Genomic DNA, 121,896 nt, shown 5'->3' on the forward strand with positions numbered 1-121,896 from the left:
TGCATATGGGTCAAGAATGGGTACTGAGCCTTAAATCTGTATTTAAAAACTGGGTTGAGCTCAAATCTGCATTATGATACCTGCAGTAACCCACTGATATATATACACTGATATATATACACTATTCTGTATGTGGGTTGAGGCCTTTTCCCATTTACATACTGGAGATTACACCCCCTATTTGAAAACAAGTGGAGAATTTTCACAAACCATACTTTTAGATCAAACTTAAATTGAGTTCACTGCTTCTCAAGGGGAGAAAAAAATTACACTGACCTCCAGGCAGACTTCAGGAAATTCCATATGGGGGAGCTGCTGAGTTGCTTTCACCAGAGAAAGCTCCTGGTTGTTCTCCAATGTGGCTGTATTTTCCTTTTGTGTATGCATTTTTCTCTTGGGCGGAAATATTGTTGTTACCCATCTGAATGCACTGAATCCTCCTTAGCTTGTTTTCCCTTTGATGGAAGAATCCACAGCTTCTCTTAGCACGGTTTGTATAATCTTTGAGATTCTAGTTCCTGACGCTCACGTTTCCTTTCTTTCTTGAGGATGAATTCCTTAATTGTAGCCGTTGCAACCTTCTAAATGTGGAGGTTGCATGTGCTGTAGAACTAATAGACTTCATCTGGAGCACTGATGTAAGCTTGTTTACATCATCCTCCAGATATGATAGATTTGGGGCTTCAGAAGCTCAAGTTAATCCTCCAGCCTTTGTTTATGCTCAAAATTATTGAGATTGAGTTGTGTCTCTGGGCCTGACTAATAAATTGGAAATGGAAACTTTGTGGGATGTGTGTGTATATATAAATAGTTAAGACGGGATTTATTTGCTAAATTGGAATTTTCATGTACGAAATTTGGCTAATTTGGATTAGATTTCTATTATTAGAAAGATTCTAAAGCTACTGCTTTTAAACAATTGCAATCTTTAAATATATTAATTTACTACTGATCTTCTAGTACAAATGCTTCTTTTGTTACCAGACTAAATATATCACTGGATGAACTTTCAAAATATAAATCTTTATTTTTTTTTAATGAAAAATGCAGTTTTCCAAGAATATTGAGATAATGGTTATTAAGCAATTTGATCTGCCATATTTTTTATTCTTTTAACAAATGTTATTTAAACACAATTATAGGAGGTATTATCTCTTATGCTTTGAATATTAAACTATCCTTGTGCCACACTTCTATAACTCCTAGAGTTGTGGCCCAAATTTGTGACTTCATAATCCTAGGATAGCTTTTGAAAGTCATCCATTTCTTCTTCCAGGGATTGAGAAAACTCCAACCACTATCAGCCACTGAGATTGGTTTTTTCCAGTGTCAGGAAAGGCTGATATCATCAGAAGGGTCAAAAAGGAAGTGATGGTTCTGTAGAAGAGGGACTGAGTGGGTTTGCATTTGCCAGATTTCTAAGAGACCCCAGTTTCTTTGCTGATTCCCAACTGGAGAAGGTTTGGATATATGTAAATATATCCCTTTTCATTGGATTCCACTCTTTTCACAATTGGAAATCAGTAAAAGAATGTGGAAGAAATTAACCACTTTCATTTCTGTGAGATTTGATGTTCTTTTGATTTGAGCAAAATCAAAAAGTGAAATGCCACCTCAAGTCAGAAAATCACAATTTTCTGATGTACTAATTATATATGTGTTTTGCACCTATGGTGGTCAAGATCATAGTCCAAAGTATTTTTGTAGTTTTATATAATAAAAACTTACCATAATTTACAAATACCAGAATGCATGTAAATATACATTTCTCCTTGGAAAAAAATGCATTTTTGTCTTTATGTCTGTACAGTTTATTTGTCTACAGGTAGTTCTCAACTAACCACCATAATTGAGCCCAAAATTTCCATTGCTAGGCAAGACATTTCTTAAGTGCATTTTGCCCCCATTTTATGATCTTTCTTGCCAGAGTTGTTAAGTGAATCACTGCAGTTTTTAAAGTTAGTAATATGGTTAGTAAGTGAATCTGGTTTCCCCATTCACTTTGCTTGTCAGAAGGTTGCAAAAGGTGATCACATGATCATGGGGATGCTGCAACTGTCATAAGTGAAAAACAGTCATAAGTCTCTTTTTTCAGTGCAGTGCCATTGTAACTTTGGCAACTAAACGAATAGCTGTAAGTCGAGGGCTACCTGTATTACAGTGCTACAGTGCAAGTTACCCTGGCTTCTAATTTCTTTCCAGATGCAATTAAAGATTTATCACCTTTGATAAGCCTTGAATGGCACAGGACCAAATTATTTGTGGATTCTCTCTCCCTGAGGTCTTGCCCATCCCACCACATCAAAAAGGGTGGGTGTACTTCAAGTCTCTTCTCTTAACTGTTGTCATCTAGAGGGACCTAGGAGGTATCCCTTCTCTATAGCTGCCCCTGCCCTATGGAATTAGGGGCAGCTGCTTCCTGACTAGGCCTCCCCTCCTTCAGTAGGCTGTGAAGTGATGCCTCTTCCTCAAGGCAATGGTCTACAATGAGATGGGAGCTCAACAAATGTATGAGAGTGCTGCATTTGTGATGCCATGAGGTATAGTTTTTATTCCTTTCTGTTGTGTTGCTTTTTCTATGAGCCACACAGGGTTATTGTACCCATATAAGTCTCTTAAATAAATAAATAGTTGGTTCTTTGACAGAAGAGTAGGAGAGATAGAAAACTGCTACTCTAGAGAAGAGCTAGAAGAATATATCCATTACTAGGAAGATCTGAATATCAGACTAGGCCAGTGGTTCCCAACCTTTTCTTGGCTATCCCCCACCTAAGCATTTCAAAAATCCTGATGCCCCCCCATAACATATAATTCTTACTATTCAAAAAGTGAACTCCTACTCACAGGAGGAAGCCTAAAAGGCCATTAACTTGGTTTAAACAAGGTCCCAATTGCCCCCATTACAAATCAAATTGCCCCCCTGTGGGGCGTGGGCCCCACGTTGGGAACCACTGGACTAAGCTGTGTGGGCCTTTTACCATACACTCTTATTCAGGGGTCGGCTATAGCTTGATTCTTTTATTTAGCAGACTCTAAAGAATTCAGATGGTAACCATCAAGAAAAATACCGTATAAGCCTTCATACGGTAAGGCATGCAAACTGATGACAATTTTTCTGTATTTCCACAGACCAAAAGAGAATCCCTGAAAATATGAACTTGGCAACATTCACAAAATCTTGGATACTTTGGGGTTGTGCTGCCATTAGAAAAACTGGCTTCACTCTGAGGGGAAATGCTTCATCTACAGCAAAGACAATGCCAAGAACTGATATGAGATTGCCTTCTGGAGGATCACTATCATGAATCGATACACAACTATCAAACAGCTGGGAGATGGGACATATGGCTCTGTCCTCCTAGGAAGAAGTATTGAATCAGGAGAGCTGATTGCCATTAAGAGGTAAGGGACCTTTCTGAATTGCTGTCCTTTTAACCCTGCATATCCCATTTGAGCATCAGATAATGATACATGTTCATATTTTTGAAGACTGTGGTTCAAACTTGTTCAAACACAAGGATATTGCTTCAACTTGTCAAGGCAAAATTGATCCTTTAGTTAGGAAAAATCAGGACTTCGTTTATTTTGAAACCACTAAATAAAAACTCAGATTTTCAATTGTACTAACCTTGAAACTGATTTTCAGCCACTTGGGAATACAAAATGGCTTTTTGACTGTTTCCCCTCTTAACCTAATAAGACTTTTATATCACACGATAATCTGCTTTTGAAAATTCTTTTCATGTTAGAAAACGAAAACAAATGTTTGAGAAACAACAATAACAAAAGCATAGAGGTACAGAATGAGTTTGTAGATTTTGGTTGTTGTGGCTTTGAATTTATTTCTCCAGTCTTATGTCACAATGGAACTGGAATACAAATTATACCCAATAATAGAGTTCTTATTCCTTGTGCAGAATGAAGAGGAAATTTTATTCCTGGGAGGAATGCATGAATCTTCGTGAAGTCAAGGTACTTTACACTTCCTTCTGATTCTAAACTCCCTGAAGGAGTTTCAGTTTTAAATCAACTGTGTAGTGAAACCTACACTTTGTTTTTCTAAAACCCTTTTTTCCTGAAAGTAAGACAGACCTATGTTGTTTGTGTTTATAAATGATGCAAGAAAGCTAAACAGGCTTTCTTAAGACTACTTCAAAGTTTAGTGCTACATTTAAATTATAGGTGGTGACTGTTATAAACAGACATTTGATTTGGGCAATCAGTAGTAGATAGAAAAGGCAACTAGTGCCTTCTAGTGCCAAATTAGTGCCAAAAAAAACCCCAAAACACAACAGATGCATGCACTGTGAATTAATAGGAGTTTGGAATTCAGTCTATAGGGCTATTGCAAAACAGCTATATAAGGGTTTTCATCTCCAGTGTGACCATATTCATGTTTATAAATATTGGGTTTCAGATCACCTTTCCTAGTGTTACTTTAAAGTTATTTTGCTCTTCAGATTAGAGCTGTTTTACGAATGAACTGAGGTAGGTTTGGTAACATGCTTAGTCCTTCTCTAGCTATGAAAAGGAAGATCTACTGACAGGCCTTCTAAGACTGTTGTGAAACTGAATGACATATCCATTGCCCAGCAGCTGGCACATAAGCATCTAAATAACAAAACGATTCTGAAAAATTAATATTAATTGGTGAATCTATTGTAAGCATAGATGTGGAAGAAAGAACCTGAGACTGCAGTGTTCATACTGCCTTTTTCAGAGCTGGAAGGAGTGTTAATCAAAAGCTTATGGTTAGATGTTGCGTTTCGCTGCATGAAGATCTCTGCAAAGAAATTGGCTTCCTTGGTGCTGAAATGTGAGTTGTGCGAATTACCATCAGCACACAACTTGAAAGACCGGGGCACTGAACACATCCAGTTCTAGAGATCCGAGTATGTTTGTTGAATGGGGTGATATTTAAGTTTAGCTGCATCTTAAATTTCATTTCTAGAACAAAGATTCATTGTCACTTATCTTGAAGTCTGCAATTGAATGTCTGTAATTGTTTTCTGGTTTTTTTCCCCCCAGTCCTTGAAGAAACTTAACCATGCCAACGTAGTGAAACTAAAAGAAGTTATCAGAGAAAATGATAATCTGTACTTTGTATTTGAGTATATGAAAGAAAACCTTTATCAGTTAATGAAAGAAAGGTATGTTGTTTTTCTCACAGGCACAGTTCAGTGGCATAACCTAAGAAAGAGGGAGAGCTCATTTGGCTTCCCAGATGTTATTAAACTAAAACTCCCAATAGCTCTCTGCACTTAGGCAAAGGATGATAAGAATGATAATTTGTAGCTCTCAGAAGGCATGTAATAAACAATAAACAGTTCAAGAATCAGCAAAAACATTAGGTTAGGAGATATAATCAATAATTAAAATTATGCTGGAATATGAAGTTTAGCTTTCCACTACTACAAGTTCTCAGCTATGCTTTCTTGCTGGAGAATTACTTAGTGAAAATTGCTTGTTTATTTGTTAAATTTATTTGCTGCCCATCTCATATCGAAACAACTCTGTATGGTTTACAGCATTAAAACATTAAAATCCTAAAAGTTAATATTTCTGAAACAATAAAAATGGAAATCATAGCATATATATATATATATTGTAGATATAGATATAAAAGCTGTGATAAAATAATAAAAATTGAAGCCAAACTTCTTCATCATCAAATATATATTTTATATACAACAAATGCCACCTCTGCAAAGAAGTTGAAACAGTAGACTATCTAGTTAGCTGCTGCAAGATGGCACAGACCGATTACAAACAATAACATGACAGAGAAGCAACAGTGGTGCACTGGAATATCTGCAAAAAAATATCATTTGCCTGCAAGTAAGAATTAGTTGGACTACAAAATAGACAAAATAATAAAAAACAAAGGGACTAAAATGATCTGGGACTTTAGAATTCAAGCAGACAAGCATCTGTCACACAACATCCCAGACTTAGCAATTGTTGATAAGACCAAAGAGTATGGATTGTAGACGCTGCATTACCTGGAGACAGCAGAATAGCAGATAAAGAACTGGAGCAGAATCACAAAATTCAAAGACCTGCAAATGGAAGTAGAATGACTGTAGCAAAAGAAAGCAAAGGTAATAACAATAGTAAAATAGGCACTTGGGTGCAATCCCAAAACATCTGGAGTACCACTTGAATACCTTTGGCATTGACAAAACCACCATGTCAGTTGCAAAAGACAGTTTTACTTGAAACAGCTGACATCTTGCAATGATACCTTTAATAATATTAAACAACATCTGCCTATCCCAGATCCTTGGAAAGGAGTCAATAAGTAGACAAAAATGCCAAATCTAGTCTATTCATCTGGCTAACTGTGACCAAACGTAATAGATCTGATACTTCATGTAACCAAGGCAGAATGGTATTCTTGGGGTTTACTTTAAGTTAGCATTTCTGAGAAATAACAACAGCTGGGTTGAACCACCATTTCAGTTTTCCATCATCCTTGGAGTCCAGAGTAGGGATATTTATTTATTTATTTATTTATTGGGCATATAGCAACAATGGGTTCTGCTTTAACTTCACCACGTGCCCAAGAATACCGAGAGTTAATGTCAATGCTCAACCAGTAGGCTGGAACTCTGACTAGCATGACATTTCCATCCTTGTTCTGAAGCTGAGTAAGTTACTGTGAGAATCTTTTTCTGAGTTGCTTATACGACATCAATAGCAGTAAAGCTACCTGTGAGTGTCCTAAATACAGGTAGTCCTCAACTTACAACCACAATTGAGGCCAAAATTTATGTCACTAATTGAGAATTTTGTTAAGTGAGTTTTGTCCCATTTAAGACTTTTCTTGCCACACTGGTTAAGTGAATCACTGCAGTTGTTAGGTCAGTAACAGCTGTTAAGTGAATCTGGCTTCCCTATTGGCTTGGCTTGTCAGAAAGTTTCAAAAGATGATCATGTGATCCCAGAACACTGCAGCCATCATAAATATGAACCAGTTGTTAAACATCTGAATGTAAATCATGTGACCAGGGGAATGCTGCAACAGTTTATAAGTGTAAAAATAGTAATATCACTTTTTTCCAGTGCCTTTGTAACTTCAAATGGTCACTAAGCAAACTGTTGTAAGTCGAAGATTATCTGTAAATAAATAGAAAAGGACTTGCTCCAGAACCAAACCATTTCAGAATGTCTGAGCTAATTTGCTTGTGTTCTGATCTATTTATAGCCTCCCACTATATCTGCACTTTGAAAACGACTGCAGATAAAAAAACCTCATATGTGAATATTAACTTTGAGTTCTGTTTCTGCTTTACAGGAACAAATTGTTTCCAGAGTCCACTGTCAGGAATATTATGTATCAGATTCTTCAAGGCCTTGCATTCATACATAAACACGGTAAGATTTAAATGACAAATTGGATGATCATCTGTATGTATAACACAGAAGGAATGTCTCAGATATATGTGGACAGAAACTTCTTGTTTGAGTTCAGGGAATTAAACAATATTATCACCAAGGTTTTCTGAAAAGCCCTGTTGTTAAATAAATAGTTACTTCTTAATGATAGTTCTGAATCCCATATAAATCAACATAACTGATTTCAGGTCAGCTGACATAGAGCTGCACTGTACAAAATGTGTTATTTACATCCGTTCTTTTATTAAACTGATCTACCATGTAAAAGGATTAATAGTTGATAATCCCAACAGTGTTCTCATTTTTAAGTCAGGATGTTGCAATGGGAGAATATATAGCAAGTTGTGTTGCTATCATTGTTTCAGGCTATAACAGTAACATCACATTAATATCATTCCAAATTTTAAATATTTTATCCATAAAACCCAGGAATCTTTCAGTCTATTATTTTTGTTGTTGTTCAGTCACTACGTTGTTTCCGACTCTTTGCAACCCCATGGACCATAGCACACCAGAGGCCCCTGTCGCCACTGTCTTCCGCAGTTTGCCTGAACTCATGCCCACTGTGTTGATGACACTATCTCATCCTCTGCCATCCCCTTCTCCTTTTGCCTTCCATCTTCCCCAACATCAGGATTTTTTTCAAGGAATCCTCTCTTCTCATTGAGTGGCCAAATATTTGACCTTCAGCGTCAGTATCTGTCCTAAAGAACAGTCAGGGTTGAGGTCCCTCAGGACTGATTGATTTGATCTCTTTGCAGTCCAAGGGACTATCAAGAATCTTCTCCAGCACCACAATTTGAAAGTATAAATTCTTCCTTCAACTATCCTTATGGAGTCTATATATACAGTATAGTCAATGTAATTATTTTTGCTTTCTATTCAGAAATACTAATTTTCATGCTTACTTTTGGTTAGTAAGGTAGAGATCTTTACCTTCAAACTTAAAGCATAACCAAATAACTTTTTTTTCTAATTTAAAAACTATAAGATGAAAACTAAGCAGAAGGGTGAGAGAAAAGCCTAACCCATGTTTGTCTTTTCACACAGGTTTTTTTCATAGGGACTTAAAACCTGAGAATCTCCTTTGCATGGGACCAGAACTCGTGAAAATAGCAGATTTTGGGCTTGCACGTGAAATTAGATCTAGACCTCCATATACAGACTATGTTTCGACACGGTGGTAAATACTTAAATTATTTATTTATTTATTTATTATTCATATTTGTATACCGCCCTATCTCCCGAAGGACTCAGGGCGGTTCACAGGCAGCTAAAAACATATATATACAAATTAAGAAAACCATTAAGAAACTTATTCAAACGCCAAATTAGTTAAAAATAGTATAAATATTAAAACCAATTAAAACCCCTAAAAAATTTAAAAAACTAGTCCAGTCCCGCGCAGATAAATAGGTGTGTTTTAAGCTCGCGATGGAAGGTTCGGAGGTCTGGAAGTTGACGGAGTCCTGGGGGGAGTTCGTTCCAGAGGGTGGGAGCCCCCACAGAGAAGGCCCTTCCCCTGGGCGTCGCCAGACGACACTGCCTAGCTGACGGCACCCTGAGGAGTCCCTCTCTGTGAGAGCGCACGGGCCGGTGAGAGGTATTCGGTAGCAGTAGACGGTCCCGTAAGTAGCCCGGCCCTATGCCATGGAGCGCTTTAAAGATGGTTACCAAAACCTTGAAGCGCACCCGGAAGGCCACAGGTAGCCAGTGCAGTCTGCGCAGGATAGGTGTCATACGGGAGCCACGAGGGGCTCCCTCTATAACCCGCGCAGCCGCATTCTGAACTAACTGCAGTCTCCGGATGCCCTTCAAGGGGAGCCCCATGTAGAGAGCATTGCAATAATCCAGGCGAGACGTCACGAGGGCGTGAGTGACCGTGCATAGGGCATCCCGGTCTAGAAAGGGGCGCAACTGGCGCACCAGGCGAACCTGGTAAAAAGCTCTCCTGGAGACGGCCGTCAAATGATCTTCAAAAGACAGCCGTTCATCCAGGAGGACACCCATCTCCATCGGGGCCAGTGACTCGCCCCCGACAGTCAGCCGTGGACTCAGCTGACTGTACCGGGATGCCGGCATCCACAGCCACTCTGTCTTGGAGGGATTGAGCTTGAGCCTGTTTCTCCCCATCCAGATCCGTACGGCCTCCAAACACCGGGACAGCACTTCGATAGCTTCGTTGGGGTGGCCCGGTGTGGAAAAGTACAGCTGGGTGTCATCAGCGTACAGCTGGTACCTCACACCGAAGCCACTGATGATCTCACCCAGCGGCTTCATATAGATGTTGAACAGAAGGGGCGAGAGGATCGACCCCGCGGCACCCCACAAGTGAGGCGCCTCGGGCCGACCTCTGCCCCTGTCAACACCGTCTGCGACCGATCGGAGAGATAGGAGGAGAACCACCGATAAACGGTGCCTCCACTCCCAATCCCCCAACCGCGCAGCAGGATACCATGGTCGATGGTATCGAAAGCCGCTGAGAGGTCTAATAGGACCAGGGCAGAGGAACAACCTCTATCCCTGGCCCTCCAGAGATCATCCACCAACACGACCAAAGCCGTCTCAGTGCTGTAACCGGGCCGGAAACCGGACTGGAGCAGGTCTAGATAGACAGTTTCCTCCAGGTGCAAGGGAAACTGATATGCCACCATACTCTCTACAACCTTAGCGAGCGGGTTGGAGACCGGACGATAATTACCTAAAACAGCCGGGTCCAGGAAGGCTTCTTGAGGAGGGTCTCACCACCGCCTCTTTCAAGGCGGCCGGAAGACTCCTCCACCAAGGAAGCTCGTAATTGCCTGGAGCCAGCCTCGTGTCACCTCCTGAGTGGCCAGCACCAACCAGGAGGCACGGGTCCAGTAAACACGTGGTGGCATTCAGCCTACCCAACAACCTGTCCATGTCCTCGGGAGCCACAGGGTCAAACTCATCCCACAAAATGTCACCAAGACCACCCTCAGACGCCTCACCTGAGTCGCCGCAATTTTGGTCCAGACCATCCCGAAGCTGAACGATTTTATCGTATAGATAACCGTTAAACTCCTCAGCACGTCCCTGCAACGGGTCATCCCGCTCCCCCTGGTGAAGGAGGGAACGAGTCACCCGAAACAGGGCGGCTGGGCGGTTATCTGCCGATGCAATGAGGGAGGAGGCGTAGCTACGCCTCGCTTCCCTCAATGCCACTAGGTAAGCCCTATTAGAGTCTTATTATTTAGATTATTAGTGATAATTATTGACACTTCTATTTGAATTTTCTTTTTTGTATCTGTTAGGTAAATAATGAAGTAGAATCCAGCTTTGAGCATATGCAAGAGGGCTGATAAAAAAAGAGCACTCCTCTTCTTTCTGTATCAATCTCTCTAATGCAGGGCTTCCCAACCATGACAACTTTTAAGATGCATGGACGTCCAACTCCTAGAATTCCCCATGGGTGGCTAGGGAATTCTGCGAGTCGAAGTCCACATGTCTTAAAGTTGCCAGGGTTAGGAAACCCTGCTCTAGGCCCTCATTACATGGAGGATCAGGAGGCCCAACTGAATTGGTTGGCTATAAAGAGAAAAGGTAGACCCAATAGAAACACGTCTATGTCATGACTTCACTAATTCAAAATCAGCTCAGTATCTCTAATCACATGATGTTAAGCTGTTCTTGAGAGCTCTGCCCATAGGTTCTTGGCTTGCCCATAGTAAATTTGAAACAGCTGCCATTTTATCTGGGATAAAACAGGCATTATCTGCATAAAGGGCAGGGTGGAATTTTATTGGCAGAGATCTTTGCAGCACATCTTGAAATGAATTAAGGATAGGCCAATCACTCTAGCAGTGATGAAGCTCCTCTGTTCAAGGAATTGCTTGTTTGGACAGAACTTCCCAAGTTTTGCATAACTGTACAATATTTTGCAATTGTAGATGGGAATAGTGTTTCTCTATATGCAGAACATTTTGAAGATTCTTTTGGCAACAAGATTTTCTTGACTTAGTATAGGGGCTTCAGCATTTTCAATAGGGATGGCATTTATTAACTTGTAGCAAATCTAAGGCATTTTATACCTGCTCCACATTTGTACAGACAGTCCTCAACTTACAATCATAATTGTGCCTGTCCATCACAGTTGTAAGTTGTGACTTGTTTTGCTGTGGTTAAGTGAATGCTATGGTCAAGTGAACCATTGGTTTACTCTGGGCACAATTTTGCTAAAAACAAAGTAAATGCCAGTTCTGGGCAAAACTGTAGCATAATGCAGTCATGTGACTACAGGCTACTACAAATAATAGTAAATGCAGACCAGTTGCAAGGCCCCTGAAATTCAGTTATATGACATGGGGAGGGTGACAATTAGAACTTCAAATCTGGGTCGTAAGTAGACCTCAGGTAAGTCTGTCATAACTTTGAACAGTCAGTAGCCAACTGGCTGTAAGTTGAAAGCTACCAATAGGCTCCACTGGTTTTATTTCATCCAGGTTACATGGAATTGATTAATTAATTAATATGTGTCATCAAGTTGTGTTTGACTCCTAGAGACCCCATAGATTTTCCCCATGACTATATGAAAATTAAGGATGATTAAACAAATACAGATGCATAGTGGTTCATGAGTACTTTGTGTTATATAACTTCAGAGGCTGTGTTCATTCATTATCTTATGCTATGTTCTGCTTAAGTGTGGTTTGTTGAATAAACCACTGTTGTTTAGTTTTACACCACAGACTGAATCATGAAACTGAGTCCAACTATTTCATTGGATACATTGCACAATCGTCATCCAATTTGACCAGTTTGGGCTTAGCACAATGTATGAACCATATATAGACTTTCCATAAATCCTATCTAACAATTTGATAGATAAGAACTGTGGGTGAATCCAGTGAATAGCTTAACACAGTAAAAGGCCATCCAATGAGATAAGAAAACTCATGAGTTGTGATAGAACAAGCTGCAGCTCAGTGTAATTGCTATAGAGTCTTATCCTGAGAAAAGAGTAGATAGTGAGTGGGCAGTGAGAACTGAATCCTCACAATGTCTATGTCCTGTATTAGAGGCTGATTTAATTACTATAGTTCATTTTTTAAAAAACACTGTTTTGCTTATTTTTGGCTTTCAGGTACAGAGCTCCTGAAGTGCTCTTGAGGTCCACTAACTACAGTTCTCCCATTGATATCTGGGCTGTTGGTTGCATCATGGCAGAAGTTTATACCCTCAGGCCACTCTTTCCCGGGAGCAGTGAAATTGATACTATTTTCAAAATTTGCCAAGTGCTGGGAACGCCGAAAAAGGTAGCGAAATGAGATCCGGGCCTGGAATATTGCAGGCCTGAATAGCCTCCATGGACTTTGTCTTTCTCTCAGTGCGTTACAGGTCCCATTATGCTGTGTTGATATCAGATAGACAATTAAAATGACTCCAGGTTTATATTCTCAACAGCTAAACAATGGCACACTGTATGAAGAACACAAGATAGCATATATTATATCTCTAGATCATATGTATATTTACTTGAAACTAAGCGAGTTCAGTGGGACTTAGCACTTGGGAAGAAGATATGCCTAGATTGCTCATATTTGTCTTTAGTATTATTCTAATGTTTGGTTTTAAGATTATTTCCCACTATAGTTCCAGAACATGCCCCCCCCTGCCCCCCCCGGGCTGTTCATTGTTTCCCAGCAAGAAATTCCAGGCATAATATTCTTTCACTACTGTGTATATGTTTTCCTCATATATGCGTACTTGAATTGTTACAAAGGTAAGGCTTGCTTCATCTGACAAACGCCCACTTTGAAAACTCAAGTATGCCAAGGATTTCAAATGACAGAAGGATGAGGTGATATATATATGCAGCATACATAGATTTGTACAATACTGTGTATGCATAATTTGATACGATTTGTACCTTGGAGTACAATCAATCAAATTTTCATCAGCAAAAACATTCTCAAAGATAATGTGTCCCAGAGTTAGGGATGATAAAAGCTGTAGAGCAAGAAAATTTGGATGATTGAAGGATCCTTATCTGTCTTTCCCTTAGTATGTGTTCAGTAAAGCCTAGATGAGGTATCTTTTGGTTGTAGCATAGGTCCAGTTGATCATACAGCAATAATTGGCCCACTCTTAAGGTGAATTGTGTTGTGCCTTTGTTCTTCTGCTCCAACTACATTAGATCCCATTCTGTACACTTGGCATCAGATACCCTGGTAGGGATACTTACTTTCAAAGCCTGCGAGTTACTCACCATAATTGTGGATGGCCATTTTAATTTCTCATAGTACTGCAGACACTGTTGAGAGTTGTTTTCAAAATTAGTTCTGATATTTTTTCAGGGTGGCATATTTAGATAACAGATTATTTAAATAGAAATTGTCAAAATGATTGTGCTGACTTAAAAGCATAATTCAATATAATTCTCTATAACTCTTGTGACAATGAAACTGCATATTAAAACTTTCAATTCAAGCCAGGTTTTTATGAACTGTCCTCTAGAGTTCCAACTATCCCGAGGCTGTCACATGATCATTATCTGGGCACTTGTACCCAGATAATGTACCTTGTATAAGGTACAAACCTTATGATCAAGTGATTGCCTTTTGCAGTCTTCACTGCTGGCTTCCCCAGAAAGACAATGGGGAAGCCAGCAGGGAAGGCCACAAGTTTCCCCGATCTGCAAGCCATCTCTCAGCCCCTGTGTGGCCAAGCCATGTCAGCCATTTGTATGCCTTCACATTCTTTCCGTAACCTGCACCACACCCCTGCATATCTGACTCGTGATGCACCACTGCTCACCCTCTCCAACCCGTGCCATTCCTCTTGTGCATCCTCCTTAATCCACACTGTGCCTCTCGTCTACTGTGTCACGCTTTCTTGACCCACGCTGCACCCTCATGCATCATGTTGCACCTTTCATGCACCCCTCAAATTCTTGTACACCCTCCCCACCTCTCACCATACTGCCAACACACCTCCTCACTCCCTTCCCCACCCAACGGCAGCAACTTATCTGTCTTCCAGCCTGGGACTTGCAATTTCCTGCTGGCTTCCCAGCTGACTGGTTGTGGAAAGCCAGCAGGAAGTTGCCTCGCCTACCAACAGTGACATGTGTTTAACAATATCAACCCAGATTGCAGGGATTGCCATTACTAAAGTGATGCAATCATGTTTTACAACTACATCACTTAGCAGTGAAAGTTGCAGTCCTAATAAGTCCAGTGGTCACAAGTTGAGGATTACCTATAATACGCATGTAAGGCTGCAATAATATTACAAAAGTTCCCTTAATATCAGTCCTCTTTAACCCTTTTCAGAATGATTGGCCCGAAGGCTACCAGCTCGCAGGCACCATGCATTTCCGGTGGCCCCAGTGTGTACCAAATAACCTAAAGACCCTCATCCCTAATGCCAGCAGTGAGGCCATCCAGCTCATGAGAGACATGCTGCAATGGGACCCCAAAAAGCGGCCAACTGCCAGTCAGGTTTGATATTCTTTTATTAACAGCTCTTTATAGATAATACTTGTTGATAGTATAGCACATTTTCTCCCTCAAAACTGAAGGAACCATCAAAGAGGAGACTATGCAGAATAAGAATATGCAGAATAGTTTTGCCTGTTACTGCTTCTAACCATAGTTGATTTCCTTTTGCTACAAGCCCTAAATCAGTGTCCTTATTATGCAGGGTCGGCACAAATTTCTGTTGCAGGGGTCCCCAACCTGTGGGCCATGGCCCACTAGTGGGCCGTGAGAGGTTTGCAACCAGGATGTGGAAATGGCTGGCAAGCGTGCACACACATTTTTACTTGCACGAGCAGCAGGCAAGCACATGCACACTCCATTTAAGTGAGCAGCATTCAGGCGTGCACGCCGCTCATGCAAATGGAGCTGCACATGGGCACGCTTACTGGCCACTCGTGCGGAACTATCCCCTCTCCCCCCTCGCCAGTCCGCAAAGCCGGACACGTTGGAGAACTCTGCTCTATAATATATGAGCTGTTACTGCTACTGCTGCAACATATTCTTCAGTTCTTCATGCAGTTGTTACATTAACGCTGAAAATACATGATGATGTTTGCTACCTGACTGAGCATGCTTGTTTGATTGCTTGGCCTTCTTCACTGAATAATGAATGTTTCCCATGGATTTTAGGCACTTCGATATCCTTACTTCCAAGTTGGCCACGCTCTGGGCCCTTCTCAGTGTATTCGGGAGCTGGGAAAGCAGCAGCGAGACCTTCTTGACAAAGGCCAAAGCCACCTTAAGCCCGTTCCACCAGCAGCACCCCCATCTAAAGCACAAAGTGGCCTCTCATTGAGACCATGTCTGCAGAGCCATTCCTCCCAATCCCTGACCTACCCACACAAAGCAGACACATCAGCAACGGACCTCTTAAAGGAAGCCAAGCCAAGTCAGGTAGTCTTCCCAGAAATTCACGCCAAGCTTTCTCTACAGGTAAGAAGCTTTGAACACTTTGCATTTTTAAAACAGGTGCAATTATTACAGATTAATAGAGTTGGAAGGGACCTTGTAAGTCATCTAGTCCATGTGTATGTTCCTTCTCAGCTTACATGCTTTGATCCTTTCAGATTTACCTAGTGCCAGTCCATGGGGGAAACATTTGAAAAAGCATCCCTCCTGTAATCCAAGTTTACTGTGGGCATGTCCAAACTTTATGATCCCTTCCAAAGATTTTATCTGTGGTACAGATCGGTCTATTCATAGCATTCATTTTGCATTCATACACTTTGTTATTTATACATGCTAACTAGGAAGGATTGAATACAATTCTACTTCTCCATCACATGGGAACTAGAGAACTATTAACATGATAGAAACACTGACAAGATTGTACTTTGTCTCCTCAAACCAAATCAGAATCTTTCTCATCCTCCTGTCCCACTTTGTCTTCTACTTTACAAACCATTTTTTTTATGTTTATCGTTTGTGCCTTCCTTTTTATTTCCAGTAGGATTTTTTTATAGACATGGCTTTTTCATCATTATTTGCAAAACCAGTACAAAAATATTACTAGAAATAAGAACATACAAAAGAGAAATATAAAAGGATCTATGTATGAGATAGTTTATTTAGTTTTCATGGTGGCTGCTTTTGTACCCAACTTCGTTTACTATTTTTAACCTTCTTTTATAGGTTTTATTTTCATGCTGCTTCATATCTGATCCAATATTAACTATTGTTGCCATTTCAAATGATGTTCTATTCTTGGCAATGCACACCTGTGGGATATTTTATCTTGTAACAAACCTGCCTATCTAGCTAAGCTTTTTTTCTGTTGGAGCAGCTTTCTGTGATTGGAACAGATTATGCATATCTGTTTTGTGTGTACATTGCATTCTGTCTGAATCATTGCTTTCCTATCATTGCAATATCTTCATTTTTGAGAAGGAAGTAGACCAAGAGAGAGAACTGACCATGGGATCAGATTCTCAGCAGACTGAGAAATCACACCTGGAAGCCAATCACATACTCACGGAGAGTGACCCCCCCACACACACTTTCCTTTCATTTACAAGGCAGTTTAAACTCCAGCATATTTTTATTTTGACAGAGAACCTCCATTGCCACAGAAGAAGCCAATGGTGATCTCAAACCAAAGAACCAACATAAATGGGGCCACATTATTGGAACACTAAAAAGTTCTGAGGAGTGGGATCCTGTGGAAGAGAGTGCTAGGAAGTCTTCCCTCAGCGGAACGGATTTTAAAAACAAAGGGCAGGGTGATGATGCTCTTTGTAGGTAAGCTTTTGAATTCCCGTGTATATGATATGTTTCTCAACCTTTAAGATGTTTGGACTTCAACTCCCAGAATTCCCCAGCCAGCCATCCCTATCCTAATGATATATTTTAAAAATAAGAATGGGCAACATATGGCTTCTCCGATGATGGAGAACTATTAGCCATGTTGGCTAGAGCTGATAGGAAGTTCAGACACCTTGTAGGGCTGCATATAGCTCCATCATTCCTGCTTAATGTAAGATCAATTAAAGTTGAACTTAGTCATATCCTTTTCTGAGGAAATATGAATGCAAAAATTGTATTGTCACCAAATGTGCAGCCAGGTTGTACTCCTACAGAGCGACGAATGGCACAAAATCACATCTTCAGTATCCTGTGTAAATATGCATTTGTGTGCCATGTGGTGGTTTTGCTCAGTTAACATACAAAGATCTCTTGACACTAAGGTAAAACTGCCTCATCAATAGCTATTCAGCCTGTTCAATAGCTATCTAGCTGTTTGTTCACATATTTATTTAGAAGTGTATCCAAATTGGTTTAATGGAGCTTACTCTCAGAGAAGAACAACTTAGAGACACGTCTATTTATTAAGGCTTGAGTCCTATTTCCTTCACTGGAGACTCCTGTCTAAGTAACCTTGCATAACAAGTATGTGGTGGAACAGGGCAAACGTTATCTGAACATTATGTCTCTTTTTCTATATGACCTTAATTAATCATTTTAGTATGTAGTTACTTTTGGTATTCAAGCATCAGGAAAATGTGTGCTGGAATTTGCACTGAACCTTTATGTTTTCGTTTTAGATTTTTATCCCACCTTTTATCTTATGTGCAACTCAAGGCAGCAAACATATGAATACTCCTTCCTTCTTCTGTTTTTCCTCCACAACAGCAGCCCTGGAAGGATTCAATTGAAGCTTCTTTTGGTCAGGGGAAAAAAAACAACACGTGAATTGATATAGAGGGATGTATTGTGATTGTCTGAAGTGGGTTATTTGTTTTTGGTTACAGATTTGAAAGTATTTTGGATCTGAATCCTTCAGCCTGCATAGGGACGGGAAACAGCGCACCTTCCTACCTTCAACAGGACATGCCAACATGCCAAGTTTCTGCAGCCAAACAACATTACTTGAAACATTCTAGGTATTTACCTGGTTAGTAAAACAAGCAAACCCAAACCATAATCTTTACTGTAATATGTCATAGGAAATGGCATTTAGATTGGGAGGGGAGGAGTACCATATGAATTCACAACCTCAAACTGCTTGTTGTATAAATACTTGTTTTTGTTTCCTTTGCTCATGTGTCCAAATAGCAGCAGATGTTCTAAACGGCTGACTTTTATGCCAGATTTCAAAGGAGCAAACTGCTCAAAATATTGAGTGTCATAATTCAACATAAATTGATCTTGTCTAAAACTTGAAATATATCACAAATGATTCCCCCCCCCTTTGTAAATTGTCAAAATATAGCTTGCAAAAGAGGCAGGCAACATTAGCCTTTATGTCGCTTCCAGAAAATATACCACCAAATTTTGCTGGGAAAGCAGCAAACAGAAACTGGATTTCCCATCCATTGTTGTTAGAAAGCATTTTAAAGGGATATCAACTTTTGTCGCCTTAACACACCCAAAACCAAGCAAAATAATTCTCCCCTCTAATCAGGCAATGATTTCTTCCTCCATTGTGGCTCTTAACTGCATCCTTCAAAATTATAAAATAAAATAAATAAAGGCTGCAATAATTAGCTGGTGGAAGGTTGCTCACCTTGCTCTATAGGGTCAGTAACTGGAATCAAACAGCTCTTCAGTCAAAGCAATGGTGATATCCAAGCTGAATGGTGTATCTATCAAAACTAGACGGGATGCAAGCTTGTGGTTTTGTGTTGAAGCTCAGGAGGACATTGGGAAGTCGTCATCTGGTTGAAAACTAAGAATGGCAAAGGAAGATCTTTTGTACTGATTAGGAGTCAGCTTTCACAATATATTTTCATCATCCAGCTGTTTAAATTAACTAGGTAAAGTGACACAGTGTTGTCTCTGAGCAGCTCACTTGCAATTTCTTCATCATTCCAGCATCTCTCGTTTCTTCTCTCTAAAGCCATGTACTGATTAACTGTCCAAATGTCTGCATTCCTTCTAAGAAGAATCTTCTTGTTCTAAAAAGAATACTCGGCACCAATCAGCAGTAACATTTGCAAATAATTAAATTAGCTGGGAATTACAATAGCACCGAAATAGAAGAGAAAAAGATATATCAAGATATAATATATCTGCGGCATTTTAACAGCTGTCTTGTTTTGACCTTAGGAATAAGTCCAAGAAATAATTTGGTATCTAGCTCAAGCAAAGATTCTGTCCTACCAAATCCATGGCCAAGTTCTAGTTTGCCTAGAAAGACGTCAGCAACAGCAGGCGGGATCACCAGGCTGAATACCAGTAAGAAGTATTACTGAAACTTATGAAGGATTTACTAAAGTCATTCTGATCCCCACCATTACCAATTTTCTGAATTGGATATTTCTAAAAGATCCCTGAACCAAAAACTTAAAGGCATTCTTAGTTTGACTGAGTTCAGTGGGTACTTTCTTTCTAATAATTCTGGATAGAATTATAGTCTTTGATTTCCTATGAATTGGACTTTTAAGATTATTATGACAAAAAACCACTCCTTTTTTAAATTAACAGTATGCCTTTCATATACTGCTGGCTATAGTACAATCTTGGCCCATTGCTAGTGTATTATATTTCATTCAGGTTGCTGCTTTATGTGACCTTATCAGAGAAATGAAGCTAGCTCTATGGCATCCTTTCATACGGCCCGGGGTTTATTACAAGGATAACCGCTTCCAATAAGCATCCTTTTTAACGAAAGTAGTGGGGATAGTGTCCCCTTAGAGCACAGGTATCAAACTTGCTGCATTGCTGTCACGTGATGTTTCGCGACATTTTTCCCCTTTGCAGAGCTGGGGTGGGCGTGGCCTGCGCATGACACATCCGGCCAGCGGTCCATCAGTTTAACACCCCTTTAGAGATTGATGGCATAGGTTTTTTTCCCCCATAGGGTATTAAAACAAGACCCTTAAAATATAGCTCTATATATATGAAATTGGGGCTTATTATGCTGATTGAAATAATGTTTGCATTTGAAGTTATGCTAATTAAATGCCAGCATCTAACATATTTTGACTAGGCATTAACTGATGTTTCTTTTAAAGAAACAATTGCAAGTGCAATTCCTTAGGCAATTGCAACAGTTGCCTAAGGAATGTTTATCTTGACCTTCTGCATTGATGCATCTCCCTTTTTTTGTAATTTATTTTAGATTGCACAGGATCAAGTGGCCTACTGGGTGCTTATGTCCCTTCCTTTCTGAAAAAAGAAGTTGGCTCTGCTGGCCAGAGAGTGCAGTTGGCACCAATTCTTGATCCGTCTCCTGCAGATTCATCTTCTCGTAAGCTCTGTTTTCCTCTGGGAATGATGTTATGCACTATGTTAGTAAAGCCACCACTCTAGAAACTCTGCTTGGGCTTCAACTCAATATTAATTGGGCAACCAGCCAGGCAAACCTCATGTTAATAAGTAACTGCTTTGAAAGGCTCTTTTCTTTTGAAAACTTTTGACTTTCTGTGTTGGGCAGTCAAAAACAACTAGAAATATAGATTCTTATATTGTATGCTGTATTGTACCTTGTGCTATTGTACATAATACTGTTCTCTTCCAGTAGAAGAGGATATCCGTAGCTCAGAGTTGAATGATGGAGTGCTAAGTGGTCTCTAAGCGTCATTGTTTGCTTGCAGGTGTTTCATTACCCAACTGGGTAACATCATCACTGCTAATGAGTATGGGGCTTGCTCTGCTAATGTTGGTGGGGGTTGGTTTTCTCCTTGATAATTCCTCGATTAGGGTTCTTCTTTTAGCTTGACTATTTGTCAGGTGTTGACATATTCAACACCCAGATGAGAAATCCCTGCTTATCTGGGTGTTGAATATGTTCTGGTCTTATTGTTTCCTTTTTTGGGATTTTTATTGTCTCTTTTGAATGTTATGTATTAAAACTTAGATAAACTGGGATTAACATTCAACAAACAAGTGAATAGCAAAACAACAAAACCAAGAATCAAGAAAACATTACTCTAATCCGAAAATGTTCTCTTCTTCAGTAGAGAAGTGTGCTCTTGAATATGACTAGTGCTTTTTCTATACTTGGAACTTGGGAATTCATCTTGGTTTTTCTTTCTCTTTTTTAGAACATTTCTAGTTCTTACAGTAGCAAAGACTGTTTAGACAATGCCCAATTAAGTCTTCAGAAGCTAACAAAAAAGGCTTCTATAACTTTATAGCTCTCCTTATGACTATGGGTACTAGTAATAGAATAAGTTATTGTATGAAAGGTCCTTGGTTTTCTCTGACCTTAGTTGTTTATTTGCAGACGTTTTGTTATCCAAACTAGATAATATCATCAGCACTAGCTGATGATCCTAGCATTACTGATGTTACCTAGTTTCGATAATGAAATATCTGCAAGAAAACAACCAAGCTCAGAGAGCACCAAAGACCTCTCATTTCAACCCTGGGCTGGAAATATTCTCCTTTCTTGATATGTTATTGTATGTTAACCAGAGACTGTCATTTTGGTGGGGTGGTGGTGGGGCCTTGTTGAAGCAGAGATATAAGGAATGTGTTTTGTTTTTTAAAACTCACCTCTGGGAGCTGCATAGAATAAATTGAAAGATTCAGTAGGAAGATTTTAGTTTAGTTTGAAGAAAAATATATGGATTAAGCTATATGGAAACCTAACACAACTATTGCATTGTTGAATTTCTCTGTGCTTGGCTTTTGGGTGGTAAATATTTCAGTGCCCAACTGCTGCCTTTTAGGGAAGCGTGGTTCATTCATTGGGAGGATTATGCCTGCTCTGGTCCTGGATGGAGGGTCCTATGGGTAGATATTATTTTTCAAGTGATTGAAGGTGATTATTTATTTAGCTGAGAAGAGTCTTTCTTATGGGCATGTTGGTTCTGCCCTATTGTGATGGTATGTGGGAATGACCTTAGGTGGCAGGAAGAAGACGCACAGCCCAGTCTGATAACCAGCAGCTCAGTCTGCAGGTAAAAAAACAAACAAACATGAGAAGCATTTCAGGAGGGACCCTTTCCAGAGACTACAACAAGAGGAGATTCTACTTAATGTAACCTTACACTAAAGATAGTGTTGATACTACCGTTTGTGCTTCTTATTTGGATTACCTCACAGCAGGGGTCAAATGCTACCGGTTTGCACCGGTAGTGATAAAAGCTACCGGTTCAGGTGAACCGGTAGTAAAAAAAAAGCTACTGATTGTCTGAACCAGTATTTCCAATGATCAGCTGTGCTGCGCGATTTAAATTCGTTAGAAAGCAGGAAATCCTGCTTTTTAGCGAATCTTAATCACACGGCACAGCTGTTCCCCCCACCCTTCGCTGTTCTACTTACCTTCCCAAGCCTTTTTTTTCCATGTGAAGTGTGTGTTTGGTGCGCACTGCGCATGCGTGCATGCACAGCTGCATTTGGCACACACTGTGGATGCGTGCAGTGTGGTTTGGCACACAGTGCACATGTGCACATGCAGCATGTTTGGTGAGCATGCCACACACAGTTTGAGTTTGACATGCAGCGCACATGTGTGTGCAGTGTGCGTTTGGCATGCAGTGCACATGTACGCACACAATGTGCATTTGGCACACACCACTCATGCGTGGGCAGCAAACCGGTGGTAAACCAGGGAGGATTTCACCACTTCTTCACAGGGCTAACACCTGTGTGATGGGATGCCTACAGAGCTATCAACACCACCAATCACACAGGATGCAACATATGTGCTGATAAGATAGAACCACTACCAAACTCTTATCGTTTTTATAATTAAAAAGACACCCAGCATTTTGCTTCCCTTTCCATTACCGTATTTTTTGGAGTATAAGACACTCTGGACTATTAGACACACCTACTTTTTTTTGGTGAAGAAAACAAGAAAAAGAAATCTGCCTCTGCCTCTGAGCAATTTTGCCTTGGTGCAGCAAACAGCCTGCTTTACTTTCATTTTCGTTTTCCGCATAGCTTGATTAGCACAAGAAAAAAAAAATCTGGTGTCAGCAATTTATCTCCTTGCAGCAAGCAGCAAAGGTCCCCGCAAAACAACTGAGAGTCGGGAGGCCAATCCAAGGGACAATCAGTTTGTGCTATTTAAGCTGAAATGGGCTGTTTCTTCTTGCTGCTTGCTGCAAGGAGGTAAATTCTGGGAGGCAGAGGCCAAAGGGTGGGGGCCAGTATGTGGGCAGGGCTATATTTGGTGTAAGACGCACCCAAATTTTCACCCTGTTTTGGGGGGGGAAAGGTGTGTCTTATACACTGAAAAATACTGTAAATTGTTCTTAGGAGAGGAGCTCTTTTCTACCATTCCCTATTCTGATATAGAATGTCACCACTCCCAACTATATTTTATTTGGGAAGAACAGTGTCAAAATCTGAGTAGAATTTGGATGAAATAAGAACCCAACTGCATCTTCTTCGATTCGCAGAATTCTGAATCCGTGCTTTAATTTGAAATAGGATGCTTTAAGCCAAGTTCTGCGTCTGACTGTCACCTTGACTTGCTCTCTCTTCTTCATTTGTAGAATACAGTTCCATGAAGACTATCAGAGCTCATATTGTGAGGCCATCATTTAACATGTCTGTGAAAAGCACACCTGGTTTGCTGCCGGCCCCACCTCCTGTTCAACCAGTGCATGGAAGGATTGACTGGTCTTCAAAATATGCTGCTCACCGCTGAATGATGGGATTGGAGCATGCGTTCCATGACACTGGCTAAACATCCAGTCTCCTCCTGTCCGTATTTTCTATGACCGAGACATTTCAGGACCTTTTAATAGAATTTACTTTTTAGTTGTATGTATTTGAATGCAAAGTTGTGTAACTTTTGTATTGTTCTTATTTTATGATTGAGGCATTTATTTTCATAGGACCAATGCACATTTGTATATTAGCATAGAATTGTGGAAATTTTTTTCTTGTTCTGGGGGCTTTTTTAAATAACTTTTTAAATTCACATTTTCAGAAAGAAAAGGATTTTTTCTTTTCTTTTTTGACCACATTTTATATAAACGAATAAATGTAGCAATAAGGCAGTATTTAATATAATTAAGATACGGTTCATACTATAACGACATTTACCAAATATTCTATAAGTTAAGTTTCTGAATACGGTATGCTGGGCAAATAACCCACGGAGTAGCTACATTCTTCTCTAATTCCATAATAGAATAGCCACAGTGATGGTACAACCTTCACTTTTCTGTAGTAAAACATGAGATGGGCATTTTGTTTTCAGATGACTAGGAATTATTAGAGTCAGTGTATAGAAACAGCAGAGCACAATCTTGACCCCCAGTTGTATAATTTTAGGATATAGATGGTAAAATGTACTTTTGGCAGGAAAAGAGGCATTTTCTTTAATTATATTCTGAACAGTATTTGGTCAGAGTATCATACCTCTATGGAATTCTAAAGTTATTGGTTGATATAATTCACCATAAGCGTTACAACATAGGTCTGCTTATTGTTAATGACAGTGAAATATTAGCGTAGTCATGTACTAGGATGGTCACATTTAAACCCCATGCCATTTCATACTTAACACTAGCCTTGTTTCACAGTGAAAACTAAATTTATTATAGGGGATCCTGCTTCAGTTGCGAGCAATATGTTTTGTAGGGTAGTAAGTCTTGGAAACTATTTAAAGCAATATTAAATATGACAAAGCTGGGTTTGTAGAGTAATATAATGAAGTATAAAGTATTAAAATAAGTACCAGCGGCAGCATCAGAGTTGAAGATTTTTATATATTCATAGCCTACATTTTATTTTTAACTCCTTAGCTTCTCTTTTGCCCAAATGCAATTTTGTTGCTTCAGTACAAAGTGAGTAGAAAAATTTTCTTTCATATAATTAAAGGCTTACTTTAGGAATAAGTTGAAATTGCTGATTTTTAGAGTATTTAGAAGTAAATTTCATCCCTTCTAGAAATCAACATAGGGGGTTGGTGGGATTTTTTTGTTTTGTTTGTTTTTTGAACACCAGAAGTGGAAATCTTGGAGCTTTGGGATGGAAAAAGGTAATAAAACGTAAGTGCATTTTTTTAAAGAAAAAAATCCAGATGTTGAAATTCAGTGGCCCTCTCTCTTCTTATGCTGAAAAAAAAAAAGAGGAAGAATTAAACTTTATGCATGTCAATTCACAGAGAAGGCTGGAGGTTGCATCTTCTCAGGGACAAATAATAATCCCAAATAAGCATTCCAGTTAAGTCTTGGATGTAGCATCCATATCTCTTCTGTAGTGCTGTTTTCTAGACCCCTCAGTTTGTTGCATGCTATTTACTTCTTCTCTTTTTCATAAAACTGACACTGTAGATAGAAAAGCTACATGTTAAGTTCTCCCTATTAAGACAACTAGTTCAATATCTAATCAAGTATCTGTCTTTTGTGCTGGATCTGAAAACACCAGATTAAAGCTGGAAAACAGCACTCCTTTGTATGCACACCTTGTTGCATACCTTCTTCCTCATTGGTTGCAGCAGAGTTTTCCTCTCTGGTGCTGCTCAACTGGTGAGAAGTGACAATGTAGCAGAACTGTCAATATAAATCAGAATTGTTCAATTGCAGTTGATTGCTAAAGATAACAATGTCGAAAGCAACAGAAGTGCCTTGGAAAATAACATTTTCAACAAGGCTAGTCCAATATTATCCTAAGAGAGCAGGATTATTATTTTTTGCTCCAGAAACGGATGTGCTATACATAAATTGATCAGCATTTATGCTGAAGACAAAAATATGCAAACTCCTCTAGCCATCTTCACTGGTATTAGATTTTATGCTTGTTCTAGGTTGTAAAAAAATCTGCAATATTTAAAAATATCTCATTGTCTAAATTGAAATTATATACCAGCTACATTTGGCTATTAGTTCTATCGAGAAACTACGAAATAATATAATCATATAGTGGAATATGCACAAAAGCAATCTATTCCGCTATAGTCCTCCATAGTTCTTCTTTCTGTCTGGAAGGAAGTAACCTAGAAAGGAAAATAAAAATCAGAGCCATTTTTTTAAATTATATCAAAAATGTGAGATGATTTAAGAAGTATGCATGCCTAATTAGTGGTCAAATTAGATTTGTACCAGATAAAAACTGCAAACTCATTCATATACTCATGCAGCATATCAGAACTTGAAAGATAAATACTCCCTCTCCTATTTTAAAGTAATGCAAACCTATCTATTTTTCATTTATTTAAACCATCCTTAATATATTTACTCATTGTAATACATTCCTGGGAAGTTACTTACGAGTAAACAAAGTTTCTGTCATCCTATTGAGCAATACTTATAACATTTGTTGAGGATATAAAGATAATTCTATTAATACTTTTGTCAATACGAATTTATCAGTGTTGAATGAGGTTACTATATTGCCATCAGAAATCTATGGCTTGCAGATCATTGCAGCCATAGAAAGCTTTAGGTATTTTTTAAAATAAAAGTATTGTGCACTGTGGTTGAGAACAGTAGGTATAGAAAGTATTAAAATTTAATTTGAATAAGCAGGTGTATCTGACAAATGAAAATTGTCCATTTTTTCCTCCTTTGTATTTGTGCTTCTTTTCTATCTCAGTCCTTTCCAAAATAAAATTATTTAAACATTGTTTGATTACTGTTTCATAATTTCTGCATTAACAAATATTGTTATTATTTCCTAAATACTCTTTGAAAAGAAATACACTTTGAAGTCTTCTGCTTGCTGTATAATTGAAAATATATATCACATTTTTCGAAGGTGATTTAATTGTTCTTAGGAAATAAATAATGTAAATATTTATAATCGAAACAAGTGAATTTTAACAGGTAAGATAGCTCTCAAAATTAACTAGTTAAGAGCCAGTTGTGAGTTTTTATGATTGTGAGAAATGCTGGACTGGATGAGATGGATATTGGAAGGGATGGATATTGTAATTAAATTTAAAATCTGCAAAGCAAGTAGACTTAAGAAATTTTTTGTTGTAGGCAAAAATTATTTTTTAAAAAACAAAAGCCAATAAAATTATGGAAAAATGCCAACCGAATGCAAATACCATATTTTTCGGACTATAAGACGCACCAGAGTATTAGACGCACCTTAGTTTTTGGGGAGGAAAATAAGGAAAAAGCTAATTGATTATGGCCTTCCGGAATACTCCCAATCAGCTGTTCCCAGAGGTGAACTTTAGCAACAGGTTCGTTGGTTGTGAGCTCTGCGCCTTGCTTTATTTTTCAGCTCTGAAACCTCCATTTCAGAGGCTTTTTTTCCAGCTTCTGAAACCTCATTTTCAGAGGCCTTTTTTCAGGCTCTTTGTGCACTAATGATTCAAAACAATTACAATAGGAAGGTTCACTAGCTTCTTCAGCAACCAAGGAATCTTCCCTTAGGCTTTCAATGACTAATCAGCACTTTGCATTGGTCTGAAAGCATGCTGGCAGTTGATGCTATAACTTCACAACTGATGCTATTTCAGGCTGGCAGTATATATCCACTAGTAGCCTAGCTAGTTTAGTTGTTGCACCCTGCACCAGCTGGAGCTTCTTGGTCATTTCCTGAAGCAGCCCCATATGACAGTGGTCCATGTGGGTTGCAGTCAGGACATGAGTTACTGTCAACCAGTATCAACTGTTTAGTGCAGTGGTGAAATCTGAACCGGTTTACTACCGGTTTGCCGGCTGTGCATACTAAATGCAAGGTGTGCGCGGGCGCAGTGCTCGCCAAAAGGAGGCATGGGGTAAGTAGAACAGCGTGGGGAGGATGATCAGCTGTGGCACGCAATCTTTTTTTTTTACTTTTAAAAGCATTTTTTATAACCTATTTGGCCGAATAGGTTGTAAAAAAATGCTTTTAAAAGGAAAAAAAGGCTCCGACGATTGTGCGGCTCAGCTGGGATCGTAAGAGCCTTTTTTTAACCTTTTAAAAGCATTTTTTTACAACCTCTTCAGCTGAAGAGGTTGTAAAAAATGCTTTTAAAAGTTAAAAAAAAGGCTCTTATGATTAGGCAACTCAGCTGGGCATGGGTTGGGGGGCAGGGATTTTTGCTACCGGTTCTCCGAACCACCCACCACCATTGTTACTGGATCGGCCAATCCAGTCCGAACCGGGAGGATTTCACCCCTGGTTTAGTGCCTGTACATTTTGGTTAAATTATTAATTGAATTAATAATTCTATTTTATTTGACTTGTTACTTACATTTCTATGTTGTTTCAGTCCAACATTTCTCAGGTATTGTTTATCCCGTGGAAATACAAGTGTGACTTGTACAAAGTCATGACAAGCACAAGTCAAATGTGACCTTTATTGGGAGATGTAAAAATCTAAAGAATTGGTGCTGGCTGGCTTTGGCATCATTAGGCTGATCTGGTTGGAAATGGAAATGGTTGTGTGTATATATACACACACACACAAACACATGCACATACCCCTACCTACCTCCTGGTAGAAAGCAAAGAAGAGAAAGGAAACTGGATGGAAGAAGAAAGGATAGTTATATTGGGAAGGGAAGAAAAGGGGAAGGAGGGAATGAAACCAGATGGTGATGGGACAAAAGAAAAAAGTATGTCGGAAGCAAGAAAGAAAAACAGATGTATCTCCATTAGAAGATGAACTCAAGGGATGAGTCCGAGGGATGGGTTCAGTCATCAGTCTCAAATCCTTTTGCACTCATAAGAGTTCTAAGTCCAGCCCACCTAGAATTCTATTGACTCTTTTTAAATGAAAGCCATGTCCAAAGGTTGCTCATCAACTTCTCAGCCTGATCTGTCTTGGTGAAAGTTGGAAAGGAGGAAGAAACTTACGAATGCGGCCGTAGAATCAAGAGTAAAGCATACATTATTTTATTTTATTTTATTTTATTTTATTTATTTTATTTACATTTATATCCCGCCCTTCTCCGAAGACTCAGGGCGGCTTATACTATGTTAGCAATAGTCTTCATTCTATTTGTATATTTATATACAAAGTCAATTTATTGCCCCCAACAATCTGGGTCCATATATATAATGTAACTATATATATTACATTACATATATATAGTTATATAGCCAAAGAAAGCCTAAGCTTTACAAAAAGTTTTATAAATTCTGCTTGAATCTGTGGGGGGAAAAAAGGCACTGAAAGCAATTCTGTATCTAGTTCTGGGCTGTTTAGTTAGAATATATTATAAGATAATTTATATAAAGAGGAAATTGTAGAAATTGTGAAAGCTGAAAAAAAGAATGGCAAACTGCCACATGCAGCGCCTCACTTGGATGTGTCTGGAGGTCTTGGAAGCTTGACTACCCTACGTTCTCCTACAAATGGACCTTGGAGCTTGTTTGGAGGTTCTAGCAGGGGAGCGCAGCTATCGTATACCCTTGACCGAAGATCGGTACACTCCTTCTATCTGGGAAGGTCGTCCTCTTCCACCGAGCGCGCAGCTTCGGGAGGGACGCACATGGAGCGGTGAGGGAGGAAGGGGACACCCGCCTAGCCAGCCAGATCAGCCGAATCAACCCTGGCGATCAATGGGGTGACAGATGTCGCAGCCAGATCGCCCTCACATCCAAAGAAAGTAGGATAGCTCGTGCTTATATGAAGAATAAAATGATGCTACCTTCGAGGTTATGGTGGTACTAACTTGGCAGATGAAAAATACAATATATAGTTATTCGTGCGTTGGCAAAAAGACACCGTGAACAAACAGCGATGGTTGTAACCTGCAAAACCCGTTTCAGCCGTCCTTAAACGTGTCCCCAAAAGGCTTTGAGAAAAATGCAAAGTAACCGTCTTAAGCACCTCCTTCTGGCGGCTCATCCCCGCCCCCCGGCTCCAATCGGCGGCGGCGGAGGAGGGAGCCGGCTCTTAATAAATCGGGTCTGCGGCGGCTCCCGAAAGTTAAGCAGAAGCGAGAAGCAGACGCGGATCGTGCGTCTCCGTTCTAAGACTGGTCGGGAGCAGAGGCTGGGAAGGCTTGGGAAGGGACCTGCGAGGTGCTTTTCTGCTTGGAGAGGTACTTGATCCTATGGAGAAATCAAGCGCGGTGAATAGGCTTGAGAAGGATGATGGCTTGCTTGCTACACAGTTGCTTGATTTGATCGTGGGAGATGTTTTGTTTGAGTGAAGGTAATTCTTTTTTTGGCGGGGTGGGGGAGCGGAGCTGCAAAATACAGAATTTAGCCGGGTGCTTCATCCCTTTGGGGCAGGGGTCTCCAACCTGGGCAACTTTAAGCCAGCAAAGCTGGTTGGGGCATTCTGGGAGTTGAAGTCCTCCAGGCTTAAAGTTGCCCAGGTTGGAGACCCCTGCTTTGGGGTGCATCCTAACACGGCGGAGGGTTTCCGAATTAGGCCTTGCAACCCGAAGTGATCATGATGGGACAGATTGCAGTGTGTAAAAGTGAAGGGGGCGGAACGCGGTACAGAGCACCTTCGCGACAATCGGCAGGAGTTTTGAAAACTTTTTTCTTAAGAGGCATCCTTTGGCTGGTTTCTCCCCATCTCCCCACTACTTTCTTAAGAATTCCCTGGGCACCGAATTTGGTTCAAAGGAAGTGAAATTTCGTTTCTGAAAGAGAAGAGCGTAACTAGGCTGGGCTTTTAGTGAAAACACAGCACTGTTTGATCAGTTCACCCAAAGCAAACACCGCCTGTACTTTTTTAATGAAGTGAGCCATGACTTTTGTTTGCAATGCTCAGTTTAGCATTCCGTTTAGAATGGCATTTGCCGGTCTGTTCCCTCTGGCTGCCCACATAACTTCAGTTGAAGTTCGTAAAAGCCCCTGAGATGCGTCAAGACATTTTGTTCCTGCATTCTCTCTCCTTGTAAAGAATACAGTAATTAAGATTATATCTGGAATTTTGTAGATATCACACTGGCTATGTGCTCAGCTCTGCAGTCAAATTACTGTAGACATTACGCACAAAATCATCTTTAGTTATTCCCCATAAAACAGCTAATAGAGCTTCAAGCAGTTCAATATTTTGGCCTTTCTAGTTTGGCATAAGAAGGTATTTGCATATTTCTACAGCAGGATGGCCAATTCTAAAACTAAATGCTATTTCATGAGTTAGTTCTCTCCGTTGCCCTCACCCTTGTCCATGAAGATGATAGGAGAAAAGCAAATATTGGCAGGCCAAGTGAGAGACTTCAGATCGCCTTTTCAGAACTTCCTTTCTGCTTGTGAATCTTTGTGCATCTGATCTTTATCTCTCTTTTTTTAAAAAAAGCTTCAGTAGCCACCCCTTCCTCTGAATTGGAAGTAGTTTATCTCACAGAGCCCTGGAACTCCTGTTTCCAACCTTAAAATAACCCCCTGTCCGTCAAAAGAAAATTGTACTTTCAAAAATGAGTCATTTTTTTTTCAGCCGACGGATCTTAAGAGGATTTTCTGGGGCTCCCCTGGACCTTAAGTAGTAGCAGACCACTGATTGCTACCCTAAAGCTTCTGCTGCTTTGCCACCTCATTGTCATAAGTATCACAATTGTAATACTTGGTCACTGTTCTTCAGAAATTATGTAACTGGATTGATTGATTGATTGATTGATTCAAAGCCTCCCATCTTACATATATAACTCTGGGGAGCTGATACAATCGAAAACCAAAAAGGAATAAAGAATTATAACTCAATAATTAAAAACCATTAAAGAAAAAAATTAAAGCAATTCAAAATGTAATTTTCCAGAGGGGATAATCTGTACAATAGATAACAATACAACTAGCTAACGGGTGCCATAAAAACACTGCCCCCCCACCTCAGGCCTGAAGACAAAACCATGCCTTAAGAGTCTTTCAAAAGGCCCATAAGGTGGTGGTCTGCAGCAGAACAGGTTCTCCTCCTGGATCCCATCAGATGACATTCCTTAGTAAATGGAAAATGCCTTTCCTCCTGACCCTGATAGGAAGGGTAGATGTAATTGAGGAGAGATGGTTTCACAGATAACCTGGCCCTATGCTAGGGGATTACCGGCTTCTTGAATTGAGCCTGGAAGCAAACTGACAACCATCGCAACTTGTAGAACAAAGGTGTTATCAGGCACTGATCAAGGAGTACATATAACTATCCCCCACTACTGCATTTTGCACCAGATTGTCGGGAAGAGATTGGGTGAGCCAGGGGCAAGAGTCAAGCGGGTAATGAGTCTGAGAAGTTGAATGTTAGATGTGAACAACAAGATCCACACTTGAAGAGCTCGACTAGCTATTTTATTGTTCATGCCTTTTACACAGGAATCTTCCCAGATTGGTAATTTGCATCTGGATCAGACTAGATATGGTTCACTCAAGAGGGGGAGAGGGGGTCAGACTTTGCCCTCTTGTACCTACATAAGGATTCCAGACTACTTCCCTGCTTGACTTCTCCTCCTGGCTTGCCCGTCTCCCTCTGATACAGTTGTAGCTTGCAGATGTTCTTCAAGGACAGCCCTGTGAACAGCATTTTACAGTAATCCATTTGGGAGAGGACCAAGGCATGAGTGACTCTGAATAGAAGTTCTCAATCCAGGAACAGGTGCAACTGTGCACAGCCTGAAGTTGTGCAAAGCCTTTCCTAGCAATGTTGTCACTTGCTCTTCAGACAGCAGTTATGAATTCAGAAAGACCCAAAGATTGTGCAATAGATCTCTTTGGGACAGTAAAACCCTACTCAACACCATGGGCCCCAAACCCAAAGCCATTCAGTCTTGCCAGGATTGAGCTGAAGCTTATTGTTCCCCATCCAAATCCACACCGATACTAGGACAGAATATCAACAGCATCCCTTAGTTTGCCAGGTTGGTGATGTATAACTGGGTATCATCAGCATACTCACCCAGTGGTTTTATGTAGAAGTTCAAGAGGAATGGAGAGAGTACAGATCTCTGCAGCACCCCACAGAGAAGGGACTGAGGGTCCTCTCATTCTGATCAACACTGACTGAAACTAGCCCTGAGAGAAAGAAGAGAACTAACATTATACATTGCCTCTTACCCCCAACCCTGGTCCAGAAGGATACTATTGTTTCAGTGATACTGAAGGCCACCAAGAAGTCAAGAAGAGCAAGGATGAATGCATTATTCCCATTCTGCTCTCAATAGAGGTTATCCAAAAGTACCTGGACATCACTTCTGAATTAGCAGTTGATTTATTGAGACCCAGTTCTGGGTTAGCACAATGTTGCATTAACTACTGTTGTCTACCAGGTTTCTCTGAGTATGGAAATATGTAAACTGTTTTGTATGCTAGCATTGTGGTTATGTAAGTAAGAGTGTACTTACCGAACTGCCCTGGATTCTGTCAAACCACAGATTTTTCTGTTCTGGGAGCCATTGCCTCCTGCATAAACAAATCAAAGATTATGTTAAGTGGTATCAGTATATCTATTAATAAAACTGTATCTCAGACGTGTGTCTGATAAAATAACTTGATCTGATCAATTAGCTTTACTCTGCCCTGCCTTTCCTGTATTCGTGCAACAGAATGGTCTCTTTCGTTACTTTTTGTTCTTTGTTTTGTGCCCTCCTCAGGCCCCCATCCCAGGAGATTAAGAAACGATGGCCGAGAAACCGAAATTGTATTATTTTAATGGACGAGGCCGAATGGAACAGATACGGTGGTTGTTAGCAGCTGCTGGCGTAGAGGTCTGTGTTTCCTTATTTATAGACCCAGAAGGCTGTTGGGATATTTTTGCCAATTTTTTCTCTCCAAAAGAATCATCTTTTGAAAAAATCAAACCATTTTGAAGGAAAGATCTACAGGTAGTTCTCAATTTACAACCATAATTTTGGTTGCTAAGTGATGCAGTCCTGAAGTGAGTCATCATGTGTCCAGACCTAAATTTATGACCATTTATGACCATTTTTCCAAGGTCATAATTAAGCAAACCCTGCTTAATGATATTGTTAAATCTGGCTTTTCCAATTGATTTTGTTTGTTCAGAAACTGCCTGGACAGTTTCAACTCCAAGACACTGCAATGTTTGTAAATGTGAAGTAGTTGCCAAGCACCCGAATTGTGATCATGTGACGATGAGAATAGCACAACAGGTGTAGTTTTGAGGATAATCACTTTTTTCTGAGGCCGTTATAATTTTAAACTGTCATTAAATGAGCAGTTGTAGAGTCAAGGACTGCCTGTATATTATGCATTGTAAATGTTTTGCTGTGGCCCCGTATCCTGTTCTTTTCTTCGGGAAGCTTAAATACAATAGAACTGCCCCCTAATAACCCTGCAGGTATTTTTTTTCCCTCTGTATTGTTTTCTTTCTTTGTCAAATTCTCCCTCTTTGCAGCAGGAAAGAGCTTGGATTTTGAAAAGGATAATGTTTAAGAATCCAAACAGTCATATCGTAGATTCCCTACATATCAGCCAGGGGTGGGTTTCAAAACTGATTGCTACCGGTTCGTTTGTGGGCCTGTGCAGGTGGGCGGAGCCTCCTGCTGCTGCCGCTACTGGTTCGCCCAAACGAGGGCGAACTGGTAGCAACCCACCACTGATACCAGCTCTTGCTTCCTCAGAATCCTCAATTTCAAGTTAGAGATGGGTGATTTACAGAACACCCTGAAGTGAGGACAGGTAACATTGAGAAGCAAAAAGCAATGCTTAAAGCAGGGGTACCCAACCTCCAGGCTGCAGCCCACTACTGGGCCTTGAGCTGTTCAGAATCTGCCCACAGAAGTGATAGGCGAGCGTGCACACATCCCCATACGAGCAGCATGCATGCGCGTATTCCATTTGCGTGCAAATGAAGCTGCCTGCACACGCGCACTTGCCTGCCGCTCACACAAAATCATCCCCTCTTTCCCCTGCTTCCCACCCACCATGCTGCAAAGCCAGAAAGGTTGTGGAACCTTTAAAGGACCTATTTTGCTCTGTGAAACCTTCTTTGCCTTGACTCTCACTCCTATAAGGACTGAACCTTCAGAGTGTTGTGTTTCATAACATTCTCAGGTTTAGTTTGGAGAAGAGAAAAGTCAGCAAGGCTATAGGAAATGGGTCCAAGTACATTTGATCTTGGCTCACCCTGCATATTTTGTGCCTTTATGTATTCAGGATAACTAGTCCGACAGAGTTAATATATGAAGAGAAATTATATTGGAATTGCTGCAGTATAAGATAACTTTATTATGGTGTTTTTTTTTTAATGAGTACAGGTTGTTGAATGTTGTTGAATGATCACTCGTTCAACAACGGGTTGAAATTAAGAATACTGAGTGAGGGAGACTTATAGCAGATCCTCAAAGTTGTGGTTGCGGCAGCATCACCACAGTCATATGATTGCAATTTGGGTGCCTGGCAACTGGCTCGTAGTTATGACAGTCACAATGGCATTTGGTCGCCATTTGCAAATTTCACTGCTGGTTTCCAACAGGCAAAGTCAAGGGGGAAGCGGGCAGGAGGTCGAAAATGTTGATCACATGATTACGAGAGGCTGCCTAATGATGGGGTTTGCCTAATGATGGCAACTGGGACTGCAGCAGCTGCCTTTGTAAGTTGGCGCAGTCCTGTGATGTCACATTTTATAACTGTGTCAGAGTTGCCAGTCCCTATTACCATCGTTAAGCAAAGACCACATGTAATTGCTTTTTTGCCTTTTCTAAGAATCTTTAGCTACTGGTGAGTTGAAATGCAGTCCACAAATCCTTGAATAAAAACGGGAAACCTGATTGTATGGCTTTTATTATCTGTTCCAAAGTTAATTCAATCGCCCACTTTGCCTCCAAGGTAACAGAGGTCAAAGCCTAAGAGGTTGGGTTACCTGTCCTTGGAGGGTGTGAGGGTTAGAGGGGAAGGTCTTGCAGCTACAGTACAGCTAAGGAAGAATAAGCAAGCTTCACTCCTCAGTCCAATGGGATGGAGGTAACATCATGGGGATGCGGCAGGGGAAAAAATGATGTTACAAGGTTTTAACAGTGACAGAGTTGGAAGGGACCGTGGAGGTCATCTAATCCAACCCCCTGCTCAGGCAGGAGACCTATACTAGGGATTTAAACTGTCGAATGGCCAACCTTCTGATTGACAAGCTCAGCATCTTAGCTACTAAGCCACCTAGCTTGTGGCATGGAGAAAGATCAAAAATCATGATTTGAGGTTCTAATCTTGGGAAAAGGATAGCAAAGCCTTCAAAATTGCTCAAAATTTAAGCCAAGATTTCTCACACTAGGAAGCTTTGTTGTAGAGAGTGAGAAGGTAGCTACAACATTTCCAGGCTTTGGGGTGGGAGCTGAGAATATGTATTGGCTACACTTGCAATATCACTGCTGAAAAGCATTTGCTCATTACCAAAATGGTGGCCAAGGCAATGTATATGTATGACCCAATGTCCTGGTTGTCTTTTTTCTCTCTTTACCAATATGTGCCCAAGTAACCGGCATAGTTAATGATTCTAACTAGATTTCTGCCGGATCCCAATGTTTTCCCTTCTTTTTCTCTCGTAGTCCTGCATGAGTGATTTTAAAGCTCAAGTGATGTTTTCTGTCCTCAGTTTCTTGACATTTCAGGTTTATATCTAACGTGTTAGAAATATTTTGTAAAATCCCCAATGCCAATAGTGCTCGACTTACGACACAACTGAGCCATAAATTTAGGTACAGTAGCTAAGCGAGACAGTTGTTAAGTGAGTTTTGCCCCGTTTTATGACCTTTCTTGCCACAGTTGTTAAGGGAATCACTGGAATGGTTAAGTTAGTAACACGGTTGTTAAGTGAATCTGGCTTCTCCAATGACATTGCTTGTCAGAAGGGCGCAAAAGGTGATCACATGACTCTGTACACTGCAACCAGTGGTGGGTTTCTACCGGTTCGCCCCAGTTCAGACAAACCGGTAGTGGCGGTGTCTCGATGCTCCGCCCACCCACCATCACAGACACTCTGTGCATGTGCAGAAGCACCGCGCACGAGCGATGCACACACAAGCACACACTCACAGTTCTGAACCGGTAGCGAAGGTAAGTGGAACCCACTATTGACTGCAACCATCATAAACATGAGTCAGTTGCCAAGCATCTGGATTTTAATCATGTGACCGTGAGAATGTTGCAATGTTCATAAGTGTGAAAACCGGTCACAGGTCACTTTTTAAAGTACCGTTGTAACTTCGAATGGCCACTAAATGAACTGTTGTAAGTCGAGGGCTACGTGTTCATTTTCCTGAAGGTTTATGAGCTATGCAAAAGACTTGAGAGTGGAGTGAAATGGGCCGTGATATGTGCAGTCTTTTTTCTATTATTCAGTAATGCATTTAACAGCGGCAATTTTTAGAGGCTGAAAAGTAGGATATGCATTCTGAACGCCACAGTACATGATTTACAAAATTAATAACACACAATTACATCTTTTTGTCTTGTAATGCATGTACTTTATTACTGTAGCTTTTTCTAGCTAATTGTGTGGATCTGACTTGCATAACCCAAAAAGTGACTATCAAAACTCTTGGTTGTACTGCAGAGGAAAGAGTCAAATTTCAAGGCACTTGAATTACTACATGAAACTTTGTCTTTTAAAAAAAGCATTCTATTGGCTAGTTTTGCCTAATTTCACGTATAATTCAGATAAAAATTGGCTTGCAAAAAACCCGGCTTACTAAAAGTTACTTTTTTCAAATATACAATACTCAGTATAAATATACAAGCCTCCCTAAAAGATAATTCAGTTCTGTTCTGAGGTATTTGATGTTCAGATATGGTTATTTGTAGGCAAAAGTTCAGTGATTCTTCTCAGTGGATTGCTGAGTTGAGTGGATTGCTATGTGGATTGCTATGAACTGAGTTCTAGAATTCTGAAAACAATTCCCTTTGCATCTTTTTTTTCTGTCTTTTAGTTTGAAGAGGAATTTGTTGAGACCCGAGAACAATATGAGAAGCTGCTTCAAGGTTATTTGTGATGAAACTGAAAATATTTGGTTGTACCAATGGCACTGAATTTCCACTTGGATGGAAACAAACAGATGTTGTCATTCTTGAGTGATGGAGAAGAGCTACAGTATGGCCTTGTTCCTGAAGAATTGTTCCTTGTTCTTAACATCTGTTGATGGAGGCTTCAGATAGTACCTTCATATATCTAAGGAACATAGATTTGATATGCAGAAACCAATCCTTTCCTCCCAACAAATGTAGGATAATTTACATTTTCAAGGGCAGGGATCCTGTGCCCTTCCAGATGTTGAATTACAGCTCCCAGCCTGGCCAGTGGTGAAGAATGCTGGAAGCTGTAACTGAATATCTGGAAGGGCATAGGATCCCTGCCCTTGAAAATGAACATTATTCTACATTTGTTGGGAGGAAAGATTGGTTTCTGCATATCATATCTATGTTTCTTAGATTCATTAAGGTACTATCCGGGGTGAAATCCAACAGATTCCGACAGGTTCTGGAGAACCGGTAGCAGAAATTTTGAGTAGTTCAGAGAACCGGCAAATACCACCTCTAGCTGGCCCCAGAGTGGGGTGGGAATGGAGATTTTGCAATATCCTTCCTCTGCCATGCCCACCAAGCCATGCCCATCAAACCACACCACACCTGCCAAGCCACCCCCACAGAACCAGTAGTAAAAAAAAATTGGATTTCACCACTGGTACTATCTGAAGCCTCCATCAACTGATTTTTAAGAATCTGCAAGATTTTATATTTAGAATAGCTACAACTCTTATTTGCTGATGGATGTTCTTCCAGTAACTGAAAATGCAATTCTGGCTCAATGGCATAACTTGACTTAATTCATTTTTTTAAAAAAACATCATTTATAATAGAGTATTAAGCTTCATTTTAATTGTCTTTAGTGCGTGTGTGTCTTTTCATTGTTTCTTTTACTTTTAAATATCTCTGGTTTTAATTCTGGTTTTATGTTGTATTCTGGTTTTATGTTGTATCCCTAGATTATGTTGTAATCTAGGGAGAGAATTGTAATACAGATGGAACATTATGTTGTATTCTTTCTAGCCTTGAATGCTACACTCACTGCCTTATTTGGAAACTGTAACTGAATATTACTATGTGTTTATTTTGCCAGTGTTGCCAGTTCTGGTTGGATGACCAGTATGACACAGAACATATGTTTTATTATTATGCTAAGGTTATTCTAATAACAAATTGAATGAGACTCTAGGACAGTGGTTCCCAACCAGTGTGCCGCGGCACTAAGGGGTGCCGTGAGATCTTTTGAGGGTGCCGGGAACTTTTGAGCTACGGAGATTTTAAATATCTATTTCCTTATAAGGGTGCCGGGAACTTTTGAAAGGCTTTCCAAGGGTGCCTCAAACAAGAAAAGGTTGTGCCTCAAACAAGAAAAGGTTGGGAACCACTGCTCTAGGAGAACATAAGCATCTGCTGCATGCATTTCCACATTTTTAAATTGCAAACAGAATGGGGGAGAAACCCTGCTTGAAAAATGAAGGAACAGATAGCCCATTTCAGAAAACAGCTGGGAACACATGGGAATATTCAGGTGCATTTTTGTCCTATAACTTTTTAAATACGGCTCTTGTTCTCTTGGCACGTTCCTTAAATCAGCTGTGTTAAAACCCCAAATATAACATGAGTAGACAGCTGTAAGGTTTAATGACACTCTCTTTTTGTCTAAACAGGAATCTGGGAACTGGGGGGCGGGGATTCATGCAGTGCGTTGAATAATGATATTATTTGGTGTGTGAAGTACGTTATGGCTTGTAAATCATGTTTTATGCCTTAGCACAGGGGTAGTCAACCTTTTTATACCTACCGCCCACTTTTGTAACTCTGTTGGTAGTAAAATTTTCTAACTGCCCACCGGTTCCATGGTAATGCACCGTGTATCGTCATCTGCGCATGCCTCTCGTGCATTGTGGATTGGGTTTGGAGGTGACCACCAGCTACCAGCTCTGCTTGTCTGTTACAGCTGGGTGGTGTGGTCCTCTTGGTTTCTGTTGTAAAGTAAATATGTGCTGTGTAGACAGAATGTTTGACATTTGCTGTGTTTTTCTTCTTTCCGAAGATGGCTTCTTCATGTTTCAGCAAACACCCATGGTGGAAATTGACGGGATGAAGCTGGTACAGACACGGGCCATCCTCCGTTACATTGCCACGAAGTACAACTTGTATGGGATGAACTTGAAAGACAGAGCATTGTAATGTCACCACTGTATTTAGCTAACTTGAAACTTCAGCTGGAATCCTGTCTATTGTGCCTGCCTTTGATTCCGTCACATGAGCATCCCTCTCACTGAAATAAATTGTGGCCCACTCCTCAAAATACTACATGGCAGTGGTGAAATCCAAATTTTTTTACTACTAGTTCTGTGGGTGTGGCTTGGCAGGCATGGTGTGGCTTGGTGGGTGTGGCTTGGTGAGTGTGGCAGGGGAAGGATACTACAAAATCTCCATTCCCACCCCACTCTGGGGCCAGCCAGAGGTGGTATTTGCCGGTTCACCGAACTGCTCAAAATTTCCGCTATTTCACCCACCATAGCTTCCAGTTGTTTTACAGGTGCACTGAAAATTTCCGAACCTGCTAGATTTCACCCCTGCTACATGGGCTAGTCCACCATGTTAAACCATAAGGCCTGTTTAGCAACACATGGTAGTTTTGCTTGCAGGCCCATGCAGCTAACCAACGACCTGTGATTTTGCCAGCCAGGCTCCATTTGTTTCTATGCCTCTCCCTCCCCCTCCCCCTGATTCCTTCCATGAATCTGAATTTGAATGGAAGCACAGCATGTAGGGCAGTTGTTGGTGGAGCCATTGGGCAGAGCCATGCATGTCTGTTGCTAAACAAGCTTTGTGGCTTACCACAATGTACAGGTGTAGTTCTGACGTTGGCATGCAAGCTGAGAGTAACTCAACCATTGGGCTAGGATTATGTTTCAGAATACTTTTTCACTCACGCCAAAATAAAATTTACCAAGGCTGGTCCTTGAAAAGCAACTTTCGTTGTGTGTGTCTTCAGTTATTTGAATTAGTGAAACTGAAGGGGTATGAACTTCTCCCAGTGCTATGCATAACTACTATAGCCATCTGCTATGCATTTGCTACTGGTCACCTGGAATCCAAGGAAGGATAAATGTCTAGCAGCTGCAAAACAAGTTTAGCTCCTTGATTAGATATTACTTATGACCAGTGAAGCTAAATCTGGTTAAATACATTTCCTGGAAAAATTGTTCACGTATAGCCACTTAAAATGTTAACATTTGGAGATATTCATTTTTTTTTAACCAGAGTACACCTATTTTAGGATTTTACTGCAGTTATTATGTGTTCTTTTCTTCAGCATGATGGCCAATTAGTGATTTTGCTTAGAGGGCATTCTGAAAAACAAGACTCAAGAATTGGAAGTCATCCACACTTAATAGATCGTAAGATAAGCGCTCAAACTGATGCAGGATATTCTGTCTTCTTAGGATTGATATGTATGTGGAAGGAACAACAGACCTGAGTCTCTTTATTTTGCCCTTCCCTTTCTTGACACCAGAGGATCAAGAGCGCCAACTTGTTACTATTAAAGAAAAATCAACAAAAAGATATTTTCCGGTTTATGAAAAGGTAAGTGTTACTAAAGAAATGTTTTTAGTTCAAGGATCACCCACCATAGCTTCCAGTTGTTTTACAGGTGCACTGAAACGCCAACAATATCTTGCCTGGGTGGAGGTCTTGGAAGGATAAAACATCTGGAAAGCATCAGGTTCCTCACATCTGCTTTACAACAGGATATGTAGTAGCGTTTTGTTTTTTCCCCCTGTGTGACTTGTCTTGAGAGGTGTGCTGAGTCCTGCATTCAGAAAAGATGTATATCCTAGAATAGAATAGAATAGAATAGAATAGAATAGAATAGAATAGAATAGAATAGAATAGAATAGAATAGCAGAGTTGAAAGGAACCTTGGAGGTCTTCTAGTCCAATCTTCTGCTTAGGCAGGAAACCCTACACCACACTGGTCCCTGCCATTTCCTCAGAGGGGGAAAGGAGGGGGGAACATGCCTCATGCGCCCCACATGCATGTGCCATCCACGCAAAACGGCCTCCTGGAGGCGGCTCCCGCAAACCCAGCAGTGTGGCTGGGTTGGCAGCATGTTGCAGAGTCCTGGGAACCATGGCTAGAAGCGTGTGCATGGCCGCAGTGGTGAACAGCTGATGAATGGCTGATGAACGGCTGTGTTTTGCTGCCACTGGAAGTCCCGTTGCTGCTGCTCCCTTCCTGTTCTTTGCATCAGCTGTGTACCTCATTGCCTGTCAGTGCCGCTCGTGGCCAGACCTGGCCCGGAGAACAGCCTATGTCATGTCCCACTCCTCCTCTGACGGCCAGGTCTGTAAAGTCTGTCTCAAGCATGGCCACGAAGCATCTGCAGCTTTGCCAAAGTCCTGTCAGAGTTCTCAGAGCAGGCAGGAATTCAAGGTGTGACTTCAGCAACCAGATTAGACTTTGCCTGACTCAAAGAATGCCAGAAAGCAGATCATTTATATAGGCCATGGGGTGTGGCTCCATGATTCAGCACTTATCCAGGCCTGCCCCTCCCTTCCTTTTGCTGACGTCTCCTCTCCATTCTCCGGAAGCGTGGATCTGTCCACCCTTCGTCTGCCTGCCCAGCTGTCGGCAATTCTAGCTCGTGACTGGCTTCATGCTCATCGTGCTCACACGCTGTGGGGGGGAGGTTTATTTGCTCAGTCTGTCCGGGCATGGTGCCAGGACTGGGGGCTGGAGGCATGCCAGGCCATTCGTCTTCATTATCAGTCTCTGGCTGAGATAGCAGGAGATGGGAGGGGCCCGGCTGCGGAGAGGAGGGTAGGCGAGGCACAACAGCCTACTGATGAGCGGCTGGCCGGTTCTGTCCTGCTGCCACCTTGTTGCAATCCTGGAATATGCTGAAGGATAATGCAACGTTTTTGCAAATAGCTTGAAAATTGGGAGGGGAGATTTTCCTGCCTCTTATCCTGTTCTCAGCCCGTGCTGAGCTTCAGAACAGGGTGAGAGGCAGGAAAATCCCCCCTCCCCATTTTCAAGCTGTTCACAAAAATTCCCCATTCTGAGCCTTCAGCATATTCCAGGATTGCAATATTGAAGGGCAGGCAACAGCGACAGGACATCTGGTTGCAGCGCCATGGCTGGGCCGATGGCATGGTGTAGAGTCCTCAGAAGCATGGCTGGAAGTTCGTGCACGGCCGCAGGGGTGAACAGCTGACGAGTGGCTGTGTTGCGCTGGCGCTGGAAGTCCCATCACCGCCGTTGCCTCCCTGTTCTTCGCACTGGCTGTGCCCCTCATTGCCTGCTGGTGCTGCTCACAGCCAGACCCTGCCAGGAGAGCGGCCTGCTGATGAGCGGCTGGCCGGCGCTGTCCTGATGTGTCCTGCCACCGCCACAGCCTTGCTCGTCATTGGACTTACCAGCTCTGATGCAGTTCTGTGCCTGCCCCCCAGCACCACCAGGTATGACGAGCTCACTCCTACTGTACCTCAAAAAAAAAAAAGACCTCCCCCCAAAATAAGGCCAAGCACTTATTTCGAGGGTCAAAAGAAAATAAGACCTTGTCTTATTTTCGGGAAAACATGGTACTGTCCCTGTGCATTTTGCTTTTCTTGCCTAAATGTAGAACCTTACTTTTTTCACCATTGAATTTCATTGTTACATAGCACCCAATGTTCAAGTCTGTCAAAATCCTTCTGTATTTTAAGCCTATCTTCTGGAGTGTTAGTTATTCCTGCTAGCTTGGTATCATCTGCAAATTTGATGAGTTCCCCATCTATCCCCTTGTGCAAATAATTGCTGAAGACATTGAAGAGTACTAAAACAGAGCAGAGTACCCCACTGCATGCTTCCCTCCATGTAGATGCAGTTCCATTGAGGACTACACATTGAGTGTGGTTGGTCAGCCAGTTACAAATCCATCTGGTGGTGACGCATTCTTAACAAATAGGTTATGGTCTACTTTATCAAATGCTTTACTGAAGTCCAAGTAAATTGTATCGACAGCATTCCTCTGGTCCACTAATTTTATCACTTTGTCAAAGAATGCAATAAGATTTGTCTGGCATGATCTGTTTTTGACAAACCCATGTTGGCTTTTGGTTATTACTTTGTTTGCTTCTAGGTGTTCGCTGCTTTGTTAAATTATGGAGGGGTATATAAGTCTAAGTGCTGTTGCTATTGCTATAATGACAAGGGGAGAAATATGGCTATGGTGTTCCTTCTGAGTACTATATGACAGTGAAATCATCATTTCAATACTTTTGTTTTGCATACTAAACAAGGGTCATTCATTTCTTACTTTACTCATAGAAGATCTTTCCACTGGAATCTTGGAGACCCACTGAGTGGCTGCTCTTAGATTTTGTCTTATCCTCTTGCCCTTATAGGTGCTGAAGGATCATGGACAAGATTTCCTTGTTGGCAATCGGTTTAGCTTGGCAGACATTCACCTCTTTGAAACTATTTTAATGGTAGAGGAAAAACTCCCCACTATCCTGAATGAATTTCCTCAATTGCAGGTATGAGAAAATAAATAAAGTCTTAGTATTCCTTTAAAGCCCAGGTCATGAGGTTTGAACAGGATTTTATCAAATGGTTGATATTACCGTATTTTTCGGAGTAGTAAGATGCACCTTTTTCCCCCAAAAAAGAAGGTGAAAATTTGGGTGCGTCTTATACTCTGAATGTAGCCCTGCCCAGCTTCTCAAACAGAGGTTACAGAGACTGAAAAAAGTGTCAGAAACTAAGCTTCAGAAAAGAAGCTTCCAAACAGAGCTTCAGAAAAAAAGCCCCAAACAGAGCTTCAGAAAAAAAGCCCCCAAACAGAGCTTCAGAGGCTTTTTTTTTCTGAAGCTGTTTCGGAGGCTTTCAGAGGCAGAAAAAAAAGCAGAAAAAAGCAAGACACAGAGCTCAGAGCCAAGGAACTTGTTGCTAAAATTCACCTCTGGGAACAGCTGAGGCCAATCCATCTGCCAATTAGCTTTTTTCTTACTTGCCTCCCCAAAAACTATGACGCGTCTTATACTCCGGTGTGTCTTATACTCCAAAAAATATGTACATGTGTATTGTGACTTGTGTCATAATTGTAGCTTTTTTATTTTTTAATGCTAAAGTCCAGTTGATGAAAGTGTTTTCATCCTCCCCGCTAGGCTTTTAAAACAAGGATCAGTCATATTCCCACAATTAAGAAGTTTCTGGAACCAGGAAGCCAGAGGAAACCTGTCCCTGATGGTAAATACGTGGAGACAGTGAGAAATGTTCTTCAGATGTATCACCAGCTGAAGCCAAATCCTTGAGATTCCATCAAGTTGTTCTGATGATTTCAGAGATACAGAATTTTGTAATACGCCCAAGACAAAAGCCATGCTTTCACATTGGAGACACACGGAATTTACAAGAGAATTGCACAACCCTTGCAAACTGCATTATAGACTGTGAAAATAGCTTCTTTTGTAGTGACAGTTGTAGTAAAGAAAGAGGATCATGATTGTAAAGGGATTTGATATAAGCATTATGACTGATTAAGATCAACATTCACTAAGAGAATCATATTTTTAAAAAGCGGTGTTTTAATTCTAGACTATCTGTAATCTCTATTTTTTTGTGGGCAACTCAATAGCATCCCTGAAATTATACTATTGAGATTTAGTGAACAATCTCCAAAATAGGAACTCACAAGTTTTGGTAGAAAACAAAATATGGATCAGTCAAAAGAGTTAATTCTCCTAATAAGTAAACCAAGCATGCAGTCCTTTTGAAGAAACCCTGTCCCACCAGTCAGCATAATGTCGAAGCATAATTACCCAGACCACTGCAGTCTTTATCATCACCACCATTTTTATGTTGTTTTGGTAAAATGTGATCTATCAAAAATTGCTTGCTGTTTTAAAGGGTATTGTGAATCATTGCATTATATGAAATAATATTTTTACTCGTGCAATAAAATAAAGCTTAGCAAGAAGCAGAAAAAAACAACATTTTCTATCTAACACTGTATTTTATTAATAAAGGTTTTTTGGTTGTTCAAACCTCCTTCGTTTTCCTTTCCCCAGGCTTTCTGTTCTTTCAAAACATAGTGTGTTCCATGATTTTGATTCACCATTGTGGCATATACAATGAACCATGATTTATCACAGTGTTAAATATAACATGGCATAAAAAGGGCTCAAATTAAATACGTTTTTTGTTGTTGGTTGCGATTGAAACAAATATATCTGGGTTTCCATAGTATCTTGTCAATCTCTTAAAACGTATACATGTCAATATTTTAGTACATTTACATTTAATTTGCAGTATTCATTAGGATAGTGACTATTTTTATCATATTGGCCTGTTGCTATCATGCTTTGGAATTTTACTCTGTTCCTAATGAGCTGTTTTTCTTGTACAGAAAGATATTGTTTGCCTGATTGCCCACAAAGAACACACATTTCTGATTTTATTAGGATCTTTTGAACTTGTAATCTTTTTATGAGTAACAATTATAGATAAAACACATACTCTACTGTAGTTTTTAGGACCATTTATTCATTCATTAAACTCTCTGAATGCAATTTACAATTTTATAATTCAAAAATTACCTACTTCAGGTGAATAGTTTAGCCTCGTAAGCATAATGCAAAGATTTCCAAGAGTATCATGATTCATAGGTTAAAACGTAGGATTCCTTTCACACAATTTACCAATGTAACAAATGAAGAAAATAGCTTTCAGTTAAAAAAAAAAAAAGCAAGGGTAAAATTAAGGAAACAGTATAACCCAGTGGTTCTCAACCTGTGGGTCGTGACCCTGTTGGGGGTCGAATGACAATTTGCCAGGGGTCGCCTAAGACCATCGGAAATATGGGAAGTATACGTGCGAGTCAAAGAATCCAATGGTTGACTCCACAAGCCAGCTGCAGGCTCTTCAAATCACTAGCCGAATTCGGCTTCAGGCGCGATGAATTAAAAAAGAGAGAAATCTTTGCTCTGATGTCTCCCTCTCAAGCCAGCTGCAATCACTCCCAATCGCTAGCCTAATCTGGCTTCAGGCGTGATAAACTTAATAGGGAAGGAGTCTCCACTTTAATGCCTCGGTCCTCAAGGCAATCGCAAGCAGTTCAGATTGCTAGCCAATACGGCTTCAGGCGTGATAAATTAAAAAAAAACAGTTTGCCGGTTTTTTCCCCCTTCGGCTGCGGTCGCCACATCATGGGGAATTGTATTAAAGGGGTCGAAGCACTATAAAGGTTGAGAACCACTGGTATAACCCATCATCTGAAGCAAAAAGGGCCTCTTGGAGAGCCAGCAAATCCAGTCTTCTAGGTCTTCAGCATGTTTCTCCTAGACTCGGTCAGCTCTCTTACTGATTAATATTCTGGTTAAATTGGTTAAAGAAATATGTGTCTCTAAGAATAACATAATTAGTGACACAGGCTCTGTCTCACACATCTATGCACCCCACCACTACATTTGTTTTTAAAAATCTATATTAAAATAAATAAATAAAGTTATACCTTGTGAAGTTACAAGCCACCAATACACTTTGGCACTTGGGAAAGGAATAAAATGCTTAATAAAACTTAGCAAGAAGCAGAAAAAAACAACATTTTCTATCTAACACTGTATTTTATTAATAAAGGTTTTTTGGTTGTTCAAACCTCCTTCGTTTTCCTTTCCCCAGGCTTTCTGTTCTTTCAAAACATAGTGTGTTCCATGATTTTGATTCACCATTGTGGCATATACAATGAACCATGATTTAGCACAGTGTTAAATATAACATGGCATAAAAAGGGCTCAAATTAAATACGTTTTTTGTTGTTGGTTGCGATTGAAACAAATATATCTGGGTTTCCATAGTATCTTGTCAATCTCTTAAAAGGTATACATGTCAATATTTTAGTACATTTACATTTAATTTGCAGTATTCATTAGGATAGTGACTATTTTTATCATATTGGCCTGTTGCTATCATGCTTTGGAATTTTACTCTGTTCCTAATGAGCTGTTTTTCTTGTACAGAAAAATATTGTTTGCCTGATTGCCCACAAAGAACACACATTTCTGATTTTATTAGGATCTTTTGAACTTGTAATCTTTTTATGAGTAACAATTATAGATAAAACACATACTCTACTGTAGTTTTTAGGACCATTTATTCATTCATTAAACTCTCTGAATACAATTTACAATTTTATAATTCAAAAATTACCTACTTCAGGTGAATAGTTTAGCCTCGTAAGCATAATGCATAGGATTTCCAAGAGTATCATGATTCATAGGTTAAAACGTAGGATTCCTTTCACACAATTTACCAATGTAACAAATGAAGAAAATAGCTTTCAGTTAAAAAAAAAAAAAAAGCAAGGGTAAAATTAAGGAAACAGTATAACCCAGTGGTTCTCAACCTGTGGGTCGCGACCCTGTTGGGGGTCGAATGACGATTTGCCAGGGGTCGCCTAAGACCATCGGAAATATGGGAAGTATACTTGCGAGTCAAAGAATCCAATGGTTGACTCCACAAGCCAGCTGCAGGCTCTTCAAATCGCTAGCCGAATTCGGCTTCAGGCGCGATGAATTAAAAAAGAGAGAAATCTTTGCTCTGATGTCTCCCTCTCAAGCCAGCTGCAATCACTCCCAATCGCTAGCCTAATCTGGCTTCAGGCATGATAAACTTAATAGGGAAGGAGTCTCCGCTTTAATGCCTCGGTCCTCAAGGCAATCGCAAGCAGTTCAGATTGCTAGCCAATACGGCTTCAGGCGTGATAAATTTAAAAAAAAGTTTGCCGCTTTTTCCCCCCTTTGGCTGCGGTCGCCACATCATGGGGAATTGTATTAAAGGGGTCGAAGCACTATAAAGGTTGAGAACCACTGGTATAACCCATCATCTGAAGCAAAAAGGGCCTCTTTGAGAGCCAGCAAATCCAGTCTTCTAGGTCTTCAGCATGTTCCTCCTAGACTCGGTCAGCTCTCTTACTGATTAATATTCTGGTTAAATTGGTTAAAGAAATATGTGTCTCTAAGAATAACATAATTAGTGACACAGGCTCTGTCTCACATATCTATGCACCCCACCACTACATTTGTTTTTAAAAATCTATATTAAAATAAATAAAGTTATACCTTGTGAAGTTACAAGCCACCAATACACTTTGGCACTTGGGAAAGGAATAAAATGCTTAATAAAACTTAAGGTCTCTTATTGGTGGGAGGGAAGGGGGTGCGTGCCTTTGAGTGACTGTTAACTCCTGCCGACTGTCTGAATTAGTCCCTGCAGTTTTCTTGCCAAAATTATGGAAGTGGCTTGCCGTTGTCTCCTTCAGAGGGCTAAAAGGGAGTGACTGGCCCAAGGTCACCCAGCTGGCTTCATACCTAAGGCAGCAGGAGAACTGTCTCCTGTTTTCTAGCTTGGTGCCTTAACCACTGCACTATGTCCTGTTGTCATCTAGTGGTTAAAATATGACATTTCATGATTTAGTTAAGATCACTAACATCGCTTATTTTCAGCAAAAGTATTTCATGCAGTGCAGTCATGTGATGTGGTGCTTTATGACCATGTTACTTAGTCACGGTAGTTCTAGTCCCAACTGCTGTTAACTAAGGATTGCCTGTTAAAAAAACAAGCAAACACACTGGAAGAGCCTTGCTTAATACCTTCAATACTGACTGGCTCCCATTTCCATTCAGAAACATCACAGCCAATTGTGCAGAGAGAATTTGCAGTAGAAAAACAATCAGAGCCAAGCAGCTCGAACAAGATCATTATCCGGTAGTCCACAGAAGTGTGTAGGGATATTATAAATTAGTATTAACCCACTCCCTTAAAACGTTTTTCAGAATGTTCTGTTTTTCTGGTGCATCAAAATATTTGATTTCCTGCCTAGAATAGAATAGAATAGAATAGAATAGAATAGAATAGAATAGAATAGAATAGAATTTTTTATTGGCCAAGTGTGATTGGACACACAAGGAATTTGTCTTGGTGCATATGCTCTCAGTGTACATAAAAGATACCTTCATCAAGGTACAACACTTCATGATAGTCATAGGGTACAAATAAGCAATCAGGAAACAATATCAATATAAATCGTAAGGATAGCAGCAGCAAAGTTACAGTCACAAGTCATAAGTGGGAGGAGATGAATGATAGGAATATGAGAATATTAATAGTAATGCAGACTTAGTGAATAATTTGACAGTGTTGAGGGAATTATTTGTTTAGCAGAGTGATGGCGTTTGGGAAAAAAACTGTTCTTGTGTCTAGTTGTTCTAGTGTGCAGTGCTCTATAATGTCGTTTTGAGGGTAGGAGTTGAAACAGTTTTATGTCCAGGATGTGAGGGGTCTGTAAATATTTTCACAGCCCTCTTTTTGACTCATGCAGTATACAGGTCCTCAGTGGAAGGCAGGTTGGTAGTAATTCTTTTTTCTGCAGTTCTAATTATCCTCTGAAGTCTGTGTCTGTCTTGTTGGGTTGCAGAACCAAACCAGAAGAACCCTTAGCCCTAGAATTGACCATCTGTGGTCAGGATGGAAATCAACAAACTCAATTCTTGCTCTCGCTCTCTCTCTGTCTCCATTCCCCCCCCCCGCCGCCCTTTTATATAGAGGAAATATAGAGAAATCCTGTTCAGACATTTCTCAGGACTTAGCCAAGATACCTATTGTGGGAAATACACTGCCAGAAAACTCATAGCACCAGAAACTTCAGTAAACAGTGCCAAGAAACTCACACCAGCCATTCCCCTTTAAGAAAACCCCTGGCAGAAGCACCAGCTGAAAGAAAAACACAAAGCAGCCCTGCTAACAGAGCTGACAATAGAAACACTTAGAGCCATTAAGATAAGGGGAATCAGGCTAAAAATTACTTCCCTGGAACTTCCCTTTTCCTCTTTCCTGGCAGAATTAACCTCCAGGATAGAAAAGACAAAGCCCCAGGAACAGAAGCTGTCATTAAGGCAGAAAGACAGGATCCCGGGCAATCACTTTAACTCAGGGGTGAAATCTACTTACCTTTCCTACTGGGTCCGGAAATGCATGCACCATGCGCCATGCTTGCTTCACTCGCGCTTGTCACATGCACACGCAGACCCTCTGCGCATGTGCAAACTTTTCTGCACATGCGCAAAGGGTTAAAATAAAAGTTACTTCCTGGTTAAAATTAGGAAGGGCTGGGCGGGTGGGCGGAGTCTTGTGCTGCTGTCGCTACCGGTTCTCCGAACCACCCATCGCCAATCGCTACCGGTTCAACTGAACCAGTAGCATTTCACCCCTGCTTTAACTAGAGGCACATAAATAAACCCATCAAGTTCCAGGAGCTTCAAAGGGGAATTAAGCATATAAGGCTCAGAGTCACACTTCCAAGTCTTGCAATCTAGGAACACTCGAGCTGAGTCACTTTTGCTTCTTGCGTTCCTTCATTAAAGAACCCCATTTTCTGGCAGCTGCTTCGGAACTCATTTTTTTCCAGGGTCCATGCTATCTCCCAGCTGGGAATGAACCGGAGAAATTTCTTCTAACAATCTACTGTATTACAATCACTTTCATGTTGTGATTTCATGTTTAGATTGCAGACTTAGGAAAATGTGACAAAAATATTCAGCCTATTTTAGGCCCTTAGAGCAAGAATTTGTGAAATTCCTTCCATTAAGAAGATTTTGCAGCCAGCAATCCAGAGGAAGCCACCATCAGTTGGAAAGTTTATAGCAAAAATGAAACATTGAAGTTTCCCCCCAAACATTGAATGTGTACCAAAAGAAAATTAAACCCAATGCTTGTTTGAAATTATGTGCTAAGAAATGTATCATTTTATAACAAACTAATAGTCATAAAGAAATACATATTGGTTTACTTATTTATTTAAACAATACTATCTTATTCCACATCAAGACAACTAACAACATTACAGTCATTTCATTTCCATTTTTCATGTACTGTTTTAAAAAAATAGAAAAACCAAGATGCACCTAAAGTATAAAAAGTATCATGCCAGTAAATAGAAATAATTATACAAATATCAGTTCTAGTGAAATAGTATTGTTTCAAAATAAGATATTAACAGAATGCTGATAGAAAAAAATATTTCATACCATTTAGATGTCACTCAAAAGCATAAAATATTGCATAGTCTTGTATAACAGCCCATCGTAATTTATATGCAGAAACTGTGACTAGAACTATGTTATATTGTTATTTTTTTAATGGAAAGTTTCTACACATTATTTGCTTAAAAAAAATTGGGATGTAGAAAGTAACCATATTATCACAAAATTGTAAACCAGGATTTTTGGCTTATTATAATCATCAATGGTTCTCCTGATTCATAAATGTGAAGAACTTAGTGTAGTTTTTTTTAGTTATAGGGAACATTTTAAGGCATATTTCTAAAATATTGTATCAATATTCTCACTTAAGCTTCCTTGCAAGGACTCTGCTTTGTTAACATGGTATTAACATAATCAATATGGTTTATGGATAATACTCTACTTGTGAATATATTTTGCAAATTTGGAACATTATGAATTATAGTTTTATTGGGCATGGGATCATCCAAAATCCAACTCTTTGATGTTGGAAAGATGGTATGACTCCAGATATACAAATGGATCACCACTATCTATTTGCTCTGTTAAATGATTTGGCTTTTGATGTAATGGAAAGGCTGTCAATATTATTGGATATGATGGCTGAGAACTACCTGTAATTTATAAAGTTTGTTCGATACATATCTATGGGATCACAGACACAAATGCACTAGCAGTTTGGAGATGGCTACCTATTCTGATACTCCGGTGCCACACACCTCTCTGTTCTATGTGTCAACATTTAAACCAACAGATGTCTAATTGCCAGCTGCCTGTTAGTCACAGATTTTATTTTGGTATGTGGCTAATCTTGATGCATGTAAAACAGAAGGTGTTAACTATTGAAAGATGGCATTGTTGGATAGCGCAGATGATCCATTGCACCGAGTCAGTAGGAGCATTTTACCAAGACTTCTAGACACAGGTTTGTATAAGAGATGCCTTATTTATTCCAGCTCCCCTAAATGTATTTATAGCTAAAGCATGTGCCCAGCTCTTGCATGGCATGTAGTCTGGTCCTTGTGACAATGACTGAAGATAGAAATGATGCAATCCAAATTATTACGAAAAACCCTCCAGGTACCATGGAGCATTTCTAATGTTGCTCTCCATTCTGACATGGGTTCAATTAAGATGGAGTTGAAGATCTGGTTAATCTTCTTCCCGTATTGGTGGAAGTTTATTTTTCGCCTTAGGACTAAGCTCCTTATCGCTAGCAGATAAGATACTTCTTAGATAAATGGTACATTTATGGCTTTTTTTTAAGAGACTCTCCTGCCCTTGTAGTATGAACAAGCCAAGAGTATTCTGACACAACATATATTCTGGCCATGGAAAGCAACATGACTAGTCTGTCCTGCTCAGAAAGTTTTCCTTAGCAGGCAACCATATATTCTCAGACCAACAAGATATTTAAATTAACATCACAGTATCCAAGTTGAGGTAAGCTTCAACACTGGCTCGATTTAATATGCTAATTGGGTACTCTGGAAGGCAGATACATTTTACTGTATTGGATTGATGTTTTTATAGGAATATTAGAATCATTAGGCATAAAGTATCCAACTCATTCTGACACCTTCTATACTCAGATTCTTCTTTCTGATCAAATGGATTCTACCTTCCTGGAGTTTGCCAAATATGGTTATAATGACAGGAAGATAAAATCAAAATTTTCTAAGTCTCACATTCCTTAATATAGCAAAACTGGGTAATCCTCAAATAACTGAATAAGTACTTACTTACTTACTTACTTACTTACTTACTTACTTACTTACTTATTTATTTATTTATTTAGATTTATAGACCGCTCTTCTCCCGAAGGACTCAGGGCGGTGTACAGCAAAGGTAAAAAAGAAACAATGTACAATTAAAAGCAGATTAAAAAACTTATTATACAATTTGGCCGAAAATTAAAATGGTTAAAAAATTTAAAAACCCCAGTTTAAAACTTAAATAAAATTTAAAATTCGAAATCTAGACAATTTAAGAAAGCCCCGCGCGAACAAACAAATATGTTTTCAGTTCGCGGCGAAAGGTCCGAAGGTCAGGTATTTGGCGTAAACCAGGGGGAAGTTCATTCCAAAGAGTAGGAGCCCCCACAGAGAAGGATCTTCCCCTGGGGGCCGCCAGCCGACACTGCCTGGCGGACGGCACCCTGAGAGGTCCCTCTCTGTGTGAGCGTACGGGTCGGTGGGAGGCATAAGGTAACAGCAGGTGGTCTCGTAAGTACCCAGGCCCCAAGCCATGGAGCGCTTTAAAGGTGGTAACCAGAACCTTGAAATGCACCCGAAAGGCAACAGGAAGCCAGTGCAGTCTGCGCAGGAGAGGTGTTACATGGGAGCTACGTAAGACTCCCTCTATCACCCGCGCAGCTGCATTCTGGACCAACTGAAGCCTCCGGGTGCATCTCAAGGGGAGCCCCATGTAGAGAGCATTGCAATAATCCTGGCGAGAGGTAACGAGAGCATGAGTGACTGTGCATAGGGCATCCCGATCAAGGAAGGGGCGCAACTGGCGAACCAGGTGAACCTGGTGAAAGACTCTCCTGGAGACGGCCGCCAAATGGTCTTCAAATGACAGCCGTGCATCCAGGAGAACACCCAAGTTGCGCACTCCCTCCTTTGGGGCCAATAACTCGCCCCCAACAGTCAGCTGCGGCTGCAGCTGACTGTATCGGGGTGCCGGCATCCACAGCCACTCCGTCTTGGAGGGATTGAGCTTGAGCCTGTTCCTCCCCATCCAGACCCGTACGGCTTCCAAACACCGGGACAGTACTTCGACTTCTACAGCAGGGGTGTCAAACTGGATTTCTTTGAGGGCTGGATCGGAATTGTAGTCCTTCTACACGGGCCAGCTGGGGGAGGAGGAAGATGGGATGGTTGCCTCCTGCAGCACTGGCAGCCAAAACAGGGCATGGGGGGGGCACATGTAGCCCTCCCATGCCCCATTTTCGGCCTGGACAGCCTCCTGCAGCACTTTGCCAGCCAAAACGGCCGGCAGAGTGCTGCAGGAGACCATCCAGACCCAAAATGGAGTGCGGGGGCTGCACACAACCCCCCTATGTCCCTTTTTGGCTGCCAGAGGCACCACGGGTCAGATTTAAGCACCCCGCAGGCTGGATCCGACCCACGGGCCTTGAGTTTGCCACCCCTGGCATCTCACTTTTTGCCCATTTCTTTTAAAATCTTAGTTTTATGTCACAATGTAAGTACTGAATTCAAATGACAGCCTGCTTCCTAGTTTATAGACAGTTTATATTGGTAACAATGATGTATTATTATTCTTTCAGCTTGTATTTCCATATCTGGTCTTCCTCTTCTACTTTTAAACAGTTCATTGATTGTTTTGTTCTTTGCAGGTAGTCCTCAGGTTATGACAGCAATTGGGACTGGAATTTTCATCACTAAGAAATGCAATTGTAAAGTGCCCACATTGCTTAGCAACAGCAATTCCAGCAATCCCCATTGCTAATGTTAAGTGAGAGGATCTGATGTGACCATGATGTGGAAAGCAGCACAGGCAGGCTAGTAAATGAGAGCTAGGAATGGGCAGGCAGGTGTGGGGGGGAGTGCCATGAGTGGGTGGTACAAATATGGGCAAATGGGCGCTGCAGTTGGACATTATGGAAGGTAACCAGATGTGTGGGTGCCATAGGCGGGTGCTGGAGTGGTAACGGAAGGACGGTTTGGAGTGCCAGTGGGCAGATGTTGGGGTGGGTGCTATAGTACATAGAATAGCAGTTATTTATGAATATTTATTCCAGTTCCACAAAACGGAACTGGATTTGTAATTGTAATTTGTAATTATGCATGTTTAGAAACAAAAAAAGTGATCTTTTGAAAGAAGTTTCCATAGTAATGTATGTTTTAATTTAATCCTGCCATAAACGTCTCACTTTTTCCATAACGTAACCATTTCAAAAGAGATGGTTCCCTTAAAACTGATAAGAGCACCTAACAAATTTCTGAAGAGGATTCCAACCTAAAACAAAATAAAACAAGGAACAGCTCCTTTGGTACTCTTTTGCAACAAATGTTGCAGTCTGAATTGCACCGCATCACACAACTGTTTCCTAAACGTCAGTGAGCATGCACCCGTTTTCTTGACTAAAATAAAAATTAGCTACTGAAGTAGCAAGAGGAATATAAGAAACAGAAATAATAAAATTAAATAAGACTACTTTCACTCCATTTATAATTGACTTTTTAAATATATCCTTTCAGTCAAAGGAACTGAAGAAATTCTGGGCAGATCATTGCAAGAGGCTCAAGTGAATTGGCTCCTGAGACTTTTCGACCTGAAGTTTATAATTTTAATTTGCAACTAATTGTTCTGCATGATTAAACCAAAACAGCCAAAGGAGGAATATTAGTCTAAACACAGCCAATGACAAGTATGTAGCTATCTGAAATGTGCTTGCTTTGACATGGCACAATACGTCACTCTAAATATTCAAAACTTTCCTCCTATAAAATTTGTTACTAGATTTTTTCCATTAACCTGAGAACAAAAATTCAAACAGCGAAGCAGATGAAAATGATCACCTACAGAATAATAAATACATTATATAATTTTAGGACAAATATGTTTTCTTTACATACAGGAGTAAAATATGTTCAATATTATTAAAAAAACCACTTAAACCTGATCATTTTAGATGCTTTTGTATCAAACACTTTGAGCTTTCGCAAAGTCAGCAAAAACTGGACATGAGAATTTCAGAAAGATTTTTAAAAGCCTTTCATGTTTTTTATTCTAATATTGGAATCATGACAATTTCCCTTTGTTGTATAAAACAACAAGTATAAAATAGCATCCCTTTTCCTACTAGATACAGGATAGACAGATGCTAAATTTTATGAAATTGTATACTGGTATGTCTCCAAACGGTGACAAGAAATGTTCTCGTGCAAGTAAAATATTAATAGAATATTTTCCACATTTCAAACCACAGAGCTCAAAAACCCAATCTCAATCTCCTGTTCATCCTGTTCATCACACATCAAGTGCAAAAACTTTCAAAGTATCCAAAAGTAAGACTGAATCGTAATAATTAGACTGCAATTCAGGATCATGTCGAACAAAGGCACATATTTTATATTTTGGCAAGAACATACAAATATTCCTCATTTCCATAAAATGTACTTTTCATTGCACAGCAGCATTGCTTACTTCAGTTCATACTCATTTCATCAATAACATTTTCCATCGCTAATTGTTGTTTCACATTTCTCAAGCTGGACTGCATGTTTTTCTCCTTAACATGAAGCAAGCCATTGTACACGAAGCAGCCTGGCTAAACCAGAACTTGGAATATCCATGAACTTTTCTGGCATTTCTTAACTGGCAGTTTAGCTGAAGTGTTCTAGAAATTTGGCAAACTTATAACTGAATGAGCCTCAGTTAGTGCATTATTTATTTTGAATATATAATTACTCATATACAAGTTTAAGGTGTTTAAATAAAGACTACACTTTCTGGATTCAAAAAATTTATAAAAGTGAAGTTAACTAGCCACATAACAGGATCAAAATTTTGTTCACTTATTAAACTCATCTTTCCATAAAGAGTGTTTCACCTGCTTTTTTTACAACCTATGCTTGAGCAACTTCTTTTCAAAAATGAAAAAAACACATCTAGATTCAAATAGAGAAGAAGGTACCAGTAAAAACCAGTTTGGTTTGTAGTTTATGATGTAAGAGCTTTTGTAATAAACTAAAAAGCAGAAAACCTTATCATAAATAAATTACATTCATCTAAAATAATGCTAGAAAACCCATTCACTGCTCCATCTGAACCAGTATAAACACATACAGTGTATGTTATATGTAGGTAGATACATATTCATGGAAGAAAAATATGCTAAGCCTTCGTTATCTCCTCTGTTCTTCTCCAAAATCAGAAACATAATTTACCTTTTTGTCATAACCCCCACAACGAAATTAGATTAACAGTGTGTTGATACAATATTCAATTGATAAGACTTTATTTAGAATTTTAATATAAATTTAGGAAAGAATTTGATGCGATGTGCAAAGCAAGAGAAAAAAGCCACTGAATGAAAGTGCAGTTTTTATGCTTTAATACTGACCCAGAAACAGCCTAGTAAGCTCCCATATATCCATGTCTTTATGTAAAGTTTCCTTCCAGACTCTGTCAGTAGCATGCTGGCAGTCAAGCCGCTTAAAAATAATAAGGATGGCAATGTTTTCTGGAGACTTAGTTTGGAGTGAACACTTTTCCCAGGGAACCTATTTCTTCTTTTAGAATCTTTTGCATCGTAAAATTCTATTAGCAATCTAGGAGCAAGGAAAAAGTTTAAAAATATGATTTATTTATCATATACTTTTGGTTAAAAGCTTTTATACAATTCTCTGATTATCTCTGATAATTTATCACAAATACTTTCCTCCAAGAACCATGACTTTTGGCCTGAAATTCTTTTTTTCATACATCAGGGACTGAACCTTTTGATCTTCATCTGCAAATAGCACAAATTTTACTATGGTGTGTACTATGGATTTATTTTTAGGGCTGTACAAAGCATTCAAAGAGGTGTGATACAAAGCAATTTAGCAGATATACAGCATCTCTCTCTGAAATGTTCAAGCAGTCACAACCCCTGGAAGGAGTATCTCTGTGTAGATTTTATTAGCAATTCCAATGGACGCGTTCATGTCTTTTTGAAGCAGCTGCATAAGTCTCACAAAGGACGTGGCTGTTTTATCCTTCAAAGAGAGCCCTTCGTTCATACTGATGTGCTTTATGAAGGACCAATTCTGGATGCTCTGCACAGCTCTATTTTCCTTAAGTAGGTAAATGTAAATAATTAAAGCTGCTAAATGGACTCAAATGAAAATGACTAGAGTTTTAGCTAAGCTATATGGGTGCATTTATTGTAACAAATAAACCCAAGTTTATTTGTGACAAGTCACAACTAGCTAAATATACACAGCATTCAAGACAAAATCAATTAACTTATAGCTTATAGAGAAGGCTAGCCTACTATTGAATCCGTATGGATGTGAATATCCTTTAGTCTCAGGCAAAAAACCTTGTCAAATTTGAATCAGTATATCCACATCTATTAAAAAAAAATATTGTTTTACAGACATGGTTACACTGATTCAAACTGGACCAGGGGTTTTTTTGGCCTGTAAGTAAAGGATATTCACATCAATATTGATTCATAGTTACAATCACAAGTACAGTACAACATTAGTTTGAGTGATATTTCCCTCTCTCATAGTCATTGATCATCTTATTACCTTACTTTACTTTCCACACTCAAATTTTCCCATGTGCAATTTAGCATATAACTCATACACCACAATTCTGTAAAATGTTAAGCTAGTAACATTTATTACTAATACAAGTAATAAAGATAGTTTCTCTTTATTTCTTAAAAAAAATCAAATGCTATAGATACAGAGCCCGGCTTTTTACCACTTACTTGTCCTTGACTTCAAAACGGTCATGAAGCCATCTTCTCATAAACATTTGTTCTTCTGGAATATCTTTTAGTTCAATTCTTTCAATATGGATGTGAATTCTTGGACACTCCTTACAAAGAAAGTCTAAAATCCAGAAGGACATTATAAATACTTTTGTTATAATATGATTAATTTCATTTCAATTTTATTTGTAAAATTAAAGGCTAACTTATTTATTTAACAATCTTTAAAACTGATCCAAGTTTCAAATCTGGATTTTAGACTGTGATTTTAAACTGGTTTTTTAAGCCACCCTAGCAAATCTTTTATTCTAAAAGGCTGCATGTATTTCTTTCAAAATAAATTTTAAAAATTGTATAACAAGATCTATGAGTTTTTAGAATATGTTTAAATATATTAATTGCTAACATTTCATATTAAACATTGAAAATATATAGGAAAAATAATTCCTCACATTCCCTTGTGACTTTTTACAGTATTGCAAATGCTCAGAGGCCTCATTAAATGGAAATGATAAAATAGATTGTTAGTTTAATTTAGTTTGGATGAAGATAACGAACAAAAACAATATGAAATATATTTTTTCTTGAACGATACAAAAGAATATAATAATTTCTTACACTTTTATCATTAAATGAATGGGATGAATGCATCCTATTTTATTTTTTACCTGCATATACTGGTATGAAATGAAAGCATTTATGTCTTGTTTCCAATAAATTCCTAGATTCCCCTTTCAAAAAAATGTACCTATTTTTAGAACATTATTCTTAAGATTACGATGAAAGAAACCCAATACAAAAATGACAATTTTTCTATAAAAGTTAAATACAAAGTTATGTTTACCGAGAATTAAGTATGTGCCGAAGCCTTATTTTCTAAAAACTGTAGACATGAATAAATGTTTTTTTTTTAAAAAGCCATTATTAATAAAAACAATAAAACAGGATACAATGCTATCCTAAGATCACATTGAAAACTAAAGAAAATAACATTTTCTGAGGGAAAAATGGCAGGTATACATATACACACACATAGAACACTTCATTGCATGCTTCTTAAGATCAGAAATCCATTCCCCATCTTCCCTCAACACACTCAGAACAGGCATGGCTATTACTTGATGTGCTGCTCTGGGCATTATTCAGTCATAACACAAGACTTCATTGTCCATAAGGTTTGGTTAAGGAGGGACATTTAACTTGGGTAGGCCCACAGCAAATATGCAACTCTCCAGTTTTCTATTGCAACTTTCCTGCCCCAGTACTCTGAAGTCCCCCTTCCAAAGTTGGTGGCAAATCCCCAATTATTAAGGATAAATATGGGTGCTTATGTAAGAGATATAAACACAGAAAAGTTCAACACAGTGAAATAGGAAACGAATGGACTAACTTTGACATATTAAGTATCAGCAAATTCAAATGGATAGAAATGGAACGCTTTCAGGAGATCCTACACTGTACTATTCAGGACATGAAAAACAAAGACGGAAGAGCAGCATTTTCACAGTCAGAAATAATAAAATAAGAACCATACTTGGCGATGTATCGTCTGTTATACAATGCAATTACAGACCAATTACATCAATTAGATTTTGCAAATAATGCTTTAATCTATCAATGTATTTTTTTTAAAAATTTGAATTTATATCCCGCCCTTCTCCGAAGACTCAAGGCGGCTTACACTATGTCAAGCAATAGTCTTCATCCATTTGTATATTATATACAAAGTCAACTTATTGCCCCCCCAACAATCTGGGTCCTCATTTTACCTACCTTATAAAGGATGGAAGGCTGAGTCAACCTTGGGCCTGGTGGGACTTGAACTTGCAGTAATTGCAAGCAGCTGTGTTAATAATAACAGACAGACTTAGTCTGCTGAGCCACCAGAGGCCCTTATTATTTTGATTATTTTAGCTTGTGCGCCAACCACTGATACGGAAGAAGAGAATGTTTGTCAGTTTAATGGTCACATTAAATTTGAAATGGGTAGAACATTAAATCTGAAATTGAAATTGATGTGCAGCTTGTCATTGGAGACTGGAATGCCAATGTTAGAAATATCAAGGAGGAAAATGTACTTGGACTCTCTGGGCAGAGGGAAGCAGAATGGTTTGGGGAAGAATCATCAATAATGTGTGTTGTGCTGATAACATTATACTCTGCGTGCTGAGATTGCCAATGAACTGCAAGCTCTAACAGTGAAATCAAGCAGCCTGATGACAACAAGGGAATAAGACTACATATAAAGACCAAACTAATGACAATAGGTATAGCATCAGGCTTAGAACTACAAAACAAGATAGTGAAGTGGTAGATGGCTTTTGGATCGACTATCACTAATAAAGGAAGTAGCAATAAAGAAATATGCCACAGACAAGACTTGGTTGAACAGAAATGAAAACTTGTAAAATACATTCAGATGTCAAAGATTAAAGGTGTGCAGATAATGATTTTCTCTGCAATACTCTATGGAGGTGAAAGTTGGATTTTGAAGAAGCAGGATAGAAACAGCATTGATACTTTTCATATCTGATGGTGGAGTGGGCTCCTGAGAATACTATGAATGGCCCAGAAAACAAACAAATGGATCACAGAACAAATCTAACTCAAGGCAAAAATGACCAGGTTCAAATCATCCCATTTGGGACACATTTTTGGAAGAATTAACTCTCGGGAGGAGACTCTAATGCTGGGGAAGGTGTAAGGAGAGGGAAAAAGAAGATAAGCAGCAATAAGATGGGCGGACTCAATTACAGCAGCGATGGGTACATGGGGGGAAAACATGGAGAATACCCATCCATGTGTTCACTAAGTGTTGACACTGACCTATTGACACATAATCAATGAGTATGCCAGGTTTGTGTGGATGAAATGTTCTAGTTTTTATTTCTTCCCTTCCCCTCCTTAAATCCATTTGAAACACATCAATAAATGAAACTAGATGTAAAGGGACGATAAAGTCAAAGATAGTAAAAAAGAAGGGAAAAAGGGAATGTATAAAGCAGAAAGCTGAAGGAATGAAACTGTCATGTAAAAAGAAAACACAGATTATGTGTTTATGTCGTAATAAAACAAAAAAAAATGTTTTTTTTAAAAAAAAAGTAAACTGCTGTTCTTAATGTAACTATATCCTAACAAAATATAAATGATATTTTATACCAGTAATTAAGATATAAAAACATATATATAACAAAAAGAACAAAGAACTCTCCTCCCCAGTTTAAAATCCAGTGCCGCAACAAATCAAGTTAAATGCTAGCTTATGTAAACAAATGTATTAGCCAGCCAGTAGAAAGAGAACCTAAAATAGAAATATTGGAAATGAAATTAATTGGAAATTTAGAAGTCAAACAAAAACCTGAGCCCAACCATATATCATTTGGAGCACAGAAAAAGTTCAAGTTGAATGTTCTAGAAATTCCATGAAGGATGTGGATTCTCCCAGTATGAATCAGGCAAGAGAAGGCTTTTTAAAAGTAATTCAATAACACCTACTGACCGATCATGGTTGGTGCCACTTTCCTTTGTCCTTTATGGTCTGTAGTACCTTCGAAGGCTATTGTAATATCATAAACAGCATCTAAGTAGCTCTTCATTGAATCAATAGCAACGTGAATGGCCTTCACCCGTGGAGTAAGGACATGTTTCAGTACTGCAAGACCTAACCAAGAGGAAAGGCAGAGAGAAAAAGATTTAGTAGGTTGCCCAGGAAAATGGTAACATCTCTAGATCCTGCAGGTGACATCTATAAAACCAGCCATTGATTCTGATTTTGTAATAATAACAACAACAACAACAACAACAACAACAACAACAACAACAACAACAGAGTTGGAAGGGACCTTGGAGGTCTTCTAGTCCAACCCCCTGCCCAGGCAGGAAACCCTACACCATTTCAGACAAATGGTTATCCAACATTTTCTTAAAAATTTCCAGTGTTGGAGCATTTACAACTTCTGCAGGCAAGTTGTTCCACTGATTAATTGTTCTAACTGTCAGGAAATTTCTCCTTAGTTCTAAGTTGCTTCTCTCCTTGATTAGTTTCCACCCATTGCTTCTTGTTCTACCCTCAGGTGCTTTGGAGAATAGTTTGACTCCCTCTTCTTTGTGGCAACCCCTGAGATATTGGAACACTGCTATCATGTCTCCCCTAGTCCTTCTTTTCATTAAACTAGGCATACCGAGTTCCTGCAACCGTTCTTCATATGTTTTAGCCTCCAGTCCCCTAATCATCTTTGTTGCTCTTCTCTGCACTCTTTCTAGGGTCTCAACATCTTATTTACATCGTGGCGACCAAAACTGAATGCAATATTCCAAGTATGGCCTTACCAAGGCATTATAAAGTGGTATTAACACTTCACGTGATCTTGATTCTATCCCTCTGTTTATGCAGCCCAGAACTGTGTTGGCTTTTTTGGCAGCTGCTGCACACTGCTGGCTCATATCCAAATGGTTGTCCACAAGGACTCCAAGATCCCTCTCACAGTTATTACTATTGAGCAAGGTACCACATATCCAGTACCTGTGCATTTTGTTTTTTTGGCCTAAATATAAAACCTTACTTTTTTCACTAGATCCAAACTAGTGTTTTTATTCTTCCTTCTTATCTTTGAGGAGAATGATCACACATCTACCCAGTATCACGGATCAATTCAGTGAATCATAGGGCTTCTTCTAAAATGCATGTAAGTTCATGGCATTCACAGTGGTCCATTAAGCCTCCATATCCCTCTAAAACTGCTCCAACTGGTACAGAATGCGGCCGCGCGGGGGGTTGAGGGAGCTCCTTGTAGCTCCCATGTAACACCTCTCCTGCGCAGGCTGCATTGGTTGCCGGTGGTCTTCCGGGTGCGCTTCAAGGTGTTGGTTATCACCTTTAAAGCGCTCCATGGCATTGGACCGGGATATTTACAGGACCGCCTGCTGCCGACAGTTACCTCTCATTGTCCGATATGTCCAGTGCGCGCCCACAGGGAGGGTCTTCTTAGGGTGCCGTCAGCTAGTCAATGTCGGCTGGCGGCCCCCAGGGGAAGGGCGTTCTCTGTGGGGGCCCCGGCTTTATGGAATGAGCTGCCGGTCGGACTCCGTCTCCTCCCTGATCTCCGGACCTTTAAGCGCGAGCTCAAGACTTTCTTTTTTCACCAAGCGGGGCTGGCCTGATTGATTTTAGTATGGGGGTTTTAGTGGGTTTTAATAGGGTTTTTACCAAAGTTTTAGTTTTGATAAATTTTAGCTAATATTTTAAGTTACAGCGATTGAATCAGTTTTTTAAATTTGAAAGTGTATTTTAAATTTGTTGGGTTTTTTGTCGTTTTATTGGCTGTACACCGCCCTGAGTCTTCGGAGAAGGGCGGTATAAAAATACGAATAAATAAATAAATAAATAAATAAATAAATAAATAAATAAAACAAACAGGGGTCTCCAACTTTGGTCCCTTTAAGACTTGTGGACTTCGACTCCTAGAGTTCCTTAGCCAGCTTTGCTGGCTGAGGGACTCTGGGATTTGAAGTCCACAAGTCTTAAAGGGACCAAGGCTGGAGACCCCTGCTCTAAAACACACATTTAATTTGCAGAGAAGATATCCAAATGTTCTCTGATCACTGAACAAAAAGAGCTGTTGTGGCAAAAATATTCTTCAATAACCAATCATGACAATTGTTTTCCTCATCATGGAACACAAACTATGCATCCAAAGTCTCCAATCTGAACATAATCCTCCTTTGTGGGGTGCCACAGTGGTCGGTTCTCTTGCCTCTCCTGTTCAACATCTACATGAAGCCGCTGGGTGAGGTCATCAGTGGTTTTGGGGTGAGTTATCAACTGTACGCGGATAACACCCAGCTGTACATTTCCACCCCTGACCACCCCAATGAAGCTGTCGAAGTGGTGTCTTGGTGTTTGGAGGCTGTGCGGGTCTGGATGGGGAGAAACAGGCTCAAGCTCAACCCCTCCAAGACTGAGTGGCTGTGGATGCCGGCATCCCAGTACAGCCAGCTGCAACTGCGGCTGACTGTTGGGGGCGAATCATTGGCCCCAATGGAGAGGGTGCGCAATCTGGGTGTTCTCCTGGATGGACGGTTGTCTTTTGAAGATCATTTGGCAGCCGTCTCCAGGAGAGCTTTTTACCAGGTCCGCCTGGTCCGCCAGTTGCGCCCCTTTCTAGACCGGGATGCCTTATGCACGGTCACTCACGCCCTCATCACTTCTCGCCTGGACTACTGCAATGCTCTCTACATGGGGCTCCCCTTGAGGTGCACCCGGAGACTTCAGTTGGTCCAGAATGCAGCTGCGCGGGTAATAGAGGGAGCCACTCGTGCTCCCATATAACACCGATCCTGCGCAGGCTGCATTGGCTACCTGTGGTTTTCCGGGTGCACTTCAAGGTGCACCACCTTTAAAGCGCTCCATGGCATAGGACCGGGATATCTTCGGGACCGCCTTCTGTTACCACATGCCTCCCACCGACCGGTACGCTCCCATAGAGAGGGTCTTCTCAGGGTGCCGTCACCCAAACAGTGTAGGCTGGCGACCCCCAGCGGGAGAGCCTTCTCTGTGGGGGCACCTACCCTCTGGAATGAGCTTCCCCCAGGACTTCGACAACTTCTTGACCTCCGGACCTTTCGCCGCAAGCTGAAGACATATTTGTTCTTCCGAGCAGGACTGGCTTAATAGGGTTTTTTATTGGATTTTACTGGGGTTATTTTACATTATGTATTTTATTTTAAATTTAGGCCATATTGAATAAGTTTTTTAATAGTGTTTTTATTGTAATATATTGTATTGTTTTATCTGGCTGTTCACCGCCCTGAGTCCTTCGGGAGAAGGGCGGTATAAAAATTAAATAATAATAATAATAATAATAATAATAATAATAATAATTATTATTATTATTATTATCATCATCATCATCATCATCATCATCATCATCATCATCATCATTATAAATAAGTGGATGTGAATGCAATTTAGTTACAAATTTGCACGCTTGCAAAACTGCAAAAGAATATAAAATATTGTCAGGTGTTGCATCCATGGCACATAAAATTAATTTTAAATCAACTTTATCAACTCCAAGACTTGGAAAAAAATATTAATGGGTTCTTCAAACCCTAACATGTTTCTTATATATCCTTTTATAAACTTTTAGACATTTTATATTTATTTATTTTATTTTATTTGGAACATTTATACTGCCACCTACTCACTCACGGCACCTTATAGGAAATACAATCTTATATCAATCTTAACCAGTAAATTGTAACTCAACTCAGTAATTCTTTCAGTCTTTGCTTCCAGAACTTTTGTTTATGCTCCAGAGGGCTATTTTTAACACTCTACCTTGCTTTGATCATTCAGTCATTACACCAGTGTCCTGATTGGGTATTAGAATTGTCTCTCAAAATGGCAATGCAGGGCACCTCCTCCCAGCTGAAATTCTGGAAGGCTTGGAAAGAGATCAGCAGAGTAAATTGGAAAGGCTCTCACAGTCTTAGGCCAAAGAAATTTTCCAACTGTTAGAGTGATAGGTTTAGGTCTTGATTAGTGCAGTTAATGAATCCTATGAAATGGTCTCATTATTCAAATTCACACTGCTAAAAGTTATATTGCTACAGAAAATATAGTAACTGGTTTTAACTTGATAGAAATAAGCAATGCCATTGATCAATGCTATCAGACTCAGGGCAATTGCACTACCCCTATCATAAGTTGGGCTTTTAAAAACATTTGGGAAGAGTGGTAGATCTGACTACTCATCCCCCACCCACCCCCAAAATCCTGGCTCTAACAGCTTATTATATGCCATATGATGGTGGATTTCCTGTAAAGCATTTGTAATATATTTGTTTCACTTTATCTTCAGATGCTGCTTTATAGTACCAAAGTGGGAGAAAACTAGTTTAAATAAATGGAAGTCTGTCATGCTTGTCTCTTCATCTCAAATCCACTTTGTTTCTCTTACCTTCCTTATCAGCATATGCCTGACTATCTGCAATGACTTTGGGCCGCTCTGGACTGTAACGTGTTCCTTCTGGAAAAATCACAAGGTACATCTGTGGAATTAAATATATATAAATGTGTGTGTGTGTGTGTACAAACAGTTTTATTAAGTTAAACAGTTCAGTCTCAAGACTGAGAACTGAATTACAAGCAAATTGTAAGACTGAGCTTCAATGAGGTTGCTCCAGTCAAAAGTCTCTGTTTTCTTCCAACCCTGCATCATAACACAATTACTTTGTGCCTTTATCAGTTCTAACAAATGTAATTTGTGAAAGAATGCAGAGCTCACCCAGGCTTGCTGTGCTAAAGCAAAACTCAATTCATTTAACATTAGCATCCCATAATGAATTATTTGGACAATAAGACTAAATTGAAACTATTTTCTTTTTTTTCTTTAATGTCTTTCTTATTCTCTTTGCTGTTTAATAACACAAATACACTAATACAATTATGCATTAGTCATTAGGTTAATTTTTATGAATATAAACTTACATTAATATTTTTCCACTATAGGTAGTCCTTGACTTACAACTGTTTGTTTAGTGATGGTTCAGAGTTAAATCTCCTCAGAGACTCCTCTACAGATCACCCTTGAAGCTGCAATCAGCATAACGTCCTCACAGTCACATGATCACAATTGGCTCACATTTATGACAGTTGCAGCATCTTGCGATTTGTGACAACTGGGGAAGCTGGATTTGCTTAACAAACCATGAGATTGACATAAACGCCATGCGATTCACTTAATGGCAGTAAAATGGTCATAAAAATTGGGTCTGATCACGTGATGACTTGCTTAAAGACTGCAACATTTAGAGGCCAAAATTTTGGTCTCAACTATGGTTGTAAGTCAAGGACTACCTATCCTGTTGCTTAGGGTTGTTTAAAAGAGATATATACGACCCCTCAACAGAATTAACAGGCTGTTTCTAAAAATGAGTTTCTTCAGCCTAATTATGCTATGTAAACAGTTTTACATCTTAATGCCAGGACTTTTCCTGGAAGGTGCATATGTTTATCCTTCCAGTAATCAAACGAAGAGAACTGCTTAAAGCAGCTCCCTCACTTCCTAGAAAGAAAGCATAAACCAGCATCCAATTGTGGAAAAATGAATTGACTCCTGACTTTTTACTTTTGTGTCACCTGATATCACAAACATAAGGAGAGAGGGGGGAGGGAGGGAGGGAGATGTGGGGGGAGAGAGAGAACTTGTATACTGTACAAAGTGGAAATAGAGAAGCTTACTGGAGTTTTTGCTTTCATCTGGATATGCAACTTGTTCCTCATTTTCTTTTCATTAAATCTGGCCCTTCGTTTCACATACACTCCACCATGCTAGTATATAAACAAATTGAATATGTTTGTAGCTCTTAATAATACATGAAACAGTAGTTTGATACTCCGGAATAAAAAAAGTAATGTACCAGCATTTTCCCCGCTGAAGGGTAAGCAGCTTTCTACGCCCTTAAATTTGCTTTTGCAATGTTAGGAACATGCAGATGTTTTTGCTTTTATTTTATATTTTTCTATTCAAAAAACAGAAAAAAATTTATATTTTTCTATTCAAAAAACAGAAAAAATACAGTTTTTTTCCCATAAGAGTTGATTCTATATGGATGCTAGATAGAAGAAAGTATCTCTAAGTGTGGGAATCTGAACTATGATTATTACTATGCCAAAGCTCCAAAGTATTAGGACGATTATATTAAGCAGTGAAAAATTCATAGAGGTCCAGAATCCACCTATTTCTTTTGCCTCAAAAGTGAGACTCCAGCCAAATTTTAAATTCTTATCTAGATAATACAATGGAGGCTAGTGACAAGGCGTTACCTGTGTCAGACTTTAATGAAATAAATGCATTTAGATAGATTTCTTACATGGGAATCCTAATTGTGTTTGGTTCAGTGGCTACTTAGGCTGTAAAGGATGGCAACTTGCCTGACTAAAATGAATGTTATGTGGTTTACTTCTAAATCAAAGTAAATCTAATTAGGACTGAAATATTTAACACTTTTCAGAGCATTAGCCAAGATACTCTCTTGCAGCACAATGAAAGTACTGTAGCAACTTTAGCCATTTATTATGGCAAAAATATTCACATTAAGGTGAATTTCAAATAACAAGGGAGGATGGATTAGTAGGGGAGCAAACTCTGCTTGATTGGGAATAGCCTGAATCAGATCGAAATACATTTCTTTTGTAGCATACAAACAAAATCAATTAACTTTGTAAGTGAAAAGGTCTTCTATTGCTTTTCCTTCAAAATATGCAATGGTAATTCATTGTTAAGATAGCATTAATATATGATTTATTTATAGTTCTTATGCTCTATGCTTCAAGAAAGAATGTGAGAAATCCTTTACTGGGATGATATTTTACTGAAATCAATGGGATTTGCTTCCAAATATTTGCAGAATCAATTGTATCAAAAAAATAAGCAGTAACTTCTAGCTACTTTACATTAAGCTTTTCTGTGAGATAGGTGGCTATATGAGAAATAAAGAACCACATTGTTTTTAATATTTTTTCTCAGCTAGCTTGCTATTAATAAATGTAATTGTTTTTGTTATACGCCACCTACAGTCACTTTTCTGTGAAATGGGCAGCTATATATATATATGATAAAAAAATAAAAATACAGAAACAAAGTTAAGATTTACCTGAGAAAAATACCACCCGTACAAAGGAAGCCATTTTAATCTGTCTTTCAAAACGTATCGAATATGTCCAAGAGCATTTTGCCTGATGGCCAACATATCTGCTATAATCCAATCAACTGCAAACCCAGAACACAAATATTTATAAATATAATACATCCCTGGAATACGCAATGCCAATTCTCTTTCCAGAAAAAAAATGCTGCTAAAGATCATGAATTGAGCTTTTCAGTTACAAAGTAAAATAAACTCTTTCCACAATTCTATACCTTCTCTTTTTAGGTTTTGAACTTTCTATTTTCCATTTATTTCTTAATTGTCAATAGAAAAGTTTTAAATGAATATGATGCTATTTAATTCACTTGGCTAGGACTACCAACTCATTTTAATATAATTCAGAACAAGATCGATATAGACTGTCATTTTACAAACTGTGCTCTTAAAAGCTGAATTAGAAAAAAGAAAACTTGTGGGATATAAAGTAGTTTATCAATGAAGCTAATAACAAATAGGAAACTTTTGTGACAAAATCCAGCAATAGTTTTTCAGTGGAAGAAAGTGATTCCACTCTCAGAAGATGGCAACCAAACTCATCTCTCTTATCTGATTCCCGCATCTGCTTGAACCATTTTATGGTACTCTACCAAGTCACCATCTTTTAAAGTAATTTTTCGATATAGACAGGGAATTATAAAGAGCAGGGAGGAAATGGAGAAAATTAGATATCTCATCTTGCAGGAGTACCAAAGGAAAGGTATGAGCCTGAATTTGCCAAGAATTTTAAAAGCTTCACTGTATGTAGAAAATTTGTTATTTTAAATCAGGCTTCTAACATATCATACAAAAAAATCAAGCTTCTACCAACTCTTACACATGAAGTAAATTAGTCCATAACCCAAATATTCAATTATAGATATTTTAATCTGAATTTTAGTTCTACATGCAGATAGTCCTCGCTTAATGACTGTTTGAAATTATGAACGCCTCAGAAAAGGTGGTCATGTGATCACAATCTGGGTTCTTGGCAACCTGTTCGCCCTTATGACTGGTTGTCAAACACCCTGCAATCATGTGATCATCCCTTGCCATCTTTCCTGTTAGCCTCCACAGAAAGTGAATGGGGAAGCTGGCAAGAAGGTTACATAGTGCTAACATCTCATCCTTGGGGGCTGGTTCTGCTGTTTTATGCCTTCTTGGCTCTGCAGAGGCAGGAAAGGAGAATGGCCACCTTCATGTCTGCTTGAACCTCAGCAACTGAAATCCAAGAATATATGAAGCCAAAATCCCTCCACAAGCACAGAGAGGGGCTTCATTCACTTAACAACCCCTGAGATTGTTTAACGACTGCAACAGGGAATGGTGGGATTGCGGTTGTCAGTGAAGCAGTCACATGGGCATCTCATCTCAACAGATAAAACTCAAGTCCCAATTACAGTTTTTAAGGGAAGACTACTGTACTTCTACTTCATTCATTTTAATTGTTAACATTACAAAAAATGCCTTATAGAGAAACCAGCAATATACAAACCTGTACTTTGATGATTTGATATACATACCACATTCTCTTTATTTTTTGGCAAATCACCATACAGAATTATCTAGGAAGGGAGAAAAAGTATTTAGTTAGCCTCATTATATAAAAATAAATTTAAAATCAAATCTCAAATTTTGTTTCTTCTTTTAAAGATGAATAATGTTAATTATTCTTAAGACACAAGAGTCTAACTAGACCAAGTACTGTAACTGGCTTTTTGACTATCATATATTCCAAATCCTTTGTCCTCCTCCCCCCCACCAAACCTACCTTAAGGATAGGTTCGTTTTGTTGTTGTTTCCAGTGAGATTGTTCTTTGTAACGGTAGCATATATGAGCATGTTCACATCATATGCTGTAGTTTGCATCTCAGTATATTATGCAAATCCAGGAAGATTCTAACATATGTAGCAACTGAGATACAATTTCATTACCATGGCAATTAATTAAATTCATTTAAACAAGTACGACTTGCACCAACAGAGCACGCAAGCTGTTTTTAGAGATAAGTAGTTCATACTACTTCATAATTTAAGTGGGGTTACATCATAATCAAGAAACAATACTTTTCAATGTATGGGGGAAAATGTAAAAAACAGAACGCTTTCCTATACTTCTTACAAGTATATGCAATGTATTTGTGTGCTCAAAGGATTACTATATTTTGTTTTTTGATAAACAAGAGTAATTTCAGTCATATAATTCCTCACCTAAAATTTGAAATCATTGCAATCCAAACACATAACAAACTATCATGAATCAGCATCACTTGTGTATGTAGCTTTAAGCATCTTACACTGCATCTCTGCAATAATTGAATATTTGTTGACAACTGAGAATTGTAATTTGATGAAATTAAAATTATTCATTAAAACTACAATGGAGTCTGTGAGAATGGAAGAATGGAAAGTATACTATAATCAAAAGTTGTAGCTCCTCTCCAGCAGCTGCTTGCAACAGTTATGCAGACAAGAAACTTAAAGGGGCAGTTAAAAGCAAGTTAAACATGTTGCTGATACTGTGTAACGCAAAATTATTTTAATTAATCATATACAAATTAAAAATTTAATGCAGTTTAATTCAGGTGATTCAGCATATCTATTTACTCTGAAAAAATGGGGAGAAACTTTTAAAATCATTTGAGGGGAAAACCCCTCTACATTTAGCTTCATTAAAGAAAGTCCCTGTCTCTAAAAATGATTTGGGGGGCCAGTTCTATTACAGTTATATCAAAATGCAAGCAAAAATAATAGTAGTTTGAGTGGAGTAGCATTCTTCAGAATGATACTCTGGTAATTCAGGCATCAGCTCAACCGGATTGTTGTCAGAAAAACTGTAGGAACAAGTGTTGAGTTTACTATATGAAATGTGAAATATTTCCCAATCTAACAAAAATAGATATATTCTAAGGTTCAACTTCCAAATCTGCATGCACACCACCTACCGGGCAGCTCTAACTATTAGATCATTTCAGAGAAATCCAATGAGACGGTGGTGGTATTGTGGGAATAAAGCTCGACTCCATGCAGGTTTTATAGCTCACTCACTTCTGATCTATTGTCTCTTTTCTGGGCAATGAAAATAGTGAACAATGTTCAGACAGAAAGGCAAGTCAGTCCTTCCTCTGTGGTGCATCGGTGATATTTGGGCCTTAGTTTTATGCTACACAGAAAAAATGGCAGGAAGCAGCAGCTACTGTATTTGCTATCTTGCACAGACACCCTCCCTCCCTTTAGATTAGATTAGAATAACAGAGTTGGAAGGGACCTTGGAGGTCTTCTAGTCCAACCCCCTGCTCAGGCAGGAAACTCTACACCAGTAGTCTCCAACCTTGGCAACTTTAAGACTTGTGCACTTCAACTCCCAGAGTTCCTCAGCCAGCAAAGACTTAAAGTTGCCAAAGTTGAAGATCCCTGCTCTACACCACTTCTGACAAATGGTTATCCAATATCTTCTTAAAAACTTCCAGTGATGGAGCATTCACAACTTCTGGAAGCAAGTTGTTCCACTGATTTTGTTTGTTATGTCTGGAAATTTCTCCTTAGTTCTAAGTTGCTTCTCTCCTTGATCAGTTTCCACCCACTGCTTCTTGTCCTACCCTCAGGTGCTTTGGAGAATAGTTTGACTATTCAAACTGCTTCTTTGTGGCAGCCCCTGAGATATTGGAACACTGCTATCATGTCTCCTCTAGTCCTTCTTTTCATTAAACTAGACATACCCAGTTCCTGCAACCGTTCTTCATACGTTTTAGCCTCCAGTCCCCTAATCATCTTTGTTGCTCTTCTCTGCACTCTTCTCTTGGGGGGGGGAGGGGGTAGGTTAGAGGGCAGAGCGGGAGAAGGGAGTCCCCCAACCTCAGCGCAGCCCGCGAGCCGCCCTCCCTCACCTGCACGCCGGTGTAATTCTCGAAGAAGAAGAGCACCATGCTCTGGTAGATGGTGTAGAGCCGGTCGTCCACCTGGTGGTAGAAGCGGGCGGGCAGCAGGGCCGAGAACAGCCGCCAGGCCCCCCAGGCCAGGATGTAGGTGGGCGCGGTGCCCAGCATGACGGCGGCGGGCAGCACGTAGCGCATGGAGTAAGTGTGCAGCAGCACCGACAGCAGCATCTTCTCTCCTCCGCCCGGGGCGCGATTCGGCTTCTGCTCCCGTCGCCCGTCGCCGCTGCGCTCAAGCGCCTCCGCGCCTTCTCACGACCGGGGGCTCCGGCTGCAGCCGAGGGAGAAGAGGAGGAGGAGGGAAAGGAAGAGGACGGCCTCAGCTGTCGGCCGCATGGCCCTCCGCAGCCCAGGCGGAAGCAGCATGGGCGGGCAAGGGGTGAGGCAGCCGGGCGGAGCTCACACAAGCCCTCGCCCTCAATCAGCCGCCGCCGCCGTCATCGCCCCCCTTTTTCTCCCGTCCGGCGCCGGGGAGGGCAAGGGGGAAGCGGCGCTTGCCGCCAGCCAACTCCGCCTCGGTCGTCGGGAGCCGCCGTGGAGGCTTCCGGCCCTTTCTCCGCCTTGGATCTGAACGCCTCCCTTGGGGAGGGTTGTTGTTTTGGAAAGGCGCCGAATAACCGCCGGGGAAGGGAAGTAGCGGCGGCGGCGGCAGGCGGGAAGCTGAGCCGCAAAACTCGGAGTTAGGCGACTTGGAGTCACCCGTCCTAGCTCAGGGAGTAGCAGTAGCCACCAAAGTGAGGGCAAAGGAGAGAGTAAAATTGTGACTAAAAGCAGAAGCTGAAGGACGACGGGTGGGAGAATAAGGGTTGCAGAGCTTCATCCGGCTCTGCTCCCTGCTCCGCTTTTCCAATCTTAATTTGCCCTTTGGATGTAAGGGGCGTGCATAAGTGCACCCGCGTGCCTACCGTCCCTGCCCTAATATTCCATTTTTACTTAACTCTTTTCAGGTATCCAAATTATGTTTATACTTTTACCTGTTATCTTCTATATGATTGACAAAATAAATAAATAAAATAAAAAATAAAATGTTGATAGGTCTTGCTGCCGTTGGAGAAATGGAAATGAAACAGAAAATCTGGCAAACTTTGAGGGCAAAGAGAATTAAGAGACTTGGTTTAAGGCACCGATAGAATCCGGGAGATTTTTTAGGCACCAGCCAGCTGGGTGATCTTAGACCAGTCGGTCTCTCTCAGCCCTAGGAAGGAGACAATGGCCAGACACTTCCATAACCTTATAGGAAGGTTTAATATACAGGCTATATATAGTTATACATAATATACAGTTTTCATGTTTAATTTGTATGCCTGTGAGTGAGTTGGGTGGCTTCTAAATTTGGGGTGTGTTTGTGTAAAATATCTTGGGAGCTGGCACCATGGCAGATGGTAGATCTAAACTTGTCCCTCCTAGGGATTAGTTCAACATCCCATTGCCTCTTAAAACAATTTTAGCTCAAAGCCCTCAATTTTAGCTCAAAGCCCTCAAAAGCAATATGCCATCAAGGTGGTGTTGACTTTAATGACAACACAGACAGATTTTCTCCTTGACAATCTGTCAGCATCTTGGTCTTTCTGATCGTCCAATGGTACACCCATCACCACTTGTCTCCTAACATTCCCAGCATTGGAAAAGACCTAAAGAATGAGGTCTTCACATGTTGTATCTGTTAAGTTCAGGAAGTAACGAGGCTGGAGACCAGGGTAGTGACAACAGCTCTTTAATATAGGGTGAACCCAGCAACCTGGCTGGGGAAAAACCTCTCCTTATATACTGTTTAACCGGCGGCTTCAACCAATCAGCAACGTGCTTGTTTCCCGCCAAAACATTTAAAGATACATAACAGTATCCAAAAGATTATAATTTGAGCCTGACCATTTGGTCATGGGTCAAGTGAGAACTATGGGTTTATTTGCTCAGTGATTCATTTTTTATTTTCTTGGCCAGCTATGGTATTTCCAGGAGCCTTCTACAACACTTGAAGTTCAATACCTTTAATATTTTTCCTATCCTATTTCGTCAAAGTTCAGTTTTTACTTCCATTGACTATCACAAAAAAAACCCAATCCATCATGATTCTGATTTTTGTAACCTGCATATGATATCCAAAGACCTCTCAGGCCTTCAACACTATTGTACCAATTTCTGTCCATGGGGTTTTCATGGCAAAGATACTGGAGTGGGTTTCCATTTCCTTTTCCAGTGGATTACGTTTTGTCAGAACTCTCTGCTATGACCTGTCCGTCTTGGGTGTCCCTGCATGGCATAGCTCATAGCTTCATTGAGCTACGCAAGCCCCTTCGCCACGACAAGGCAGTAATCCATGAAGGGGTTTGGCCACCTAATGAGAAAGAAGGACTCACTGGAGAAGAGCCTAATGCTGGGAAAGATTGAGGGCAAAAGAAGAAAGGGACGACAGAGAACGAGGTGGCTGGATGGAGTCACTGAAGCAGTAGGCATGAGCTTAAATGGACTCCAGAGGATGGTAGAGGACAGGAAGGCCTGAAGGAACATTGTCCATGGGGTCGCGATGGGTCGCAACTAACAACAACAACCAATTTCCTTGGCTTTTATTACCAGAGCTTGCAGATTATTTGGATTTTCAGCTCTCAGAGTGTTGATTCTTCTTCCAGTTTTAAAACCCGACTTATCTTTTTCCAGTTTGCTTCCCTCAATATATATTCAGTGTGTGGTCTGAATAAATAAGGAAATGGTACACACACAGCCTTGTCTTACTCCTTTGCTAACCAAGAGCTAGGCTATTTCACCATGTTCAGTCCAGACTGTAGTTTTCTGACATGTGCATTGGTTTTGCATCAGGACAGTTCAGTGTTTTGAAATTTGCATTATTCTGAGCATGTTCTGCAGCTTGACAATTCAAAGTCTTAATCATCAATGATGTACATATCAACGTATTTTGGTATTCTTTGACTTCCTTAATTATCCAGCTTATAACAACAATAATGTCTTTTTTTTCCTTGGCCTTTTCTAAATCTGAAGGCCTAAATCTGAACATCTGACGTTTCCTTTCTGTAGAGATCCATAATCTGTGCTGGATGATCCTAAACATTATTTTCTTATATGTTGAAAGCTCCCACTGTAATACTGTTTTTGCAGCTTCAGATTTTCTCTCCCTGCATGGCAACATTAGCAATTAGACATCCCAAAGTCTTTAATTTAGCCTTGTCATAAACACAATTAGTACCCTGAAAGTTCTTCAGTCCGTCTAATATGAGAAGTTCTTTATTTATTTAACATATTTCTATGTTACTATAATCAAAATTATTCTTGGTGGCTCACATCTCAGAAAGCTTTTAACTCTTGTTTAGCTTTGGGATTGAATGTTGCCAGATTCCTTGCCACATGACTCTCAATGCCCTCTTCTAATACTTTTCTAGAACTTTTTTCTCTTCCTTGTAATAAATACAATCCTATCCCAACAAAATCCAGATCAATAACTTAGACAATATTTGAAATACATTTGTCTTGTTCCAAACTGAGTACACAGATACTAAAGTTTTACATCTAGTCCTGCTACTTAGAATTCACAGGTCTGCCTCTATTCTAAGCAGTGTTTTTATAAATTTAATAATAAGGCAATCTCTTTGCTCATTGAGAAACTGTAGTCCAAGATAAAAGTATGCAAAATGTTGTAAGCACAACAATTTTCCATGCTTAAAACACTTCTGTTCCAAGGAGTTTTGCTTCAGGCTGAAGGATCCGTGGTTTTGTGGCTCATAAGTGAGTTGCTTTTTTTATCATCTAACAAATTCAGGCATAGTGACATCCCTGCTGTTATTGGCTTTGACTGGTCATGGTGACAGGAGATGCAAAGGAGGCCCCCACTTAGCTGAGACCACAGAGAGCCACTTCAAATGAGTGAAGTAGTGAAGTAGAACAGATAAAGTTTAAATAGTGATAATAGGGTGAAGAAATAAATAGTAAATATAGTGTTTATATGAACTAGCCCCCCCACCCACAATTAATAAAAAAAAGAAAAAATCCCATAGTACATATAAATATATGGAATTAATTGATTGTTGAGTTTATAATCTGAAGAACCATATAGAATGTCTGGATTTAACTGATTTTTCATAATTGGATATTCAATACTTCCTTCTACAGATAAATTTTATTTATCAATTTTTATTTTCATTCTTTAGTCCCTTACAAAATTGAATTTCTGGTTTTTGTTCAAGTGCAACATCCTCTAAAAAAGCTAAAATTACTGGTACTTTTGAAGCAGCTTTTAAAGCTGCATCTAGGTCAGTGATGGCGAAACTTTTCAGCACCTGTGCCCAAACCAGAGCACACGCCAGCCATGTGGTGTTGGGATTTCTGGCATGCGCGCCGGTTACCCAGTCTTTGGGTTTCTGGTGCATGCAAAGATCTGTGTGATGGAAATCCATATGCCAGGTGGCTGATGCGCACATGCGCACCGGCCAGCTGGTCTTTGGGTTTTCAGCACTCCGGTGCACACAGAGACCAGCTGGCATGCGCGCATGCACACGCCGGGAACCAGAAGAGCAGCTGCCAACGGTGTGCGTGCCCATAGAGAGGGCTCTGCGTGCCACCTCTGTCATAGATTTGCCATCACAGATTTAGGTCATAATAATTGCATACATTGCATACAGCGAAGGTAAATCAACCTTCAAGAACAATGTTGAAGATAAGCAAAGGGTGATGCATTTGAAGCTATTTTAATTAATAATACTGTAATTAATACTGTACAGAGTAATCCAGTTTCTGTTAGGTGAAATGATTTGGAAACATGACTTAGCAAAGAGTGAAGCTGGGGGATGCTGGAACAGTTGCATTTTTTCTTGGTCCCATTTCAAATCGTGCTAAATTATTTTGAAAAGCCAAAACGATTTGGCACTAATTTATTTGCAGGACTGCCTGCATCTGTTTGTACTGCTACTTGCCAGATCCTTGCAGTTGGTCTTAAGACATCCTCAATAATCCTACAACTGGCATCAAGATTTATTAAATTGACATATGCGAAACTAGAGCCTCCTTCAATAGTTGATTGATACATGTAGAGGGCCCTTTCTGGGAAGATAAATAAATTACTTTTAATCAGTCCATAAGAAATACGTTTATGTAAAATGGGGTGTTCTGTTTACTGCTGTCTTAATGTAGTCATACAAAGTCATAGAAATTAGTTTTAAAGTTCTCAGGTTTGGGACTGGTTTATTTGCTGAATGGCCTGCCTTTGTGACTGCCCTGAATTCAATCTTGGAAAGTCTTGATTATGACCTCTGAGACTGAGACAGAGTTCCTTTCTGAAGAGTCACGCTATATATCTGATTCTGTTAGCTTTTAAATACATTCATTTTTATGTGTTGCTCAATATCAGATCATTGTTGTTCCCTTAATGTTGCAATGTTTTGATAATGCACTGGATTTTATTGATGCATTGACTGCATCTGAAATGGATAACAAAACTTTGAAGATTAGACACAAGAGGGCACCAAATGGCTACCTTAAAAGAAATGTTTGATCTATGACCACCAGACGTTTTTTTGAACTATTTAACTCTTTACTAGCACTTGCTGGTGTAATTGCAGAGAATCAAACCCCATTGAATAAATCTAAATCTGGATTACAGGTGGAATTAAACATTACATCTTACAAGAAGACGACGGAAATAATGGATTTACAAATGAAAGATGATAATTGAAAAATTGAAAAATGTAACAAATCATATGAGAAATTTGGATTATTTATGCTAGATTTAGGAGAGGGATTTGCCGAAGTTGCTATGTTGGAAGTATAAACGGGGTTTGACAAAGAGGAAGAAAATAATTTTGAGAGAAAAGAATATGAGAAGGCAGATGCCGGAACTCTGAGGATTTTCAAGAAGTACAGGAAGAAGAAAGAAAACAGCGTTGATTTATTCCATCAAGATTAAAATAATGAGTTATTATTTGAGGGATGGCTAACGGTTTCTCGATTGAGACTGGTTGATGTTGATTATTACTGATAATGTTTAATTGTTTTTTGAGGGGGACTGGATTTTGATCGTTCAAAGTGAGAAAATGGAGGGATTTGTTGAAAGGGAAAAGAAGGATTTGGTGTAACAGATATAATTTGTGATGTCAACTATAGGGGGCGGTGCTCATCTTCGTTTCTAAGCTGAAGAGCCAGCACTGTCCGAAGACATCTCTGTGATCATGTAAATGCCAAAGGCACACGGAACACTGTTACCATCCCACCAAAGATGGTCCCTATTTTTCTACTTGCATTTTTTACATGCTTTCAAACTGCTAGTTTGGCAGAAGCTGGGACAAGTAATGGGAGCTCACTCCATTACGCGGCACTAGGGATTCGAACCGCTGGGGCTAAAAGAGGGGGTTTGTTTTTTCTATCTTTTTTCTTTTTCTGCTCCTTTTTTAATTTTAACTTTTTAAAATGTATTTTTCTATTTTTGTAGTTGCGTAAGTTTTACTTACATAGCTTTTAATAAAAATTATTGGAATAATGTTGAAATACGTTATTTGTTTACAATAATAATTAAAGTAGCATAAGTCTTGGTAACAAGCTAGGACTCTGATGGCGAACCTTTTTGGCATCGCGTGCCAAAAGTCTGTGCGCGCGAGCGCTATCGCACTTCCACATGCCAGCACCCCATAATGCAATGCACGCCCCCATTTGCACATGCACAAATGAGCCCACCCATGCTTCCCCCTGTGCATGCGCCCCACATTGCACATGTGCACCCCCCGAAAATGCCCCTTTTTCCAAGAGGCTGGTGTACCTCTTACCAGAGGACAACTAGGCATTGGCCTGTTCCCTGGCGAGACAGCCATTTCCCGGCCAGCACATGGCACTGCCGAGATGTCAGGGCCGAGAGTGCTGCCAGGAAAGCTATAAACGCGCACCTTGCCTGGGCTCCTCCCTGCTGGGAGCTGCAGGCTGAGCAGGTGCAGGTGACGGAGCTTTGGCGGACCAGCAGCCAGTGAGCTCCGGACGCACGGCTTGCCTGGGCTCCTTCCCTGCTGGGAACTATCGTTCCCTGCCTCGGCATGGCACCCTCACCTGACCCCCAACACCACAGTGCCTGCAGTTGGGCCCATCACCCTTCACCCGACCCCCGTCACACCCGCTGCTGTGCCGTCGGCTGAGCCAATGCTGGGGAAGCAGCAGCTGGTGGGGCAGCCAGCAAATGCTGCCTTTGCGCCTGAGCTGGCCGGTTGTTCTCGCCCTTCCCCCTGCACCTTGCAGCTCCCAGGAGAAAGGAGCCCAAGCAAGCCGTGCGTTAGGAGCTTCCCTATTGGGGCTGAGAACATTTCCGCTGTATGCCGCTGTCCCTTGTCTGGGGAAGAAGCGAGCTGCTGGAGGAACAGGGAGCTGGTTGGGCTGTCTCCTCCAACCCAGCTGGCCTGCTCTCCACGATGCTGGCGACAGCGGTGGCTTGCTTTCCTGCCCCGAGTGCAGCACACAAACTTTCCTCGATGCTTCTCAAACTTCAGTGCAGGGATGAGGGTGGGCGGGAGGCAGAGTGGGAAGAGCAGGCAGCTGCTATGCGTCGGGGCTCTGGGGAGAGGTGGCCTAAAGCTCCATGCAGAGGCCCACTCGCTCTCCTCTGCCAGCTCCGTTCTCCTGGATCTACCTTGTTTCCCTGCTTTTCATCCCTTCCTTTCTCCCCACCCCACCCAACTCGCTCTCCTCTGCCAGCTCCTGGAAGGCGGAGAGAGCACCTCACACGCGGGATCGTTGCTTGGACCTTTTGTGTGTTAAGCTGATGGGTGGTTGGGGGAATCAACTACTGTATGCGCACTCTGGAAACAGGAAGATCATCTTCCTGGAGGGCACATGCGCAATGGGTGGCTGCTCTTCTGGTTTCTGGCCTGCCTGAACCCGGAAGAGCAATTGGTGAGGGCTCCGCATGCCCAGAGAAATAGCTCTGCGTGCCACTTCCAGCACACGTGCCATAGGTTTGCCAACACGGAGCTAGGAGGCTGTAATATCATGATCAATAGTAATGCATTTGGCAGGGGAGTGCTAGTTCTGTCATGGATAAGCGAGCACATCACAATTTGTGTGTTTAGAGAAGATTAAAGACTTAGGCATTGTGGTTTAACGTAGGCTGTCTCTGAAGCCTTTGAGGCTAACCAGAGATAAGAAGGGAAGGGAACTGCACACAAGACGTCCATGATCAGAAAGCATAAACAGATGAAGAGAATATGAAAAACTCAATGCCTTATGTCTGCATTGTTAATAATTAGCTTAACTTTTTGAATTAGAAATTTAGAAGAGCGGGGCAGGGCTGACCATCAACCCATCTCTGCCTGCTTGCTGATTAGTGCTCTTATTAACTTCTAATAATCATTTGATTTTATAGAGGGGTCTTATTAGCTTTTTGGTGAATGTGTTATGTGGTTGTGCAGGTATTGCAAAGTTTTAGAAACACTTAATGAGTCCTCCCTCTCTCAATTTGTGAAAAGACTAACTGCCTTTGATACCTCCCTTTTGATAAACAATTTCTATAATGACAATTCCATACAACGGTTAAGTCCTTGAATTAATATGGAGAGAAAAAACTATGATTTAGCTAAATGGTAAAACCTAGTCCATCTTACATTATCTGAAAAATAATAAGATAGGTTCTAGATCAGTATTTTTAAAACTTGGCAATTGTAAGATGTGTGGACTTCAACTCGTAACTAGAATTCCCCAGCCAACATCCTGGGAGGGAATTTTAGGAGTAGAACTCCACATATCTTACAATTGTCAAGACCTTTCTTCTTCCTTTGTAGCTCTTTTTCTATTACGCACCTTAGAGCCGTGATGACGACCCTAAGTGCCAACAGTGGCACACAGAGCCATTTTTCCGGGCACACGAGCTGTCACCCAACTCATATGCAGCTGGGCATGTATGTGCGCCCCAGCTGGTGTTTGGGGCTCTGGTGTGCATGCGCGCAATTCAGAGGATCCAGCTGGTCTTTGGCACTCTTGCACATGCATGCACATTTGCGCATGCATGTGAGAGTACTGTGCACAGTGTGTACATGCACAGATGTTATTCGCGTCCCTGCATTGTGCGCACGAAAAACATGTGCATGTGCAGATGGTGCAATTTATTTATTTATTTATTTAATTAAACTTTTATACCGCCCTTCTCCCGAAGGACTCAGGGCGGTGTACAGCCTGCATTAAAACAATTTATATACACACTAAAATAACAATTAAAAAACTTATTCCATAAAGGCCGAAATTAAAACCGTCCAAATTGACCATATAAAATACCCAGTAAAATACAATTAAAAATTAAAAATTTAAGAATTTAAAAATTTAGCAGTTAAAAAATCAGGCCAGTCCCGCTTGAATGAATAAATAAGTTTTCAGTTCCCGGCGAAAGGTCCGAAGGTCAGGTAATTGGCGTAAACTGGGGGGAAGTTCGTTCCAGAAAGTAGGTGCTCCTACAGAGAAGGCCCTTCCCCTGGGGGCCGCCAGCCGACACTGCCTGGCGGACGGCACCCTGAGGAGACCCTCTCTGTGAGAGCGCACGGGTCGGTGGGAGGCATGTGGTAACAGCAGGCGGTCCCGTAAGTACCCGGGCCCTAAGCCTAAGCATGCACAGCACATGGGGAGCCGCACAAAAACCTGCATGCATGCGCAGATGGTGCAATTGTGTGCGCAGTGCATGGTGGGGCATGCAAAAGCTGTGCATATGCGCAGATGGTGTGGTTGTGCGTGCAGCACATGGGGGTGCACGTGAAAGCTGTGTGCATGCACATATGGTGTTGGACATGCAGCGCATGATGGGCGTATGCACGAAAGCTGTGCACATGCGCAGAAGATGTGCACGCGCAGAACATGGAGAAACCACATGTTAGCGTGGGTGGCATGCGCGCCCACAAAGCAAGCAAAGCAATCTGAATAAAAAGTTCGCCACCACTGGTCTAATTGGTTGGTGGGAGGAGTGGGGTATATACACAGGGGAGATGGGGCACAATATAAGGGGTGAGTGAGCCAACCATGGTAGCACAAACTTTTATTCCTTTTGGATGGTTGCTTCATGCCAGATTCGCATTTCCAGATAAACAATCTAACATCAACTTGTGTTGCTGGCTTTTCTTACACAGGACACCGGAATGTGACAGTTGTGTGGCAAGTATGTGGCGGGTGTGAGAACATACCAAGAAGGCCTTGCAAAAATCGGCAGAAGCCTATAAACTTCAAGCAGATAGGAAACTTAAGCCCCAGGCCCCATTTAAAGTATGGGAGCAAGTGTACCTCTCCACGAAATACCTTAGATTCAAAATACCCAGTAGGAAATTAGCCCCAAAGTTCCTAGGGCCCTTCCCAATAGCACAGGTCATCAATCCCGATACGGTGGAGCTCAAACTGCCCCCATTTCTTGGCAAGACCCACCCAGTGTTCCACTGTAGTCTCTTACATCCAGTGAGAGCAACGACCATATGGGGGGCTCCAAGGTAGGCACCTCATCCCCTCCAAGTGGATAGGGACTGCACTACGAGGTGCAATGAATACTGGACTTCTGTAGGCATAGGGGCTGGGTCTAATATGGACAATGGAAGGGGTATCCCCTATCTGAGGTGTCATGGGTAAAGAAAGAGGATATGAGGGCCTCTTGGTTGATAAAGCAGTTCCACTGACAGAACCCGAACAAACCGAAGGTGGGGGCGGGGAACGGATGCACAGGAGGTGGCTAATGGTGTCCTTTGTCACCCCCCTGGTAGAGGGCTGCACGTCAGCCCCAGACCGCCAGACAGGCCGGGGCCACCATTCGGGTAGGGGAGGAGTGGAGGCACGCGCACGGCCGGCAACAGCCAGGCCGCCATGGAGCTGCGACCCGAGAGACCCACATTGCTACACTCCATCGTCCATGGGCTGCCGCCTGGCTAGGGCCCCCAGACTTTGACTGGCTGCCTGCTCCTGCATCCACAGAGCTGCCATTTGACTAGTGGAACCCCGGCTGTACCCGGCTCAGTGAGAAACAGCTGTTCCTCAGATCAGGAAAACAGCTGATCTTTGGAGCGTGGGCGGCAGCAGGAAGCCGGGCAGGATGAGCCGGGATGGGGCAGCTAGAGGCGTGGGCGGACTGCGGAGGCCATCTAAGTGGTTGGTGGGAGGGGCAGGGTATACACACAGGGGAGGTGGGGCACAATATAAGAGACGGGTGAGCTAACTCGGTAGCACAAATTTTGATTCCTTTTGAATGGTCGCTTCGTGCTGGGTCTGCGTTTCCAGATAAACAATCTAACATCAACTTGTGTTGCTGGCTTTCGCAGGACAAGAAAATGACTGTAAGTTGGTAACAGAGTAAGATTTGCTTATTAAGAGGAGAGCACGAGCAATGAAATATAGAAAAAAGTTGCAATTTGATGCAGCTGAGGTTTCTTTGTTTTTCCCCAAAAGGTGATCTCATGCAAAATATGACCAAGAAGACACTACACATAGGGTAAGGCCAATGAACAGATAAACTTGTTTCTTTATTATTAGTGCTTATTGGGATCTATTTTGTGTAGGTTTTTTTCTGGATTATAACCTACTAAACTTCCATACCTTAGTTTAAATGTCATTCCTAAAACTTCAGAACTTGATTTTTTCCCTATATATATGGAAGCTATTATTTCTCCTTGTGATGATTTTTACAATTAAATCTTTGCCCATAGATAGTGTTAATTATTTAGGGATCCCACCAGATCATAATATGTAACATCAAAAGAGTAATTAGCTGATTTCTGAAAGCACAAAGATTACCAAACACCCCACTCTGCACATAAATTGTCTCAGCTCAGTCACTTAAATTAGTTCAAGGTCAGCTCCAGAAAATAAATAGTTCTGAAGACTTTGACCAAGGTAGAAAGCTGTGGTGCCATTAATGTTTTACTTCTTCTAAAAACAGAGATCCTGCTAGTTTTGTGCAATATAATTAAACTCTATTTTGTTGTAATTCTGGGTACACACTTGCCACTTTTCCTGGCTTAGTATCTTTCCCTTCTCTCAAATTAATTTCTTTATATAGAGATATATAAGGGGCGTGCATAAGAGCACAAAAGTGCCTACTGTTCCTGTCCTATTGTTCCCTTCATTATATCAAATTAACATAGCTGTTGCATACTTTTATTTATATATATATATATTTCTTTCATGATGTGTTGTTTTTATTTATGACGATGTTTGTGTATACTGTTGTGAAAAAATAAAAAAAAGATATGATTACTATTTAAAATGAAAAATTTCATTAAAGCCTTCCTCATATGGCAGATTACATAGTAGCATGATGTTCGTGGGGCCATGCTGCAAAAATGTAGATGGTAGCAGGAAAAATTCAGATTTCTGTAGAGCTTAGCTCCCCAATTGTCCTCTGGATTTTTGTAGCTCAAATACTGCAACTCTGTCCTGAAAACTGGAGAATCCAAACAGGCAGCTTTAAGTTGGATTTAGGCAATGCAGCCATTGCATAAGTTTGGATTTTGCTCTTTCCATAAAACAAAACTCCTAAACATTTTTTTGGGTCAGTATAATTGTTTTATGCCAATGAGAAAAGATGGTTGCTGCTACAGAAGGTAAGAGTTTGTGAATGCAAGTTCCCAATTTTACAGGTAGTCCTCAACTTATGACCACAATTGAGCCCAAAACCTCTGTTGCGAAGTGAGGCATTTCTTAAGTGAATTTTGTCCCATTTTATGACCTTTCTTGTCACAGATGTTAAGTGAATCACTGCAGCTGTTAAATTACTATCAGGATTGTTAAGAGAATCTGGCTTTTCTGTTGACATTGCTAGTTGGAAGATCACAAAAGGGGATCATATCAGTGGTGGGATTCAGCTGGTTCGCCCAGGTTAAGGTGAACCGGTAGCTAACTTTCTGTGTAGTTTGGCGAACTGGCTGTTTGAAAAAATCTCCTTCTAGCAACCTTTTTATCCCCCTACCTTACAGGGTTAATCTTGTCAGGAAGCCTGGAAAGAGGCATTCTGGTATGCCTCTGTGTGTTGTTTCTAGCCTAATCCTGCTTATCTTTATTGCCCTGCTTAAGTGTTTTCTGAAACTGCCTCTGTGGTTAAACCTTGTTACATTGTAACAGCCTTAAAAGTTCTTGGCAGTATGCCCAGACTTTCTATAGCCTAAGCAGCTTCTCTGGAGATTTTTTGTTGTTGTTCCTTTGCTGCTACTTTTATTTGGGGGTTGACTTTCTTAAAGGAGAAGGGTTGTTTTAAACTTTTTACATGGCTTTAGTGGTTCCTGGCACTGTCCTTTTGGGATCCCCCCTTGCCTCCTCCATATCCAATTAAGGATGTCAGGGAGTGATTGTAGCAAGATGGCTGGTAGGGGATAAATGGCTGAGAGGAAGGATGCAAGCTTGGCACTCTGTCTGATTTTTTTTTACTGCCTTTCTGGGGGCATGTGATATTTCCTTAAATCTGGATGATTTCCTTGGGATAGCTTGTGAGGTAAGTGAGACCAGCCGATATCTTTAAGTGGTGCAAATGGATCTAAGGATTGCTTCTCCTGGGTGGGAAAGGGTGATTTGTCAGTTCACTGAGCACAGGAGTCTCTTGTCTATGGGGGTTCTTCAGTCATCCAAGTCATGGTTGTCCCAAAGGTGCTTTTTTCAAGAGGCAACTGGACTTTTTGGTTTCCAGAAAGTCCAGTTGCCGCTTGAAAAAGCACCTTTGGGACAGGAGTCTCTTGCATTGCTTCGGAGTGGCCAAGGCACATGATTGCTCACTGATAGTAAGATTGAAAAAAAAATGTAGTAGGGGTGTGGATCCTCTCTCCAATTCGTTTAGTTTTCTCTCATAATAAGGCTTAATAACATGGCACCTGGCTTGAAGTTTATTTAGATATCTGTGACATGTACTAATTATATTGTGGTCCTGACAAGCTTAGGAGGGCAGAGACTTGAACCTGGGTCCCCTATATACTTAGTTAATTTTTCCCTTTAGCTTGGCATTTTGTAACCCAAGTGTGCCTCCCACTTTCTGGAGAGCTTAAATGACCTCATAAAGAGTTTCACTTTATGTGCAAGAGTTGGCTGCTGATAGTTATCATTTTAGCTATTTTAATTTCACAAGGTGCTCTGGAACCCTGACTGATTTCTAACTCCAGGTTGCAGGTATTGTTGATGAAAAAGAAGGTATTCAGACAGAATGGCTTAGGTTTCCATGATGGCAATGACTGTCATTGATGTTCAATGTGTATCCCCCCATTTTTAATCTAATGATTGGTATTTAGGGTAGCTTTTTGCAAGCATAGAAGCTTTTTGTATTTTTGTACAGGTAATCCTTGACTTACAACAGTTCATTTAGTGACCATTCAAAGTTACAATGGCACTGAAAAAAGTGACTTATGACCATTTTTGACACAAATGTTGCAGCATCTGGTCATGTGGTCAGTCTTAAAGTTGACAAGGTTGGAGACCCCTGTTCTACACAACTATTATCTCTTTTGGAAAAGCTTTGCTTCTCACCACAGATCATATGCTACCTATTATCTTTCTGTCACCATTGGCACATCTTAAACTTTTTCCATCTATTTCCTGTCTTTAGTAAATATTCTATCAAATTACTCCAATTCATGTATTTGATTGATTGATTGATTGATTTTATTGTTCATTTAGGTAAAACTTACAACCATTTTGTCCATTTTTCTTGTCATCTTGACAAGATGCATTTCTTGTCAAAGTCTCAAGACAATAGTCTTGGGATTTGTTATATACATTTTCAGATCCATATTTCTTGTAGTATCATATCTAATTTTACATTCACTGCAGATCATTTGGATTCTCAGCCTAAAACTGCATCACTCACATACATGAGTACTGTATACACATGCACGTACCTTTAACCAACACACTTCTAACATTATTTCAAGCAGTTCTTATGCATGCACCAGCAAATACATCAAACCACCAAAGGATCAAAGCATATTCTGTCTTACTCCCAGTTTAATGTTGCATCATTTGCTAAGACTTCCCTTTATTCTCATGCATGCCTTGCTTCCATTATGTATCAACCAATACTCAGTAACCAATATTTAGCTGCACATTTATGTAAAATATTGCATAATTCAAGACTATTCAAGACTTGAATCTCCAAAGACCTACGCAAGGATCCTCTTTGTAAACTTTAGTTCAGCATTCAATACCATCATTCCAGACACACTTCTAACTAAGCTAAACCAGCTACAGGTACCTGAACAAACTTGTAAATGGACCACAAGTTTCCTAACAAACAGGAAGCAGCAGGTGAAGCTAAGCAGAATCACATCAGATACCTGTACAATTAGTACAGGCCCCCCCCCAAGGCTGTGTGCTCTTCTCTCTGTATAACAATGATTGCATTTCCAATGATCCATCTGTTAAACTACTGAAGTTTGCAGATGACACAACAGTGATTGGTCTCATTCGAGACAATGATGAATCCGCATACAGACGGGAGGTTGAATGATTAGCCTCATGGTGCGACCAGAACAATCTGGAACTGAACACACTCAAAACCGTAGAAATGGTGGTAGACTTTAGGAGAAACCTTCCATACTTCCACCTCTCACAATACTAGACAACACAGTATCAACAGTAGAAACCTTCAAATTTCTAGGTTCTACCATATCGCAAGATCTAAAATGGACAGCTAACATCAAAAACATCATCAAAAAAGGACAACAAAGAATGTTCTTTCTGCACCAACTCAGAAAGCTCAAACTGCCCAAGGAGCTGCTGATCCAGTTCTACAGAGGAATTATTGAGTCTGTCATCTGCATCTCTATAACTGTCTGGTTTGGTTCTGCAACCCAACAAGTCAGACACAGACTTCAGAGGATAATTAGAAAAACAGAAAAAACAATTGCTATCAACCTGCCTTCCATTGAGGACCTATATACTGCATGAATCAAAAAGAGGGCTGTGAAAATATTTACAGACCCCTCACATCCTGGACATAAACTGTTTCAACTCCTATCCTCAAAACGACATTATAGAGCACTGCACACCAGAACAACTAGACACAAGAACAGTTTTTTCCCGAACGCCATCACTCTGCTAAACAAATACTTCCCTCAATACTATCAAACTATTTAAGGTATTTTTTTCTTTTATGAACACTGAGAACATAGGCACCAAGAAAAATTCCTTGTGTGTTCAATCACACTTGGCCAATAAAAAATTCTATTCTATTCTATTCTATTCTATTTACTTTATCTATACTTGCTTTAAACAATAATTGTACAATCAAATTTCTCAAATTTATACATTGAACAAGAACAGAAATATGATCAGTGCACCACTGCCAGGCATAAATCCTTTCCTTTCTCAAATTTTTCTCATTATCATCTCACCCCTGAAATAATTTCAATCAGAATTGTATCAAACTGCCAGGCACATTAAACCAATTCCCTTGTAATCTCTGCATTTACTTGTTAGCTTTCCATCACTATGGAGAACGTAATGGCATTCTTTCATTGTCAAGAACAGACACAGTTCTCACACGCACCTTAAATGAATTGCATTGTCAATCTATAAGCAGACCACACCTGCGGTGAAATCCACTTACCTTCGCTACCGGTTCGGGAATGGGAGCACGCATACCTCTTCTGCGCATGCGCAAAGCCTTCTGCGCATATGCACAGGGTCCAAAATGGGACGTAATGATGTCCCGGCGGGTAGGAGGAGCCTCCCAGCGCTACTGGTTCATGCGAGCTGGATAGATCCAGCTGGATGTCACCGCTGGATCACACCCATATTTTAACATTTGTCTCAGTAGACTAACCACCTGCAGCTGAATTTTCACAAGACTTATGGTTTGTTTTTTCTGCAAGGTTGTATACATTTTATTAGAAATAATGGATTATATTAAATTTATTTATTTTCTATCATGCAATTTATCAGGAGATCCAAAACTTGCAAAATATGTCTGGGAAACCCAAACTGACCTATTTCAATGGCAGAGGACTAACGGAATCTGTACGCTGGCTTTTAGCAGCAGCTGGAGTTGAGCTTTGTTTCTTCTTTTTTTGTCAGCCCTATAAGGTTGACCAGTCAAAGGAAGCAAAGCCACACAGATCAAGGCTACTTTCATTCTAACAGTGTCAGGTTTCAAAAACCAAGAAAGGCACATTGTGATTCCTCTAAGAAGATTTCTTTATTGTTCCTCACCCATAGACAGAATCTTGCCAAACTAAAGCATGCTAACATCCCCCCGAAAGCATTTACCCCTGCAACTATTTGTGAGAGAACTACTTTCTCTCACACAAACTATTTGAATTGAGTTGTTGCTTAATCTTGTGAAATGCACCTCCTTCCTCCTAGGAATCCAAGTACACCCCATTGCAAACAGGTATAGTAATTGAATTTTGCAACTCTGAATATGCTTTCTCTTTGTGTGAACTAGGGCGAGGCCTTAGACCAGGGGCCAGCAACCTGCAGCTCTTCGGCCAAAAAGGTTGTAGAAAAATGTTCTGATGATCCCAGCTGAGTTGCCTGATTGCCAGAACCCTTTAAAAGCATTTTTTTACAGCCTCTTTGGCCGAAGAGGTTGTAGAAAAAATGCTTTTAAAAGGTTCTGATGATCCCAGCTGAGTTGTGCGATCATCAGAGGCTTTTTTTTTAACTTTAAAAGGCATTTTTTCGCCCGAAGAAAAAGTGCTTTTAAAAGTAAAAAAGAAACCTCTGATGATTGTGCGGCTCAGCTGGGCATGGGGGGGGGGCAGGGATTTTTGCTACCGGTTCTCCAAACCACCCGCCACCATAGCTACTGGATCGGACGATCCGGTCTGAACCAGGAGCATTTCACCCCTGGTTTAATTCAAATACATAGGCTAGTTTTGTGGCCGCTCAAGAAATAGTCAGGCACGGGAAGGATTTTGTGGCTCCTGGTGTTTTCTTTTCTGTGGGAAATGGGTCCAAATGGCTCTTTGAGTGTTTAAGGTTGCAGACCCCTGCCTTAGACTGAAATTAGTTTCTTGGAACAGGCTCAAGCCCTGCTAACCATTGCCTTGGTAACAGCTCTTTCTCCATCCTTCAAGGCCATTTCCTCTGCCCTCTACAGTGTTAGAATAAAAATGAAATTGGGGTTTCTTTTTGCCTCGAGATTTGATCTAAAGATTTCTCAATTGACCACTCACATGGGATCATTCTGGGGATAGATAAAGGACTGAAGTATTCTGCCAGCACACACACTTTTCTCCCCCCCCCCTTTGTCCTTAATAGCAAGTACCAGCTCTAGGTCACAAAGATATGGCTGACTGAGGGTGAAGGTTCGTTCTCTGAGCTTGTGGGTTGGTTTCTCAACGTTTCCTTGCCAGGCTAGCTAACATCTTCAGTGGAGTTTATGGCTGACTAGGTGGGAGCAAAAGGTTTCCTTTATCCTTTTGCTGCCATCCAGTGGACATTGTTAGTTTTGCAGCTTAGATCTAGTAGCCCTACTCAAGAGTAGGCAGAGGCCAAATCTTTCCCCTGAAAGTGGAGCTTTGGAAGGACTTAAGAAATGAAATGAAATATTTAATTTCCCCCCCATTGAACCAACTTTTCTCATTTGGGGGAGTATGAAGCCCCAAAGGTATTTTAAACCGAGTTTTCAAAATTCTGTCCTATGTGATACAAAGTTAAAACAGTTTTTTCTCTCTTTTTCCAGTTTGACGAAGCATTTTTGGAAACACGAGAACAATATTTGAAATTAGTCAACGGTAAATACAGCAACTATTCTTATCTATTACCATTGAAACAAATTTGAGAAGTGACTTGGGGACTTGAATGAGATCTGGGTGACTGCAGAGGCAAGGGTGGGGGACTCAAAAATGATCAAGATGAAAGCTACACAATTTAAGCTGTATTTATTTTTTACATGCATTGTAGTGGGGGAGCATTGCTCAATCATCCATCCATCCATCCATCCATTCAAAACATTTAAATAGTTGCCCATCTTCCAACAAATTATGGGTGGCTCCCAGTCAAAAGTTAAAAACAACTTATGAAGTCCTATTGAAACTACAAAGCTAAACAGATTAAAGCATACAAACATTAAAGACAACAAAGACTTGATGGCAATTTCTAACGTGCAATTATTCAATCTTCTCCCAGCCCTTGGGGGGGGGGGAAACTTTAGGGAGGGTAAGAGGGTGGAGGCCTGCCAGACTTCAGGAAAAAGAGGGTTCCATAGAGCAGAAACCTCCATAGAAAACCATGAGGTCACAGCTGCCTTCTGGGCTTTTTGCTTGACACTCATGGATCCTTTGAATGGGGTAGTAGTAGAACAAAGAAAGATAAGCTTTGTGAGTGGGAACTTGAAACAGTTGCAAAGAGGGAAGAGGATGCAGAACATACAAAGATAGGACTTTTTTGAGTTGCATTCATCCTAATATAATTCGAATTTGTTTTCTATCTTCCTCCAATAAACACGCTACTGTCTGTCATTAACTATATCGACAGTTTGATTGTGTTACTAACATTTCTCAAATCCCGACTAAACCCTTCTACCAAGAAATAAAACACGACTAATAAAATAGTGATTAGTATTGTCAAAATGTGTACTTTTTACAGTAGAAAAATGATTTCCAAGAACTTCTTCGAGAATTTTAATTTATATTTAAAGTTTGTTTTGACGCCTTCGAGAAGAAGGAATCAAAACAAACTTTTAAGTGTAAATTAAATGCCTAGTTTGACTGCCTTAATCTGTCATTTCTGTGCACCCGATGGCCCCAAAGCATAAACTCTTACTCTGAAATACCTGAATGAGACTGAATTCAAGTGACTGAGGTGTAGATTGCACCACTGAATTATATCACCCCATTTTTGAACAATGGTTTTGTTTAAGCTACTTAGTTGGCCTAATTTTGAAAGGGAGATTTATAAGGTAGCCTTAAGACCTCGATCACTTAAGAATTTTAAGTTACACTTCTTCTAGAGAAATATATGAGAATCTGATGCTGAAATTGTTAGCAAGACTTAAAATCAGTCTAGACTGATGGTGCATTAGAAGTGCTCAGCATAATTTTCTGGAGGATTTCCTGTACTTGCTGCCTTCCCTTTTGCTCCTTTCGTATATGGAGCTATGTCAGGCTCAGTGGCTAAGACGCTGAGCTTGTCGATCAGAAAGGCTGGCAGTTCGGCAGCTCAAATCCCTAGCGCAGCATAACAGAGTGAGCTCCTATTACTTGTCCCAACTTCTGCCAACCTAGCAGTTTGAAAGCACGTAAAATATGCAAGTAGAAAAATAGGGATCAACTTTGGTGGGAAGGTAAAAGTGTTCTGTGTGCCTTCGGCATTTAGTCATGCTAGCCACATGACTACAGAGACGTCTTTGGATAGCACTGCCTCTTCGGCTTTAAAATGGAGATGAGCACCACCCCCTAGAGTCAGGAACAACATATCTGCGAGGGGAACTTTTACCGTTACCTTATATGGAGCTACAGGTAGTCCTTGACTTATGACCACAATTGAGCCCAAAATTTCTGTTGTTAAGTGAGTTTTGCCCCATTTTATAAGCTTTCTTGCCACAGTTGTTAAGTGAATCACTGCAGTTGATAAGTTAGTGACCTGGTTGTTAAGGGAATCTGGCTCCCCCATTGAGATTGCCTGTCAGAAGTTCACAAAAGAGGATCACATGACCTGGGGACACAGCAACCATCGTAACTATGAACCAGTTGCCAAGCATCTGAAATTTGATCACATGATCACGGGGATGCTGGAAAGGTTGTGACTGTGAAAAATGGTCATGAGTTACGTTTTTCAGTGTCATCGTAAAATGATTCAGGCACTCATAGTTGGTCTCCTCTCTCAGTCCTCCATGAAAAAAGTAATCTCCAATAGGCGCAAGAGAGCGTAGTGTTTGTTCAGTGAGTCATCTGTGGTCTACATGAAAAGAGAGGTCCTCCTCCTCCTCCTCCTCCATCATTATCTATCCATTGCAGGATGAAGGCCTCTTCTGCATGTTTCCAACCTATATGGTCCTGAGCTTTCTTTTGCCAATTGGGCCCGCAATACTTGCTGATGTCATCGATCCATCTTGTTTTAGGTCTCTTTCGTGGATGCTTTTTATCAAGTGGGATCCATTCTATGAAAACCTTGGCCCACCTGCCATCAGTTCTTCCTATGTGAGCAGTCCATTTCCATTTCAATTCTTTTTCTCTTGTGATGGCATCATATACTTTTGTTTGTTCTCTAATCCACGTGCAGGTCTTTCTATCTTGTCTTGCGATGCCGAGCATGGATCTTTCCATGGCTCTTATGTGTCACTCCTAGCTTTTGTACTGATTGTGAGGTTAGTGTCCATGTTTTGCAGGCATGTATTAGAGCAGGTAGCATATTTGCATTCACAAGTTGTATAATGAGCAGCCTGCTCTGTTTGGCTTTGTGAGCCACGTCCTGTAGCAGAATGATGAAGTTGCCCCAGGAAAGCAGGTCTTGGGAACTGGCAGCAAAGGATTGGCAGAAAAAATGATGGCTTTCTAAGATAGCTGCTGGCCATGACGTGCAATGGAGAAATCTGTGCCAAGAGTGCAATTTGCTATGTATTTGGAGCAGGTGGAGCTTTCGTTTCACAGGATGGAGCATATGGCTGTCTAATTTCATACACACACACGTGTGTGTGTGTGTGTGTGTGTGTGTAGCTGTATGTATGTATATATGTATATGTATACACACACATATATGTATACACACACATACACATATATAATAAAAGAGATTACACAACCATATATATAATGGTTGTCTAATCTCAAAGAGCTCAGGTGTTGGAGCACCCACACCTTCTGGAGGCAATCTATTCTACTGATTAATTGTTAATTAATTAGAAACAATTAGTTTCTATTCTATCCATTACTTCTTGTCCTGCCCTCCGTGCTTTGGAGAATAGGTTGACATTCTCTTCTCTGTGACAGTCCTTCAAATATTAGATGTCACCCCTAGTTCTTCTCTTCGTTAGACTAATCAAACCCAGTTCCTGCAACCTTTCATCATATGATTGGCTCATCCCACTTGTTCCAGCAAAAAAGTCTGCTTTTGACCCTGTCTGCCCAAAAAATTTGGTTAGTCGAAGAGAAGAGCCTTTTGCTGTGGCCCCATCTTTGGGATATTCTCCCCCTAGAGGTGAGGTCAGATGCCACGCAACTGGCCTTCCAGGAGAGCTGAAAATATGGGCCCCGATAGAGGTGCTGTATACCGGGGATGGCCGACGGGATAGAGATGAGATCGCTAGCCCCATATCACCTGTCCCTCTTGGTTTTCAGTCTTTATTTAATCTTTCTTAATTTTAATTGTTTTGTATTATGTTTTTAACCTTTTTATCATATTGTAAGCTGCCCAGACTTGATGGAACAGTAAAATGGGTGCCATATACGTTGAATCAATCAATCAATCAATAAAATATCTATAAATATGATGGAACCGTGAAGATGTGGAAAGGATTAGAGTGATTATTCCTAATAACAGATACCATTCTCTTTTCCTGAGTTGGTGGAGTCTACTTTTAAATCTGCAGCAACATTTGGGATGCAGCTTTTGTTTCATTTTGCATAAAGAGCTATTAAGAGCCGAGGTGGCGCAGTGGTTAGAATGCAGTACTGCAGGCTACTTCTGATGACTGCCAGCTGCCTGCAATTTGGCAGTTCGAATCTCACCAGACTCAAGGTTGACTCAGCCTTCCATCCTTCTGAGGTCGGTAAAAAAATGAGGATCCAGATTGCTGGGGGCCATAGGCTGATTCTGTAAACCGCTTGGAGAGGGCTGTAAAAGCACTGTGAAGCGGTATATAAGTCTAAGTGCTATTGCTATATGTGTTAGTTAATAAATTAACTAACACATATAGCAATAGCATATTGCTTAACTCTGTACAACTCTATGCTATTACATCCTAGACCTGGTCAGTGATGCTGTGTTTTCCTTTCTTGCCTTCTCTCCCCCTACCTCCAGATGGATACCTGCTGTTTGATCAAGTCCCGTTGATGGAGATGGATGGGCTAAAGCTGGTCCAGACCAAGGTTATTCTCAATTACACTGCAGGGGAATATAATCTACTTGGGAAGGATCTGAAAGAACGAGCACAGTACAGTATTGCAATTCATCATCTCAGCCCTGATCCAAAATCTCTCCCCTAATATTGCCGCATTCCCACATGCTCACCAATGCTCATTGGCTATGAATGAGAAACAATTCTCGCAGGCCAAGAAGAAAAAGGTTTTAGATTATTTATTTCTGGCGTGGTATATAAAATAGTCCTGGATCCTCTGGTAAATGTTTTGCCAGTCCCATGTCACCCATTAATGTTCTACTGGCACGTGCTCCTGATTTTTGCATCTACATGTGAGAAGTTAAACAAAGCAGGATTATTGGGTTTGTTGAGAGAGAGCATTGAAAGGTTATAATATTTTTGTAATAATTGTCCAATCCCCAATCCCTTCCCCCACAACCTAGATATTTCCATATTGGAAGCTTTCTACAAATGGCAGTCATTTCCAAGGAAATAATTTGAGTGGTTCCCACACCTATCCCTTAAGGACCTTCCAGGATTAAGGAATCCCATTAGATTATTTATTTATTTCAAATTAATTATATACCTTTTGTTATATATGATTTTATTTATTCTACCAGCATGCTATTTATTATTTATTCATTCTACTAGCAAATTTCTTTTTTTAAAAAAGATTCCATGGATCATACAGCCAATTAAATGTCCATAGTAAACACCATTTAAATCCAAATGGTAAACAATTATTATTATGGTATCATAATAATAACTAAAGAAATCATGCAGCCAAAATGCAAAAGAAAAATAGCCAGAGCAACAGTTGAAAAACGTATGTGTGTATGTATATATGTGTATATATGTGTATGTGTATGTGTATATATATATATGTACGTGTATAATATATACACACACACACATATACACACACACATATACACACACATATATGTATATATATAGACAAAGAAATAAAGGGAGACTAGTATAGATCTATTTCAAGCTATTTAGCTCTCAACAGCTAGCCATACCCTTCTGGGATTTGAATGTACATACACACATACACACACACACACACACACACACATACATACATACATACATACATACATATGAATGAATTATGCAGGGTATCATGAGTTAAACCAGGATTTTAAATTGCATGTGGAAATCTAATGACAACAGTGGAGATACCAAATCACGGGTATAATCAGCTTTTGGTGAATAACGTTGGGCAATAATGAGACAATGGCATTTTGTACGAACTACAGTTAATGTGTGATTTTTCAGAGCAACCCCACATGCAATGAATTGCAGTAGCCCAGTCGGAAAACGATGAGTTGCCATTGCAAATTTGTTGAGATCCAGGGCAGGGCTCAAACTGACCTACCAGCCAATGAATCCAAGACAAATCCTGCTTCACTTCATGGACACCTTCCCTTTCCTCCCTCCCCGTAAAAAGGTGCATTTTGAAAAGCTAGTAGGTTAAATGCAAAGTTTAACATTACGTGTAATTTGGCTTTCCATCTAAAGCCATTTGTACAGCATGCTTTTTAAAAAAAATGTCAGTGTCCCATTTGACTTCTTGCAAAATTCGGCTGTCTCCTATCTATGATTGGAGCCAATAACTTGGGGAAAAAAACACCCTCTTTGCAGGAAAGAGGCCATTACCTTTGACCTCGCACAGAGGAGCCCAGCTTTTCAAAAGAGAGTGTCTGAACCAATTAGCTTTCATGGTGAAAGAGCAGCGATTTACTATTCTGGACTGCAATCCAGTGACTTGACTAACAAAAGAAAGGTCAAAATCAATTTTAGATAACCTGTAATTTTATTTTATCTGCAATACAGACCTTCTGTCTTTCCTTGCAAAATATATTGCATATTTTCCTCTTTCTTTGGTCCAAGCAAGTTTCACAATCACATTCAAGGCTTGCTCTGATTGCCAATATCAATATTGGCTTTGCCTGTCTGGTCCTGCCCTGTCAATCCTGCTGACAATCCATGACTCAGGTATATTGTGTAGAAATGGGACCAGAGGTAACGATACCAGCTCTGGGCACAACCAGAAAAGCGACCGAGTCAAGGTGGAACTGGAATGGTCTGGTTTTGCAGCTTTTCTACTAACAAATGAAATAATTGCAAAAAGGGGACAGAATTCATAGTTAATTCCTTTGTTCCTAGTTTAATGAAAAGAAAGACTAGAGGTGACATGTTAGCAGTGTTCCAATATCTAAAGAGCTGCCAGGGGGACAACCTATTTTCCAAAGCATCAGAAGATAGAAGAAGAATCAATGGATCGAAGCTAATCAAGGAGGGGACCAGCCCAGAACTAAGGATGAATTTCCTGGCAGAACAATTAATCAATGGAACGACTTGCCTCCAAAAGTTGTGGGTGTTCCCATCATTGGAGGATTTTAAAATGAGATTGGAACACCTTTTGTATTAAATGGTATAAGCTGAGCTGGGGGTTGGACTAGAACAGTGGTCACCAACCGGTGGTCCATGAGAAAATTTTGGTGGTCCGCAGAAGAATTATTTGTGTTTTTTTATATTGCATTAAATACTATTTATCTTTTTTTAAATCATATTAGTGGTCCACGGAATTTAAAATTATGAATTTAGTGGTCCCTGAGGTCTGAAAGATTGGTGATCTCTGGACTAGAAGACCTCTAAGGTCCCTTCCAACTCCATTGTTCTGTTATTCTCTAAACCAGGGGTCCCCAACTTTTGGACCTCAGGGACCACTAAATTCATAATTTTAAATCCCACAGACCACTAAAATGATATGTCTAATGACTGGCTGGGTGGGTGTGGCTAGGTGGTCATGTGACTAGGTGAGCGTGGTAAACTTGATGTCACTCAAATTGAGGGGTGCCTTGCTGGTCTCTACTCGCCCCCCACCCTCCCAGCTCCTCCTCGCTGGTGCGCCTGGGCTCCTTACTGCCTCAACAGGAGGCAGTTATTGGAGCTAAGCAAAGAGTTGGCAAAACAGCTCAGTTCAAACTGGATCTGACTGAGAAGGAGGCTCAGCCGAAGCACCTCACTGAGGACTAGGAGCATAGGCTTTCCAAACAGAGGGAAGACCTGTGGGAGTGCAAGGCCAGGTACCAGCGCCTGGAGGCTTAGTGGGCTGAGATGGTCAGCCGGTTCCAGGCCATGATGCAGTCCCACTGGAACAAGGCCCTCCGGCTCTTTGCCACCAGTGGCGCTTCCCTCCAGCCTTTGCCCAAAGCCCCACACCAGGAGGCTGAAGCAGACCTCAAGTTGGAATTTCTGCCCCCCTCCGACCCACACAAAAAGACCCCAAAGGGGGAGACTCTCTGCAGCAACACAAATGTTTATTGCATGTATCCGGCCCATGGGCCGTTGTTTGAGGACCCCTGATTTAGTGCAAGATAAAAAATGCAAATAATTTTTCTGCGGACCACCAAAATTTTCTTGCGGACCACCAGTGGTCCACAGACCACTGGTTGGTGACCGCTGCTCTAAACGCTATTATAAATTGCTTGGTTTTTAACTCCAAACTCTTTTCTACAAACATACGCTTGATTTTTTTGAAAAATAATTTCAAAATCTTAATATTTAAAGTCCATATATTTAAAGTTTTTGAATCCTCAGAACTTTCTGTAGCCAAAACCTTACCTCGCCTTTTGCTGTTTATTTTAAGTTATTATAAATTATAGAAGTAAATCTTCATATTCTTATATTGAGGATTATTAGCATTCATTCTCCCAGTGTTTTCAATTATGCCATTCGGAAGGTGTTTAACTTTTTAAATCCATTAATAGGCAGTTTCCTAAAATAGTTAGCAAGGGAAGTGCATGAATCTAAGTGTTCTTGGAAGTCTCCAATTTGTAACTGGAGCAAAATAGTAAATTCCCCTGTCTCCTGGTTTCTCCTCCCCCTCCTCCTCCCTCAAGCTTGCTGTTATGCTGTCTCCTTGTAAAGAAAAGGAATGACCATAAGAGAAATAGCTTGGGCAATCTCACATCATTCTCTTTGATCCAGAGATCAAAGATTGCTTTGGATCTGCTTTGGATTCCTTGTACAAAGTTGCAATTGTCAGCTCTGCCTGTGAAGCTGTCTTCAGTCGGCCATCTCTGCTCAAAGGACCCCATTCTGGGTTTTAAAAAGCTGGGAATAAAACAACTTGTGCAAAATTTTTGGGCTAGCCCTCTTTTCCCTCTATCTAATAGCCATACAGTAGTTCACCATTTTTGTGTTACTCTATGGGAATTTAGGAGGAGAATTAGAAAAGGAAATATGTATACAGGCCAATAGAGTTATCTCAGTTTCCAGGTAAAGGGGATTACAGTGCCCGTCATTCCAAGCCAGTATCGCCATATTTAGTCCAACACCTTTTGAAGGAATCAGGCACTTGCAGAGAGTGTTTGATAGACCCTGTGTCACATTCCGGCATTTAGCAGACAAGAAATGCAGACAAAGTTAATTTGGGCACTTTTTACCTTGCAAGCTTGAAACACGGCACGGAGTGACAAACAACGAAGAAAACAAAGTCAGTGTTACTGTGGTTTAACCCCCCACCTCTTAAAAAGCTCTCTACCCCATCCCTGTGGTTCCACTCCCTGGGCCCCTCCCCTTATACTTTCCACCTCTCACGCACCACCAATTTGCCTTCATATTTGCAATGTCAGATTTTCTCATCCAGCTACCATGCTCTTTTCCTGCATGCCATGCTCCCTGCACCTGCGGGCACTCCGCCGCCCCATCTGTTCTGCTGTGCATCAGCTGTTTGTGAAGCCTGCGGCTCAGGTGGACATCTGAGGGCTCCATAGATACAGCGGGCTTCTTGTAGATGTGCCTGCCCTCTCCGCAGCTTGGCAGGGGCCCCACAGCGTGTACGCCTTCTGCGCGGCTAAGTTGTGTGACATGCAGGTGTTTGGCGGGCATGGTTGTCATCAGGCTTGGATGCATGTCCCAGCTGGCGGCTTTCCTTCCCTGCCCAAATGGCAACTACGGGCCAGTTGGCAAACCAGGGGCTGACACCTGCTTTTCTTGGGCAATTGTCTTCTGAAATTTCTTCCAGTCCCTGTTGCCAGTGGAGTTGTCCTTCATCTCTAAGCTCTTCAACAGTGAAATATGTAAGCAAGGGCAAAAGAAGTATCTTTTTAGTGCACATTTGAGCCAATTCTCAGAAATTGTATGTATACGTGGTCATGTTTTTGTATGTATACGTGGTCATGTTTCACTCCATGCACAGCCTGCCATCTTGCCCTGAATTAGCTTTGCTCAGAGGACGGTGTCTCTGTTTTTCCAGTCGCAGAGGAGAAAAAAAGTGATGGCCTATTTAAGAAAGCCATAAAATAATTTGGCAACTGTAGTACAGAAAATGGCCCCACACAATGAGCCTTTTCAGGAAAATAGGCATTTCACATGTGACTATTGAAGCTGGGGATCAGCTGCTCTAGCCAAGACAAGATTTCTGCAGCAAGCCAAGATGACATCAAAACGACAATATGCCCAGTGACATTGTGACACAAATCTGCCCGTTAGGTATTTGAGAGTCCCAATATCTGATACAAGTATGTAAACAATAATAAGCTAAATTAAATTCAATGCTTGTTGAAGTGTGATGTAACATTTCTCCTGTCTATCTTCACAGAATTGACATGTACGTGGAAGGGACCATGGACCTGATGGGCCTTGTTTTGTTCTATGCTTTTTCTTCACCCGAGCAAAAGGAGAAGTAACTTGCTGCCATTATCGAAAAGGCCGAGACCAGGTACCTCCCAGTCTATGAAAAGGTAGGCCTGCACTTAACATTTCTTCTAGCAGTTATCCCTTCATTTAGGGGAAAATGGCATTGGCTTCAGAGCATGCACTGAAGGCAGATTTTTAGGCACTTTTCTTTAAAATATCAGATTGTTTTTGTCTTTCTCCCTTTGAAATGTAAGCCACGTTCACACAGTATCCCGGGCAGTTACATATTTTCCTTAGGTTTAACTTTACCTGTTATTTGAAGCAGCCAAATGGATTGTTCAACCATGTATTGTGTGAATCCAGCCTAAAGTATGACAGGATGATGTTGTCTCCTGTGCCGTAACTGGACAAAACATTCCAATCAGTGCTTGCTACCATGTTTCCCCGAAAATAAGACCCTGTCTTATATTTTTTTTGAACCCTGAAATAAGTGCTTGGCCTTATTACCATGCCCTCAAAAGCCCGATTGGGCTTATTATCAGGGGATGTCTTATTTTGGGGGAAACAGGGTATGATCCTGTGCTGGTCACCATCCAAAACAGTTTGTGTGGCAACGTATGATAAACTCCAAATATTTTGGTATGCACAACAATGCACTTCAGATCTGGGAAATTAGCCAAGAATGGCCAAATAGACTAGGATTAGTTTTTTGTTTTTTCAAACACAGTGCTTGAAAATACTATAGGTAAAAGGTAAAGGTTCCCCTCGCACATACGTGCTAATCGTTGCCGACTCTAGGGGGTGGTGCTCATCTCAGTTTCAAAGCTGAAGAGCCAGCGCTGTCCGAAGACGTCTCCGTGGTCATGTGGCTGGCATGACTCAACGCCAAAGGCGCACGGAACGTTGTTACCTTCCCACCAAAGGTGGTCCCTATTTTTTCTACTTGCATTTTTACGTGCTTTTGAAACTGCTAGGTTGGCAGAAGCTGGGACAAATAATGGGAGCTCACCCCATTACACGGCAGCACTAGGGATTCAAACCGCTGAGCTGCTGACCTTTCAATCGACAAACTCAAGGTCCTAGCCCCTGAGCCACCGTGAGTCACCTGAAAATACTATATTAACTGATAAAAATAAAAATGAAAATACTATATTAACTGATAAAAATTAGTTGGGGCTTTTACCATTCAGCTACTGTATTAAGTAATTTGAGAAATGGATTCAGCCACCAGGTAATTATCTAATTTACGGGACAGACTTCTGACCTTAGAATATTGCTTGAATAAGGATGTTTTACTTGTTAAATAAACTGACCTATAGTTTCTTGGATTCCTCCTTGAACTGGAAGAGTATAAGAAATGGTATATATAAAATAATGCTTGTTAATGCATTCAAGCAGATATCCTTGAGCTTTGTACTGTTTTGTTTGGTTATATTGTCTGTTTTCTGAACTTTGAGAATAGATGCTTAATTTAAAAATCAATTTATATTTTTTTCAGATCATCAGCGGTTGCATATTTTGGCTTTTTAAAACCTTCTTTCCATAGAATTGTTTATTTTTGATTTGGCAAAAAATCATGTTACTCCACTTGCCCAAAAACAACTTTTTCTCTCTCCTGCCGAAACATAAATTCCAGCTGAAGTCCAAATAACCTCAGAAGTTAAAACCGAAGCAAAAAATTCATCTGATTTCTCAGGAATTTCCACTTCTTCCTTCTATTGGTATTGTCCAGTGGCCTCTCTGGTCAGCTTCCTGGTTTGAACAAATTATGTGTTTAAGTTACATTATGACTACGAATCACTGGAAAGTGACCTTTGGAGAAGGTAAACAGAAGATGGCTCTGTGAAAGTGGAGCCAATCACCATGACAGAGGTCAAGGAACTGGTGAGTAGACCAGTTCCTAGGAACCTCTCCGGATAAGGAGAGGATGGGAAATGGCCCACATATGCTCTGGATGGTGAGGAGACTGTAGGTCAGTGATTTTCCATGGGTTTAACTTTAAGCATTGGCAGGCAGAGTGAAACCTTTTGCAAGCCTCACCTTTTAATCACTTGGAAATTGCCTATTAACCATCTTAAAGTTATTAGAGGTTTTTTGCTTACAACAGGATTGAAAAGTTGATGTTTTGTGGATTTGTTTAGATAAGAGCAGATTTTGATTTCTGCCCCAGAATTTAAATAAACGTGGCAGTGTATTCAAGGGGTCTTCTTTATTCTTCTCTCCTTCCAATTATTCTTCCATTTATAGCATTTGATATGTATATGTGTGTGTTTTATTGTATAGAGAAACTATTCTGTTTAGTCCCTATTGAATAACCTAGGATGCTTCTGTAATAGGTTATAAGTTACAGTATATTTCTTCTGAGGAAAGTAAATTAATAATAAAAAGCTTGGGCACAGTTCAGTTAATGTACCTTTTGGTTCAACTGCACATTTTTTGTATTTTATAGGCTCTGAAACATCATAACCAAGAATTCCTAGCTGGGCAGATATACAATTGCTTGAAGCAATTTTAATGTTGGAAGAGAGAAAAGCTGATATTCTTGTACCATTCCCTCAACTACAGGTAATCTAGTAGTAATTATCACACCAGCTTTTATTCGCATAATATAAATGAACATACTAGTTCTGACTTATGCTGCTACTTAAGCCACAAAGGGGGGATCATAGGTACTGAAGTCCAGCAATGGGTATTTTTTTGGTCTCCATTTTGCCCACAGGAAAGAACTTTCTGGGTGGTTCAAGAACTTGTGCCAGAAGACTTTGAAAGGCCTACTTGAACCATCTCTGATCGACTCAAGGATTTGTGATTTCTTCCTAAAATTGTTCATATCCCCCAGTGGAGTCACAGTATGGGTGAAATCCAGCAGCTTCTGACAGGTTCTGGAGAACTGGTAGCGGAAATTTTGAGCAGTTTGGAGAACCAGCAAATACTACCTCTGGCTGGCTCCAGAGTGAGTTGGGAATGTATATTTTGCAGTATCTTTCCCCTGGAGTGGGGTGGTAATGAAGATCTTGGAGTATCCTTCCCCTGGAGTGGGGTGGGAATGGAGATTTTGCAGTGTCCTTCCCCTGCCATGCCCATCAAGCCACGCCCACCAACCCACACCACGCCCACCAAGCCATGCCCACAGAACCGGTAGTTTAAAAAAATTGGATTTCACCACTGATTCACAGGGTTATTTAGGAAGGGACGGGTTTAATGTACCTCATCTTCCTTGGCTTTCTCCTGTGCCCCTTGAAGATGGGAACAAGGTGCTTGAGTAAGCTTGGATCATCACATGTCTTTTAGATACAGCTCTCTTGTGACTAATAGTGGCTGGAACAGATTTTTTGAAGACGATAAATTATGCTTTAAATCCTTTCTCAACCAAAGGGTGGCGCCATCTTTGATGGGGGCAATTCTACCTCCGTTGAAGTAGCCAGATCCTTCCCTTTTTATTAACCCTTAAGGCAATTTTAAATCTGCCATTTCTGATCAAGATGGTGGAATGAATAGTGACCAAGCAGCTCCAAGTCCTTCTAGATGCAACTGATATTTAGGATTCATTTCAAGCTGGAGCATGGCGTGTGATGGCAAAGGTTGCTCTGACAATCTATTGAGGGAGCCCAGTGATAATATTTCTCAGTTTAGGTTCCTGGATTGACATCTTTGAATTTGGATCCTTCCAAATTGCCTTGAGAAGTTGGAACCACACTTTAATCACAGATCCTCTCTTATCTCACCTCAGGGGCATTTTCAGATTATAATCTTGAGGAAGTACTCTATGTTCCACTTAGTAGCCTCTGACTTTTTATTCATTCCCCTGGGCATTTTTATATCTATATGAATGAGTTGGGAATGATGACCAGAGCCTGCCAGGTTCTCTAGGGGGTGTTTATTTGGCCTGGATTGCAGATTGGATGAGTCGAGTAGGCAAAAGCTGAATCCAAACAATGCAGTGTACATGATAGTTGGGGGAGTCAGTTCAAAGAGATGGGACCTTGTTTAAAGCCAGTCAGATTTCTTTTCCTTTCAAGGAGCAACCATGCAACCTGGGCATTGTTCTTGGACATTGTGCTTTTCTTCAGTACCTAGGTCAACACAATGGCAAGGAACTACTGATGAACAAATGATCTATCAACTATTGATTTATCCAACTTGATCACTATTACCCATGATCTGACCATTGTAACACATTTTAAGTGGGGATCCCTTGAAAATTACCCTGGATCCAGAATACGATGGCCAAGCTTCTATCAGATGCTTCCATATGAGAGCATGCGACACCATTTGGCCAAGTTGCCCCAGCTATGGGTCTGGGTCTGGATTACACACAAGATGTTTTTTTTTTTATCTATAAATCTCTAAAACCCTTAGAACTTGCTTAACTAGAAAAATAGTTTCCCACAAATGTCATAAATAGAGAACTCCAATGAAATTTAAATGGGTTACTACAGATTCAGAGGGGAAGCTGGGTTGGAATCGCTTAGGGCGATTTTGTGGTGACCTCAGCTTTACAAGTAGTCCTCGACTTACCACCACAATTGAAAAAGGGCCGGGATAGCTCAGGCCGTTAAGAAGCCTGTTATTAGAACACAGAGCCTGCAATTACTGCAGGTTCAAGCCCGGCCCAAGGTTGACTCAGCCTTCCACCCTTTATAAGGTAGGTAAAATGAGGACCCAGATTGTTGGGGGGGCAATAAGTTGACTTTGTAAAAAAAATATACAAATAGAATGAGACTATTGTCTTATACACTGTAAGCCGCCCTGAGTCTTCGGAGAAGGGCGGGATATAAATGTAAACCAAAAAAAACAACAACAATTGAAACCAAAATTTCTGTAGCTAAGCAAGACAGTTGCTAAGTGAGTTTTGCTCCATTTAAGACTTTTTCAGCAGAGTTGTTAGATGAATCACTGCACTTTGTTAAGTTAGTAACATGATTGTAAGGTGCATCTGACTTTCCCATTGACTTTCCATGTCAGAAGGTTGCAAAAGTTGATCACCTGACCCCAGGAACTGTCATAAATACATGCCAGTTGCCAAGCATCCAAAGTTTGAGCATGTGATCATGGGGATGCTACAATGGACATAAGTGTGAAAAACAGTCGGAAGTCACTTTTTTCAGTGCTGTTGTAACTTTGGGCAGTCCCTAAATGAACTATTGTCGGTCGAGGACTACCTGTATGTTCCTTCCTTAGTTTGTTCAAAGAAAAGGCTCAATCCTTCTTGACCCAGGAATTTGCATTTCCAAGGTGTAAACAGAGGTATATCTCTGATATATTTATATTTGTACATATTTTTGGACATTATTTTATTTACAGATTTCTATTGTGTTCTGAAGTTTTATTATGTTTTATGATGGCTGGGTTTTATCAATGCTTTTGATTTATATTGTCAACCACAACGAGCTCTCTTGACTAGCGAATGTCTGGGTTATAAATTCAATATGGTAAACATTGTTTATTTATTGCTTTAGGCTTTCAAAGCAAGGATAAGCTCTTTTCCCATCATTAAGAAATTCCTAGAACCTGGAAGCCAAAGAAAACCCATCACTGATGATGCTTATGTGGCTGTTGTGCTGAAAGTTCTTGAGTTGAAGTTCTAGTAACATCATGTCTGCTTGCCAGAACATCAGATAATCAGACCCAGCACAAGCCAACAAGATTTCCATCAGGCAACAAGGAACACACCCCAATCTTTATAAGTTCTCCCAAAGGATTCCTTTTATGACTTAACCTCAGATGGTGGTACATCTCCCACCCCGGTTTATATGCAACGATGTTTGGCCACAGAACATCTCCACAGTTCTTTATTCTGGCACAGTGCTGCCAGATGCGCTAAAGGCATGGAGCTTGCCTACCCCTCATCTGGGTGATAATTCAAAATCCTCTGTTTCCTAAAAGCAAAAGATTCTCTGCTGGGATCAAAAACAATAAATGCCTTACTCTTTGGTACAAATAGTTACAGTGTATTAAATTCTTGCATTCAAACAATTTGACATAAAGGAGTCTTTTCTTTCTCCTGTAAAATGACCATTCATTCAGTCATTCATTCATTCATTCATTTATTCATCCACCCACCCGCCCACCCACATACTCACTCACTCACTCACTCACCCATCCATCCATCCATCCATCCACCCACCCACCCACCCACCCACTTACTCATTCATCCATCCATCCATCCATCCATCCATCCATCCACCCACCCCCCCACCCACTTACTCATTCATCTATCCATCCATCCATCCATCCATCCATCCATCCATCCATCCATCCATCCATGTTGTATACAGACACAGAATCCATCCATGTTGCATACAGACGTAGAAGCCATTTTGTTCAGTACTATAATTCAAATTGTTTGTTTAAATTCATCCACCACCCAAGTCGGGTGGATTCTGGGGTTCAAAATTTCTTGACAGATGGCTATGGGATCTCTGCATAAACATACCTAGTATAGGGAAAGTGATTTTGGTGTTGAACAGCTCTTATTTTTAGAAAGTTTTTCTGGACCTTCAACTAGAATCTTCTTCCTGTAGATAAGTGTAGATGTGAGTGTGTATAAAGTTATTTGATTCTAAAGCTCATCAACCCAATTGATATAAATAGTAATTAGAATTGAATGGGAGCTATGCTTCATCTGTGAAAGGCAATGGGTTATCCATCATGTCGGCTGGCGGCCCCCAGGAGTAGGGCCTTCTCTGTGGGGCACCGACGCTCTGAACTTCCCCCTGGCTTACGTCAAGTGCCTGATCTTCGGACCTTCCGTCGTGAGCTAAAAACACACCTATTTATTCAAGCGGGACTGGCATAATAGTGTTAAATTTTAATTCGGGGTTTTATTAATATTTCTAAAATTTTAAAATTAAATTTTAATTATCAGCCTTTTTGCAATTTGCTAGGTTTTAAATGTTTTAATTGTATATATTTCGTGTTTTATCTTGGCTGTACACCGCCCTGAGTCGGGAGAAGGGCGGTATAAAAATTTAATAAAATAAATAAATAAATAAATCATTGCTTTGAAAAGGTTTTATCCCATTTTGACTCTTAAAGCAAAGATCATGTCTGCCCAAAGTTACTGTTTCTGCTGTTCCAAAAATCAGAACAAATTAGTCGTGATCTTAAATCTGATTAATTCTAAGAGGCATTGATTATCATACATTACTAGCTTAAAAATGAGTGTTTCCCAAACCAAATTCCTGTCAGGATTCCAAGTAACACCCCCAACCAAGTAAGACTCAGAGGCAAGCAATTCCTCAAAGATCCATTTTATTTGAGATGTCATATTGACACTTCTGGTAAAACCTGAATTTGAAAGCTCCCAGGTTTTCCCTACCCAAAAGAAAGTTTCCTTTCTTCTTACTCACCTATAGACAACAATCTCGCCCAACTAAACCGATTACTTGCAGCATAAAACATATACCCTGGGAACTATTAGGGAAGATCTGGCTTCACTCTCTTTTTCCCACACTAACTATCTAAACTGCGCTGTCTCTTGAACCTCTGGAATGCCCTCCCTCCCTCCTGGGAATTCAGACAACATGCCATCACAATTTTAATTTTCCATATTGTCCAATGGAGAAATTTTCCACACTGCAATTTTAAATCGCCCAACTCCTGTGCATAAAGTACCCAGGGTGACGATATTTTAAGAAATCCTGTTCAGAATTTCAACCCCCTTCTCTGCTCCAGCTGCAGTGAAAGTTTGAGGTTATATTTGGATTGTATTTGCCACAGTTCCTTATTGCTGGATTCCTCTTTTTCTTTACCTCTCTCTCCCATGCTGGGAAAGAAAGCACCAATTGCTTTCTTTTTCATAGCAGATCTTTCAGGACACATGGTTTCCATTGATAGACTTTTTGTATGATGCTTTTTCATTGGTTCCCTCTAATACTTGGACATTGTCCCTTCCGATACGTTTATTGGTAAACTGAAGATCAAAGCAGAAAGAAAAGGGGCATCTTCAGGATTTTGAGAGCCTGTCCATAGCATAGGACCTTCCCCATGGCATTTTGGTTGAGTGAGGAGGCCGTTCTGTCAAATGCTTTATTGTAGCTGGTGAAATAAGTAGGTATTTGAAGCATGGAGCAAAGCACTAACATGCCTGGTTATTTTTTTATACTTTTTACTTGTTTTTTTTTTTAAAAAATATTTTGGCCACCTAACGAGAAAGGAAGACTCCTTGGAAAAGACCCTGATGGTGGGAAAGATTAAGGGGGGAAAAGGAGAAGGGGACGGAGATGATTAGATAGTATATTTGATGTAATGAACATGAACTTAGGCAAACTGGAGACGGGAGGAAGGGGCAGCCCTGGTGTGCTGTGATCCACGCGGTTGCGAAGAACTGGACATGACTTACCAACTGAACGATAACATCAAAGGTCCTATGCTAGGCAAACATTTTAAGCAAACTATTCACCAAACTGACCATCAGCCTCTTTTATGTAGAGGGCTTTTCTCCATTTTCTTGCCTAATGACTGAAGAAGGTTTAGAGGAGGTTATACCCAGAGGTGGGTTTCAGCAGGTTCTGACCAGTTCTGGAGAACTAGTAGCAGAAATTTTGAGTACTTTGGAGAACTGGTAAATACCACCTCTGACTGGCCCCGCCCCCATCTATTCTCTGCCTCCTGAGTTCCAGCTGATCGGGAGGGAATGGGGATTTTGCAGTAACCTTCCCCTGGATTGGGGTGGGAATAGAGATTTTACAGTACCTTTCCCCTGCTATGCCCACCAAGCCATGCCACACCCACCAAGCCACACCCACAGAACCGGTAGTAAAAAAATTTGGAACCCACCACTGGTTATAACAAAAAAAATGAGGAGGTTTAGAGGCAATCATACCAAAACACAAAACGCTATATGCCTTAAATCAGACAGTTGCATAACCAAGCTGCATCATGCTCTGTGTGAGGGCCAATTTTTCCCGATATGGATTGACTTGAAAGTCAGCTCTTCTTCTGGGAAAAAAGCCCAGAAATTCTTCTGTTGGCCACCAATGAAGTTCCTCCTCCATATGGGCTGCTCCTTAGCTCTTTTCTGTCAGAAGGTGGAGCTTGGGAGCTTTATATATTGACGATGCATGGAATACATCACCTTGCATTAAGAAGAACCTGCACTTACTGAGGCTTTTCAGCAGGTCAGTATTCAAAGGTAGAAACTTGAGAAGACAGTGGTGGTAGGGGCAATTCTGTAATCTTAAAGTATATCTTCTTCTTGCTTATTGGTTGGCAAAATGTTATTTAGTGGTGACTAATAAACCAGGATGGAAATGATTTCAAGATTCTTCTCTGAAAGTCTAAAGGAAATGTTGGAGAAAAGAGCAGAATTGTGTGGAGCTGAAGAAGGGATTTGTGAGAAATAAAAACTGTACTGGGTTTATGAGTCTTTGAAACCAACATGGCTTAGGTTAGGTGAACAAACTGTTACTCCATTAATTCTTTTAGTAGAATTGCACTAATAAATACATGTTGCAATCCTATGCCTTCTTATCTATGAGGTAGGGACATTGACATTGAACTCAGCAGAATTGCCTTCGAAGTAAACATATTTGATAGTGCTAATATTTACTTGTCACTAGTCCAAAAGTTAACCAGTTGCTCCAAGTGGAATAGAAGGTAAAAAAAAAAAGAATAAATCATGATTTGAAATTTTAGAAAGAGAATGCTTTTCAAATAGCTATGCTGGATTGGTCTTAAATTGTTGCAGGTGACAAAGTTTTACAATAGTGACAAGATCATTCCAACAAGAGTGGAGGGAGATGGAAGGAATCACTATATTTTTGCTCCTACAGTAGCAGGTTGTTCACCTGCTCAAGATAATATGGATTCTTTTTTTAAAAAAGATGCTGCTATAAAATTGTTCCTTGCTAAAACCAATGTATAAAGGAGCATTTCAAAATGTAGATTCCTCTGGCTGAGGACATCTGTACCTTCAGATTTACATTTATATATTTAATGTAGCAGGTGTCAGGCTCCCAAAACTAATAAAGACAAATAGAGTTATTTCTAAGCAGTTTCCTTTATTGTTCCTCATCTACAGACAGAAATCTAGCCAAATTAAAGCAACTACTTGCATCATTAAGGGTATACTCTGAGAATTGCTAGGAGATGTCTTAACTCTCTTTCTCCAAGCCAAACTTTCTAAACTTCATTGTCTCCTATTCCTCTGGAATGCATTTTGGGAATCCAGACCACATTCGACCACACAGGATAACAGTTTAGTAAGACCATGGCTGGAAAACCAAAGCTTCACTACTTCAAAGCAAGAGGGAGAATGGAAACTATAAGGTGGATGTTGGCTGCAGCTGGGGTTGAGGTGAGTCCTCAAAGCAGCTCTTACTTAATAGTGTTTGTTTTGGAATATATTGCTGTCAATGTGGATAATCTGTTTCTCCCAATTTTGAAGATGAATGTTATCATTTTCAACCAACACATCTACATTTGTAAGAGCCCTACATTAGGGGCTGCCCTACCATTAAGTTATTATTATTAAAACAGCTGCCCTAGGCAAATTACATGTCAGGAGATTTATGATTTAATGTGAGGAAAATAAGATAAGAATCCAGATATGATCTCTGAGCTTGTCAGTGTTTATAAGGCATTTATGATGATAAAATGGAGAACTGTGTAGGCTGCCCCTCCCCCCAAAAAAGAAAATGAAGAACAAGGGAAATAGACTTTAAATACATTTGGGAAAACAAATTGCATTTTATACTCTCAGAAAGAGCCACTTGAGGGATTTTTTTTTACTTCATTGTCAAAATAACTTGTCTAGTCTTAAATATTATGAATTAATCTGATGGAGAAACAACAGTTGATTAATTCAGACATAAACTATTTCACTATTTTAGTTCTCAGATATAAATCTGTAATGGGCAAATAAGCTACAAACATCATGAAGATAACAGTATAGAAATCTATATATTTCCCCCATAAAATGTACTTAGTGATTAATTTCCACTAGTTTATCATCATTATGTTTGTGGCTCATTTGATGGGTTCCTACTTCATGTTAAATTATGCTTCTCTTAGCCATGGCTTGTTTTAGCCACAATTGGCTGGGTTGTCACAACTTAACACAGTGAATCCAGATCCCCAATTTCCTCTTGGAGTACAGAGTTCCTTTTTTTAGAATAAATTTCTGCCAGGGATGATGGACCTGAGGATGAATTTGGCACTTGCAAATCATTTTGGAAGTCATGGAAATATTTTGTCTTTTCCATTTACTAGTTTGAAGAACAATACATTGAATCAAAAGAAGATCTACAAAAGTTAAAAAATGGTGAGCATAACATTACTCTGTATTTGTGTGTAGTATTCAGCAGAATTGTCTCATAAGACTTTTGGTCTAAATATTAAGCAAGAGACATGCAGAAATATAGGGAAAATATTGAAATTTCAAGCATGCCCTATAACAGAGGTGGGGAACAATGGCCTCTTTATGATGTGTGGACTTCAAGCCAGCATGGAATTCTGGGACTTGGTCCAAAAAGTCGTAAAAGGGCCGTCGTTTCCCACTCCTGCCCTATAAAATGCATCTCTAGATCATCTGCCATGCTAAACATTCCTTTAATATGTCCTTTTCCATTTACCAGATAAATGCCTGCTTTTCGATCAAGTGCCCATGGTGGAAATTGATGGGATGAAGCTGGTGCAAACGCGAGCCATTCTCAATTACATCACAGGAAAATACAACCTCTATGGGAAGGACCTAAAGGAGAGAACACTGTAATGTAACATTTTATAACTGTTTCCTATTAATGATATGAGGAGGAACAGGCAGTTCCTGGCAAACTATGAGAGCTGGTGTGTGTTCTGCTGATATACTATGAGTCAGCAAATTTTGGTACTCAGTCACTTCCAAGTAGGACAGACGCCTTCTGCAAAAGGCAATATATCATCTGAGTTATTTATTATTATTTTTTATTATTTATTTTATTTATTTAAATTTGTATACCGCCCTTCTCCCGAAGGACTCAGGGCGGTTCACAGCCAGATAAAAATACATAATAAACTATAAATACAATTAAAATACTATTAAAAGACTTATTAAATTGGCCAGAATTAAAATTTAGAAATAAAACCCATTAAAAACCCATAAACTTAAAAAACTAACCCAGTCCAGCGCAGATAAATAAGTGAGTTTTAAGCTCACGGCGAAAGGTGTGAGTTTTAAGCTCACGGCGAAAAGTTAGAATGAAGTTCATTTGAACAAGATCATTAGAAGTCAGGGCATTCCTTGGAACTATTTAAGCCTGGTAAATTAGGTTCAGTGCTCCGTTCCTAGGTTTTATGTATTTATTTGCTTCTAACATCACCTTAAAATAGTTGGTTTCCTCTCCCTATCCTCCTTGAGTTGTTCTTTCTTTTTCTTTTTCTTTTTTTTTGCATTTATATCCCACCCTTCTCTGAAGACTGAGGGCGGTTTACACTATGTCAAGCAATAGTCTTCATCCTTTTGTATATTATATACAAAGTCAACTTATTGCCCCCAACAATCTGGGTCCTCATTTTACCTACCTTATAAAGGATGGAAGGCTGAGTCAACCTTGGGCCTGGTGGGACTTGAACCTGCAGTAATTGCAAGCAGCTGCTGTTAATAACAGACTGTTATTAATTATTATTAATGTTATTAATTCTTCACTGAAAAGATGGCTTTTGAAGATTTTGAGGTCTGAATAGCATACCAATCTTTTTGTGTCAAGGAATATGGTTGGGTACCACTCCTATGGTGTTAAATTAATATCCTAGCCACCCCCCTTCCCTTTCTCTGTCTGGAAAGGAGTCACTTGTTGAGTAGCAGGAATAAAACACTAGCTAAAGGAACATCAAAACTTACAGGAAAGGAAGTTTCACCTGGAAAATTCAGTATAAACAGAAGAACGTTTCAAGTACACTTCAGACACATGTAATTCTTGATTTACAACAGTTTGTTTAGTGATGTTTGAAGTTGTAGCACTAAAAAAAGTGGCATGATTGTTTTTTCACACTGATGCAGCATCCCCATGATCACATGATCAAAATTCAGGCACTTGGCAACAGGCCCATATTTATGATGGTTGCAGAGTCCCAGGGTCATGTGATCATTTTTTGCGACCTTCTGACAAGCAACGTCAATGGGGGACCCAGATTCGCTGAACAACCCTGTTACTAACTTAACAATTGCAGTGGTTCACTTAACAACTATGGCAAGAAAAGTAAAATGGAGTAAAATTCACTTAACAGTTTTGCTTAGCAACAGAAATTTTAGTCAATTACAGTAATAAGTTGAGGACTACCATGATGCCTTGGTAAGGCCATACTTGGAATATTGCATTCAGTTTTGGTCGCCATGATGTAAAAAAGATGTTGAGACTCTAGAAAGAGTGCAGAGAACAGCAATAAACATGATTACGGGACTGGAGGCTAAAACATATGAAGAACGGTTGCAGGAACTGGGTATGTCTAGTTTAATGAAAAGAAAGACTAGGGGAGACATGATAGCAGTGTTCCAATATCTCAGGGGCTGCCACAAAGAAGAGGGAGTCAAACTATTCTCCAAAGCACCTAAGGCAGGACAAGAAGCAATGGGTGGAAACTAATCAAGGAGAGAAGCAACTTAGAACTAAGGAGAAATTTCCTGACAGTTTCAACAATCAATAAGTGGAACAACTCGCCTCCAGAAGTTGTAAATGCTCCAACACTGGAAATTTTTAAGAAGATGTTGGATAACCATTTGTCTGAAGTGGTGTAGGGTTTCCTGCCTGGGTAGGGGGTTGGACTAGAAGACCTCCAAGGTCCCTTCCAACTCTGTTGTTGTGGTTGTTGTTGCTATTATTATTATTATTATGACTGATTTAAGCTACTTCAATCCTATTCAGGAATGAATGAACGTCATACAGGCTTATTGTCAGTATAATGCAGAAGATACAATACATATGAGGTGTCACGATTACTTGAAACTGAAATACAAAGTTCTATTGATGCTTTTAATTGATGGTTGCATAACTGAAAGAAGGAACTCTTTTGTATTGGAAGAATGAACCGAGTCATTCCAACATCTGTGCATCTGGAATTCAATGGAGGAAGCTCTGTATTCACAGCCGTCTAGACTCACAAGGATCTTTTTTTTTTCATTTTCAGAATTGACATGTACTGTGAAGGTACTGTAGATCTCAACGAGGGAATTATGATGCTTTACTTCAAGCCAGCCGACACCAAGGAGAAGGAGTTACAGACAATCCTGGAAAAAGCCTCTACCAGATATTTCCCAGTCTATGAAAAGGTAAGGAGCAAAGGGAAAGCTAAGGTGATGGACATTGTGATTTCAGAAACAGAGCACAACAAACAGCAGCAACAGCAAAACCCTAATGTTTCTTTTTCAACTTGGTGCAGACCAATTGGAAATGCTGGGAACTCCCCTCAGTGAGAGTACAATTCTGCCAACTTCATATCTTCAGTAAATACTCTCCTTTGAAGGCCTGGCAGAAATGACCATTCAGAATAGGAGTTTATCAGACCATCCCCCCAGGCGGAAAGGACACTGCCCTCAACAACAGTTTTTGAACATTATACAACATTATAAACATTATAAAAGACAACATGTGGTCAATGTTGAATTTTAATTTATAATTATATGTTTTTAACTGCCTGGTAGATGGAGAGACGTTTGTGAGACGTAGTAATTAATACTATTCAACCTATTGTAAGATATCTTTCTCCTGATCAGGAAGGTTTATAATAACGGTTGGAGCAGGAAGTAAAAAATCCTGCATTGTTCCAAAATGTAATTTTGTTCACTATTAAAATATTGTGCGCCATATGTCCTATGTCATATCACTTCCATGTGCTACGTGGGAAATCCTTATAAAAAAAAGAGGTTACTCAACATGACTTCTAAAATCAACAGGGAATATAGCTGAAAAAGTTTAAACTCTTTTATACAACTTTTATGGATATAAAATAAGTGAGTTACAATTTGCTTTTCTCCCATTTTTTTTTTACACAATGCATTTGAGTTCCTGGAAGCCGTAAAGAATAGTAGAATCTCTCTAAGCTAAGAGGACAAGGACAAATGAAGAACTGCACCTCGCTGGATATTTTCCAAAATTGAAAAGTGGGCTAGTGAGGCAATTCTGCTCATTCTCTTTGCATAGGATTGCATTTTAGTTTTCCTAAAGAAACCCTTGTGATGTGTCTCTTGAAATTAAAGCTCGCTTTATAAGTTAACATTCAAGAAAAAAAAATCAATTTCCTGTGAAAGGATGGAACCTTCTCCAGTTGGCTGCAGGACCTTCAAATAGTCCTTTTCAATATTGAATATTTATCTAGAATACAATAAGCCTTTAATGTGTGTTATCCTCTGAAGGTGCTCAAAGATCACGGAAAAGACTTCCTTGTTGGAAAACAGCTTAGCAGAGCAGATGTTCAACTACTTGAAAGCATTTTGATGGTGGAAGAGTTGAAGGCAGACATCCTCTCAACATTTCCTCTATTAAAGGTAAGCAACTTCTCTTTGGCAAACAATAGAAACATGTAGAAATATGCAGCACAACACTGAATCAAAATCCCATCAGATCCTGGATCCAAGTTCTCCAAATGAGGATGACGGAAGTGCAAGGCTGTATCATGCATAATAAGCATGTCATTCGAAATCAATCTGCTAGTAATAATTATATCCCATAGTTAATTCCTCTGGTATGTTGACACACATCAGACTGATAACGAAAGATAATGAAAGATAATGTGCAGTTATTCTGGTACTATACTTTAATTCGAATCTGGGTCCTTTTTTTTCCCAGTTACAGCAGCTACAACAAATTAGCAAATTGCTGTCCTAATGGTTCAACTGAAACATTTGCATGCAATATGCATAAGTATCTACTACTTCACTTATATCATAAGTATACATTCTGTATACCAAGGTTTCAAGCACCCACAAAGCTTTCGATAGCCTTCCCTATAAGCATCCTCATATGTTTGTGACAGAAGACAAAAATGGTTAAGTATGTGAGCTATAATCATGTTAACTAAATTTACATTTTAATTAAAACCATTGTGATCTCTGGTCTGCTTCTGTCAACTGTAGAACCTTGCATGTGGCTGTGAATAATAATAATAATAATAATAATAATAATAATAATAATAATAATAATAATAATAATAATAATAATAATATTTGTATATATCTAATGTACACAAAATCATTAGAATAGAATAGAATTTTATTGGCCAAGTGTGATTGGACACACAAGGAATTTGTCTTGGTGCATATGCTCTCAGTGTACATAAAAGAAAAGATACATTCATCAAGGTACAACATTTACAACACAATTGATGATCAATATATCAATATAAATCATAAGGATTGCCAGCAACAAGTTATAGTCATACAGTCATAAGTGGAAAGAGATTGGTGATGGGAACTATGAAACGATTAATAGTAGTGCAGATTCAGTAAATAGTCTGACAGTGTTGAGGGAATTATTTGTTTAGCAGAGTGATGGCCTTCGGGAAAAAACTGTTCTTGTGTCTAGTTGTTCTGGTGTGCAGTGCTCTATAGCGTCGTTTTGAGGGTAGGAGTTGAAACAGTTTATTAATGTGCTTGGGATACTCACATTTTGGCATATATGGAATTCTAGTTCTTTATATTATTTACTAATATTTTAATGCGTATCTTCAACCTTATTAGGCACAGGCAATATGTATAAGATAGAATATATGCAAAAGCCTATTATTAGGCAAATGTACATAAAATCTCTAGGTGTTATGAACAATAATGCTCACCTTCCTTCAATGTTGACTTGCTCACTACAGCTGTTGGAGTGTAAAGCAAGTCTGAGAGCCAGGTGTGTGCAGTGGTTAAAGCATCAGGCTAGAAATCAGGAGTTCAGGAGTTCTGTCCTGCTTTAGATACAAAGCCAGTGGGGTAACCTTGGGCCAGTCATTGTCCCTCAGCCCTAAGAAGCAGGCAAAGGCAAACCACTTCTGAAAACATTGCCAACACCCCCACCCCCCTGCAAATATTTGTCCAGGCAGTCACCAGGAATCAACACTTATTCAAAAACATACACAAAAAGCAAATCTTTTAACCAATTTGATTGTGCAAGCCTATGTTGACATATAAACGTCACTTGATTATTACAATTTGCAACTGGGATCAAATAGCAGAATTAAATGAGCCTTCAAAATATAGTATTCGGGTTATTCAGATCAGGGGTCTCCAACCTTGACAACTTTAAGACTTGTGGACTTCAACTTCCAGAATTCTGGGAGTTGAAGTCCACAAGTCTTAAAGTTGTCAAGGTTGGAGACCCCTGATTCAGATAACAAATGTTTACTCAGCAATGTCATTTTTTTAAAAAAAAAATAAAGATTCATTTTTTTTCCTTCTAAACTTTTTTCCCTTTTTTCTTTTTCAGGCTTTTAAAGGGAGGATAAGTAACATCCCCACAATTAAGAAATTTTTGCAGCCTGGCAGTGCACGAAACCCTCCAATGAATGAGAAAATGGCAGCTGAAGTAATAAAAACTTTCCACTAAATTTTGGCTGGGAATCTGGGGTCATTCACTGGTGTAGATAGAAATGCCGACTTTAGATGGGGCAGTAACCTTACATCAAGTGATTGTAAGGGACTACAACTTTGCAGGCCTGTATTTCAAGATCAATCAACATAATTATAGTGGAAAGATCAAGATGTGTAAAGATAAAACTTTGCCATTAAACTAACCTGCAATAAAACATTCCAAACCAATCTATATTTGATTATTTAATTGTGGTCACATCGCTTCCGAATTACTCAGTCAGTAATATACCTGAATTGACATATTTGAGACATTGAACATGAATTTGGGAAACTCTGGGAGGCAATGGAGGATGTGGGGCAGTGATGGGTTTCAAAAAAAATTTCTACTGGTTCTATGGGTGTGGCTTGGTGGGCGTGGCAGGGGAAGAGTACTGTAAAATCTCCATTCCCTCCCCAATCCAGGAGAAGGTTACTGCAAAATCCCCATTTCCTCCTGATCAGCTGGGACTCTGGAGGCAGAGAATAGATGAGGATGGGGCCAGTCAGAATTTTTACTACCGGTTCTCCAGAACTGGTCAGAACTTGCTGAAACCCACCTTTGATTCGGAAGTCATTCCTATTCTCACTGCTTTTCTACCTACCTTTGGCCATTGGTTCTCTGTTTAGATGAGGTAATATCGCTATATCACAATGACACAGCAGGGCATGGTTCTCTAGCAAACTATATAACGAAAAAGATACCTTCCACTTGAGCTTCTGGTGGCTGTATAGATATCTGATTGTGTTTCATTAGAGCAGTTCCTTGCACACTAACTGCAGCCAATCGATTTGCCTCATTTTTTGCATACATTTATATACAATTTACATACAAAAGTCATGTGCAGGAGTTCAAGAGAACAGCTTGGACAGCAGCAATATCACAGGCAAAAAACTGCTTCTGAACAAGATGACCGAACTCTCCTTTATTGTGTATCCTGAAGCTAATACTATGTTTAACCATTGCGTGAAAGTTTTAATATAAAAATTAGTATGAGGCCCAGCAGAAGCTACAGCTGGAAATGCAGGTGCAGAAAAACGAAGGTGGTCACAGGAAAGGCATTTCTCAGCTGATAGATCAGTTTCTCACCCAACATGTTTACACCCGCTAGGCACAATGTTTATAAAACTTTACAAAGCAGCCCCTTGGCAAGGACGTGCTGTGGCAGAACACAGCATATTGTACAAACCTGTTGTTCATCGCAAGGAACATGGCATGTTTACTCCTATACATATTTACTTTTAGCAAAGCTTAGGATGATCACGCTAGTTTTCAGGTCCTCTTGGAAATCTCACATGGATATTGCCTGGAGGGCATTTATTCCAGTGTATTTGCTAAAGCTAGTACTAATCGCTAATCGCTAATAGCTTTATAATATAAGTAATAATGAAATATAATAATAGCAAATAATTTAATAATAATATAATAGCTAATAGCAATAGCACTTAGACTTACATACCACTTCACAGTGCTTTACAGCCCTCTCTAAGTAGTTTACAGAGTCAGCATATTGCCC

At 40.2% G+C, this 121,896-nt stretch overlaps 4 protein-coding genes and 1 pseudogene across 7 annotated transcripts in view; 4 read left to right on the forward strand and 1 right to left on the reverse strand.

The window, feature by feature from the left end:
- Nucleotides 1–26,873, forward strand: part of CILK1 (ciliogenesis associated kinase 1) — a 27,850-nt gene extending 977 nt beyond the window's left edge. The window contains exons 1-14 of one of the 3 annotated variants that reach the window (XM_058177156.1): nt 299–490; nt 3,130–3,402; nt 3,918–3,972; nt 5,029–5,150; nt 7,298–7,377; nt 8,449–8,581; nt 12,503–12,674; nt 14,694–14,861; nt 15,531–15,833; nt 16,951–17,138; nt 18,149–18,291; nt 19,446–19,574; nt 20,461–20,589; nt 23,792–26,873. In XM_058177156.1, the coding sequence (XP_058033139.1) occupies nt 3,302–3,402; nt 3,918–3,972; nt 5,029–5,150; nt 7,298–7,377; nt 8,449–8,581; nt 12,503–12,674; nt 14,694–14,861; nt 15,531–15,833; nt 16,951–17,138; nt 18,149–18,291; nt 19,446–19,574; nt 20,461–20,589; nt 23,792–23,946 (1,878 nt within the window). In that variant the 5' untranslated portion in view covers nt 299–490; nt 3,130–3,301 and the 3' untranslated portion in view covers nt 23,947–26,873. Of the gene's footprint in view, nt 1–297; nt 491–3,129; nt 3,403–3,917; nt 3,973–5,028; nt 5,151–7,297; nt 7,378–8,448; nt 8,582–12,502; nt 12,675–14,693; nt 14,862–15,530; nt 15,834–16,950; nt 17,139–18,148; nt 18,292–19,445; nt 19,575–20,460; nt 20,590–23,791 lie in introns of those variants that run through there. The other 2 variants (XM_058177164.1, XR_009154419.1) reach the window with 2 other exon arrangements.
- Nucleotides 26,874–30,075: 3,202 nt separating this feature from the next.
- Nucleotides 30,076–46,479, forward strand: LOC131195391 (glutathione S-transferase 3-like). Of its 2 annotated transcripts, none has more exons than XM_058177246.1 (7): nt 30,076–30,238; nt 33,728–33,841; nt 38,018–38,069; nt 40,165–40,297; nt 41,567–41,708; nt 44,514–44,645; nt 45,276–46,479. In XM_058177246.1, the coding sequence occupies exons 2-7, from the start codon at nt 33,755–33,757 to the stop codon at nt 45,420–45,422; spliced, it is 693 nt and encodes a 230-aa protein (XP_058033229.1). In that variant the 5' UTR covers nt 30,076–30,238; nt 33,728–33,754; the 3' UTR covers nt 45,423–46,479. The 2 variants fall into 2 exon arrangements, with proteins under 2 accessions (XP_058033229.1, XP_058033236.1); XM_058177253.1 differs by lacking the exon at nt 30,076–30,238 and adding an exon at nt 30,262–30,351.
- Nucleotides 46,480–57,258: 10,779 nt separating this feature from the next.
- Nucleotides 57,259–75,073, reverse strand: LOC131195383 (1-acyl-sn-glycerol-3-phosphate acyltransferase epsilon-like). Its single transcript, XM_058177233.1, has 8 exons — nt 74,220–75,073; nt 71,828–71,897; nt 70,303–70,418; nt 68,888–68,977; nt 67,605–67,695; nt 63,143–63,304; nt 59,641–59,764; nt 57,259–58,486 (listed from the first exon to the last, which is right to left on the reverse strand). Exons 1-8 carry the CDS (start codon nt 74,436–74,438, stop codon nt 58,261–58,263), a joined length of 1,098 nt encoding a protein of 365 aa, XP_058033216.1. The 5' UTR covers nt 74,439–75,073; the 3' UTR covers nt 57,259–58,260.
- Nucleotides 75,074–91,142: 16,069 nt separating this feature from the next.
- Nucleotides 91,143–108,886, forward strand: LOC131195431 (glutathione S-transferase 3-like; annotated as a pseudogene).
- Nucleotides 108,887–111,822: 2,936 nt separating this feature from the next.
- LOC131195422 (glutathione S-transferase-like) lies at nt 111,823–120,571 on the forward strand. Its single transcript, XM_058177315.1, has 7 exons — nt 111,823–111,977; nt 113,030–113,155; nt 114,070–114,121; nt 114,435–114,567; nt 116,962–117,103; nt 118,187–118,318; nt 120,240–120,571. The coding sequence occupies exons 2-7, from the start codon at nt 113,069–113,071 to the stop codon at nt 120,357–120,359; spliced, it is 666 nt and encodes a 221-aa protein (XP_058033298.1). The 5' UTR covers nt 111,823–111,977; nt 113,030–113,068; the 3' UTR covers nt 120,360–120,571.
- Nucleotides 120,572–121,896: the final 1,325 nt, after the last annotated feature.

The sequence above is a fragment of the Ahaetulla prasina genome, chromosome 1 (assembly GCF_028640845.1).
Source record: "Ahaetulla prasina isolate Xishuangbanna chromosome 1, ASM2864084v1, whole genome shotgun sequence".
NCBI lineage: Eukaryota > Metazoa > Chordata > Lepidosauria > Squamata > Colubridae > Ahaetulla > Ahaetulla prasina.

Bases quoted from the DNA above. Each gene is read 5' to 3' on its own strand.
- LOC131195391 (XM_058177246.1), top strand. From the start codon at position 33,755: ATGGCCGAGAAACCGAAATTGTATTATTTTAATGGACGAGGCCGAATG. The intron at 33,842-38,017 runs GTCTGTGTTTCC...TCTGTCTTTTAG, and splicing joins TAGCAGCTGCTGGCGTAGAG to TTTGAAGAGGAATTTGTTGA. The intron at 41,709-44,513 runs GTAAGTGTTACT...TTGCCCTTATAG, and splicing joins ATTTTCCGGTTTATGAAAAG to GTGCTGAAGGATCATGGACA.
- LOC131195383 (XM_058177233.1), bottom strand. From the start codon at position 74,438: ATGCTGCTGTCGGTGCTGCTGCACACTTACTCCATGCGCTACGTGCTG. The intron at 70,419-71,827 runs GTTTGTATATTG...CTGGGTTTGCAG, and splicing joins ATCAAATCATCAAAGTACAG to TTGATTGGATTATAGCAGAT. The intron at 63,305-67,604 runs GTAAGAGAAACA...CCTCTTGGTTAG, and splicing joins GGCATATGCTGATAAGGAAG to GTCTTGCAGTACTGAAACAT.
- LOC131195422 (XM_058177315.1), top strand. From the start codon at position 113,069: ATGGCTGGAAAACCAAAGCTTCACTACTTCAAAGCAAGAGGGAGAATG. The intron at 113,156-114,069 runs GTGAGTCCTCAA...TCCATTTACTAG, and splicing joins TGGCTGCAGCTGGGGTTGAG to TTTGAAGAACAATACATTGA. The intron at 117,104-118,186 runs GTAAGGAGCAAA...TATCCTCTGAAG, and splicing joins ATTTCCCAGTCTATGAAAAG to GTGCTCAAAGATCACGGAAA.